The following is a 144,179-nucleotide window of genomic DNA, read 5'->3' as shown; positions in this document are numbered from 1 at the left end:
TTTCACACACATCATTTTGTTCTGAAAGTCACAAAAAATCCCACTACAGTGTCATTTCGACCACATCTCAAGTTCTCTATTGTGTTTAATAGAATGCTGTTATGGTAATGACGGTGATGGAAATTACATTTTTAATATGTATATATATATATATATATATATATATATATATATATATATATATATATATATATATATATATATATAAATTTAATAAAATGGCAGACTCCTTTATCTTGCTACGGCTAATTTCAAACAATAGCTAAAATTTTATGTATCCTAAATACACAATTAACTAGTATTTTCTTACTTTTTTTGCATCATTTGGCAAAATAACAGCTTGATTGAAATGGAGGTGAAAAAATACACCACTTGTCTCTTTCATGCTCTTCACTGATATTGTTGACTCCATTGTAGCACATTAAAGTACACAAACTTTTGTGAAAACAATATTAGGGGTACTGTGGGCCAGTAAACTTTTTTTTATAATTGTTAGAAATCACAACAAACATTGTACACAATACATTAAATATTGAAATGGTGTTTATGTCACTCTTTCTTTAGATCATCATCATTTCAAACAAGAAAAACATTTTATTTTGATAATGGATTATGGGTCTGGGTTAAGGCTAAAACACTTAAATCTATACATAAAATGCATTTGAAAAGTACCCAAAATAAATGATGGAGGACAGGCAAAAAGTGAAAAAATAAAATAAAATAATAATATTTTTTGGAATATGTTAGTGTGGCAAAAGTACTTAACACTCTCAAGGAGGAAGCAAGAGATGGCGAATCAGACTCAGAAGGTATTTTTATTTTCTCTCACTCAAAAGCTTCAAACTCAAATGTTAGCTGCACTGACACACACACACACACACGTGCAGGCTCAGCTCTCTCTCCCCTCCGGTGGTCTGGATCGCCCTTTAAATCACTCTCCGTTCTCACTACAAACATAAAACAGCTGTTAGAGGTGATTTCCCACAGGTGCCAACCATTACCGCACTCACTCTCTCGGCCTCGCTCACCACAGACATCGCTCGGCCACTCCCCCATCACCACATAACCCCATCGCCCATCTCAGGCCAGGGAGCCATCCAGCCAAAGGCTGGACAGCTAGATACTAACGGGTGATCCACTCAGGAGAGTGGAATAACGGCCCAACACAGAGTGCAGCTTTTACTTGCGTGAATGCCTGCTGACACAGCTCCGTCCACTGGACCGGATCTCGTGCCCCCTTTATAGTAAGATCAGTCAGTGGGCTGGTGACGGTCGAACAATTAGGCACAAACCTACGATAATAGCCAGCCAGCCCCAGGAACTGTCTCACCTCCTTTTTGGTCTTGGGTCTTGGGCAGGCTGCAATCGCCACGGTCTTATCAATTCGCAGCCGGACCTGCCCATGACCCAAGTGGAAGCCCAGACATCATAATTCCACCCATCCAATTGCACATTTCTTAGGGTTTGCCGTGAGTCCCGCCCATCTCAACGACTTCAGGACAGACCTTAGATCCTGCAGGTGCCACTGCCAATCATTACTGTAAATGGTGATATCATCCAGATAGGCAGCAGTGTAAGCAGCGTGCGGTCTGAGGATTCTGTCCATGAGCCACTGAAACGTAGCCGGGGCCAAGAACAAACCGAAAGGAAGGGTGAAAAATTGGTGTAAGCTGAACGGTGTGCAAAATGCAGATTTTTCACGGGACATGAGAGTTAAGGCGACCTGCCAATATCCCTTTGTTAAATCCAGTGTCAAATAAAAGTGAGCCGCACCTAACCGATCAAGCAGTTCATCAATCAGAGGCATCGGGTATGAATCAAATTTAGACACCGCATTGACTTTTCTATAATCCACACAGATCCGGACCAAGCCGTCACTCTTCGGAACCAACACCACCGGACTGGCCCAGTCACTGTGGGATTCTTCTATTACCCCCCTATCTAGCATGGCCTTTTAATTCGTCCCAAACCACTTTTTTTTGTGTTCGGATAATCGGTAGGCACGACTGCGTACTACTACCCCTGGGGTCATTCCGATATGGTGCTCTATGAGATTTGTATGACCGGGAAGATGCGAGAACACGTCGGAGAATTCTCCTTGCAACCTGGCAACCTCCGTGACTTGTGATGGTGAGAGGTGGTCTCCGCAAGTGACCGGGGTGACTCGATCAGTGACTTAAGTTCACCTCTGGTCCAAGCTCCTCCGTCTCCAGAACCACTGTCGCCAATGTTACGGAGACCGCCTCTCTCCATGGTTTTAAGAGACTGAGGTGGTAAATCTGATGTGCTCTGCCTCTATCCATTCGTTTAACCTCATAATTGATTTTCCCGACTCACCGTGTGACCTCAAAGGGCCCTTGCCACTTGGCGAGTAATTTAGAGCTTGATGTGGGGAGTATTACAAGGACTTTATCTTCCGGTGTAAATTGCCGTAGTCGAGTAATACAGCGGCTTTGACGTTGTTTATCCTGGAGCAAATTCTCCTGTGTTAATTGCCCCAGTGTGTGGAGTTTTGCTCTCAGGACAAGAACGTATTGAATTTTGTTTTTGCTGTTTAAAGGTCCCTCCTTCCAATTTTCCCGTAGGATGTTGAGCACGCCGCATGGTCGACGGCCATACAATAATTTGAATAGGGAGAACCCCGTGGAGGCTTGCGGGACCTCTCGTACTGCAAATAACAGGGGCTCGAGCCACTTGTCCCAATTTCGAGCGTCTTCATGCACAAACTTACGAATCATATTCTTTAGTGTCTGAATAAATTGTTCAACCAAGCCGTCTGTTTGGGGGTGATAAGCGCTGGTCCGTATCTATTTAATCCCCAATAATTCGTACAGTTTGCGTAGTGTGCATGACATAAACATTGTGCCCTGATCAGTGAGGATTTCTTTCGGAATCCCCACTCAGGAGATAATTCTGAAGAGTGCCTCCGCAAAACTACGTGCTGAGATGTTGCGCAGAGGCACTGCTTCTGGATATCGCATTGTGTAGTCCACCAGAACCAAAACAATGCGATGCCCGTGTGCCGTCCACTCTAATGGCCCGACGACATCCATCAAGGGAAGGGGGCACAATGGCGCACTTGGGGTGGCCAGTGGATTCACCAGCTGACATTCACGGCATGCCGCACACCATCTGCGAACATCCCCATGAATGCCTGGCCAATAGAAACGGGCCATTAGATGGTTCAGTGTTTTTTCCTGCCTAAAGTGGCCCGCCATCGGATTATAATGGGCCATCTGGAATTAAATTTCCCGATGGCTCTTTGGTACTAACAACTGGGCTGTATTTTTCTTTGTCTGAGTGTCCTGTGTCACTCGATACAACTGATCCTTGATAATAGAAAAACACGGATATGCGAGTGCAATGTCTGGCAGGAGACATTGACCATCAATCACTTTCACTTGATCAAAGGCATGCCTAAGGGTCTCGTCTCACGTCCGCTCCAGAGGGAAATCCCCTGCAGGGAATCCTCTAAGGGCTGGGGAAGCCAGCACTTCCCTCTCCCTTACGTCATCCTGACACAGAGCTGACGTAGATGACCCCAGCTCCACCTCTCTAACCAGTGCATCACAAACCACACACCGAAACAATCTGTTACAGGACCCATCCACACCGATTTCCCTCAATAAAGCAGTAAACGCTGGCCAATTCATACCCAAGATTAGTGGATGGGTGAGGCATGGACAAACTGCAGCCTCTGCATTATGCTTTTGAGAAAGAGGGAGAGAGAGAGAAAATGGCTCACCGTCCCCTGGATACGCCGCACTATGATCCTCAGCCAATTGGTCCCCTCCTCCAGCAACCCTGGATGGTGGCACTGGACCCACTCTGCCATCCCCTTCAGCAGCCAGGAGATGAACTGCTCCAGCACCACGAGGTTGATGACGTCATCAGCGTCGCCCTCCTCCTTAGCCAGCAACCACCGCCAGCAGGCGTCTCGGAGCTGTTGTGTGAAGGCGAACGGGCAGCTGACCTCGCTCAGCATCAGAGCGCGGAACCACTGGTGATGCTGTTCTGGGCTGCGGCCAACCCATTGCAGGATTGCTTTCTTCAAATCGGAATATCCCAGGAGGTTGGCCACCGGAAGTTGGTGTGTCACGAGTTGGGCTTCCCCAGACAGCAGCGGTAGCAGATGGACCGCCCACTTTGAGCGCAGCCACTTCAGGACTGTTTCTGTGTGCTCGAAGAGGTCCATGAAGGCCTCCGGGTCATCCTGCGGTGTCATCTTTGCTTGCGTCACATGGGGTCCTTCTGCTGTTGGGGTTCCGGCTGAAACCCCCTCCTGGGGCAGCAAGCTCCGCAACACCCGCCGATCTTCCCCTTGGGCCTGGAGGAGCACCTCGAAGCGCTTCTCCTGCTCCATCTGCAGCTCCATGAGGGCCTGTTGTTGTGCTTGGTGGATGCTGGCGAGGGACTTGAAGACTTCTTCCAGTGGCAAGGACGTCATGGCAGTGTATCCTTCCTACTTCCAGGGTTTTGGCACCACTGTGGCAAAAGTTCTTAACTCTCTCAAGGAGGAAGAGGGAGATGGCGAATCAAACTCAAAAGGTATTTTTATTTTCTCTCACTCAAAAATTTCAAACTCAAATGTTAGCTGCACTGACACACACACATACGTGCAGGCTCAGCTCTCTCTCCCCTCCGGCAGTCGGGATCGCCCTTTAAATCACTCTCCACTCTCACTGCAAACACAAAACAGCTGTTAGAGGTGATTTCCTACAGGTGCCAACCCTAACCGCACTCACTCTCTCAGCCTCGCTCTCCACAGACGTCGCTCGGCCACGCCCCCATCACCACAGTTAGTTTTAATATAAATCAATACTGGGACAATAAAATTTATTATAAAATTTATTAAAAAATTTATTAAATGCAAAACTTCTCTGGAAAAGCTGGTTGACCAGTATGTTTTATCTGGTAATTCTGATTAAGATAAAATTCATGCTGATTAAGCCACTCAAAAACCCTTGTTGGAACACCAACACATCAACATCCCATGTTGTGGACAAGCCAACCCAATCTCATGAGAATTTGTCACAAAAGTGTGAGGTGACGAATTCGTACCAATTCGGTCAAGTTCATTCATACAAAATCATACAAGTTATACAGTAGACCCACCAATGAGAAATGCTTCCCTCATGTCCTTGTAGTTCCTGTTGTGCCGTTTGTTCCGTGTTAATCCAAAACTGTGTTTTCATAACTTTAACCCCTAACCCAACCCCATCCCTAACACCTTACCCTACCCAGAGCATAAACATAACCATGACCTAAGTTCAGCCATGAAACTCTTTGTGGAGCAAGCTGATGGGTTCTTTGAGCTTGTTATCTTGTGACATGTTAAGCCAATTGGCTCGCATGGTGTAGAGTGATTGGTCATTTGACATGTAATCGGGCAGCTAATCAACTTGGGTTTATCTCTTTGTCTAACATTTAAATTGCTCAGTTTTGCAGACTTACTGGTTTCACTGCAGCACGGTGCAAGATTTTGCTTTGTAACCCACCTTCACTCCAGCTACACTTGTCAAGATCTGCTACATGGGGATTGTTTGTAACGTCTATTTGTGCAGCAGCATGTTTATAGTCATACATGCTCTATGCAGCATATCTTGTGTTTTGTCTAAATGTGCAGCAGCAGCAGCATGTTCACGTGCTTAACTCAGTATGTCTGTGCATTTTCTAGCAGCAGCAAGTCTCTGTACTTCCTCTGCAGCAACAGTGAAGCAGAACTAGTCCGCCAAGACCAATATCCTATCAATATGCCATACCTACATTAACATGCTAAATCTGAAATGAAATTTAACACAGATGCTAGCGACACTTCCTGGTTCCGAAAGCGTGTCTGTGAAGTGTATGTGATTGGTTTATGTACTGTATATGTCATACATTTTCATATGAATGTAGTCGTATGAATTGGTATGAATTTGCCACTTCGTAGTATTGTGATGAATTCTCATGAGACTCTGGTGGACAAGCATTCAAAACACATGTGTGCTGGTCCACCGGCTAAACCAGCACTAAACCAGCCTTGACCAGGATGGGAACTGTTTGTTAATCTAGTCTTTTTTATCAGGGTACACTTTCTCTTGTAAGCCTTGGTGAAGAGATCATTAGCTGATTAGCACGGTTACCTGGAAAGACTGCACCTTCTGCCAGGTAATCGGGGTTTCCTTGCAGGGGCTGCTGAACAGATGCTGCTTCTCACTAAATTCAATGAATTACTTATGGCCCGCTTAGCTGAACAAGGAATCACTCTGTACAGGTTTGCATAACACCGATACGGACATCTGTCAGTGTGACTTTTGAACCGCCAATGCCAATGCCTGGCAGGTAACCTGAGTCTTATCACTGCGGCGTTGGGCTGTAGGGTAGATTAGGGCCACCAGCGCGCATAGATCACTTTAATGAATAATGTAAACACCCACTAGCCCCAGCTGACCCTTAAAATGGGCCGATTTCCTCTGTATAATTACTGTTCCCATTTTAAAGATGCCCAGTGATAGAAGTATTATGTGTGTATAGAAAAGTTTATAAAGTACAGATATATTTATTTTCATCTTAAGACTTTTATACAGGCTACTACTGTCACTCATATTAAAGAGTCTTTGACAGGCAAAACTGGCCCATCTTTTCTTTTATATCATCCCAATACATATATAAATTGTTTATATTTAATATATTTCTAGTAAATATATTTAAATTGAGAATTAGTCTAAAAAGTTTGATTTTCTTATTTGGTATTTGGATATTCTAAACCCAGTGTCTATATGCAGTCATATATATTATAACCAAGGCCATTTATTTTGGTATTTTGGCTATGATGTGAAGTAGCTGTTTGATTTGGGATTCCTTTTTTCCTCTTTACTTATAAGGGGGCACTTTCATCCCTGTAACAAATTGGATCTCAAATTGTTCCTGTTTTCCATGCATGCAGTTTGACAATTACATTGTATACTGGATGCCAATGTGCATGTATTGAGACTATTGGTTTTAATTAATTGATTGCAATCTCCATGATAAATACCCTCTTAATTTGGTCTTAATTACCCACAAGTCATTTGTGTGGTGTGACAGCAAAAATACAAATTAATAGTGATTATGGACGACACAATTCATAAGGGTGTCTCCAAACACTTCTGCCTTCAGACGCGCTCTTTGTTAAGTGCTGAGATCTCATATTTACTTTGAGGATTGAAGCATGTAGCTACAGTATTGTTTACAAACCATCTCAACAACTGTGCACTTGTGCTTGTCACTGCAAAACTGTGATCAGTGCACTGTGTGCAAAAAAACCCAAAAAACATTAGGGAGTCATGCAACACTGCCATACAGCTGCTAAACGAAATCAACAAAATTACAGTACCTACACAGTCATACAAGCAGCCCTATCCCAAAAAGACAGAGGTTCAAGAAGCAGTGTTAAAATACAAAAACAATCATGCAAATACCCAAAAATGGCACAGAATGGCACAGAAATGTACAAAGGCCCCACAAAACAACATGATGAACCAAACATTTGAGTCCCGGAGTACACCGGAATAGTGCTGTGAACACAATAGGGGGGACAAATAGCACATTTGTGCCTGAAAATACACCTCTTGTGGCTTTTTTCAACTAAATTATGGAAATGTAAAACGGCAGTCTGCGCTTCTTTGCAGCTGCTGTCTCCTAAGTGGATGAAATTCATGCTAAGGTAAAAACATAATTTCCCAATTTCTTTGTTGTGCATAGACAGCACTTTAATCCCATTTATTATTGTGAAGGAGATTCTGGCATTTAAAATGGGTCCATCTTATGAAGCATGCACACAAAGTTTCCAAGCTGAAACAAAAATGTGTTAAAATTAACAGGGAAAGTGGTTCATTACCTTTGAAAATTTGTATTGACACTCTAAATGTTGCTTAAATTGGCTCAGAGAGGATGTCAAAGGTTGCATCTGTTTGGACATATGCTCAAAAACATGTAAGATATAGGAGGGCATCCTGTCTTCAATTAGTCCTCAACTGTATCTATCTATCTATCTATCTATCTATCCATATATCTATCTATCTATCTTCAATAAGGCAGAAAATTCAATCAGGTTAAGTATCTGAACATGAATGGCAGTATATTTTCTAAAGACAATTTAGTCTGAGAAATGCAGCTTTTAGAAAAATAGTCCTTTTGAGGTACAAGGGCCATCATATGGTACACTCAGAGACCTTTGTATGTAAATGTCTAACTCGTTGTAAGTATATAATTGTACCCTATGGACCTATGTGTACCTGTGAAGATATCTGCAGGGCATCCGCAAAGCCTTGTGTAGATACAGTACACTGTAAAATGTGTTACCTTAAGGAGCTATTTCCACTTGATCTAACCCTTTAAATAAGTTTTGTTGTTGAAACCTAATGTATTCAGGTTAATTCAGTGATGCTAAATAATATTTTGCACATTTTTGGTGAACATATTTTCTTTAGGTCAGTGTATAGTGTCTTAAAGAGGGCCACCAACTCAACAAATAGAATACAAACAGCTCTCCTGCCATTGAAAATAAAGATGCTTAGTCTATTCTATGCACTTTGTTTTTTCACTTATTTGGAAAGTGATAGTATTGAGCGCGTGGCCTGGAAAGATGGTTAAACAATAAAACAGATTTAAACGGAATAAATGATTTGTCATAAGCCCTGTTTGATTGTGCTCAAGATGGTAAAAAAAAATGTGTGCGTCATAAAACTATAATAATGGATAAAAAAAAAAAAAAAAAGGTTAAGCTTAGACCATATGTTATCTTATAACATCGTGGTGCTCTGTGCTTTTATTTACAGTTAACTACTTAATACAGTAGGCTTAGGCCAAAAGGGGGGGAGGGGGGTAGGGGGGGATCCGAAAACATCCCACTTGCATTTGGTGATCCTTCTAAAAGCATCTCAACTTGTCTGTAAAAGTGCCTGTGATCAAAAACTGTTTGTGAAGGAAGCATAAGCTGACGCTAACCAAAATTAAACATTAATTCATAAATAAAAACCACATTACAGTAAGAGATGCAGTATTATATTTGGTTAATTATAGCCTACATGGACAACCAGTTTCGCAAAAATCCCTTGAGAGCGATTCATCTCGTCGCTGCTGTTTCATGTTTTGACAGTGTGCAGTGTATCTCATTCAATCAAGCAACAAGTGACCGTTTATGAAATCAGTGTACTAATCGGAGGCAGATCATTAACTTACATTGGGCTGCATTCAGTCCATTTAATCACATTGCAAAATTAGAACACAAAAATATGCGCAGCTGAAGTCGCTCAATTTTATGTAAACCGTAATATGTTGTAAAGAATACCCAATTTATTTCTTGCTTATTGTACTTGTTGCACCTTTCTCTTCTGAGCTGTGCTGCCCCTGACACTTGTAAAAGGGAACAGCGCAAACCAAGGCTGCTGCCCGTTTTCTTCATGCAGGGCTGCGGTGCACCCTGATCAAAGTTAATCACGGCCCCTCAATGGAGGCAGAACTGTTCATTGTGCATTGTGTACTTTTATAAGACTTTTATTTGACTGCTATAATAAACCAAGAAATTGTGGGTCATTATAGCAGATAAGCGTTTTACTCAAAGGTCGGCTAAATCCTATACATTTCCATGCATCACATAAATGCCCGTGAATTTTTGTTGTTAGGCTACAGTACTCACAACAGCGCAAATTATTGAATGTGCATGGACAGAAAGACCCTATATATAGCCTAGTGTGTTTAATTCAACAAGAATATCCTCTGAGGTAGGCTATATTTTGGTTGTGACTAGAAAAATCTTCAGATGCCAAAGAAAAGCGCTATCAATCATGTCGTGCGTGGGTGGGCGCTTTTACATTGCTAACATGAATTGCATGTTTTAACCTTCTCGTTTAGACTTGCCTGACTGCTGCTGATTATATGTCAACTGTTTATAGTTGTATGTGTTGACCAAAAACGTAAATGAATTAAATAAATAACCGATTATTTTAAGAGAACCAATAAGACATAATCCTTTTTTTTTTTTTTTTTTTTTTTTTTTTTTTTTTTGGACAATATATATATATATATATATATATATATATATATATATATATATATATATATATATATATATATATATATAAATACAATAATAAAAAATAAAATAAAAATCCCAATTACTTTTATTATGAAAGTTGCCTCACAGTGTTTTCCGCCATGCCGTGACGTCATAGAGAGCCACTAAATTGACAGGCCACCTGCAGGGAAGCAGCAAGGCTTTAAAGGGACAGGCATCGGATGAATGGGATGCTTTTGTTACAGCTATTGGCGAGAAGACGGGCTGTCATCTACAGAGAAGCTTCCATCTCCGCATTTTCGGCGAAGAGACGTAAGATATCTTTCACTAAACTTGTTTCTGTAACAGCACATTAGGGTTGCAAGAAATGTAGGGGAGACAATGTCAGGCAAAGACAAGTGAGGATAGAGTTCATGTAATCTTTACAAATGATGTCTTCTGAAAACATCCAACCGCCCAAGCAATTCGTAGCTGTAGGCTGTTTTGGGCAACAGATGATCATAGGGTGTTGTCTATACAAATAAATCCAGAAATTATTATTATTATTATTATTATTATTATTATTATTATTATTATTATTATCACAGGTATAAAATATGAGCTATAATTTGTTTGATTTTGTATATTAAATATCTATAATGTAAACAACAGAGAATGTAAGAATGTGATATTGGAACTGACTGAATTAGTGCATGCATATGTGTCACAAAATACAATTTGTGTTTTGTGGAGGAAAGTTGCGAATAAAGGGGTGTTGATGATCCCGATCAACAGGTAACGGACGTAATTCGAGTGACAAGAGCATCAGCATCAGCAGACGAAGTCACTTTCTGATTGTAATTTACATCGGGATTTGCTTGTCGAATCTCCTTGATAAAAACGTCAGCAAACGAAGATAAACGTCTATTGGCAAACCATCTAAACTTATGAATGAGTTAACAGTGGATTTTCAGTTGAGAAAGGTTTTATTTTTGGCGACGAAAAGCCTGAGGGTCAAGAATAGCGACATTATTTTATTTTTGATTTTTATTAATTCCGTTCTCTCTCCGATTCAATCAAAATAATCGCTCTCTCCCCCAAGTCAATATGCTTCTGCAAAAGTTTGATTGATTATATTAGAGGCGCCCCTTCGAGATACGTAATTCCCCAGCTGATGTGTTGACCGAATGACTACAATTAGATTTGAAGAGCTGTTTATTATAGTTATCTTTGGCAAATCCAATATCGGAGCAGTCCTCAACATCCTCATTTTTACTGACGTGGCTAATCATATAGAGAGGGGTACTGGTGGCCTTCCTTTAACGTTTAGCCCAAATGTATTCAGATGGCAATTTAATGCAATGAAATGACATGCTGTCTTGGCCGAACTCCAACCGCCTCGGGCTGAGCTCGTGGTTGGATTCGAGTATTCAGCCTAAATCAGTGGGGGATATGAAAATTCACACATCTCCAGTTGGGCTTGTCTGTGTGCTCAGAGTCGTTCATATAGCCACGAGATATAGCCAATATAGGGGGGGTGGGGTGGAATCTGTCAAAAGGATCCAGGTTCTGCACTAGCAAAAAAATTTTTTTTAAAAATGGTAATGGTTGTCAATGTTGAACACAAGTCGAATGTAAAAAAAAAAAAAAAAAAAAAGTGTGTCTGTTGGGGGGGGGGGCATGAACTCTTAGAAACTGAAAAAAAATCTTGTCCAAATGCCCACTCTCAAAGAAATATGCGAAGAAAAGGGTGCAAATAATTAGCTTCCGCGGAATATGCGCCTCAAACAATTTTCAGCACCACAGTGGTGGACAGCTCCCAATGTCGCCGCACTGAACGAGCGAGTCATTGGCAATCATTTTCAGCACCACGGGATCAGCCCCCGGGACAATTAACAAATTAATTAATTATTTGCAACTAGACACACTAATGTTAACGCCTCCCTCTCATATCCATTAGCAAATCCAATTACACAATTAAATGCAAAAAAAAAAAAAAAATAATAATAATATAATAAATATATATATATATATATATATATATATATATATATATATATATATATATATATATATATACACACACACACACACACACACAAACACACACACACACACACACACCAGATGAAGAATATAAGTTCAACAGACTGTAGGCTGCTAAATCTAGTCAGAATTAAATATTTCTTGCGTGGGGCTCAGTGACGAACCTCTAAAGCACTGAACAGATGTTCAGAACCACCTGTTAGACGCTGAGGCGCTCGAAGTGCATATTCTGAAATGTTTAAAATGATTTCACTGTTGTCTCAGTGTTGTTATCTTCGAGAACACACTGATAACTGCAAACAAATGGCCATAATTCTGAATTTTGCAAAAAAAAAAAAAAAGGGTCCTTCAGAGATGCACTGTGCAATGTTCATTAGACTACCAATTTTGATTCAAACCCGTAAATATTAACAGTAGGCTACTATCTGTTATGAAATTTAATTATGTATAGCCTACAGTAGCTAGGCCTACAAGTGGTCGTAGTTCTTTGGTCATCATTACTGAGTTACAGATATAGGCTACACAATGCATATAAACTTAAATATTACACTTAAAAACTTTCGCAAAGCTGTAGGCTTCTCAAACATAATGGCAATAAAGCTTCATTGAATTTATTTTAACTGAACGAATCAGCTTATGTAGCAATATAGCTACCGTTATCTCTAGCTGATTTCAGTTTGAATAAATTAATATTTGCATCAAAAGAAAAAGTGTCTCACTCTACAAATTAATATACTATCGCAATATCGCAAAAAAAAAAATAAAATAAATAAATAGCAAAGAGCAAACAGCAAAATTATTGATAATTCATCGCTGTTTTTTATTGACCCGTTGCTTCGCCTCAGAGTTCATCGATCACGTGCGGTCGCACACACACACAGAAATGGCAGCACAAACGGGTCGGAGCGTGTCGCGGTCTGTACCTTCGCAAGAAAAGAAGGGGAAAACATTTACAGCAGGTGTGCAAACAAGTGGATATGCGCGTTCGCTCAACTAATGCAATTAGATGCAGCTTGCTTATGCCAAAATTCTGGAGTAGGTCTGACTAAAATACACCAATGTCACCAAAACCATTAAACAAAAGCTGCCTCCTGTCTTTATCGTTTTCAACAGATGCCTTTTAGCCACTGCTTCTATTACAGTGGCAAACAAGTATCCAATATCAAATAAAGCCTGTGTAAATGTATAAATCTTAACAGAGCAAATGTTTACTCGGCTCCCCAGTGGTAACAGTTTCAGGATCGCAGTGCTGCAAATTTGAACTGTTACTCTGAATTGGATCTGAGCTTCAGGGACCTTTGAGGCGCCTCTTGTTAAAAAGATGGTGCGATGTAGAAGATATAAGCTATATTAGAATGCATCGGTAATATGTGGGATCTATTGAAGCATCATCAAGACCTCAAGGGCCTTTAAAGACATCCAGCCTTTTTCACTTTGGCCCCTATCCTTGAGAAAATAGCAATCTGTTTTAAAATGGAGCCTGAATACACACTATTACGCACGCTGCATATTTTCGAGAGTAGGCCGAACGTCAAAACATGAGAGAATCTGTGTAAAAGCAATAGCCATTTGTGGCTATGTTTGAAGTGTGTTACAATAAGGCAATGCCAGTGACAGTCTAGCTGTGGGAGGGTGGGGGGACACACAAGGAAGGATGTGGTGCAGGGTTTGATCTGCCTCAGCTGTTTTCTGGGAGACTGGAGGTGATGGGAGGGGTTGGTAAGTGGCCAGCGAGAAGAGTGTAAGGTCTTAAACCACATCCATTAGAGGAGCTGGTACATCGGTCAGTGCAGAACTGTTTGTGCCCAAAAATATGACTTTTCCTGTAAAGAACAAAAACAAAAAAACAGGCCAGGTTCTTTTTCCTATGCTGCCTGACTCAAAATTGTCAGTTATAAACAGGTTTTCTATCCTTCATCTTCTTGGGTGCATCAATGTAAATAATTTAAATAAAATATATTACATTTTTTTTTTTAAACATATTGGTTTTTGAGATATTTTCTAAATTATATATATATATATATACAAACAAGCAACTGGTGATGTATCAAAACCTGCAACCATGAAGTCAAAACACCTCACATGTTTTTGTCCATCTAGTTCAGAATGCAAATGTTTCCTGTCTAACGCAAAACGAATACTTATTTATGGCCCAATGTGTCATTCGCCTCCACGGAGATCTAAGCACACGGATCCCAGGAGTATCCAGTCTAGAAGCTCGTCTTTCCTCCCAGTGAGAGAGTGTCTGTTAGGGTGTGCAATTGAATTACAAAGCAGGAACTGAGCAGGACTAAGTCTGGGCACAGCAGGGTTCAGCAGCATTGGAGGAGATGTATGCATTTTGTGCAAATCCGAGCAGGTCTCGGGAGAGAAACTCAGAAGAGTTTTTATTACATTTCTTTGCAGTTGTGGTTTTAATTACAGATAAACTTGGACTACGGAGAAATTAAATGAGTTGCATTACATAACCACAATGATAATTCTTGTGTTTCTTTTCAGGTCTTAAATAAACGATGGGGAGAAACGCTGATCATATCTGCCGGTGGTACGTGAGTATGTATTTCCTAACGTTTCCTGGAAAACAATCAAATTTTTAGTACATTTTAAGGCCGTAAATTGAAAATACTTATTTTGATTTGTACCATAGCATAAACCCTGACCTTTGCTGCCTACCTAACCCAATACCTACTAAAACACTGCATTAAACCTTTTCGTCCTGGTCGCCCTGGTTACGGCCACTTATCAAGGAAAGGTCTTAAAGATCAAACAGGTGTAGTATCCAGTCGCCGCGATCCTCCCGTTGCTATGGACCTTTGTTCAGCTCCGAGCACAGGTGCATGCCATGAGTGTACACAAAAACACACTGGAGGGACAAAAAGCATTCCGCCTCACTGCTGTGGTGCCATAAACTGCCCAGCGTCCTCTCTGTGCTTCAGAAAGACGGATGGGGGTGGAGGGGCCAAAAGATGAAGGAGGGAAAGGATAAGGGGGATGGAGAGGAGAGTTAGACTTAGATTCAACATCAGAGGTGGGCCCAGCAAGGGGCCTTGACTGACAGGGAAAGCTTGAATTCACACAGACATACACACACACACACACACACACACACACACACACACAGCGCTCTCACTATCTACTGGTCTCCCACTGATAGCTATGACTCCTCGCATCCACCCTAGGAAACACCCTGCTAGCGGGAGTGTGCAGCACTTCCCCCTTTCACTTCATTCGCGCACAATAGAGCGCACACACACATACGCAGTCACATGACACAGCAACTCCATTTCTTAACACTCGTTCTCACCTGTCACTCAATTTACAGCAGCTTTCTCCAACATCCTCTCTATTGTATAGAATCACAATCAGACTTTAGTGTTAAAATCCTCTATTTCACCATCAGAGTGTTTGATAACTGTAGGTGACATGGTGCGTCCAGGAAACAGCACCATCCCTCTTTTTTTAAATCTCCCTCAATACAGCCAAAACGTGTTAAATTAAATCTCTACCCTTTGATTAACAAGAGAATAGCTTGTTCCGAAAAGTACTGCTATTCAAGTGCATTGAATTGATGGCAATGACTATGAGAGACAATAAGATTTGATTTGAGCGCGATGGCTATGACTTCATTGCCTTCATTGACATTGTGCCATTTACAAAATGGCAGAATTTATTTTCGCAGCTATAAAAACAGGCTTGGATGGTTTGGCATGGATGTACAATCTAGGTAATCACATTGTAGCCAAGGAAATCTGGAATCTGAATCTGAGCTTCCCAGAGGTTTTGCAACGGGACACCTTGAAGCACGTACTTTACATTATGGTGTTTTTAAAGGCATAGTTCACCCAAAAATACAATTCTGTTGTCATTAATTCAACAACCTCATGCTGTTCCAAACCTGTTTGGCTTGATTTATTCTGTAGAACAAAAAGATGATGTTAGGCAGCCTCAGTCACCATTCACTTTCATTGTATGGGGGGAAAAAAGGTGCTTTGTAAGTGAATGGTGACTGGGACTAACACACTGCCTAACATCTGCTTTTGTGTTCCATGGAAGTTTGGAACAACATGAGGGTGACTAAATGATGACAGATTGTTTTTTTGTTTTGTTTTTTAAATAGAGCACACACTTTCAAAACAGAACATTTTTGGGTGGAAATTTGTAAAGCCCTTCCTGTGATTACCACAAATGACAATAACCTTGAGTAAAATAAGTCAAAACTGCATGTTTTCCTATATAATAAGAGAGAATTATGACAGACAAATGCAAAAACATCAGATATCCACACTTCTAGAACTGCCAGATACCTCAACTAAAATTGTATTTTTTTCAACATCCATCTGACTGGCAGATTGGGGGGTGCAGAGCAAATTCACCACCTCCACATCTCTCCAATTTCAGCACTGTAAAATAAAAGGGAAAACCAGTAAAAGGCCATTTCGACTGTGCTCCTGGGAGAGAGCATGTACAGGTAATTAAGGGTAGCTTCACTCAGCCCCCTTGTCAAGGCAATTACCTTAAATCATATGCTCTTACCCGCGTTAATTACCGCGAAATCGGTCTGTACAACCACATGCTGGCCTGAACATATTTACAACAATAACAATTATCCTATGTACCGTTACATCTGTAACAGCCATGGTCAAAACAGATGTTGCTTGTAAAAAGTAACCACAGCTATACTGGGAAAGATATGTGCTTCAAATGCAGAATGCAGCTGCTTTCAGATTCCAATTGTAGAAAACATATTTAATTTTACAGAGATTATTGCAAAAATTGGTTATAGAACATTTTAACAACCATGATGCATTGTGGCAGATTCCAGGAAAATGGCATATACATTAATTACAACTATGATGCATTGTTGCAGATTCCAGGAAAATGGCATATAAATTAATTGCAGCTTGGTATTAAATCAAAGCAGCATGCAAAAGTTAGAAAAAAAGTTATTATATATATATATATATATATATATATATATAGATAGATAGATAGATAGATAGATATAGATATATATCTATATATCTATCTATATGTATATATATATATATATATATATATATATATATATATATATATATATATATATATATATATATATATATATATATACACACAGTTGTGCTCAAAAGTTTGCATATTCTTGGAGAATTGGTAATATATGTACCATTTTTAAAGAAAACATGAGTGAGCAGGAAAAACACATTTCTTTTATTTCTTATGGGATACATATTCAACTGTAGGTTATAACAGAATGGCACAATCATGAAACAAAACATGGCAACAAAGAAAAAAATTAAATGACCCCTGTTCAAAAGTGTGCATACGCTTAGTTCTTAATACTGTGTATTGCCCACTTTAGCATCAATGACGTGCAGTCTTTTGTAATAGTTGTCTATGAGGCCCCAAATTCTTGCAGGTGGTATAGCTGCCAGTTCGTCTTGGCAAAATGCCTCCAGGTCATGCAAAGTCTTTGGTTGTCTTGCATGAACCGCACGTCTGAGATCTCCCCAGAGTGGCTCAATGATATTAAGGTCAGGAGACTGTGATGGCCACTCCAGAACCTTCACCTTTTTCTGCTGTAACCACTGGAGGGTCATCTTGGCCTTGTGCTTAGGGTCACTGTCGTGCTGGGAAGTCCAAGAGTGTCCCATGCGCAGCTTTCGTGCAGAAGAATGCAAATTGTCTGCCAGTATTTTCTGATAACATGCTGCATTCATCTTGCCATCAATTTTCACAAGATTCCCCGTGCCTTTAGAGCTCACACACCCCCAAAACATCAGTGAGCCACCACCATGCCTCACAGTGGAGATGGTATTCTTTTCACTATAGGCCTTGTTGACCCCTCTCCAAACATAGCGCTTATGGTTGTGACCATAAAGCTCTATTTTGGTCTCGTCACTCCAAATTACAGTGTGCCAGAAGCTGTGAGGCGTGCCAAGGTGTTGTCGGGCATATTGTAACCGGGCTTTTTTGTGGCATTGGTGCAGTAAAGGCTTCTTTCTGGCAACTCGACCATGAAGCTCATTTTTGTTCAAGTATCGTCGTATTGTGCTCCTTGAAACAAACACATGTCTTTTTCCAGAGCAGCCTGTATTTCTCCTGAGGTTACCTGTGGGTTTTTCTTTGTATCCTGAACAATTCTTCTGGCAGTTTTGGCTGAATTCTTTCTTGGTCTACCTGACCTTGGCTTGGTATCAAGAGATCCCTGAATTTTCCACTTCTTAATAAGTGATTGAACAGTATTTACTGGCATTTTCACAGTTGTGTTCAAAAGTTTGCATACCCTGGCAGAAATTGTGACATTTTGGCATTGATTTTGAAAATATGACTGACTTCTGACACACTGTAATTTGGAGTGACGAGACCAAAATAGAGCTTTATGGTCACAACCATAAATGCTATGCCTATAGTGAGAAGAATACTATCCCCACTGTGATGCATGGTGGTGGCTCACTGATGTTTTGGGGGTGTGTGAGCACTAAAGGCACAGGGAATCTTGTGAAAATTGATGGCAAGATGAATGCAGCATGTTATCAGAAAATACTAGCAGACAATTTGCATTCTTCTGCACGAAAGCTGCGCATGGGACACACTTGGACTATCCAGCACGACAATGACCCTAAGCACAAGGCCAAGTTGACCCTCCAGTGGTTACAGCAGAAAAAGCTGAAGGTTCTGGAGTGGCCATCACAGTCTCCTGACCTTAATATCATCAAGCCACTCTGGGGAGATACCAAATGTGCAGTTCATGCAAGACGACCAAAGACTTTGCATGACCTAGAGGCATTTTGCCAAGACGAATGGGCAGCTATACCACCTGCAAGAATTTGGGGCCTCATAGACAACTATTACAAAAGACTGCACGCTGTCATTGATGCTAAAGGGGACAATACACAGTATTAAGAACTAAGGGTATGTAGACTTTTGAACAAGGGTAATTTAATTTTTTTCATTGTTGCCATGTTTTGTTTTATGATTGTGCCATTCTGTTATAACCTACAGTTGAATATGAATCCCATAAGAAATAAAAGAAATGCGTTTTTCTTACTCACTCGTGTTTTCTATAAAAACGTTACATATATTACCATTTCTCTAAGGGTACACAAACTTTTGAGCACAACTGTATATATATTATACAGTGGGGTTTAAAAGTCCACAATGAAAAATTGTAAACAAATCATTAGGATTTCAAGCAAAATGAATAGAAATATTTAAGATCTTGCAATATTTATATTGGTCAGTAATCAAATGTTAGTTTATTTGTGACATTGACCATATTAACTCCTTTGTAAAAAGCCAAACATTCAGTAACATTCACTAGTTTCTCAAATCATGCTGGGATAACATGGATCATCAGGTTTTCCGCAAACTTGAGAAATCCATGTGAGCTTGAGAGCATGCTGTCATTTAAGCAAAAGGGCAATGTTCCTAATACTAATAAATTCTGAAATTAATGTTAATTTCTCAGTTCAGCTCATTCAAATTGTTATGCAGGTAATATAATTTTTAATTAAAAATAATTATTACATAAAAAAAATGCACAAAAGAAACATATTCACTTAGACTTTTAGTCCCCACTGTGTATAAATATATAAACGAAGACATGCTGTAAACAAAACCATTTTTCAGGCTTATTATTTTCACCATTAATGTAAGAAACATCTGTTATATGGTGACTTACAAATTTGCACATCTGATTCCAGGCTGTAAATTTGTGTTCAGTTTCTGGTAGGAGCTTTTCTATTATGATTTTTTAAGAGCGAACAGTACTGAGGAACCACAGGCACAGTTTGCCTATCTGTTCTCCAGCTCTCTCAACCCCACCCAGCAGCACTCAGAGAAAATCAGTGAGAGATGGCTTCAAGCATCTCTGCAGTGTTTCTTCCTAAAAGATAGAGAGAGCGAGTAGGAAGTGGGAAGTCACCTCCATCACTGTAAGTCACCCACCTAATCAGCTCAGCACAGTGCCTGGGGAGAGAGAGCGAGGCAAAGAGAGAGTGAGAGAGAGGTAACAATTTTAAGGGGTGAATGATCAGCCACTTAAGGTGTTCCTGCTATGTTCCCTCAAAGGACAGGTTCACTGGATGTGAAGGGATTCAAATTAGGAGAGGTGGACAGTCAGGGTGGGGGGCATGGTGAGGTCACAGACAGTGTAACTGGGGTGTTATTGCATTAAAGAAACAGATATCAGACATTGATTGCTTTTGTGTGGGAAAAAATGGGGAGCATCTTTGATACATGGTAATGTTTGTGAGCTAACAAACGAGAGAGGTAATTATTACATTTCCCAGACACAGTAACAGTTTTTGATGTTGCTTTATGAGTGTGACAATGTCTCTTGCTTAGTCTTGAAGGAGGAAGCGGGGGCCAGGTAAACGGTCCACGTATATCTTTATTTGGACCCACTTTATATTAGGTGGCCTTAACTACTATGTACTTAACCATTTGATTCAATGTACTTATTACCTACATACATGTTGTTGCATTGTAATTACAATTAAAGTACTTGCATTTAATTACATTGGTAGTTACACTGTTAACTTTACCCCTAACCCATCCCTTGCCCCAAAACCTAACTCTAACCCCTAATCCTAATCCTACCCTTACTCATAAACCTACATGTACCTCAACCTAGTAGCAGCAAATGTGGGAATTTTGCAGAACAACATGTAGTTACACAGTAATTACATAGTCTTGTATGTATTTAATGTTAGTACATAGTAGTTAAGGCTACCTAATATAAAGTTTGACCCTTTATTTTACACACTTTTCTTTCTAACACACAAAGGATTGCTTTTCAGCACACCAATGAACACACACACACTGGACTGCTGCATGCGTCTCTCTCTCTCCTCCGGCGGTCAGAATTGCCCTTTTATCCCTCTCCACTCTCATTGCAAACACAAAACAGCTGTTAGAGGTGATTTCCCACAGGTGTCAATCCTTACCGTTCTGTCTCTTCCGGCCTGCAAATGTCGCCCGACTTGGGCCGGGGTGCCATCCGGCCCGTCACTTACTCCCCCCCATTTCTGGAGAGGAAATCCGCAACAGCCATCTGCGTCCCCAGACTGTGGACCACCTCAAACTTAAAAGGCTGGAGAGCTAGATACCAATGGGTGATCCACGCATTGGTATCCTTCATGTGATGGAGCATGGTCCAAACAGAGGGTTAAAGCATGTCCCAACAGATTGTACCGGAGGGTGAGGACCGCCCACTTGATGGCCAAACATTCCTCGATGGTGCTGTCTGAGAGTCTCTCTCAGTGAGAGCTTGCGACTAATGTACAGCATGGGATGCTCCTCCCCCTCCACCATCTGGGACAGTACTGCTCCCAACCACCTGTCCGATGTGTCCATCTGAAAGATAAAAGTGAGAGAGAAGCCTGCCGCAGAAAGCAGCTTTCACTTGCGTGAACGCCTGCTGATACCGCTCTGTCAACTGGAAACTTTTTAGTAAGATCAGTCAGCGGGCTGGTGACAGTTAAATAGTTAGGCACAAACCTACGATAATAGCCAGCCAGCCCCAGGAACTGTCTCACCTCCTTTTTGGTCTTAGGTCTTGGGCAGGCTGCAATTGCTGTGGTCTTATCAATTTGGGGCCGCACCTGTCCATGACCCAAGTGGAAGACCAGATACTGTACTTCCACCTGTCCAAGTTCACACTTCTTAGGGTTTGCTGTGAGTCCCGCCCGTTTCAACAACTTCAGGACATTCCTCAGATGCTGCAGGTGCTGCTGTCAGTCATTACTGTAAATAATGATATCGTCCAGATAGGCAGCGGTATAAACAGTGTGCGGTCTGTGGATTCTGTCCATGAGCCATTGCACTGGCCCCTGGAACAAACTGGAAGGAAGAGTGACAAATAGGTGTAAGCCAAACGGTGTGGAAAATTAAGTTTTTTCACAGGACATGGGAGTTAAGGGGATCTGCCGATAACCCTTTGTCAAATCCAGTGTCGAAAAAAAGCGAGCCGCGCCTAACCGATCAAGCAGTTCATCAATCCGAGGCATTGGGTATGCATCAAAATTAGACACCGCATTGACTTTTCTATAATCCACACAGAACCGGACTGAGCCATCACTCTTCGGAACCAGCACTACCGGGCTGGACCAGTCACTGTGGGATTCTTCTATTACCCCCATAACTACTATGGCCTTTAATTCTTCCCGAACCACTTTTTTTGTGTTCGGGTAATCGGTAGGGACGACTGCGCACCACTACCCCTGGGATAGTTTCAATATGGTGCTCATGAGATTCATATGACTGGGAAGAGGCGAGAACACGTCAGAGAATTCTCCTTGCAACCTGGCAACCTCCGTGACTTGTGACAGTGTGAGGTGGTCTCCGCAAGTGACCTGGGTGACTCAATCAGTGGCTTTTAAGTTCACCTCTGGTCCAAGCTCCTCCCTCTCCAGAACCACCGTCACCAAAGTCACGGTCAATGTCTCCAACTCCATTGTGGGCCATCGATTCTGGAAATGCCCAGGTTCCCCACAGCTCCAGCAGACCGGCCCAGACTTCACGTCCACACCTGCGGTAGCGGATTCACCAGCCTGTACGGGAGAGCAGAGAGGGTTAGGATTTAATGGTCCACAGGACCAGGGAACTAGTTTTGGGGTAGGAAATTTCTTCGTTTCTGGGGAACAGGAACAGGACAAGGGGAAGGAGAGGGGGAGGGAGGAGAGAGGGAGAGAGAGAGAGAGAAGAAGAGGGCTCGCCAGCCCCCGAATACGCCACCACATGGTCCTCGCCCAGCTGGACCACCTCATCCAGCAATGCTGGGCGTTGGCACTGGACCCACTCTGCCATTCCTTTCCAGTACCACCAGATCGAGCATATCCTCGGTGCCACATTCTTCAGCCAGCAGCCACTTTCGGCAGGTGTCACGGAGCTGTTCGGCAAATGTAAACGGGCGGCCGTGCTCGCCAAGCGTCCGCGAGCGGAAGTGTTGCCAATGTTGTTCTGGGCTGCGTCCGAACCATTGCAGGATGGCCTTCCTCAAGTACTCATACACCAGGAGGTTGGCCGCAGGAAGTTGTTGAGCCATGAGCTGGGCTTCCCCAGACAACAGCGGCAGTAGGTGGACCGGCCACTTCCATGCTTTAGCCATTCACTCGAAGAGCTCGATAAAAGCCTCCGGGTCATCCTGCGGTCCCATCTTGATTAGTGTGACATACGGCACGGCCATGGGTGGGTCCAGGGTCGCAGCTGAAGACCCCACCTGGTGTACAAAGCTCCGTAGCACCTGTCGGTCCTCTGCTTGAGCCTGGAACAGCACCGGGAACTGCTGCTCCTGTTCCACACATAGCTCAATCAGAGCCTGATGCTGGGCTTGGTGGATGTCGGTGAGGGTTGATTACTTTGGCCAGCGGCGAGGACTCCATGACGGCGTTTCTTCCTCCTAATTCACAGGTTTCGGCAACACTGTGACAATGTTGTGACAATTGAGTGTGTGTGTTGGGGGGGTGGGGGGGTGTAAAACACTTTTTTACACCACAGGACAATTTAAAATGAGCTGGTGAAGGCATTTGGTAATTAAAGGAATATTCTGTGTTCAATACAAGTTAAGCTCAATCGACATTTTCCTTAAAAAAGCACTGGGTTACAGTGAGGCACTTACAATGGAAGTGAATGAGGTCAATCCGTAAACGTTAAAATACTTACTTTTTCAAAAGTATAGCCACAAGTAGTGAACAATATGCATGTTAACATGCAAACCTTTTCTCTGTAAAGTTACAGTATATCCAATATGACAACTTTGTTGCCATGACGACGTAACGCCATAAACCCTAAAATTACTAGTAAAACGATGATTTAAACAACTCTATAGCTAAAATATGACACAAGTTTTAACAGAAGAATGAATGTAAGTGCTTTTTGGAAATTTTTAGCTTCATAGCCCTGCCTTTAAACTCTCCAAAAATTGGCCACATTTACTTCCATTGTAAGTGCCTCACTGTAATCCAAGTTAATTACAGTGAAAAACATAAAAGAAATGTTGAACAGTTACTGGACATAAGATATACACTTTCTCTCGTGTTAATGTTAATTTTAATATACAAGATCTTCATGTTGAAAAACAAAAAGTCCATGGACACCCATATATTGTGTGTTACTGCTATGCATACCCTACGAACATTTTAACATTTTAAATCTTTTTTTCTGCCCATTTTTTTTGTACTCTTAAACTGACAAATGAGAACAGATTATTGTTTAAACATTTTGTCTTGTACCTTTTCTGCATATTCTTGAAAACTGTAAGAATCTGTATTATAACCATTTGTTACAAAATTTAAAACCAATTCATAACTGAACTCTAAGGACATTTACTATTTATCACTTTAGATGGAAAATTATGCATTTGCACTTTTATTGGTTGGACTGGTAATTGCGTTTTTTTGCAATTAGTCATTATCGACATTCCACACTGTCATGTTCCCAAGCCTACGAAGCTCCCAATAACATGCTCAACAATCCAAAAAATGGAGACAATTGATTTTCTCCTGCCAAGAATGATCGTAATAAAGTTTTACAAGCATGACGAATCTTCCAAGGTTATGATCTATGCGAGTACTCAAAGGAAAAAGATTTTTCTCTCTCCACTGAATCATCTTTAGACAAATGGCAATGACAGTATAATTGGACATTAGTCTTAATTCAGATGCTATAGAAACTAAATTGAATGCTTGCTCCTTTTGGCTGGACACCGAGCTCTTACTCTCTGCACGCTGCATTTCATTTTTCTAATTGTACGGTGAAAGGCGGCCATCCTAAACTGAAGAGCATAATTTAACTGGCCTTAATAAAGGATTACTATTCAACGTAGGGGCCCATTATTTTCCAGCTAGACACCCGACCGGAGATAAATAGGAATAGTACTCGCACTTTTTTCTTTCTCTCACTTGCTCCCACTTCTCTGGAATCTTAAGTAAACGTATAAGTGCGTGCAGAAACAGGTTCGGCTACTTAAAGAAAATGAGAGTGAACGCGAGAAAAAAGGAAGGCTCTATTTTATTCATATGCACTAAGAAGCCTATTATGGCTAATATGTTTTTTTTAATGGGAAAAACCATAGTTGATCTGAGCTAATTTCCCTCTCGCGGGCTTGGGAAAGTAATCCATCACCTCAGTATGAGGCGGTGGCAGAGAGTAGCCATGTCTTTAATGAAGCTCTGCTTCGGAGGGCTACAGAATTGCGCTTGTCAGTCTTCGCTCAATGCCACCTCCAACACAATGGCCTCCCAATTGTTGCTTTCTCTTTGTATATGCTAACCCAAGCAGGTCCTTATACAAAATGAATGGGGCGATGTAACCTAAGCTTCGGCGGTCCCCTGCCATCCCAAAACACCTGTCAGTCATGCTTTTGTTGTCAGGTGCAGGTGAGTTTGATGGAGTACAGTGTTGTCCGAGACAAACATGCTGCTGTACATATTTCTGTCTGAGCTGAGCAAAGATGCACTAGCTTGTAGGTGTGATAAGCAAAAATTGAGCAGTTTATGTGTCATGGACAAAGCTCCATGGCTAATGAGGGTTTTCAGTTGGATTTTGTTGTTTTGTGCTAGAAACCTCCACCCTCTGGACTCCAAGAAAAAGGAGTGTTTCTTTCAGAGAGAAGGGGGCAACACTCCAGCCTCCCGTGTCTTTCAAGGAAGTTAGAGCTAAATGCACTCAGTTGTCCTTCTTCAAATGTCACTATCAAAGGTCTAGGATGTGTATGTATGTGTGGAGAGGGTTTTAGCAAAATTATGTGCAAGCAATAAGAAAAGGACAGCTCGCTACACCCTTCCTGCGCAATTTTTTTGCCGTCGCTCTCTCTCCTTGAATTGATCTGTCATTTAAAACTGATCACTTCATTATCTCCCAAATGCCGTGCGTTACGTGGGAGACGTGAGCATGCTTAACTGAGTGCTTTCCCATTTATAGCTACATTTTATACCCAAGGGTAACTGCCTCGTGGTAATGGTCATTCAGGGAATGCAGGACAAACTGCGCTCAATGGAAATATATTGTCGCTTTTAAGCTACACTTACTGTTATAGAGCCTTCATAGAATACATTTGTTATACTGGTATGTCATAAAGACATGCACAGACTCAGTGCCTTTCATGGCCAAGAGAGTTCTATAGTTGAAGTCTTTATATTGCATTTTTTTTTCCACTTGATATCTATTATTTGTGTGTTTCACACCTTTCCAGGACTCTCCGAGAAGACCCTTTATTAGAACTAGGGGCTTGATGGCTAAAAATGTTCCTATTTAGAATAATGATGACATAGCTGAATTAATTGACTGTAAATCAATTTCATCTGATCTCCTATAAATTGTGTGTCAGGCATGCTGGTGGTTTGTATTGGCAAAGATTACAGAAAGCCTGTTGGCAAGGATATTGATGTAAATCTTGATGCTTTCTAATAAAATTATAATCAGAACTACATCCCAACAGATACGGACTTCCATTTCAGTAGATGTTCAGCATTGGTCTAGGTCGCTATGGAAGACTAGTGATTTTGTTGTTGTTCCTTTGGCTTTCTGACAACAAGTCACAGTCTACCTCAGTGACCAGGTCCCTTGGCTAATGGCCTGGTTAAGCAGATGCCTTGTAGCTGTGCCCTTGGCGAAATGAAAGTCCCGTTTCCAACCAGATGTGTTCGTTTTCTGCATCATTAGAGTATGCAGGTAAGTCGTGTCTGATTGTAGCTTGTAGCTAATGCTCATAATTAACTGTGTTTGGATCCCTAAACATACTCTTGAACAATACATCTAATTAACTGGCTTTGGTTAAGCAATCCTGCCTTTCTGAATATTCAAATAGTGCTGTTAGCTATGTGCTTTCTCTAACCCGTATAAGACTAAATGTGTTTGTGCATCCCAATTGTGGCCTGAAATGTTTAAATAAATTCCGCAGAGTAATTTTTATTTGTGTTGTTGCAAATATCCCTGTAGGACCTGATCCTACAGGGCTGATTTTGTATTGTGTACCAACATATGGTGAATGATTTTGTGTAGGAGGCTGATATTTTTTTCCAAGGCCCCGAGCTCTGAGTTGATCTCTTATTCATGCAAACCTTGTACAGTCCTGATGAAGCAATTATCTCAGAAGCAAATCTGAGCTTTTGTGTTGTCTGTTACATGATATGCAATAACCTTGATATTTGTATTTTAAAATGATTAAAGCCTTTTGAAACTAAAGCCTGTTTGAGCTGCCTGTCTTTTCAACACAAGTTCTAGGCTAGCCATATTTAGCCATACTCCCATTGCAAGTAAAACAACCCGCATGTAAAATGTAATCATGCTAGCACGCAAATTAGATTCACTCCTGTTGCTTTATTAATCAAATCGCCTGAGGTTATTAATCTAGTCCCTCTTAATTAAGAGGCCATAGATGGGTGAATTGCAGCATTTGTAATGGTATTGTGCTGCTGATGGATACACAGACCAATAAAAGCGGGCGGTAATGGCTTCGCTGTGACTATGAATATGCATTATCCCAGCGAACGATGAACAATGAGAGTGGGTGTTACCTTCAACTCTCACCGAACGGTGTAGGATGTTTCCATGGCGACAACCATGGCAACCCCGAGCTGAATTACTAGTCTCGGCCTTGAGAGGGGCTGTTGTCGAAAATACTCGCTGTCTGCTTTTATCATGCTAAAACTATAGAGTGCAGTAGGTTATTACGACGCCATTACTTTAAGAGTAATTCATTTAATAAGATATTGGTAGATCCGGGATTGAACCGCGTGAACTTGTTCAGTGTTGTTCAAGGTGGAAAATAGATTGGAAATGGAGAGAGAGGGCACATTTTCATTTGCAATGATGCTCCACATTATGAGCAAATCTTTTCCCGGTCCTCTGGCCCTGGTGATGGGTCAAAGGATTTCAATTACTGCTGCATGAGCTCTCAACATTCAGCGCCTGGTTTATAAGAACAGAGTTCAACAGGTTCATAATTTCATAATTTCCGATTGCACTTACAAGGCCTCAGTTAAATATTTGAGAAAGTAAACACCGTTCTCATTAGGGAACACTGTATTGGACGTGCCCTGTGCAAGATTATAACCCTTTGATGAATTAATTATTAAATCACGAGGGGAAATTGTGTTTATTCTTTACTTAAAATAAGAAAATAACCATTTCCAATCTGTTTTTTCCCTCCAAAATGAACTGTCAATTGCAATAGAAGATACATTGGTGAATATTCCAAAGGTACCTGGTGCATTAAAAAGATGAAAGGTGAAAGGTAATCGTGTTGGTTTAGACGTAATATCATATAATCTAAATGGTTGAAATAAATAATTGTCAATACTTGTGAGACGTGTAAACAAAATAATATTGTCTGAATTATTTCATGAATATCTTTAAGGAATGTACCGAGTTCAATACAAGTTAAGCTAAATCGACAGCATTTGTGGCATAATGTTGCTAATAATTTCGATACATCCCTAGTTTATATATATATATAAACTAATAAGTGGTTACAGTAAGTCTCTTACAATGGAAGTGAATGCGGCCAGTCCATAAACATTTCAAAAGCCACGTAAACATTATAGCCTACATGTTTACCTGCTTTTAGAGTCATAACATTGCTTACTAACCTTATGTGTGTGAAGGGTAAAGTTTGACTTTTGACTGGCCCTATTTATTGTATTCCTTCCATTGTAAGTGCCTTCTTTTCTTATTTATTTATAAACGAGGAACAAGTCGTTTTTTGTTTTTTTGTTTGTTTGTTTGTTTGTTTTTTGTAATCAAGATTATGTCACAAATGCGGTCGAATGAGCTTAAATTGTATTGAACCTGGAATATTTCTTTAAAGAATAGCATATATGCAATTAATTCGTAATTATACAAAATAGATTTCAAATGAACAGTTCTATGAGATGCATCCAAGATAATAAATATCAGGATTATAGCAGAACTGCAACTACCAGAACAGAAATTTTTTAAAGTTTGTTTACTGATTTAAGGCTTTAATCACGAGAAAACAGGCTTGTTTCAGGTATCAGGACGTGTCAGAAATGACAGACTGCCGCTTAAACGAGGATCAGGACTACGGACCGTGATTGTGCATGAGCGCTCCCTACTGTACAATGACCAATCCTGCAGCTTCTCTGTTTAGAGATTATGTCATTCATCTCTTTTTTCCATGTAAGAGCAGACTTTAAATGAACCTATGAGCTTATAAGAACAATATGGACTTGACCTATGAGGCTAATTGTGATTTTGTAATTAATACAATTATAAAATGTATTATGCAAGTCAGAATCTTCATATGTGCCAATGTGGTGTACTAACAGACAAGCGCAGAGATTTATCAAGATATCAAGACACATTTTTTGGGTCAAAGCTGAAACTCTGAATCCTGTCCTCTGAAGTGCTCAGTTGAAGCATTGAATATCTGTAACATGTCACAGTGCCAAGACAATGTAAGGGAGAGAGAGATCATAGATAAACCGAGCCAACTGCACTTCCTACAGGACAGCTGCCATCAGTTGAGTGCCCAGCCGTGAGTGAGCCAGTGAGCCTGCCCACCATCTGATGGTTGGGAGGATGACAGGAACACAGAGTGTGACTGGGAGTGATCCATAACACACACACACACACACATGCATAGAGACAAACAGGCAACTCTTTACATCAGTGTCATGTGCTTGATGAGAAAATGAGACATGAATGAACTAAACTGTCATTTTTAGACATTAAAAAGTATTATGCACTTGTTCCATTTGGCTTTACTGTCTGAGTGCACATGTTGATCACATGGTGCAATTTCCACATACTTCTCTCTCTCTCTCATGCACATATAGGGGAAAAACATGATGCAAAATACTTTTACACAGTATTTGTAAGATTTTGAAATCTGGAGGGCTGAATATGGATATACACAGAACATCTGTCTGACTTGGGTTTGATTTCAAGTTTTATTTTCCAAGAAAACAGGCATTTACTGTGGAAATACTCATAGAATATGTATGACAATGTGTTTGCTGGGATTTATTCCAGACATATCTCAAAGAGCATCTGATATTCAAATAACAAATAGTAATGATAATACAACTTCATATGTATTAATGTATCTATGTATTTTATATATATATATATATATATATATATACTGGTTAAAAGCTAATTTGGTCTGTGACTGGTGACTGAATATAGGTGACTGAAAAATGTGTTTAGTCTAAATATGAATATTTAAAAAATAACGATTCATTTGACTGCATATACTGTAAGTGTAAAGATTAATTATGACAAAAATGTATGGCACAAATGAGGCAATTGAACCACATCCATCCACATCCTCCACATAATAGGTGACTATGAAAGATCTTTGTTTTGAGAGAGAATAACTTCATTTCTTTATTATAAAAATACATTTGTGTCCTGTATTTTTGAATGAATCAACACTATCTATATATTAGATTAGATAAATAAGTTAGTCTCTCTCTCTCTGAATGAATGAATGAATGAACGTTACATTTATATAGTGCTTTTCTGACATTACACTCAAAGTGTAAAGTGTCACAGTGAACAGGGGACTCTCCTTAACCACCACCAGTGTGCAGCATCCATTTGGATGGTGTGACAGCAGCCATAGTGTGCCAGTATGCTCACCACACACCAGCTGTTGGTGGAGAGGAGAGAGTAGAGTGATACGGCCAATTAATGGATGGGGATTATTAGGAGGCCATGATTGATAAGGCCAATGGAGGAAATTTGGCCAGGACACCGGGATCATATCCCTACTCTTTACGAGGATTTGGGATTTTTAATAACCACAGACAGTCAGGACCTCGGTTTAACATCTCATCCAAAAGATGTTGCCTCTTTACAGTATATAGTGTCCCTGTCACAATAATGGGGCATTAGGACCCACACAGACTGCGCACCTCCGGGTTTGGCGGGTTTGGGTGGTTTACTAGGAATTTTGTTTAGGTTACAATCTGGTAATTACAAGGATATTATGCTATAAATGTGGTTTGAGGACATTTCTAGTGTCCTCATAATTCAAATCGCTTAAAAAAACATACTAAACAATGTTTTTTTTGAAAATGTAAAAATGCAGAAAGTTTTTTTGTGAGGGTTATGTTTAGGGGTAGGGTTAGGGTATAGAATCTATAGTTCATACAGTATAAAAATCATTATGTCTATGGAGAGTCCTCATAAGGATAGCTGCACCACCATGTGTGTGTGTGTGTGTGTGAGAAAACTAAAATGTATAAAACTGTTCCAGGTAAAGGCAACTTTATGAGCCAAACAGTATTTCAATATTAACACATATGGAATAGAGCTCTGCAGTACTGGAATCAAAGGAATATTCCTTGTTTAACCACTGTGTGTCAATTTAAAAAAGTTACTCAGAGGTCCTTAGAGGACAAAAATGTCCTCGTCAAAAAACTGCCATAATATATATTAATATTATTTTTCACTTTCACTTAACCAACATCAGTCCTGATCATAACCACCAAATATTCATTCATTTTCAGGACTTTAACCCTTTAAATGCCAGTTTGTTTATATAATACCACGGTTGTTTTTTTTTTTTTATACAAATTAAAAAAACACTAAAAATGTTTTTTTTTTCCATATACTAAATGCTAAGGGGATTTTTATTTATTTATTTATTTATTATTATTATTATCATCATCACAGTTTGGGATATGTCAGTGATTAGTAACAACATTGATTTTGATGTATTATTATTTTTTGTGCAGTGTCTGACTTAAAAAAAACAAAAAAAAAACCTCACTCTCAGTAACTAAACGGAAGTGAATGGGGCCAATCTGTAAACGTTAAAATACTCACCGTTTCATTAGTATAGGCACAAGAATCAAATCAAATCACTTTTTGTTACACAACCAAGTGCAATAGTGGGTGAAAGTCTTGGGTGCAGTTCTGAGCAACATAGCAGTCATGACAGTGATGAGACATATACCAATTTACAATAAACATCAGATTTACACAACACAATTTACATATCTAATATACACATAATTACACACAACACAATATACAAATAATAATACACAATGTACAGTATACAATACACACAATATAGAATACACACACAATATAGAATACACATTATACAATAAAAATAGAATATATATATATATATATATATAAAATGTACAGTAGGTTGTATTGTACTGTATTGACATTCAGGCAGATAGTCAGTTGCCAGTGTGTTGTTAAAAGAGAATATAATTTATGACAGTCCAGTGTGAGATTAATAAAGGGCAGTGCTGATGTAAATTGATCGTGAGAGATCAAGTGTTCAGAAGTCTGATTGCTTGGGGGAAGAAACTGTCATGAAGTCAGCTGGTGCGGGTCCTGATGCTGCGATACCGCCTGCCTGATGGTAGCAGTGAGAACAGCCCATGGCTCGGGTGGCTGGAGTCTCTGATGATCCTCCGAGCTTTTTTCACACACCGCCTTGTATATATTTCCTGGAGGGAGGGAAGCTCAACTCCGATGATGTGTCTGGCAGTTCGCACCACCCTTTGCAGGGCTTTGCGGTTGTGGGCGGTGCTATTGCCGTACCAGGCGGAAATGCGGCCAGTCAGGATGCTCTCTACAGTGCTGGTGTAGAACCGTGTGAGGATGTGGCGGTTCATTCCAAACTTCCTCAGCCGTCTCAGGAAGAAGAGGCGCTGATGAGCCTTCTTCACAACGGCCTCAGTGTGGACGGACCATGTGAGTTCCTCAGTGATGTGGACACCCAGGAACTTGAAGCTGCTGACTCTCTCCACCGGTGCTCCATTGATGGTGATGGGACTGTGTTCTCTGTCTTTTCTCCTGAAGTCCACCACAAGCTCCTTTGTCTTGCTGACGTTGAGGGAGAGGTTGTGCTCCTGACACCAGTGTGTCAGAGTGTGCATCTCCTCTCTGTAGGCTGTTTCATCATTGTCAGTGATCAGACCTACCACCGTCGTATCATCAGCAAACTTAATGGCATTGGAGCTGTGTGTTGCCACACAGTCATGTGTGTACAGAGAATACAGGAGTGGGCTGAGAACACGTAAACAATGTGTGTGTTAACATCATTTTAGTGTATTAAAAATGTTTACTAACCTTTTCTGTGTTAAGTTATATCAAATTATACAACCTCTTTGCCATGACGACATAATGGTTTAAACCCTATATCAACCATAAAAACTATGATTTAGACAACTTTATACTTGTAGCTCAAATAATACACAAGTTTTAACAGAAGAATTCATGTACAGTAAGTGCTTTTAGAAAATGAAAAGCTTCACATTTCTTAAAACCTTTAAACCCTCCAAAAATTTGTCCCATTTACTTCCATTGTAAGTGCCTCACTGTAACTTAAGAAAATATTTTTTGTGGTAATCGACATTATGCTACAAATGCTGTTGATTGAGCTTAACTTGAAGCTCAATCCATTAATTGAACCCTGAATATTCCTTTAATACTCTATATATACATCAAAAATATTTTACTAGTTCATTTTAATTATGTCGAACAACATGCCATTCTACAGCATGGCTTTGGGAAGCCTAGCTGCTAACAATGCTTGCTGAATTTTCATTGCTGTTTTCACTTTCACTTACATGGCCCCTGCTAGCAAGGGGACGCACAGAGTTAACCAGCTGCAGATGGTTAGTGCTTGGCAAACTAGGCCTCGCCAAATACAACAATATGTGGCTATACAGTATATATATTTAAGTAACACAAGTCTTTTTTTTTTTTTTTTTTTTAATCACACATGTCCCATTTGAGTCTCCTATTATAACACCTGGTTTTAATTTTTTAATCATCTATGTTGAGTTACACTGTGTGACTCTAAACAGACACTTCAATCTATTTCCTTTAAATTATTTATGACTCACATGTCACATCCACTGAATGAAAATTATGTCTCAGTATATCTCAGCACTTTAAAAAAGGATTTTATTGTGTCACATGCTATCTATCTATCTATCTATCTATCTATCTATCTATCTATCTATCTAAATAAAATATTTAAGAGTGTAACCTGTTTAACAAGCTTGACAAGAGAATACAGAGCTTGACAATATGTATTATTATTATTTTAGAAAAGACAATACATTCAATAAGCATATAAAACAGTCTCAACTCAATGTCCCAGTGAGGGGTCAGAGTGACTAACCCCAAGCTCTTCCCCTTTCACCATGCATAGGGCATATGCACCCTGACGTCATGGATCAGCTGACTGGTTTGTTTTGCTTGGTAAAACGGATTTCATAGAGGCAAGCCAACGACAGGAAGGAGACTGTAACGCAACGCATCAGAATTATACGATTTAGGCATTTTGAAAAAGCCCACAACAGATTAAGATCCGCTCAGGGGGAGGGAGAGAGAGAGAGAGAGATTAGGCAGCTTTGCCTAAAGAAGACGTTTGTACATTTGTAAACATGCCTTCGGAAAAGACGTTCAAACAAAGGAGGACATTTGGTAAGTGCACCGAATTCACTGTTTTGCGTGTCTGATATAAAAACAATTAGATTGCGTTCATTTTAGAGCATGACATTTTTTTTTAGTTTACGACTGTTCTTTGTATTTGTGATCATGTATACAGCCATGGATAGGAACATACTCTACTTATTGTAAACAAGTGTGTAGAAAGGTAATAAATGCGTTTTGTATTATAATACGTGTAATGGGAAAAAGGTCGCCTTTGTTGCGCTCTCAAAACAACCAGGATTAGCTAGGTTTGAAGGGTGTCGTCCGTTTATAGTTGCTATCTAAATGCGCAGACAAAAAATAATTATGTAACGCCAATGCTGAATCGTAATGATGACCGAAACAACACGAAGAGTGTATGTTATTTTCCAATCTACCATAAACCGGATTCTGTCGCAACCTCTTTGTTTGCGGGCAGATGTTGGCGACAAACACAGCACTGCAGGATTGGGGGATGGGACTCGTCGATTGGTTATTTGAAAAGACTCAAGTATAAAAAAAAAAAAAAGAGGAAAATGCCATTTAACGATTATTCGAATATTTGCTGTTGTTTTTATTTTTGTGAATATTCGGCCTATCATTATCGCCTTAGCTATCTGTTACAGGCCAATTAACGTCGTTATGAGTTGTTTACGTCTTCTTTAAATGTTGACACTCTTGTTTTCTATCCTTTTGTTGGGAATCAATTGGGAAAAAATAGTTGGCAACCTAGTGAGCTGCCTACCTAAGCGTATATGGTTTAGTCAATCCAAAAAAGAAAAAAAGTGAACACACTTGCTCAATATATACACACTTGCACGTGGGTTCATTTACTGTATGATCAACATGTGCTCAGACAAGTTCATAAACTAATCGCCCACAAGACCAAAGGGCCCCCAGACTTCCATCTTTCATAGATTGCCTCAAATACTTATCCCAAATATATCAGTGTGCTGATGTGTATTCCAGACTTGTTATGTAGATGTTATTTGATTGTTTTATGGTTGCTGTAGATACTGTCCTGTCCTCTCATGCTGAGTCATATCTTTAGTTCAGACTCGAGTTATCATGGTATATAAAAAAGTTCCTTGTTTCTCTTTCTGTTTTGGCTATTTATCTCATTAAGAGAAGAAAATGTGGAGCAAATGATTTTACATCAAAAAAGTAAACTAATTGTCAAAGCAGTTTTGTCCAGTTTAACTTGAAGAACAGCAATAAACACTGGAGCTGTTGTTGAATATTTTCATAATGTCCTGAAAGAGAAAATGGCAGTAATCTGTATTACAAATATCTGACCAGTTTTCCAGGACTACTGCTCTGGCTTGTATGCCAAAAGCACAAAGTTTATCTGGAATGGAGCCTTCATAGGATTGTTTTCTAAGCAATCGGGAGGCCATATCTAGCGACTACAACTTGATCCAGTAAAGCAACTACACATCAAGACTTTAAAAAACACTCAAAACACCTTAGAAATGAATGACAATGCCCTGGCACCAACTCACAATACCCTAGTATCGTGGTAACTAGTTTTGTAAACACCACGTGTGTTTTCTTCAAATGTAAAAATCTAGCTTTTCGATTTGCTTGGTTGATACTGAACCAAAACGTGATTAAACCTGAGCCTACTGAATTTATTGATATTTGAGCCTCAGACCCACCCAACCTCTCCAGTTAAAATGTCTGTGGTTTAATGCGTTTGTGTATTGTGATCTGCCTGTATCTAATATCCGTTCCTACTTCCTCTGTACAGAGCAGCGTGTGGAGGATGTACGGCTGATCCGGGAACAGCATCCCAACAAGATCCCGGTAAGCAGATTATATGCATTTGAGGATGAAGGTTAAAATTGATAACCAGTAGAGAAGGCATACACTTAGTATGGGAGAGTTGTGGTTTCTAATGTTTCCGGTATAGACTCATACCGCATTTTCAGTGTTTCCCCAGTGTCATTCTTGTAATGTGATATTCTCAATTGACCACCCATTAGAATATGGTCATACTTGCTTGTTTAATTGCCAGTTGTTGAGGAAGTTACATAGAATTGCTAAACAAATTTACATTTTGCCCTTAATCCCACGACAATCTGCTTTTAAAAATGCTAAACAGCATGTAATGGACATAATGGGTCAATCTTGTGGAAAATCTCAGAAAGCAGGACTATATACACCTAGTAAAACAACTAACATATAAATATCTTCATTTGCATGTATGTATAGGGCCCCTATTAGTGTCTTAAAGACCAATCATTGGTATTGAGGCCTGGGGTCACCTCTATTGACAGTGCCTCAGGGTTACCAGTGTCTATTGTTATTCAAGCTGACCAGGAAAATGTGGCAATCAACTTCCTTTCTGCTGAATAGACACAAACCACCGCCCAGAGAATCTGCTTTGAATGGCACATGATCTAATACATTTAGTGTTGCTTTCACTTACATGGTCCCCAGTTATATACAAATGTTTCTGTTCGCTTGAAAAAGCCTTGCCTGAAAGTTTAAAATACTGGCCCGGGGGGGAGCTTGAAGGATTGACAAGCCCAACAATCAAAGAGAGAAGTAGATAGATATAGATATAAAATCAGAAGTTTACATAAACTTAAATGTATTTGGCCAAGGTGTAAGCAAGTTTTTCACAATTCCTGACATTTAATAGTAGAAAACATTGCCTGTCTTAGGTCAGTTAGGATTACTACTTTATTTTAAGAATGTGAAATGTCAGAATAATAGTAGAGAGAATGATTTATTTCAGCTTTTATTTCCCAGTGGGTCAGAAGTTTACATACACTTTGTGAGTATTTGGTAGCATTGCCTTTAAATTGTTTAACTTGGGTCAAACGTTTTCGGTAGCCTTCCACAAGCTTCTCACAATAAGTTGCTGGAATTTTGGCCAATTCCTCCAGACAGAACTGGTGTAACTGAGTCAGGTTTGTAGGCCTCCTTGCTTGCACGCTTTTTCAGTTCTGCCCACAAATTTATGCTTCACGTTTGGGATGGTGTTCTTCGGCTTGCAAGCCCCACCCTTTTTCCTCCAAACATAACGATGGTAATTATGGCAAAACAGTTACATTTTTGTTTCAACAGACCAGAGGACATTTCTCCAAAAAAGATCTTTGTACACATGTGCACTTGCAAACTGTAGTCTGGCTTTATTATGGCGGTTTTGGAGCAGTGGCTTTTGCCTTGCTGAGCAGCCTTTCAGTTTATGTCGATATAGGACTTGTTTTACTGTGGATGTGGATATAGATACTTGTCTACCTGTTTCCTCCAGCATCTTCACAAGGTCCTTTGCCATTGTTTTGGGATTGATTTGCACTTTTCGCACCAAAATACATTAATCTCTAGGAGACAGAATGCGTCTCCTTCCTGAGTGGTATGATGGCTGTGTGGTCCCATGATGTATATACTTGTGTACTATTGTTTGTACAGATGAACGTGGTACCTTCAGGCATTTGGAAATTGCTCCCAAGGATGAACCATACTTGTGGAGGTCCACAGTTTATTTTTTTCTGAGGTCTTGTCTGATTTCTTTGGATTTTCCAATGATATTAAGGAAAGAGGCACTGAGTTTGAAGGTAGGCTTTAAAATACTTCCACAGGTACACCTCCTTTCAGAAGCTAATTGCCTAAAGGCTGGAATTTTCCAAGCTGCTTAAAGGCACAGTTAGTGTAAGTAAACTTCTGACCCACTGAAAATATAGTCAATTAAAGGTGTAACAATCTGTCTGTAAACAATTGTTGGAAACATTACTCATGTCATGCACAAAGTAGATGTCCTAAACAACTTGCCAAAACTATAGTTTGCTAATATGAAATCTGTGGAGTGGATAAAAAAAATGTATTTTACTTAAATTACTTCAACCTAAGTGTATGTAAACCTCTGACTTCAACTGTAGATAGATAGACTGCATGCATGCATATTGTTTGCATCTTGTGGCTATACTTTTGAAACAGTGAGAATTTTAATGTTGTTTGGCCCATTTACTTCCATTGTAAGTGCCTCACTTTCACCCAGACTTTTTGCTTTTTTTAAAAGAAAAGTAGGGATAAGTCAAAATGAATTTTTGTGGTAATCAACATTATGCCACAAATGCTGTTGCTTGATCTTAACTTGTATTAAACCCATAATAGACCTTATTCACAGCAGCGCCATCTTTGATTTTTGATGGGAATAATAATAATTCTTACATTTATATAGAGCTTTTCTAGGCACTCAAAGCACTTTACATAGTATAGGGGGAATCTCCTCAACCACCACCAGTGTGCAGCATCCACCTGGATGATGCGACGGCAGCCATAGTGCGCCAGAACGCCCACCACACACCAGCTATTGGTGGAGAGGAGAAAGTAGAGTTATAGAGCCAATGAATCATTGGGGATTATTAGGAGGCCATGACTGAGGAGGGCCAATGGGAGGAATTTGGCCAGGGCACCAGGGTTACACCCCTACTCTTTACGAGAATTGTCCTGGGATTTTTAATGACCACAGAGAGTCAGAACCTCGGTTTAACGACTCGTAGGAAGGATGGTGCCTTTTTACAGTATAGAGTCCCTGTCACTATACTGGTGCATTAGGACCCACACAGACCACAGGGTGAGCACCCCCTGCTTGCCTTTCTAATACCTCTTCCAGCAGCAACTTTCGTTTTCCCCAGGAGGTCTCCCATCCAGGTACTGGCCAGGCTCAACCCTGCTTAGCTATAGTGGGCAACCAGGAATGACAACGAGGCTGTGAGGGATAGACGTACGGTCTCTTTTATGGGCTGTACTGAAGTTTAAAGTGTTTTTGGATCATTCCACAGGCAAACAATTAAACACATATATTTCAAAGAACATAGACAAAGACTGCAGACAACATAAGTTGTGGAAAATCAGACGGGATCTAGGAGCTTTATACAGCTTTATACCATGCGTGCCATTGAAGAGATGGTTAGTCTACCCCTTACAAACAAAAGATAGCGCTATTGTGAATAAGGTCTGTATTTATTAAAAGGTATTGTGTGTATTTACATTTAAACGGTTTAATAATTGGAGTTTGAAATTGCTAGTATTCCGTGGCCCGTTTGAACATTCCGTCAATGTTATTCTGTGGAAATTTGGGGATTCGTTATGGGAAAACCGTAAGTCGGATCAGTTAGAAAAGTCAATGCAACCCAAGTTAGAACAGTCTGAAGGTCTGTGCCGAGTTTGTTGGATGTATCTTGAAATCTCTAGGAGTTACAGTTTGGGAGTTACTTAGTTTACAGATTCTGGAAAAACCCTAATAAGTGTTAAGTGCATAACAGTCAAGCCAACATAATTAAACTTACTGATTCTGTTTCAGGTGATCATTGAGAGATACAAGGGAGAGAAGCAACTGCCAATTCTTGACAAAACCAAGTTTTTAGTTCCTGACCACGTAAACATGAGCGAACTTATTAAGATTATCAGGTAATGTCTGCAAGAGATGTTTGGATTTGTTCCTTTTACCTCTTTCCTTCCATTATTAGTTTATTTGTCTGTTCATTTATTCATCCTGAAAGTCACCTTCATCTGCTAACTTGGTTTTCCATAAACATTTATTTGTTTCTGCTCATTTAAATTGCAAAGTCAGAGCAAATTAATCCACATAATTCACTTTGATCTTGAATTTAATCCTGAAACCTTAAAAAACAAAACAAACAAAAAAAAACAACGGAAACATGACTTGTTCTTCATGTTACTCAACTGATGTTAGACTTTGCTACTGCATCTCTATTTTATCTTTGCTTCCAATAGGAGACGCCTCCAACTCAACTCCAACCAGGCTTTCTTCCTGCTTGTTAACGGTCACAGTATGGTATCTGTGTCTACTGCCATTTCTGAGGTCTATGAGCGCGAGAGAGACGAGGATGGCTTCCTGTACATGGTCTATGCCTCCCAGGAGACATTTGGATTTGTGGGCTCACAGTAAAAATTACATATGATTGGCTTTCACCCTCGGACAATGATAAACGACCTACGTTGAACCCATGTGACCTATCCCCTACATATAGCCCCTCCCCTTTCCCACCCCTTCCCAACAGGACTGTAGGAACCAGCTGAACCTTCAGTCCTTTTGGCCCCGATCCCAACTCAATCCTAACCATTATCCAAAGCTAAATCCTAAATTCCTTCTCAACCTTTAACTTTGACTTCCCTATTTATGCTGTCATTATGGATGAGGAGTCATCTGTTTGGTTTTTGGTTGTATGTCAGGTCTTGGTTAAGGTTATCTGGACAATGATCCAGTGTGTTTAAATAAGATTTACTCAACATAAAGCTTGAAAGAAAGACTTCTGTGTATCAAGAGATGGGATCATCTCTTTCCCTTGGCGGTTCCAAAAATGATCCAACATGTCTAGATGAGGCATCTAGTGTAACATTAGGCAGCCAAATAGTTTTTAGGTTACTGGTCAGGTCCAATTCAGCTTGGCTGGGGTCGGGTTGCTGCCAGCGCACACTAGTGACTTTCAACCCCTCCCGTTCCTTGACGAATATGTGGCTTTGTGGACTCATCTTTACTCGTTGAGTTGGGCAGACTTTACTCATAGATGTCATTAAACAAACTGTGTTTTCTGCTAATAATTGCATTCCATTTCCTGCTAGAGGCAATTTAGTCTTTTCATGTCACCCTTGAGGTTTCGCTAATTGGGTCGTGAGCGTTGAGGGTGTCAAGGTTAAAAATAATGGCCTACTTGCCTTGTTGACTTTTTCAGTGTGTTCCATGGAAAGTAGATGTTACATGGTACACACCTGATGAAAGGATAAAAGAAATCTCAATTATTAAAAAACAACAACAACCCTGCTTTCATTGTAGGATGAAGCTTTATAATGCAAGTATATAAAAGACAATAAAAATAATTATCTGACAATGGTACATTGAAAGACAGCTTGAGCGAATGAATGTGGCTTTAAGGACATGCCATACAGTGAAGCGATTGTGGCCCAGGTAGACAGGGCGGATGTAGCCCGGTCTATATGGAACTGCGCCTGAACGTCCTTGCTCTTTTAGGAGCACGCTTTTAGTCTTCTCAGTTTTACTAGAGAATTATTTACGCCTTTACAAATACATAACCGTGCGCTGTTGTACTCTTTCCATCTATATGTCTTTACAGTTAACTGTAAAGATAAGCTCCTGAGCATTTATTTGCTATTTAATTGTCTTGCTCTTATTTAAAGAGATGTTATTTTTTTGTTTCATTTTTCATGTGTAAACCATTCATATGTGATTTTATTGTGCAATTTACAAAAGTGACTGTTTGAATGAGGGTTTAACTAAAATTATCAACCCCATTTCTGCATTTCTCCTGCTCACAGATGTCAGATTTACAGCAATATCACACTTCTATTTCTGTTGGTATTTTAAAAATAAAAGAGGAATATGCATCCTGTCTTGCCTTTTCTTTGAATTCCCGTAACACTTTGCTTTAGATATGTTAAAGCTGCTGTGAAATCTTGCATGGAAGTTCCCTACTACCTGACAGATATTGCTGAAATAGATGTTGGTCACGGAAGATTCGAAACAGATCATTAATCTTTGTAAATCGGTCTGTAACCAGCAAAAAGGAATCTGACCGCAGTTCGTGTGTGTTAGTCAATAAGAAAACTTGGTGGCTGCTCTCAACCAATGCTTTTGAGTTTGGGGTGGCTCTACCTGCAGGACAGGGGGAGTGTATGGGGAACCTATTAAGAAACAATAATTATTTTTGCAGTTTCGTTTGGTGCTGCAGAAATAGTTTAAAGCTGTTTAAATTTAATTTTTATTGCTGTTGTTGGATAGTTAATTTCACTTTTATTACCATGTATTTGTTAGGTTTAGGGAAAAAATTGTACTGTACAATGTCTTATGATTAATCAATGTTCAAAGTGTTCTATCCAGACGTGGCAACCAAACAAATTGCGTTCACAGGAATTCTCAAAACAAATGTATTTTCAGAAGTGTCAAATTGATACATTATACAAAAATTCAGCATTCAAACTTCATTAAACATTCACCTCTGAATACAAAATGGCAGTGTCTGCATTGTCATTTTAGGGCGAAAGCTTTCTTACAATAATACTAGACATGAGAATACATACAACATGTAGAAACAAGCCAACATGCATAGCCAGCGACTGCAAGATCTTTGTAATTAAAATGTACAGAAACATTCTGTAAAAGGCAGCTACTGTATATGCTGAACAAATGCTTCGATCATAAATATTACCATTTGCTTTTAATTTTCCAAACAACACTGAGTGACAAAATGGAATGGAACCTATTGGGCCTTATATTTAAGGTGTGAGTTTTGCCAAAAACAAAACAATGTGGAAAAAACTACTGTTTTGACCTTTTTAGTGTGACAAAATTATTTGTTTCCTTTCACATGTTCAGTTCCCAATTGAGAACTAGAATTCCTTAAATCTCCAGGCAATCTGAACAATTGTTTCTTGTTTTTGTTTCAGTTTAATACTGGTAGTGAAGCATACAGCTTGACTTTAGCTGCCTCAAGTGCACTGAATCTATTAACGTCTTTTATCTGAGCACCATGGTGTCATGGCACTTGTTTCTCTTTTATGAGCAAAGAGAATACTTATATTTAAAAAAATAATACAGCATACACGTTTCCAAAACTAGGCCATTAAAAATATATACCATGATTATAGCAAAAAAAAAAGTAACATACAAATAACACATATAACGCTTAAGAGGCCTTTCAGGCAAATATTTCTAATGGTAGTCAAAAAAGCAACGTGTGACCTCGAGATAGTAGAAAGTGGAGAAAAACATTTCCACTTTCCTCTTCAAAGTTTTAAAAAATGTCTAGTTAATGCCACAAGACTAAGAGATGTCCATAAAGAATGCCAGAATCCTATTCCCAAAGGTTTGACTTATAGTCAAACCAATAGCAAAAACACTTTGCCATCATTGCACATTATTTGGCGAGCACGACTGGTTGGTAAACCCCTTCTTGTTTTGCTCCCAAGAATGACATGTGCAGCAAATGTTGACATCTACACCACTGGCTGCTCCACCATGACATACTTAGGCAAGTTTGAAGTGTGACTTAAACAGTGTAAAGAAAACTGAAGAATGCAAAAAGAAGAATGTTTGTTTGCTTCTCTGAACATCCCTTTACAAAGATCCATGGTGCCATGTGCAAGATCAAGTCTCTATTCTGTGGTACAAGGGTTTCATTGGAAACCATGACTGATCAAACTCGATCACTTAATTCTCCTGCAAAAAGATTCTTTAATGCCTTTGCTCAATAAGGTCTTGCATAAAGTGTATTTACACACTGAGGAAGGTGCAGATCCAAACCAGTTCTTACATTTATTCCCCAGAGTCCTGGCTGTCTGACTGCGGAGAATATTTCAGACGAAATGTCCCTGCAAAAAATACAAATAAAAAAATAAAAATATATATAAGTAGGGTTATTTTCAGATTTTCATTCATTTAGGTGGTTGCTAGGGCACTGCTAATTGGTTGCTATGGTGTTCTGGGTATTTGACAGGGCATTGCTATGCAGTTGCTAGGTTGTTTGGGGTGTTTGTTTTTACTTCTAATTGGTTGCTACACTGTTATGGGTATTTGACACAGCATTGCTTTGTGATTGTTAGGCCATTTGTCATGGTTTCCAGGATGTTGCTTTGTTGCTAGGGTGTTCTAGGTGGTTGTTAGAGTACTGCTAAATGACTTATGCTTTTCTGGGTATTTGCCAGTGCGTTGTTTTGCAGTTGCTAGCCCTTACAAACAATCTAGAGTTCTGGCAAACTTGCCGCAAATTTCCTTCTCGTTATTTTCACATGCAAATGAGCTTTTGATTCACTGCAATTGTTTGCCAGAAGTTTGCAGCTCTTTACCAGTAATGGTGAACCTGCAGCAAACCTTTGGCGACAATGAAGAGTTTGCTGTAAAGCTCATTTGCATGTGGAAATGATGAGTGGCAAATTTGCGGCAAGTTTACCAAAACTCTACATTTTTGTAAAGGAGGCCATTGTTGCGGTTGCCAGGATGTTGCTATGTGGTTGCTAGGCCATTTGTGATGGTTGTTGGGGCATTGCTATGTGGTGCTACACAAATTGTTAGGGTGTTCTGGGTGGTTGCCAGGGCATGGCTAATCGGCTGCTATGCTGTTCTGGGTAGTTGAAAGGGCAATGCTATGTGGTTGCTAGGGTGTTACTATGTGGTGCAACATGGTTGCTAAGGTGTTACAAGTAGTTGCTAGGGCACTGCTAATTGGTTACTAAGCTGTTCTGGGTATTTGCCAGAGCGCTACTATGCAATTGCAAGGCCGTTTGGGGTGGTTTCTAGGGCTTTTCTAGGTGGTTGCTAGGATATACTGGGTGGTAAACCAGGGCACTGCTTATCGTGTTAATATGCGATTGCTGGGGTGTTGGTAATAGTTTGTTGGGGTTTTCAGTTGTTGCCAAAGCATTACTGTGTGGTGGCTAGGGTGCTGTTAATTGTTTGCTAGGGAGTTCTAGGTGGTTGCTAGGTGGTTACTAGGTGGTTACTGGCCTCGTGCGTTCCATTTTGCGAAAAGTTGTGGCTCAGCCTTATATACTTTTTTGACCACGACCCCATATGGATGCGTTCGACACATGCGCACTACGACTGCTTTGTGAGTCAACACCAGGCACATGTGCACATGATGAGGACAGACACAGATCTGTGCATACTGTGCTGACAAAATTTGCGTCACACGCACTGTGTAAAACGTAGTCACCAGGCCAAAATGGTGTAGGACGAGTTACATGTCAAAGTTTAAAGCTGATGTAAGTAACTTTTTCTGTGTTAAAATAATTTCTTCTATCCCAGCTTAATATGCAGAGACAACTTAAGTAAGCCATTCATAGGTTAATTTTCTTGGAAACTGCAATCACTGAATTTCTGTGGCGCTTTGAAAATTGCTCTGTTTTGAGCAACCCGCTTAGACCCGCCCCAACAACATTACTCAACCACTGGTGTGAGCTGGGGGCAGGACTATCTCTTTGTTTGACCAACGGCAGATGGGGCGTATTCAGAAAACTGTTTTGAAAACTTTATTTTTGAAACTCCATTTGGTGGCGCTAGTGGTGCACAAATTACATACTTCAGCTTTAAGTACAAGCAAAAGTAATAGTGACTAATAAAATAAGTCTTTTACCTTGCTGTGCAGAGTCTATTGCTGGCTGCTTGCAGTCTTGTGCTCGATGCCCACTCAACCCGCAGTTATAGCAGGACACATTCCCCGTTTTCTTGTGCCCAGAGCTTCCCTTTCCTATCATTCCATGGTGTTGGTACACACCACCCACTCCGCTGAGAAAACCCTGACCTGGTGGACATACAAGATTCTGTTGTGAGTCATGTGATTGGCTGCTGTTGTAGATGGGTGGGGCCACCAGAGGGTATGAGAAAGGGGAGGCAGTACCACTTCCTGTAAGGAGTGGGCTGAAATGTAGCAAAGGCCCTAATGTGAATACCGAAGTTCCCGAAAACGGGTGTGGAAAGTATCCAGTGTAGCTAGCCGGCAACGCACCGTAGGACCCACAGTTACCACTACAACCACAAGAACTACAAACACACAAGGAGGAACTAGAGTTAGAACTGTTTGTATGTGAGGCGTAGCCAGTATTTTCTGTGGATGCTGGACTAGAACTGGGTGTGATAGCAGGTGTACTGTTTACAGAGTAGGTGTTGCCAGGTACCGCCGCCATTGGAACGGTACTCGCCGCCGCTATGTGTACTCCACTGACAGGTGAGAAGGAGGCCCTGGAGGAGGAGCTTGATGATGGGCAGGACATTGGGGTGGAGAAAGGGTAAGATCCTGAATGTGGAACGGAGGAAGACACTTGTAGGTGTAAAGGAGGGTGGGAGACATGATGGTGGGTGTTGGAAGTGGAGGTGAGAGCAGTGCTGGTTTCAATCATGAGACCAGGAGGGGAACGAAGCATTGTGAGGGGCCCCCGAGGTCCCGACACATCCTGGTGCCCAGGTGAACTGTCAAGACTCAGTCCAGGGAAGATGTTCTCAAGTCGTACACCCACGGCAACTCCGGAACCCATCGGTTTGGGACGTTCTTCTGAACAGAGAGGGGGTGGCCGGGGTTTGCGGGGGGAGTTGAGGACGTGGCCTGGGGAGAGGAGGGGCAGGGAGGGAGGGGGTAAACTCATGTGGGAGGGAGAGAGGGAGGGATCGTTTTGGACCGGGAGGACTTGGGCAGTGGGACGGCTGGGACCGGATACTGCAGGATTGAGGAGAAAACACGACCGCTCTTTCTCTCTGGAATCCGAACCAGATTCCGCACCTGAAAGAGGTTATAAACCAAAAATCATTAAACAGCAGTGTATTTACCCTTCAACCAGGGTACAAATCAATAATATCTTTGAATTTTTGCTTAAATTGTTTATGTTAATTGATCAACCTTTAAATATTCTAGGTACAGCTTTAAAACAGAGCTTGGTCTCCACTATTCCTTAATCATTTGACGAATACATTTCCATGACAAAAAATTTGGCATGGAAAATTCATGGAAATTAATAATAACTTACAATGTCACTGAAAGCAAAAGTAATGGAACTTTCTGTCAATATATATATATATATATATATATATATATATATATATATATTTAATTGTGCTCAGCTCTAAAATATTTTTAAATAATATTAATATTTTAAAGTACTGATAATATAGTATTTATAAAAATGAAATAAATTAAAAATATATATTTATATTTTATCGTAATCTCTACAAAATAATTTTAAAAAATCCTTATCCCGTGATTATTTTACAGAGATGACACTCCATAACCATACAACATAACCATAATATATATATATATATATATATATATATATATATATATATAAAGAACTTTCCATGACTTTTTAAGATTTTATTAAATTCCCTGAATTTTTTGAATTTTTTCCCAGGCCTGGAAATCACAATTTTAAAATGTCGTGACATTTCCAGGTTTTCCATGACTGGACACCTGTATAAAGTAACATTAATATACAATAAAACAAAGGTTATTACGTCTGTGAGGGTCTTTGACCCGGTCGAAGGAAGCGTCACGTGATAAAGGGGTCATCGGACTGGAAGGAGCGCTGGAATATCCCGAGGATGAACTGCTGTCCCGTGGAATGGGCAAGGAGCTGTTCTCCACATCTACTCGTAGCTCTGAACACAAAAAGATCACATTGATATCACTTTTGATATGTATTGCATTTCATCAGTAAGTTGTTCATCCTTTGTGGATATTAATAATTAACTACAAATAATGTTAACTTATTATTAGTACAAAGGCAGAATATGTTTGTGCTTGAGAATATATGTTTGTTTTTTTAGAAGTGTGTGTACCAGTGCCGCTGATGCCAGTGTGTGTGTGAATCAGTGGCCCGATATGACTTGAGGGCATCACTCTAGCCACCCCACCACAGGGAACAGGAAACTGAGACATCATATACCTCTTCTCTAACTTCTCTCTGACAAGAAAAAAAACATGATTTAAGACATATGTTACTGACATATTGCTTGATAGTTGAATAAAAATTTTTTAAACTTAAAACAGAGCAAGAGAAAGGCAATGTAAGCTTAATTTTATACAGTAGCTATGCATATGACAATGGCCATTCAAAGAGCATTGCATTGACATAAAAAAAGAAAGAAAAATAAAGGTACAGAAAAGTTCATTTTAAAATAATTATTTTAATTATTAATATTAAAATGAAAAAAAAAAGAAAAAAGAATAAGCTTAAATGGAACTTTACATAAAGATATGTATTATACAGAATAGCCTATATATTTTTTTATTTTTTTCAAAATCCATCAACTGTTAAATACAACTTCAAAAAGAATGTGATTTGAAGGTATAAAAAATAAATAAGAATTAAAAAAAAAAAATGTTTAATTTTAAAATACATAAAAAATAAAACAAAATGGAACAAAAAAAATAAGACACCAAAAAAAGAAAGAAAATAAGGCATAATATAAATATATATACAGTATATATCATGTTTTATATACATGTGTGTGTGTGTGTGTGTGTATACAGTATTATACAGAATAGCCTATATTTATGTTTTCAAAAACCATAAATTGTTAAATACAACTTCAAAAACAATAGGTAATCTTAACTTAATCTAGTGCTTATTAAAAGTTAAGTTAAACAAACCAAAAAAGAAAACAATAAAGAGAATGTTTAAAAGGGGTTTTGCACAAAACATGATGTTCTAACGACAACTCTTAGATGTTGCTGTGTACAAAAACATCCCAGCATTGACATTATGCAAGTGCTATGTCCTGCCAGTCAATTAACAGCAGACAAATTTGAGCTCACCTTTTAATCACAGACAGATTTTTCTTTCAAAAAGTCTTAGAAACTTCGATTTACAACATGGAGAACATATTGGTGGAACTGCTGAATTGTTTTTTAAACTGTATTATCATAGACACAATATCTATCTGCATGAGCTAAAGGGTATTTTCTAAATTTGAGTATTTCAAAAATGTTTTAGTGACAGTACAAATAAATACATTTGTAGCTTGTGAGAGTGTTCAGTCAAACTCCTGTTTAATTGAGAATTAGATGTGAACCCAGCATGACCTTGTGTTAGTTTCCAGGTACAGTGTGGAAAACCTCCCAGGGATTCCTGTTATCTGTCTGATATCTCGGCTCCCACAGCTCTACCTGAGCAATGGAAACTTGCTGATGTGAGAAATGGAAAAAGAGTGGTGTATTCACCCATGAATAAGCAGTTGCTCTACTTATGAGCTGATTTGTAAATGTATAAAAGTGTCACAGGAAGTAATTTGTATTTAACAAAGCTTATCTGAAGGAAGTGATCCACCCTGGAATTGCATGAGTTTACCATTTACTAACATAACCTACTTTTTGCTCATAATTTCAAAACTGTCAAAAGTTGACAAATACTTTTAGTTTTAAATAAAATTGGTAACACTTTACAATGAGGTTCTATTTGTTTACACATTAACAATGAGCAATATATTTTTACAGCATTTATTAATCTTAGTTAAAATACGTTCAACATTAGTTCAACGCATAATTTTTTAATATGTATTAGTATACACTGAAATTAACATTAACAATAACCAATAAACATAAATTAGTTAATAACCAAGATTAATAAGTGCAGTGAAATTATTGTTCACTGTTTGCATTTTTCATGTTAACTAATAACAAATACAACCGTTAAAGAAAAACGTTAAAGAAAAATGTAAATGTGATGATCTTATGTGTATGTTTAAAGTGTGCACCCAAACAGCTTCTATTCAAATTTGTATCCATATAAATATTTATATAAAAATTAGATGTCCAGGCAGACAGGTTTATTGTAATATTGACAGAAGAATGTTGTAACCTGACAGTGTGAAATCATGCCATCAAGTGCAACATGTCAATGTCTGACAAATGAAGGCAAGTCAAACAAGTTACACGACGACAGGTAAAGAGGGCAGAAAATACACATATAAACCCCGCTGCTCAAAAACCTGCACTTGTAGAACACTACAGACTCTCTCATCCCATTCATGGCGAAAACACTTGAAAGGGCAGTTTTCAATCAGATCTCTGCCTATCTCTCGCAGAACAGGCTGCTGGATGACAATCAGTCTGGCTTCAAAAGTGGACACTCCACCGAGACTGCCCTGCTGTCTGTCACTGAGTCGCTGAGAGAGGCGAGAGCTGGATCCAGATCATCCATCCTTATTCTACTGGACCTTTCTGAAGCCTTTGACACAGTCAACCATTAGATCCTACTCTCCACCCTCTCTACTCTGGGCATCACAGGAACTGTGCTTGACTGATTTAATTCCTATCTCTCAGGTAGGTCCTTCAAGGTAGCCTGGAGAGGTGAGGTGTCCAAGTCACATCAGCTACTTACTGGGGTACCTCAGGGCTCAGTGCTCGGGCCACTTCTCTTCTCTATTTACACAACATCACTGGGACCCATCATTCAGGCACATAGTTTCTCTTACCACTGCTACACCGATGATACACATCTCTACTTGTCTTTCCAGCCCAATGACACCACGGTGACTGCTCGAATCTCAGCCTCTTTGGCAGACATCTTGGCCTGGATGAAGGAACACCACCTGCAACTTAACCCAGCGAAGACTGAACTCCTCAGAAATCTAGGGGTAACCATCGATAACCAGCTCAATTTCACAGACCACATCTCAAAGACAGCACGATCATGTAAATTTACACTCTACAATATCAGGAAAATAAAACCCTTCCTCTCTGAACATGCCACTTCTTGTTCAGTCACTTGTCATAACTAGATTAGACTACTGTAATGCTCTCATTAAACGCCTCCCTGCATGCGCAATTAGGCCCCTGCAAATGATCCAGAATGCAGCAGCACATCTGTTCTTTAATGAACCAAAGAGAGCGCATGTTACACCACTCCTTATCTCTCTTCACTGACTGCCGGTTGATGCACGTATCAAATTCAAGGCTCAGGCACAGAGAACAGTCACTGGGTCTGCTCCAGCATACCTAAAATAATTTCTGCATTATGCCCACCAGAAGATTGCGGTCGGCTAATAAGTTGCGCCTTTTTGTACCAACACAAAGAGGCACCAAAACACTTTCCCAGACTTTTGGTTTCACTGTACCACTCCATCCGTTAAGCACACTCATGCTCTGTCTTCAAAAAACAGCTAAAAACATCTTTTCCATCAGCACTTAACCATTTACTCATAAAAAAAATAAAATAAAAAAAGAATTATAGATATACTTGTTTCACTCTAATCTGTCTTGGATACTACTGTTCTGATGCTAGTGAAACTTTGTAATGCAGCACTTTTCGTACCACTGTCTCCTTAAGATGAATCACTTATGATGTACTCTTTATAAAGTTGCTTTGGATAAAAGCGTCTGCCAAATGAATAAATATAAATGTAAATCGCATGAACTATGGACATGTTCCACTAACATTTGACAACCAGAAAGGGTCCAAATACTTTTGTTCTCATTTTGATCAGTATTTCAATGTTTTATAATATAAGTCCTAACAAATTTCTTTTTTAATGTTTTGCTTGAAAAGCATGCTTATGCTATGTTTCTTTAAAATAAAAGCCACTTTGTTGGATATTTTGTTATTTGATGCAACTACAGTCATGCATTTTTAAGTGTGGCATTTTAAAACAAGTCTCCAAATATATATATATATATATATATATATATATATATATATATATATATATATATATATATATATATATATATATATATATATTTCTCTGCTTGTAGGTGAAATGCTAGATGTTTTGGAATCCTAGATGTTTAGGGAGTTCACTTTGGCATAGTCATAGTCTAACTGATCAAATCATATGAATGTCATAATGTGAACACAAATCACACTTACTTCTGAAGCTCCAGCTGAGTCTTTAGTTTCTTCTTGGCCCCCTGAGTGAGGTCATACTTGTTGAGATCCTCCTCTGTGAGAGCGAGGAACTGTGAGAAACAATAGAGATCATTATTTAGGTCACTTTTAGTGGGAAAGATATCTCAGGACGGAAATATCTCTGTTTGGCTGCAGAAGTCTATTCCATAAACGTCTTTTCCAATAAATATCTCATAGGTTGTCATCTATTTTTTGTGAGTTTGGAAGAGTTATCAACACCTCCTATAATTTCTTATCTGAAGTTGATTCTCATACTAAGAGACATTGGAATCCAAAAGAGCAAGAACAAGGACTAGTAGGAATCATGTTCAGATTGACTTTGCTGGGAGGTGCACTTCACTTGTGTGTTTTAGTAAAAGATATTTACTACAAGGGTACCAAGGTACTATAAGGTACTAAGATTTGGAAAATGGCAAGAGTTGAACTCCAATAGTTGGAAAAAGCTTCATTGTGATAGGCTGGATGTTATTCAATTAGCAGTATTCTGTTTTTTGTCAGACCACCACGAAACAAAGATGTGTTGTAAAGGTACCAGGCTTCTACAACGATCACTTCCTAGGAAGAACTTTTTGCTAGATTTGACCAAGTTTGCAAAGTTTGTAGCATTGAATAAAACTTTAAGAGATTTGTTTGAGGCACTTTGGCCACATCCGCACTAATCCGTTTTCATTTGGAAACTCAGTTTTCAGTTTCCTAACATAATTGTTTTCCAAAGTATGCCGTAATGGAGAGTGTTTTCAAAATGGTGGAGGGAAACACATTCTAGTGTGGATGAGAGTTCTAAACGTAGCAAATTTAATGCGTTTTCAAATGAAAATGTATTTGTGTGGATGTGGCCTTTGTAGCAAATAAACAGGATATCCTTGATAATCTGTATTTATTACATTTGGATGAAGGTAAATACTAACTACAAAGTTTACACAAATTTTCCTCTAATTTCTTTGTTATTGTCTAGAAACCTTTAACAGAATCTGCTGTTATTTAAAGGGATAGTTCACCCAAAAATGAAAATTCTCTCATTATTTACTCACCCTCATGATATCCCAGGTGTGTATGACTTACTTTCTTTACCAGAACACATTTGAAGAAAAATAGAAAAATATCTCAGCAGGTCCTTAAAATGCAAGTGAATGGCAATTTCTGTTTTGAAGCTCCAGAAATCACAGACAGTCAGCATAAACATCATCGATATGACTCCAGCGGTTAAATTAATGTCTTTTAAAGCAACACAAAAAAAATATCAATATTTCAGTACTTGGGGGGCCTGGGTAGCTCAGCGAGTAAAGACGCTGACTACCACCACTGGAGTTCGCAAGTTCGAATCCCAGGGTGTGCTGAGTGACTCTAGTCAGGTCTCCTAAGCAACCAAATTGGCCCGGTTGCTAGGGAGGGTAGAGTCACATGGGTTAACCTCCTCGTGGTTAACCACTATAATGTGGTTCGCTCTCGGTGGGGCGCGTGGTGAGTTGTGCGTGGATGCCGTGGTGGATGGTGTGAAGCCTCCACACGCACTATGTCTCCGTGGTAATGTACTCAACAAGCCACGTGACAAGATGCGTGGGTTGACGGTCTGAGACCCGGATTGAGGCGAGTCACTATGCCACCACTAGGACTTAGAGTACATTGGGAATTGGGCATTCCAAAAAAAAAAAAAAAATGTAAGTACTTTTAAACTATAATCCAACGCTTCACAAGGGGGTGGAGTCCAAGCGGTCTCTCGTGTGATGTATTCGCATTGCCATGGATACAGATGTAATCTCACATTCTCCACTCAGTTGAGACATCCAGGATGAGCACACAAACTCACCATTGTGAATAAACAAACAAATCAATACAGATCTAAACCAAAACCAACCAAGCTACTGTAAAGCGTTCCTCCTTCTCATTTGTAAACAGCGCTGCTCTTCTGGCTGTGATGCACGTGCGTCAGTTCTCACATGTTTCAAATGCCAATGCGATTACATCACGCGCATACCACTGCTCACTGGAAGTATGAGTTAAAAAAAAAAAAGTACTTAAATATTTATCTTTTTTTCACTAATTGATTCCAAGTGATCGTGTCACTTTAGAAGACATTAATTTAACAGCTGGTGTCGTATGGATGAAGTTTATGCCGACTATCTGTGATTTTTGGAGCTTCAAAAGAGAAATCTCCATTCACTTGCATTTTACGGACCTACTGAGCTAAGATATTTTTCTATTTTTCTTCAAATGTGTTCTTGTGAAAAAAGAAAGTCATACACACCTGGAATATCACGAGGGTGAGTAATTATTAAGAGAATTTTCATTTTTGGGTGAACTATCCCTTTAAGCTACCATGCCTAATTCTATTATTGTGGTACCATCGGTTTTAGATTTTACTTGATGGTCAGATGGTCTTCCTAATTCTAATCCTCCTAATCTAATTGGGTAGTCCTTGACTAGAACAACATGTAAAGCAGACCAGACATTGTTACGACATTGTTACGAAAAATTTTGCTCTGCAAAACTAGGGTTCACCTAGACACTAGCTGCAAGTACTGTAACTTCAAGATGCCTACCTCCTCCATAGTCAACTGTTTGAAGACAGGGTAATATTTATGCAGTCGTAATTTACGAAGCCAGTCCAGGATGCCATTCTGCTCCGGGCTGGGCTGGGACTGCTGAGATTGGGGTTGAGCTTGGGTTCCAGGGTTTAGGGGGTGTGACTGTGGAGGAATGCCCTCCATTATGGTTAGAGCACTGTTGGGCAGGATGGCCACCGCCGTCTGAGGGGGGACAGGGGGCAGGTGGGCGAGAGAGCTCTGAGGGAGAGGGGCATGGAGGCTTAGGACAGGCTGGATGCTGGCGACGCCACAAATGGGCCTGAAAGAGAGAGTAAAACAAGGATGGATGATTGGTGAGAAAAGAGATACACTACCGTTCAGAAGTTTGGGGTCACTTGCCTGAAATGTTTCTCATGATCTTAAAAACCTTTTGATCTTAAGGCGTATGCTTAAATGTTTGAAATTAATTTATTTCATTACAAAACTGAAATTTTATTAAACAAAATAACATTTTTGAAATGGATGACTTGGACCGAATAATTAAGAAAAGCAGCCACTAAGTGCACAGCATACAGATGGGAACTCCTTCAATACTGTTTAAAAAGCATCCCAGGGTGATACCTCAAGAAGTTGGTTGAAAAAATGCCAAGAGTACATTTCTGCAAAATCTAGGCAAAGTGTGGCCACTTTGAAGATGCTAAAATATAACTATATTCACTATATATTTTGGATTTTTTTAGTCACAACATAATTCCCATTTTCCGTTTCTATTATTCCATAGTTGTGATGACTTTACTATTATTCTAAAATGTGAAAAAAAGAAATAAAGAATGAGTAAGTGACTCTAATCTTTTGAACGGTAGTGTATGTTGATGCTAACATGAGATGCTTTGATATATGAGGTATTATTGGGGTGAGAGGTTGCTAAACTCACCTGCTGGCTCCCCTGTATTGAAGCAGACAGCCAAGATCTGCAATACATGGTATATGACAAAGTGTGATTGAGAAATACAGCTTGATTTGACATGGAAAGAATTGATTAATGGGCGATTCTCACAAAAACATTTAGGTCACATTTCAAATCAAAGGAAAGAAATATGCTACTTGATTTTGCATAAAGAAAATAAAGCCAATTTTTAGAGATTTTTATTTACATTGCGACACTATTCTTGTGACAATTAAGCAAAGTTTATGCCAAAATCCTAATTATCGAATTTGTCTGGACGTCTTTAGATTTCTATTACTGTAATACAGTAATTTTTAAAATTACTGTAATACAATTGTTATTAATAAAACTCATTAAAGACAGTACAAAAAATATATAATCTTAATGTTAAAATGGGGGTCATGTAAATGTAATTGTCATAAAAAAAAAATATCAACACAAAAAGGCCTAAAAATGGATTGAACATTTCTTTCTTTTGATTTTGGGACCCAGACATGTTGACAGGTTTTGTAAGATTTGATGATACAACCTCAGTGTGAACTTACAAATCAAAGGAAGGCAATAAGAGAGCCCAATTCAGGGGGTAAGGTAATAAAATCGCCATTTTAATGTTATAAAAGTGGTACAGTCCCAGTCCTGCACCAAATCGGCCATTTGCACTGATATTATTGCAACTATTGCCTATTGAGCGATAAAACATCGCAATATAAATAATAATAAGCTTCCCCAGTAATTTTTTTTTTTTCTTCCTGGTTTTAGAGTCAGCCCAAATGCAAACTAGATTCGCTTCTAAGCATATCTCTGGTGATACATAGCCCACATTTACTGTATTTGACAATTAAGGCTGAAGTGTGTAATTTTTTCTTAAAATGTTAAAATAATTTCTTCTATCTCAGCCTAATATGCAGACACAACTATGAGTAAGGCATATGTAGGTTGAATTCCCTAAAATTCACTGTTGTGCTATCAGAAATTGCTGTTTGAGCATCCTAACCAGCCTGCCACAGCAAAGCTGGCTCAACCAATGGCTTGAGTTTGGGGTGGGGGGGTCAGTTTGGGTAACCAATGGCAAGGGAAAATGATAGGAAAATCAATCATTACTTTTGCAGTTCTGCTTGGGGATGGTAGTGGTGCAGAAATAACACACTTCACCTTTCAGTCAGGCTCCAAGTTATAGTATCTCAACTGAAAAATAAGGCTGCAATAACTATTCAATCAAGTGTGCTTTTTTGGCGCCATGTCACTCTAGTGAAAACCAGGGACTGGGGTACTAAATTACACTGAAGTTGTAAAACAAAGTATTAAGTAGTAAGAATTTTTACTTTTATCTCTATCAATGGGTTTTTCCATCCCTTCTCACCCGCAACAAAAAATACAACCACATTAGACACATCTAGGTTCTAATGCCCTTTCGTCCTATTAATAGTTTCTCAGGATGAGGTCATTGCTTTTGAGGCCTCCCAGCACAAGCAGGTCAAATAAAATTCCCTCCAAACCGAAATAGGATCCACCCCTTTTCCCCAAGAGATGGTCTGGTCTGAAAACAAATCTCTATATGATGAGTGTAGGACCGACCATTGCGAGGGGGGAATTAAGGGCTTACTTGTGCTAGTGGGGAGTTGAGGTGTGGACGAAGTGCTGAAGAAGAAACAAACTTTGTCGTGTTTCAGGACTTGAGGTGGAAGCGAGGTCAAGCATCTGTGGAAAAGTTCAGGAAAAAGCAACAAATTTAATAAAACTTCTTAGAATGTTTCATTACAGTAAAAACTAGGGTTGGCCAATATGGCTGGTAAATATAAATATTATGGGCTCTGTTTTCGTGCGCTATGCGCAATGACCATTCACTGTGTCATATGCAATTTGACACAAATGAGTGTGCTAATTCTAAGTGCAATTTTCGTGCCATCACAAAGCGCTAGTGGCTGTGGGTGGGAGTGTTTGCACTATCTGTGGGTGTTCATCCAAAACTGTAGGTGTATTGTTTGTAAATGAAGTGGCACAAAGCACAATTTGCTATTTTCCTGAGAAATAGGTCATTGCACTAAGACGTTTCAGATGCTGTCTGTTTTCAGCGCAAAGTTTAAACTCAGTTTCTGCATTTGCAGTTTGGAAATTCTACTAGCAGGTGGTAATAAAGTGAAATGTCCAAACTCTGAAAATATAGTGGAACATCAAATCATGTCCCTGACAATCGCCTTTTTATTAAACAAAAATGTATGATGAAATTTATGAAAATGTATGACTTAATGAGGACGAAAGCAAATCAAATCGATTAAAACTGACATCTTGAATTGAATGGCAGAAACTAAACAAATTTACAAACTCTAATGCTATTCTTGCTTCTAGAGTTTATATAATAATATATATTTCTAAAAGATAGTAATAAATGTATCCTTTCTTAACGCCCCCATACTTGAAAGTTGCGAGACAAGGAATGATCGCAAAACTAACAACTACTAACAGCACGCTCTTGTGGAAAATTGATGGCCAAATAAAAATCATTGCTAATATATTGTGACAATATATTGCATAGCCCTAGTAAAAAACCTTGCTGTACTACTGAGAATCCATGTAAATGCTTTTGTGTATTCAATATAAGGTTACACAAATACCGAGGATCTAGCTCATGAGTGGAGTCAAGTCCAGGCATCTGAGGCAGAACTTTCTCCAGACACTCGTCAGGAAAGAGTAGAGAGAGCTGAAAAGAGAGATCATATACACTGCTTTACATCTTTACTACCCATCACTGAACTCATTTACTGTTTTAAAACAATACAAACTGTCGGCACTGATTATAGTATACATTCAAAGCAATTGATGACTATATAACTTATCAACGTTAATCGGGATTCACAGCCAAACCACTTTAAAACTTTACAACATTCCTTTCATCTTAAATCACCTTTAAGCGATTAAAATGGTGTCACATAGCTTTGTTTCAGACGTTTGAAATGTTTTATAGAACGAGGACATTACAATGTGCTTAATATATTATGTGCACTAACAGATAAAACTAGTTGATGGACTTTTTGACTTTACACACTAGCTCGACATTTCTCACACGTAACACAACACGTGTGTGACTAGCGCTCAGTCACTCACCTGGGAGATGAACTCCATCACTTCCTGAGGGGTTTTGCTGACAGTTGACAAGGTGGAGTCCGACCACAAGGCCTTTGAGACCAAGGGAAAGGTTATCAAAATGTAAAATGGCTATAAAGGAGCCTTTTTTGCTGGCGATACATTAGGGATAACATGCTGGAAACTGTATGATTTTTTAAATATTTTCTTAAGATTACGAGACAGCTAAATAGTACTGAAAATGGACGAATAACTCACCTCTAGGATGTATTCTATTGGTTTGTCTGTTTTGGGTGTGACTCCTCTCAGTTCAATTCTTTCAACATACACTGAAAAAATAAAAGTGCAATGAGTTTGGGGCCTGGGTAGCTCAGCGAGTATTGACACTGACTACCACCCCTGGAGTCGTGACTTTAAATCCAGGGTGTGCCGAGTGACTCCAGCCAGGTCTCCTAATAAACCAAATTGGCCCGGTTGCTAGGGGGGTAGAATCACATTGGGTAACCTTCTCATGGTCGCGATTAAGTGGTTCTCCCTCTCAATGGGGCACGCGGTAAGTTGTGCGTGGATCGCGGAGAGTAGCATGAGCCTCTACATGTTGCAAGTCTCCGCGGTATCATGCACAATGAGCCACGTGATAAGATGCACGGATTGACTGTCTCGGAAGCGGAGGCAACTGAGACTTGTCCTCCACCACCAAGATTGAGGTGAGTAACCGCGCCACCACGAGGACCTAGTAAGTAGTGGGAATTGGGCATTCCAAATTTTGGAGAGAAAATAAAAAAAAAAAAAAATAAAAAAAAATGTAAAAGTGCAATGAGTTTCAATGTTCATTTGGACTTTCCTACAAAACTCCAAGAATTTCTAATCTTATACTGGGTTCCACTTAAATGCAGTATGGTTTGGGATGGTTTAAAGGTGATGAATTTAGAGACTCAAATCTCTAAAAGGGCTTAGCGATGATGCTTTAGCACGCTAACAGTCTTATAACAGTAACTTAGTTATTTAGCCTATGTATGCTGAATTTCTGTACATTTATTTTGAAACTGAGTGCAGACTATGAGTGTAGACTTTTCTAGTCTAAAATCCTCATTAAATCGTACCTGAAATAGTTTGAAATTATTCTGTATGCAGAAAGTTTGTGCATTAATGTAAATGTTTTGTTGCAGTGTGCTTTTCACATGTTATAATACTGTATGAAATTATATCAGGCTGTAATTTTTCCTGAAATGTTAAGATTATTGTTTCTGGATTATTTTGGTTCGGTTATCATGCTGAAAATCAGGTATTACAGTTCATGAATAAGAAGTCTTACATGGGGTGCAACAGGGCTAAAGGCACACCTTAAGGAAAATGTGCTTTTTTCTGGTAACAAAATGTATCAACATCAAAAATATATATTTTTATTGAATATTGATAGAGCAACATTATTTGTGTGAAAAGACATAATAACAGAAGGTTGTTTTGATTAAAATTCATAAACAATAAATAAAATAAAAAAGTGGCAAGGGGCTAAATGGCTCACAGGGAGTTTACAGTGATATCATGTAGATACTGGAGCAATAGTTGTAGTGCAAATAATTTCATGACTTTGAGTAACATATTAATATAATTAAAATAACCACCTCAGAAAAGGGTGAACTATTTCAAACCCATTTGGTATTTCATAAAATTTCAAGTATTCTATAAACAATAGAAAATCTATTCCCCCCACTTAAGAAAAACAATGTGTTTTATGGGGGGCATTTAGCCCCTGCAAAAGGGGGGCTTTTTACATATTGGACAGTTACTGAAAAACTTTTGATTTAATTACTTTGAACAAAATTGAAAATAAATAATAATTCTGTAACAAAATAAATGATATTTTCATTAGCTACATAAATTTGCAACATTTTAATTATTAGATTAAAATACCTCAAAATCTACTTTTAGACATTACTCACAATGATCTCACAGATCAGGAAACTTGCAGTGCATAGTGACAAACAGGTGTTTAGGAAAGTCCTGTGGTACTTTTTATTGCTATTTAGTCTTTTGGGAGATAATAAAATCAAATGTGTCTTTTACCCCAGGGGGCCTTTAGCCCCGTTGTACCCTAACCTCCAAAACTAAATAAAAATTAGTTACATTTACTCTCTAAGCCTTGAATAAGAACTGGACACTTTTTGAAGGAAACATATCAACACAGGAAAGAAAACTGCGCCTATCAAACAATTTTGTGGGCTCTTTAAGCAGCTCCATGTTCACCAACGTAAGCTACTAATTTCAATCACAAACACAGACGTCACTCTCATAAATAAACAAACACACACACACACACACATACACACACACACAAGTGAGCAGGAACACATCCGGAGCCTGCTCACTGTACACATGGGCGAGCGTGTTAAATATACCCTACAGAGTCAGCACTTCCTGTCGTGTGTGTGTGTGTGTGTGTGTGTGTGTGTGTGGAGAGAGAGAGGGCTGAATGGACTTCAACACATCCGATCAAAAAAAGGACAGTAAACAGCCTCCACTTCTCTCTCTCTCTCTTGCTCATTCATTCAGTTTAATTCAATGAAATGTGGAAGCATCTGCATCTCAGACTTCCTTTGATCAATTTTGCTATCAATGAACTGGGGCACCAACACAGTGACGTTAGAGCTTTTTTTAAAAGTAGTATTGAAAGGTTTCTTCTCTTTTTCTCATCTCCAGCAGGCGAGTGTGAGCTCATCTGGAATGTTTTTGAGAGGCCTTTCCCTTCGGCAAATAGAGACGACTGACTGCTCCTCCCTAACCACCCACCAAACCCTTTATTACGCTGTATGTGTTTGTATGTGTGTATGTGTGCACGCCGTGGAGTGAAAGTGAACCGCAAACCCAGAGGGAGGTCAGCAGCAGAGGAAGAAATTTGTAAAGCGGTTTGAGACAACAAAAGCTACAATCACACAATGTAGACAGACAAAGACAAATGGGTGAAGTATACATTGAATAAAAGTTTAGATGAAATCGTAAACTGATGATCCTTGTTAAAAAAAAAAATAATAATTCCTTCATCAAAATTCAAGTGGTTTATTGTTATTCAGTATCCTGAATCAGAATCAGAATCAAAATGGGTTTTTATGGGACAAATGACATTTTAGCATAGCAGATGTGGATATGAAATAAGAAATGTAAGCATAAGCGTATTTCTAGCAGGAAGATCACGGGATTCATTCTACAGTCATCTCATCCAATCACAATACAGCCTCCACTTTATGAGCCTACTCAACAGTCTCTCATTGTTCACATACATCCGTGTTTTAACCCCTCCCCCACCCCATCACCACCAGTTTAGGTCCCGTCCTGAGCAGGGGAAAGCTCCGCTCCTCTACTGTCATCGCCTCCGGCAGGATCTGATGGTTCAAGCAAGCATCAGAGCACTGAACCGTAGGATGGGGCTTATGCCAAATTATACAAGTATCATTTTGTTTGTATTAATTCCTATAACCTCAAGTCTTTCTGATAGAAATAATAATGAATAATTGAACGGTGTGGTGGTAGGGGCGTAGTTGAGTGCAGGCTTGTGAATGGAGAGCGAGACCAGGAGATGAGAACGGTAAGAATCATCACCTGGCAATGATTGTCTCTAACAGCTGTTTGTCATTGCAGTGAGAGTTGGAGATGGATTTAAGAGCGAGCCAGACACCAGTGAGGCAGAGAGAGAGAGAGATACCACACACAACCCGAGACTGTGTTAAGCTGTGTGCACTGAAAAGCGTGATTATTGAGTGAAGTGCTGAAAAGCCAATTTTGTGTCATAAAATAAATACCGTTTGAGTTGGATTCGCCGTCTCCCGCTTCCTCCTTGCAACCCCATTACGAACTTTGTTACAAAGGCAATTCTCAAATATTGTATAAACAAGTACGCAGTGTTGGGTAACGTTACTTTTAAAAGTAACTCGTTAGAATATTGCGTTACTCCTTAAAAAAGGTAACTAAATTAAAAAGTTACTTTTTATGGAAAGTAAAGCATTACGTTACTTTTGCGTTACTTATTTCTCACCGCCACTCTCTCTTCTGCTGTGCATTCAATACAAATACAAGAGATATGTAGAGACATTACAGGTCATACTAGCTACTGTGCAATACTCATGTCAAAACAACATACTAAACAAACAGATAATTAGAAAGTCTACAATCAGTAGGTCTTCACGTCATATTTATAATAAAGACTCAATAACTGGATGTGACGAGGAGGGCGGGCCGGGACCGTGACGAACACACGGCCGTCCCTGAATCGGGCTAATCAGCCGGGAGGGGGATAAAGACGAGCCGGAGGTGCCAGTTCAAGAGAGACGCACATGGCCGTGCTGCATGCGTGTCCGTTCGTTTATGTTTAATGTTGTTTTAAGTTAATTTATATCATTCAATTTTACGTTGACTGTTCAACCAGTTCCCGCCTCCTCCTTGCCCGTCCTTATACTGTTACACTGGAATATGCATGATTTGTTTTTCCATCGACATGGCCAGTAGTCAGGATAGAATTCAGTGGGGAATGCCAACCTAACATGTTCAAGGAATAGGTCTGATGAATAAATAAATATTTTTAACTTAAGTCATCAGTGCACGATTGTTTTGAGCTGATCCGTGGTGCACACAGACACCACTGGTTGATCGCATACAACTGCAAACGTGCATGTTGATACAACTTGAATGGAATAGTTTTTAATGCTACCAAAATTTCTTCAAAACTTTGTTTCACAAATCAAATTACTTGTTTATTATAGAACAAAAATGTTGAATACTTTAAAAAAAAAAAAATCAAGACATTTTGTCTGTGTACACAAACACTGTAGTACGTTGCTCGGAGCCACTGATCCAGAGTCAGCTTTTCTCATCCCATTCTCCCAGTTAAGGGGAGCTGTATCACAGAGCTGTTCGGCAGCATAAGTCAGTGAATTGAGCGAGTATTTCACCCTGTATATTCTGCCATGGCCAGTGGAAGATTATAATCCCTCTGCCTAAACACGTTTACTGATTTTTTTTAATGCAGTGTGTATTAACACATGAATCAATCGTGTTTCACTCAATCGAATGTTGAATGTTAAACGCTTTAACACAGAGCAGGTCGGATGCAAACTGATCCTAGAGTAGTAGTTACGGGCAGTTTAAAACAAAGCAATTCAGATGCACAAACAGTCAGCGATCATTCCACGTTGTATGTATCTGTAAAATCATGCCGTGGCCATGGAAGACTTCTCCGGTTTATGCCTGTGCTATATTATACCACAACAATGTGGGTTTACACACTTTTAAACGCAGCCTACATGAATCAATCGCGAAAATCAAAGTATCAATTACCTGAATGTTAAATTTTTGACTAAATATTGCCTTGAGAACACATTTCTTAACTATTGTTATGACAATGGCAAAGTTTATGACGGCTGCTCATTTAAGCTCCAGTGCACAAAAAAATCCACTGCTGCAAATGAGTACAACTGGATTTCACTGAAGTGTTCAGATTTACATTCCTTTACCAGCAATATTTTGGGGGTGGGCTAAAAGAAGACTTATTTTGCTCTGCCCATCGCTGATAAGCATCATACGCTCATACTCTCTAGAACTACAATACCCATCAGGCGCACACTACAATGTCTATCGTGCACAATACGGGGAAAGGAGAGGTGTACAAAAGCAACGGGTTACTTATTTAAAAAAAGAACTCCGATATTATGGTCTAAAATAAAAAATATCGTGTTACTTTACTTGTTACTCGAAAAAGTAATCTGATTACCTAACGCACGTTACTTTTATCGTGGTACCTCCAACACTGCAAGTAAATATGAAGACTTGTTCTCAAATACAAATATTTAAAAAAATCATCATCTATTCAATGTGCATCTGTAAGAAGCAAGTTTTACAGCACTTGCTTATCTCAAAGACATTGCTAAAAGGTTCCCCAATGGATGTTGGAATGACATTACCAGACTTTTTTTAACGTTAGGATGTAAATCTACTCTTTTTAAGATGTTTATCAGATGTTTGTACACCAATGTGATTCTTAAAATAGGTCGTACTGCTTTCCAAGTAATGCGCTCTTTCCCAGACATTTATTGTAAATCCCAGTGCTTTGATAGCAAACATACATTACTGACACGTGCATTTTTATCTGGAAGAGACCATTAGGCATTTGTTTATCTAAAAAACATGGCTAAAACTTTTGTAAATGGATGACAACAACAATATTCAGCAGTTGTTGTTTTGTTTTGTTTGTATTTTTTTTTTTACAAAATTTACGACTTAACTAGAATGTGTGAATCTGCCATCAGTGCTCATGGAACGTCTCTCGTCCAATCAGATTCGAGGACCGGAACTAACTGTTGTAACAGTTCCAGTCCTTGAATCTGATTGGACAAGAGAAGTTCCATGAGCACTGATGGTCTCACACGCTTCACTGTGTGTATCACTCCGCTTGTGTTCGTGCAGTTTTTAAGTGTAAGAGCAGTGCATATGTGTTAAGAGCTACTGTGTGTCTCTTTACATGTATTTTTTTTTTGACATTACATATGTTAGCCAGCAGGTGGTGGCAAAAGATAATTTTTGTGTGTAATATGAGCCAGTTAGGTGACGTGAAGTGAATCCGCTTCAGCCAGTGTTTACATACAACACTATATGATCACAATATTACTACTACTAAAGCTAGGAAATAGCTTTAAATGGCTTTAAACGAACAATCACAGCTCATCACAGCTGAGACAGACTTATTAATTTCACAACTCAAGGCACTTACCTCTTACCGGACTTTCCACATTGGAGAGGACGTGCTGTTTAAAATGGCAGAGAAGATTGCGGTTTCTATAGTGAATGACTCTTGAGCACCGGCTACCGCGAAATAGGGAGAAATACCCCTGCTTGGACGGCTATTTTTCCACTGAGAAAGCTGATCTTCAGAAAGCTGACAGCATCTCTGCTTGGGAGTAGCAACAGGTGATCGCACATGCTCCATCTCTCTCTCTCTCTCTCTCCCTCTCTCTCACACACACACACACGCACAAACACACATTCATCCTTGTTGATCTGTCGCGTAAGAAAGTAGTTCCATGCACAAATGCGTTTTTACAGTTTTTCCTAATTTTCTAAAATGTATTTGTTCATTGAACTGTTGTATATAAGCAATATCACACGAGCAAGAGTGCGATATGGCCCTACATCAGCACTGCTGTGATTCGGCCGCAGGCCGAGTGCAGTAGGTAATCACAGCAGTGCTGATTTAGGGCCATATAGCATGATTGCGAGTGTGATATTGCTTATATACAACAGTTCAATGAATATTGCTTAAAGAGACGTGTCTAATTTTGTTTAAAGGTCTCATACAATAGATTTACATGCATGCAAGGTCAAAAAACACTTTAATTTGCTCATAATTTAAATACAGAATTACATTTTTTTCACAGTGTCAAAAACGACTCGTTCAATGATCCGTTCTAAAGGATTCATTCTAAACTCCTCCTTACAGAGAGCCTACACTGCTCTGATTGGTCAGATGTCCCAGTCTGTTGTGACTGGTCTACAACTTAGTGAAGTGTTTGAGGGCGGGTCAAATCTGTTGGCGAGCAGCCAATGAAGACCATTGGCGGGTTTTTTGTTACCAAATTACGTAGGTTAGTACAGGAAGTAAATCTGGAATTACTAACGACTCGTTTCAGGTGTTCAGAATCGGTTCTTTATTTTGGGAGTCAATAACTCCATTTGCACTTTGATTTTGAAACTTATACATTATATATATATATATATATATACATACACATACATACACACACACACACACACACACACACACACACACACACACACACACACACACACACACACACACACACACACACACGTATATGTGAAGGACGGAACATAACAAATTTATTCACACACAATGTATTTTCCCAGACAACGAAATACCCATCCAGTAGAGAATGCCAGAGAGATGTTGCCCTTCACAACTGTTGTAAAGCCATCTTTCAAAAAGTTGAACGTCACACATTTTAATTGCACTTAATTTTTTTCCAGTTTCATTTTAATTTTTTGTTAAAATAAATAAAAAATAAAGTTAAAAGTTTGAAATCAAGGTGTAGGCTTAACCCTAACCCTGCTTAACGAAAATTACCCCATAGTACCACCTAGTGTCCAACCTGCGGTAATACCGGTGTTAGTCGGTTTCCTGTGGAGTTTTTTATTCCGCAACCAACCGACCAATTAAAACTTGGTCGACCAAGACTCTTCTCATAGACTAATGTTTGGTCGACTATTAGGGGGCAGCCCAAGAAATTAAATTTTTCTGTGAACCATGTTTTTTCTATTCTAATGACTATTTCATCTAATAGTCATTCCTGAGATCAGTCATTTAATTTATGACTGAGACAGAAAATGAGGAACATTCTTTGTGTTTTCTTAGGAAACGCAGGATGGGTTGCTGTAATATCTACTTCATTCTACATTTATTCATACCATACAAAGTTTGGTTTGAGTTTGTGACAAACCTTCCGCACCCTAAAAGTCATCCACACATGGTCACAAAATTGTGCCTCAACTTCCTGTCTAAATTCCCCCAGTGTCTAAATACAAACACATAAACATACACTTCTCACTAAAGCAGTGGATCTCAACTGGTTTTGCATCAGAACACAGATTTTTACATTGGATATCAAGAGTCGTTGGATATCATTACACCTTACACAGTAAAACTGTTAAAAAAAAGAAGAAAAATAAAAGGTTTTTTATAATCAAGTAAAATTCATTCATTTTAATAATTTTAAGAAAATATTAAATAATAAAAAAAGAAAAATATTATATTTAAATATAGATAATGATTAAATATATAATATTTTTAATATAATAAAAAAAAAAAAATAATAATAATAAGCCAATAACTCACTGCACAGAACAAACGGTTTCTTTAAGAATGCCGGCACACATTAGCAAGAGCTTTACCTCATTCACACTGTGTGTGATTAGAATTAAATGTTTATTGTTATGTTTTTTTTTTTTTTTTTTTTTATCAACAACTGACTGTTAAGAACATAAAGGATATTAAAGAGACATTCAATGGCAAATTAATTGCGACAGTCTCATCTTTGGACAAACATTACACAGAACGAGTCAAACCAAACTTTTATTCTCAACATGCAGTGAAAGGATTTTGGGGCTGAACTTGGTTGCCACTATACCACTCAGTCACTGGTGAGTGAAATCTGAAAAGTTACCAGCCAGAGGCTAATCACAGACATTTTTAGTCACATAGCACCAAATCTGGTTGCACATGTGGGTGATTTACTCACATTGTATAAGGTTTCCACATAGAGTTTAAGATCGATCTTGGGATTTGAAAATCGATACTGAAATCGATCAAATGGAGATCGTGATACATCGGAAAATGACAGCAGAATTTGTGTCAAAATGCTGTAGATTTAAATTGAACACATAGCATTTTATATCAAAAACAAATGAAAAGGGAAAAGTTGTCTCCTCTATTTTTTTTTATTATTATTATTTTTTTTTTGGTTGATAATCCTATTTATTTTGCTATCCTTACTATGCTACGCTTCAAAGCCAAAATTACGCAGTAATATTGCGAACACTGAAACTGTAAAAAATGGCATTTTTACTGGCCTGCCAAATGTGGATTACAAAACAGTCAAACACATCTGTCACAGGACAGATCATAGACTCTAAGAGAACAAAATTTTGACAAAATGTGTAGAATGCACAATGCAATTACAAGGTTAGTTGCATTTTATAATTTGCCTTTAGCATTGTTTTCCCCTGTTGTCCGCAACCCTATCAGAAAAGACCCACCTGCTCTACTGCTCTAATACCTACGCACATCTCTCTCTCCTTTGTACACTTTAATACACGCAAACATACACACAAAAACACACTCACACATACTTTACTCTGTATGCTCTGTATGCTATGGATGCTCTGGGGCTTGCCGTTGAAGCAAACCAGATGCCAGGCCGGTTAATCCAAGCCATTCTCCCATTCTTACAGCTCTGGTTACCCACAGAGCACTACACCACACACACACACACACAAAAACACACACACATGCAAGAGCAGACATGCAGATCTAGAGCTGCTGCACAGACACTGACACACACACACACACACACACACACACGCATGCATTGCAATGTTAACTCGACAAACAGCATTCATGCAAGAACAACGCAAGAAGCCCAGCGGACTGTCTGGGAATTCCCAGACGTTATTGTGTTGAACTACACTTGTGGTTACTCTGCTAGGCCAGCTATGTGGACTTTAGGGGAACTTCACACATGCACTGAAAATGAACCAGTTGCTTAATTGCAAAACAAATAGCTAATAAAAGTATTCTGAAAAAAGCTCTTGCATCATTTGAGTGCAGATGCCACTTGGTTTGATATTTTGGCATCTAATGCAATGACATTCAGGCATTTTTAAGTGTGACTTCAGTGTCCAAAAACTTTTTGCGGCCACTGTGTATATAAACCTCAAAGGCTTTTAATATGCCAATATTCAACATAATAAGACAATATAATAAAGACAAGTAAATGTTTCTCACATTTGCATGGGTGCATATGAAGTCTTTGTGAAACCTTACTGATTTGTTTTGATAAAATGGCTTGCATACATGTGCAGATTAATGTATGTGTTTGTGTGAGGGTGCTGACAAACAGTTAAGACTCCAACTGAAGCATGCGATTAAGCTCCTGAGGTAATGAAGCCGAGAAGCATTAAATTACCAGCAGACAAAACAAGAGCCTGTCTCTACTTTGCTCGACTCACTGCATCCAGTCAAACAGCACTTGATTTGAATGACCAATGGCTCCAGCACACCCGCTGTGTGAAAAGCCCTCCCAAAGGACAGAGTCCAATTCGGGTTCTGTTACTAAGGTCATACGAATATTTACATGACCAAAACGTGACCACGTCTAAGTTTACCTTCAGCCATCTTAGCTTATCTCTGAGCCTTTGCGTAAATATTTATGAAATGTCTCTATGATGGAAAAACAAATAATATGGCAAAATATTTATTAAAATATATGACAAATCAGTAAGGTTACACAAAGACTTCATATGCACCCATGCAAATGTGAGAAACATTTACATGTCTTTATTATATTGTCTTATTATGTTGAATATTGGCATATTAAAACCCTTTGAGGTTTATATGCACAGTGGCCGCAAAAAGTATTTGGATACGTTTTCCTACAGATTTCTGTTTTTGCAGCAGGGGAGCCCCTGTTGAGCCAAATATATATTTAATTGAAAAACATACATATTTTTTATAAATACATTGGCGGCCAAACGTTTGGAATAATGTACACATTTTGCTCTTATGGAAAGAAATTGGTACTTTAATTCACCAAGTGGCATTCAACTGATCACAATGTATAGTCAGGACATTAATAATGTGAAAAATTACTATTACAATTTGAAAAAAAAAAAAAAAAACTACTTTAAACTACTTCAAATAGTTCTCATCAAAAAATCCTCCACGTGCAGCAATGACAGCTTTGCAGATCCTTGGCATTCTAGCTGTCAGTTTGTCCAGATACTCAGGTGACATTTCACCCCACACTTCCTGTAGCACTTACCATAGATGTGGCCGTCTTCTCATGCACCTTACAGCCTAGCTGATCCCACAAAAGCTCAATGGGGTTAAGATCCATAACACTCTTTTCCAATTATCTGTTGTCCAATGACTGTGTTTCTTTGCCCACTCTAACCTTTTCTTTTTCTGTTTCAAAAGTGGCTTTTTCTTTGCAATTCTTCCCATAAGGCCTGCACCCCTGAGTCTTCTCTTTACTGTTGTACATGAATCTGGTGTTGAGCAGATAGAATTCAATGAAGCTGTCAGCTGAGGACATGTGAGGCGTCTATTTCTCAAACTAGAGACTCTGATGCACTTCTCCTCTTGTTTAGTTGTACATCTGGTCTTCCACATCTCTTTCTGTCCTTGTTAGAGCCAGTTGTCCTTTGTCTTTGAAGACTGTAGTGTACACCTTTGTACGAAATCTTCAATTTTTTGGTAATTTCAAGCATTGTACAGCCTTCATTCCTCAAAACAATGATTGACTGACAAGTTTCTAGAGAAAGCTGTTACTTTTTGCCATTTTTGATCTAATATTGACCTGCCATGTCATGCCAGTCTATTGCATATTGTGGCAACTCAAAAACAAACACAAAAACAATGTTAAGCTTCATTTAACAAACCAAATAGCTTTCAGCAGTGTTTGATATGATAGCAAGTTATTTTCTAGAACCAAATTAGCAATTTATCATGACTACAAGGATAAGGTGTTATCAGTGATGGCTGCTGGAAATGTGGCCTGTCTAGATTTAATCCAAAATTACATTTTTCAATTGGTGATGATGCTGTTTTTTACATCAGTAATGTCCTGACTATACTTTGTGATCAGCTGAATGCCACTTTGGTTAAAGTTCCTTCCGAAACAGCAAAATCTGTATATTATTCCAAACTTTTGGCTGCCAGTGTATATTTAATTGAAAAAAACTAAAACATACATACAGTAATATTTAATATATATATATATATTATTTGAAATATCATTAGTAACACTTCACAATAAGGTTCCATTCATTATCATTAATGCAATTGGCATCATGAACAATGAACAATATATTTTTAACAGCATTTATTAATCTTGCCCTGGCGAGCTGTAACAAACCACCAAAACTCAAAAATGGCTTCTTCTTGGACAGATTTTGTTCTAAATGACGTCACACCCATTAAATCTTCGATTTTGCTGGAGGTATGCAGGGTCCTTTATTCAAACCAATAAATCATGAGTTTGTGAGTCTTTTAAAATACACTTTAAAAGAACTGGTTAAAGAGTGTCGTTTGCTTGTGAATGGTACTACAATGGTCACACTGTTTTAGCATCCAGCCCGCGAAGACAACTCAATAGAAAGATGCGTTTTCTTGCATTTATTTTGCTTTACACAGTCTTTTTATCTCATTGCATTCAGTTTAGGCTACAACGGGTGCTTCTTATTTCTTAAATTGTGCATCTTCATTTCCTCACATCTCCTCCTTGTGCCCGTGAACCAATCAAAGTCCACTATCATAGAGGACATATCAATTCTCTAAATGCACCGCAAGGAGACAAAGATTGAGTATGGAGGAAGCTCACCGAGGACGCTTGAGAGAGGAAGCACAGGTGTATAAGCGGAAGATTCTTGGTCGAAGCACCTGCCATACGCTTAAATTCTCCTTCCCCTTCGCATCTGACACAACCGTTTTAATTCATGTTTCACCTTATATTAATAAGTTATATTAATAAACTGTTTTTATATTTAATTATCTTTCAAAAACTAGATTGTATTTTAAATGATAGCAATTTTTTCTGATTTCTGTTTAGTCATAAAATGTTTGTAATTTATTTCTGCATGAAGAAATAGTTAATATATTATAAAGAAGGAAATAACAGTACACATAGTACTCTAGCAACAATGGATGGCATTTGGCATTACCAATCACATTTTCTCATAAAAGACCCAATAAAACCAATTGTACATACAGTACATAGTGAATATGGCATTTACTCGTTTTTACATTGAAGTTGCACTCACGCGCTTGTGCGGATCCAGCGAGAGCAGAAGCAATCTACTGAAAGTTTAAACGCCATGGATCGCCTGCTTGGATTATCACGGACTTTGTTGCACACCGGTCTATTATTGTAGTAACACGATGGCACGTAACAACAAACAAACTGTGATTGGTTGTTTACATGTCTCAGACACTCCTTCACAGGTAAGCAGGCAATTCTCTGCACCCTCGTGGCCTTAAGAAACAATCGGCCAAATGGGAACATTTATCGGCCAATGCCGATAATTAAGAAATTTAGAATGTCAGCCGATTCATCGGCCTCGGCGATATAGCAGTAGATCACTAAAAGAATGAAGAAGAAACGAGGATGCACAGTTTCAGAAATGAGAAGCACCCTAGATCACTACTCACAAAATATGTTGCTCCATCAATATTTAATAGAAATAAATAAAAAAATTTGACCTTGATACATTTTGTGACCAGAAAAAAGCAAACGTTCCTGAAGGGGTCCCTTTAGCCCCATTGTACCATACTTGAAATGTCAAATTTTGGGCTCATAACTCAAATATCCAAGTTCCTTGAACTTATATTTCTTTGGGAAAAGAAATCCATTTTAAAACTGAGGCAGTGGGGAATACCCACAACGCCTTGCTCTTGAATTATTTCATTATATTTCCAAATTTAAGACATTTAAAGACCTTTAATTATTTAATTAAATCGAATTCTTTTGAAGATTGACTATCACATAAGGTCATATCATGATTCCCATCTTTCCGCCCCCAAATTTAAGACCTCTTTAAATAGAAATTAAGACTTTCATTGTATCGATGCACCGATCCGATACCTGGCCATATGACATGTGTTTTATAATGAAATAAATTAATATGGTGGCACAATTATATTTTTGTCTACAAAACTGATTTCAAACATTAAAGCATATGCCTTCAGATCAAAAGATTTTTAAGATCATGAGAAACATTTCAGTCAAGTGTTTTCAAAACTTTTGACTGGTAGTGTAAATTGAACAAAAAAGAGATCCGAACCCTTTAAAGTCCAGATACAAGTTGAATCATAAAAAACAAAAAAAAAAACAAAAAAAAAAAACAACAACACTGGTTTCTTTTCCACTGAAGACTTGAAGACTGGAATTACTGTTAATTCTGCTGCTACATTATCCAGTATACTAGTTAATAATACAATTTTTCTTAATAAGCTATACATTTATATTGAAATAATGTGTAGTTAGAGGTTTGTGTTTCTTTACATATTAAAGAGTACACCCAATTAGTTCCACACAATAATGTAAAGATATTCTAAACTGATTATGCAAAAAAACAACACTGGTATCGGCTTGGGATTGGTATTGGCCGATACTGAGATTTCCGATATCGGAATCGGAAGAGAAAAAGTGGTATTGGTGCATCCCTTCCTTAAATTTTGGAAAACTGAATTTAAGACATTTCAAGAATTTAAAACTTTAAGGATCCGTGGGAACCCTTACATATAGGGGCCTTTAAATAGGTGTTATTAAGAATTCAGAGAGTTTTTAGCTCTTTTGTTGTATTATTTATGTTGTTTTCTTGGAAATAGTTGTTTCGTGTTTTGACACTATTAGGGTGATCTGTATCCCCTTTCGTCAAGTTGGTGTCACGGTGCGTGAGAGACAGAGAACCCAAACGCAGAGGGAAAACAGTCTAAAAGTCTTTATTTTTATTTAAAGTTTCTTTTTATTTATTTTTATTCTATCCCATTTTCTCCCCAATTTGGAATGCCCAATTCCCATTACTTAGTAGGTTCTCGTGGTGGCGTGGTTACTCACCTCAATTCGAGTGGCAGAGGAGAAGTCTCAGTTGCCTCCGCTACTAAAACAGTCAATCCGCGCATCTTATCATGTGGCTTGCTGTGCATGACACCGTGGAGATTCCCAGCATGGGAGGCTCATGCTATTCTCCACGATCCACGCACAACTTACCACACGCCCCATTGAGAGCAAGAACCACTAATCGTGACCACGAGGAGGTTACCTTCCCTAGCAACTGGGCCAATTTGGTTGCTTAGGAGACCTGGCTGGAGTCACTCAGCACACCCTGGATTCGAACTTGCAACTCCAGGGGTGGTAGTCAGCATCAATACTCGCTGAGCTACCCAGGCCCCTTAAAAGTCTTTATTTATGTTCAACACAAAAAGCACTCCTGTGCCAGCTCGAATGAGCTAAATAAGGGAAACCGCTAAGCGGGCAAGGGATGAGAGTTCGTGAGATGGGTGTGTGCGTTTCAAGCCCAGACGAGTGATTCTCCCAACACACGGGCACAGATCTGAGGAATCCTCCTCCAACAGACAGGTGCAACACTGGCAAGGGCGACGGAGATCTGCAAGGTGAGTAACACGCAATGCATCCACATTGACAAATAACAGAAACACAACACGCACATGACAGCAAGCACTAACAGAAACAATCACAATGATCTGACATCGGACATGACACGCGGGGGTTTAAATTAGAGAAACAAACACTGGGCAGGTGTCGCTCGCAGCTGAAGGTTGTAATGATCAGCATGCCAGCGACACCTGAAACACATAAGGGCAAAACGTAAACACGCTTTGACAAAACAGACAAGGGACGATGATGCCACAGTCCTCCACAGGCACACACACAACCTGGCAAGGTGCCATGACCGTGACATCACCAGAGGGCACACGGCGGCAAATTGCGCACAGCGATGAAACACCGCCTGACCTGTGTACCCACAAAAAACACGAAACACAAGACAGGGGGACGATGATGTCATGGTCCTCTTCAGACAAAACCCAACCTGACCAGTTGACAGAACCATGACATCACCGGTGAGCGCATGGCGGGACGCACGCATGGCGGTCCAAACAACCGGGCCCATGCGCTCACACAAAGGGGGAACACAAAGGCAGGCCATGGTCCCGTCAGGTAGACCTGACAAGGTGACTGGACCTTGACAGTTGGACCCTGTTAGCATGATCTCAGATCCCCTTGTGCATGTGCAATTGAAGTACAGGCATCTATGCTCGTGCTGCTCTGTTTCATACAATGAAAACAGCTTTGACAACTTTGTTTGGCTTCAGTTGACTTGGAATATAATGCACAAGTCACATAAAAGTAAACTACTTTTATGGTGTTTTTATTGCTGCTTTTTGTCCTTATTGTGGCTTAACAGGCCCCGGTCACTGAAAAATACTACTAAACTTCTCCTTTGGTGTTGCACGTAGGACAGAAAGTCATATGTATTTGGAATGATCTGAGGGTGAGTTAATGATAACAGAATTTACATTTTTGGATAAACTATTGCATATATTAACTATAAGATTAGACTAATTTGTATGACACTCTGGCATGCACACATTTCTGAAAAAGAGGGAAAATTGTTCACAGTTTGAGGATCCTTAGTGTGTGAACATGACATCTGGTGTTATCTCATGAGTGAGCCAACAGTATGACAAAAAAAGCACCAGAAATACACATTTTGCCAAAAAACTACACACTCTTGTAATTACAACAGTGTGTAACTCACACAACTTGTGAGTCTGTGTATTGTTTCTGAAGATGTAGCAGGTTGTGTCTCTAATATTCTCCTTAATTTTCACAGAAAACTAGCCAGGCAGAGTAGGTATTTCACTCAAATGCAAAGACACTGACTCGAGTGCATACACACAAATTAACAATACTGTACAATCCGGAAATGTTCCTGGTCTCGATTTGCCATCGAACACAAGGCAAACTCTCAACTCTCTCATGTTCCACCAGCAAGTTACGAATGCAAACTCTGGTGACTCATACAAATGTATCTATTTATACTCAGCCAATGATAAGACACAAACCCAGCCTGGAGCTCACACAGAGGGCCACTGGAGCAAATGCAAAGAAAATCCCATAACTACAGCTAAAGACCCCACTGAACCTGATAAGTAGAACCATATGAGCAAGGCTCAAACTCGAACCAGATATGAAACTCGTATTATGTGGATTAATCACAATACAACTAGGTTACTCTACAAAGCGTATGAATGTAGTCTGTATGTTTTGCAGGTATAACTACATTTGTGTTTTAAATGCTAAACACTCCACTAGTGCGACAAAACTATCATATCCTGTTAAAACATTAAATGCAATACAGCAATTAAGTTAATTATAAATACATTGCAATGCACTTTTCAACAAAGAGAACAGAGTGCAAGAACAGGGCTCAAAATATATACTTCTGTCTTCTGGATATCGCAAGAATTTCAATAACCGTTGCTCTTGGCACCTCATCTAAAAACTGTGTAAAAATTTTCTGCGGAAACTGTCCAAGCCAAAAATCAGCTAGATAAATCGAATTCAACAATGCCACCTAAGGCTAATCTCTTTCTGTGGACAGATATCTACCAGATCAAACTGTTGCTCTGATTAACTTATCATCTGCTGGAACAGACCTGAGGGGAGGGCAGATTATATTTTTCACCAGCTGTCTCACATGAATGAAACTTCAGTTTGAAAGATTTCCAGTGTGTGCACTCTTGTTCCAGCTTCTGTGTTTGTATGTATTGCTAGTTCACCTAAAAAATCTAATTCTAATGTCATTCCAAATCTGTATGACTTCCTTTCTTACATGGAACTCTAAAGGAGATGTTAGGGAGAATGTTAGCTTTGGTCACCATTCACTTTCATTCTGTTTTTCATCCAATGAAAGTGAATGGTGATGGAGGCTGTCACTCTGCCTTATGTCTCATTTTGTGTTCCATGGAAGAAAGAAAGTTATACAGATTTGGAACATTATGAGCATTAGAGCGTTGCTTTTTAGGATACTTAGCTGGTATGACCTTTGACCCTGTTCTGCATATATCATCACAGAGAGCATTTGAGAATGGCATCGGTGGGACTGTCCAAAGTTTTGAAACTCACCTTTGCTCGGTTTTCCAATGTGCACTTTGAGTGGCATCTCCTGACATGAGAGTGATGCACTTGGGGGCATTATTTCAGGACCTAAGACTTCATCTGTCTGACCTCCCGTGACATCACGTTGCACGGTCTGGAGAAGAGATCAAAGGACAAACATGGGTCAGGACTGAGCATGAAAAGCAGTCTAGTCTTAGCTGTCAAACTTGGTCTAATTGGTCTAATGTCAGTCTCCTTGAGAGCACAACGGAGAGTTCCCTTAGCACACTCTGCTAGAATTTATTTATTGTTAATTCTTTATTCATGAGACTATATTAGCAGTTGTAATAGAATTGATAAAAAATAAACATTTGTAAAATCAGGATCCTGAAGGAAAATCTTGCTTCCCCAAAAAACAGTGTTTTCAACTTACATAAAAAGTGAGTCATGGGTTTCCTGCTACTACATGACTGGTTTATAATTAGTCATCCTTGTAATCAGGCCAAATCAAGAACATGTGTCATTATCTAATTTTCGCTACTTCTGTATATCCATGCTGTAACCAGTTTTGCTGAATTTGAAAACAAATATATGAAAGCAAATATGTTTCCTTTTGTTGCTTTAGCTCATCAGCTTATCTGATTACAAATCCAAAACCCATTCTGCTTGGTAGTTATAATGATTAAATACTTTAGTTCCACCCCTTTCCACTCTAAGCCACGCCTTCCAGCTTCCTGAAGCAGAGCGGGAGCAAAAGGAGGCCAGTTCCACATATGCTAAGTGCAGCAGCTAGTAAAGCCTGGCTCTGAAACCAATTAGGACTAGGGTACAGGACACCACTGCCACATCCACATCCTACGCTGCCAAATTTCCGCTCCTCTCTTCAAAAAACATGCCCTTCTGTTGGAGGTTTGGCTGAAGCACGAATCATCACACAAAAAGAAGAGGTCCTTGGAAACGTATAGCTGAGTAAATCCATTCTGAGCAGACAAGGAAAAGCCAGACAAGAAAACTGTAGAAAAAAAGCCTTCACAAGTTGAGTCGGGCTCACTTTCAGTTAAGGATTTTAAAGGCTGTTTTTGATGTAACCAAAATCGCTGTTTTATTTCACTTTGAATGTGAAGTGTGAAATTTTTGTGCCTCTAGCGAAACCAAATGGAATTGCAAAAAAAGTATTTATTATGATGGTTTAGCACAGTGTTTCGCAATCTTTTTTGCCGTAAGTACCCTCACAGCACCATCAGTAAGGCTCAAGTATCCATTCATCGACACAAAACCAAAGATGTGTCCTAAAGGCTAAATATAATTTAATGCTATCATTAAAACTGTAATATCCCTGATGTACAAAATGAAAAGATGAAGTTGGCAGTTATGATGTTTATTCATCAAAAACAACAAAAACAAAACCGGGTCATATGAGTCGTAAAACTTGTGATTAGAATAGACTAATGCTGTTAACTACATATGGGACCTTTTAACTTGGGACATTTTGAAATATTAATTTTACAAATTGTATTTTATTATTTGTTTTTGATCATTTTGGTCATTTTGGTAGACAGTGTGTACAGTATATATGTAGTTAGGCCTACATATTTGCATCATTTTTGCAATTTAAAATTATTTACATTGATATGCAGAACAAGTGCTAAAACAGTACTGTCTCTTTAAGAAAACCAGCAGTTCAGTGCATATTAACGAGAATGTTGAATTTAATGTTTCTTTTTTGTTGTTTTTGATCGACAATTAAATGTAAAGAACAAAAAAGGGTATTAAAAGAGACATTATCAAGGACAAATGGATTGCATGGATCTTGTATTTGGACACAAATTACTTTTTAAATTTGGGTTTGTTTTTTTTCTCCCCAATTTGGAATGCCCAAATCCCAATGCGCTCTAAGTCCTCGTGGTGGCGTTGTGACTCGCCTCAATCCGGGTGTTGGAGGAAGAATCTCAGTTGCCTCCGCGTCTGAGACCATAAATCCACGCATCTTATCACATGGCTTGTTGAGCGTGTTACCGCGGAGACATAGTGCATGTGGAGGCTTCACGCACCACTCACCATGCGCCCCACCGAGAGCGAGAACCACACATTATAGCGACCACGAGGAGGTTACCCCATGTGACTCTACCATCCCTAGCAACTGGGCCAATTTGGTTGCTTAGGAGACCTGGCTGGAGTCACTCGGCACACCCTGGATTCGAACTCGTGACTCCAGGGGTGGTAGTAAGCGTCAATGCTCGCTGAGCTACCCAGGCCCCTTAATTTTGAGTTTTTAAACAAAAACAGATTTGTGTGGATGTGGCCTGAAAAATAAGAGGGATTGGTGATGTCTGCCAAATACTGTCATGCAAAATGAGACTAGGAACATGTTTTAAAGAAAGTAAATTAAGGTAAATTTTTTATTTCATGTTGACTTGAACTTTATTTCAAATAATATGAACAAAGGACTATGAAAGCATCACAATGCACACTTGAAAAAAAGAGTGCATGTTTTTGTTGATGTTTAGGCGAGTTTAAGGGTCCTTAAACAAGCAAGCAGTCTGTGCTTCCTGATGAATCACAGGAGAGTTACACAGAGGGCTGATTTAAGCATGGAGAAATGTGCTGAGCTTCACTTCATGAAAGCCAAAACCAACAAATCACTAAATAGAACCGCCTTCTCTGCCTTCAAATGGTACTTTCCCCCCTACACCCCCTCACACACACATTTCGACAGCATGTGTGTATCTCATGAGCTCAGGTCTGTGCAGACAACATCTTTGATTTTTAGATCTGACAACACGGGGATGCCCTTCTGAAAGGCTCAGCCAAAACAACTCTCACATCTGACTGTTATTCAACCGTAGAGAGGTTTCTACAACTGCCTGATATTTGATATGATCGAAGCGCAAATAATTTCTAATCTGGACAGGATTCAGGAAAAAGATTTTATATCATAAATCAATTTTCACGTGTGTTTTTACGCCATTGTGTTTTGGCAATGGCGTAATTAATGATTTGTGCCTGGATTTACGGTTACGTTTTAAACAACCTCACACTGAACCTTCAAATTAGTAATTACAAAGACTGTAATCACGTAACTACATGGTATTTTAATACTAAATCACGGTTACAAAGCAACAAATCACACAGACAGCTAGTAAATCATTCTCCAAAGACTAAAAACATTTGAACAAGGCCATTAGGGGAGCCAATCAGGATCCATTCTCAAAGTGATGACGAAAATATGCAGAGAGCGAGTTTTTTCTTGCTAGTGGGATAATTATCAACTCAAAATACATAGAAAAGAGTTGTGGTTCCTTTCTTTGCAGTGTTATCTCACAAGAAAGCCACCATAGGGCATCTCGCTCCCTGTTTAGACATGTCATGAACAAGCAGACATGTAAAAGAAAACAAGATGTCAGAAAGACAAACAGTCTCATGGTGAGTGTTGAATTACATCAACTAATAGTAAATAAATAGAGAGCTGTGCTATGCAATATTGTGATTAACTGCACATATGATCTCACTGTAAGATCTATTTATTCTAGAACTGCAGAATAATTTCATATTCCATAATTAAAGGGTGTTGTTATCCTATTGTATGACAAAACCTCCTCAGCTTCTCCTAAATTTCATTGCTTCTGTCACTACATTTGTTGATTCACCAAGCTAACATTTTTGAATTACAACATAATTACACATTTGTAATATTTCATTACATGCTGGGTTTAAGCAAGTGTAAGTGTGAGTTTTTTGTCATCGTAAAGGCATCATTGATTCATTGAGACAAATCCTGGACTTAGAACCCCAGGAGAGCGTGAACTGATTCAATAAGATTGTAAACACTTATGTGAAATCTCAAAGCTGAATTCTTTTTTTGCCAGCTGACCCCAGTTCATTATAATTGCTCTTGGAGCCTATGAATAAATATTTGATGAAAGGTCTGACTTATATATCCTGGGGTGGTGCGGCCTAGTGGTTTTGATTTAGGCAAGTAAGAAAAGGTTGGAGGTTCAAAACCCACAGGGGATGATCTATAAAGCGTTGCCATTGCGCAATTTAGCCAAGACACTTAATCCCAAATGGCTCCAGCTGTTGCTTTGGATGAGTGTCTGCTAAATAAACACATTAGTAATTATATTAAACAATTAAACATACTAACAGTATTTAGCTTATACTTATAAACTCACCAAGTTGTTATTTACAACCACGTTCACCCAAAAATTACAATTCTGACTCAAATTACTCCCACTTATGTCGTTCCAAACCCATTTGACTTGACAAAAGTCTTTTGCAGAATATATAAGTGAATAGTGATTTTCACTGCCAAGCTTCAAAGAGGAAAAGTATCATGAACATAGCATTAAAGTACTCCATAAGACTTGTGTGCTATATTCAGAGTCTTCTGAAGCCATACAATAGGTTTGGGTGATAAATGGACCAAAAGTCATTCTTTGAAACTTTTCTCACAGTATCACTGACAAACATGACTTGCCTTATTGAAGAATGTTTGAATACATAAATACTCAAAAGCTGTGGCGGAGGGAATGTTAAATTATCTGCGAAAAAAACACTTACATTTTGGTCTGTTTCCAAAGACCAAAGCATACTTCGGTCAGACGCAAACGCTAGGCGTCTGTGTACAGGACGTGTGACACAAATTTCGTCATCAACAGAGTGCTTGAGCACTGAAAGCATACGCCCCGATTTTTCTAACCGTGCGTATTCTGAACCTGCAGTATGCACATGCACCTGGAATTATTTGCACCAATAAGTGGGTCCACAAGGAGGCACTGTTGAGCTGTTGTTGTTACAAAGAAGTGCTAGAAGATGTAATTGCCGCTAAACAAGAGACGAAGGTGGAAATAACAGTGGATGTGCACGACAAGAGAGGATTGGTGAAGAGGTGATACCTGCATTTGTATAACTCGAGTCTGAAGGAGTATAAAGACATGTTTGTCTAAACTCCTGCCTTTGTATACACGCACAGTCAAATTAAGTATACTTTTAAAGGTGAGCGTTCGACTGCACACAGATGTTAAGCGTTAATGTAAAAACTGAAGTATAGTTTGAATGAATGAATGTTACGAATGAACGCTTTTCTGACACCACACTCAAAGCGATTTACACAGTGAACAGGGGACTCTCCTCAAACATCACCAGTGTGCAGCATCCACCTGGATGATGCGACAGCAGCCATAGTGCTCCAGTACGCTCACCACACACCAGCTACTGGTGGCTATTGGCTTCAGATGACTTGAAGAATTGGAGTATAGCATAAAAATCATATGGACTACTACTTTTATGGTACCATATTTTCTGGAAATAAAGTTGCACCTGAATATAATTTGCGCCTGATCTAAGTCACATCTATGTCTAAAGGCCCGGGAATGCTTTGTTTTTTGATGCGTTCCAGATCAGATTGCACCTCACCATATTGCCTTTCAAAACTAATCTGAACGTGTTCGACGCATGCCATATGACTGCTTTGCAATACACTTTTAATACAATCAATGGCAGGCGCATGTGCTGACGAAGTGCACAAAAGTGGACTGTCCGCGTGTCGTCAAAATCTGGACAGTACTGATGACGAAATTTGCGTCATGCATACTGTGCGTGTGAGCGATCACCAACACAGACAACTGAAGTATACTTTGGACTTAAGGGCGCCTACATAGAGTTTATGCTGCATCAGAGAACGCTGCAAATGCATCGACCTCAATGAAAATGGTCTGTCGGTAAGAACGGAGAGGGAAAATGCAAGGGTTTCTGATAGTGATGCTCCGCCATGCAACCAAAAGTTGAGAATATGAAAACTTTTGCTGCAACACATTCTGTAGGCATCCGTTGACCAAAGGGAATCTCGGAGAGGTGGGACGAGTTGCGCTGTAAATTTGAAAAAACATGGCGGACAAAAACTCATACATGTGGTATATTCATTCCCAGTCCTCTATTATCTTTCTCTGTCAGGCTAAAAATATAGTAATTGTGGGGAAAGGGCCTGGAGAAGAGTTTCAGTGTTCACTGGCACATTGTCAAAAAAATATATTTTAAAAAGCCATCTCTATCCATGACCACCTCTTCCCTGTATGGTACAAAACTTCCAAATGGACCTTTCGCACTACCATGCTTCAAATGCTCCGTCAGATATTTCCATAGTGTGTAAGTGCCCTAAGTCGCACTGACAGAAGTTGCACGCAGCAGGCATTAGTGCCCAAGAGCAGCCGTCCGACTTCCCTTCAGCTGCTCAGTTTACGCGCTCCGTGAAGATTACCTCAGGATCTACACATCATACCCGTCAGTATTTGCCCTTGATTTAATCGGCAGCATTTAAGTAATCCTATGTAACAGTTTTTCATATTCTGTTTATATTTCATGAGAAAAACGCAAAAAATAAGCAACATCTGTTTATTACTCTATGCTGTGTACTTATAAACAGCTTTTAGTCTGTGAATAAAACAATGTCAGTTGTACTCTATTCATTAATAAATGTAAAACAGACACAGACTGCCTATCTGAAGATATTTATGATATTTGAAACCCTGCTTGCTATGCACAAACTATCCTGTTCACTGAATATTTTTACGAGTGTGATGAAACGTCATATTGTGGGCATCTGAAGAGCTGTGTTTGACAGTGGTCTAGAGTTTGTTTGAACAATAATGTTATGATGTGACAGAATATTTACATTTGTTGCATAAAGTACTTTTTAAAGGCAACATACTCCATACAGACAATTTTTTTTTTTTTTTTTTTACTTTCTTACTGACTGATGTTTTCACCTGTTTGTGTGTAAGTACATGTGTTTTGGTCTGACCGGCCGGCATCAATTACGTATAAATTATGTATATAAGTCGCAGAACCTTTCAGATCGTGAAAAAAGTGACGTATATTCCAGAGATTAAGATACATTAGTAATGCTTTTTTTTTTTTTTTTTTTTTTTTTTTTTTTGGGAGTGTTAAAACTTTCAATTTAAAAGGAAACAGCACCTTGAACATTCTCCGAAATGTCTCCACTCATGTTCAACAAAAGATCTAAAATTATACCCGTTTGAAACGACATGAGGGGGAGAAAATAATGACATTATTTTCATATTTAGCGTTTCCCACCTTTGTACAGCACGGACATCCGGCCTGGCAGGAGTTGAAGGAGGGCACGGTGATGTCGGACGCGTTTGGGAGCGCGCTAGCGCTGGCACCGCCCCCGTGTGACGTCGACGGCGCTTCCCCAACGGTCACCTGTAGGATCTCCTGGATCTGCATCAGCTGCTGCCTCAGCACCTGCTTTTGATGAAAACTGAAGGCCGGGTGGTTGGAGGCCATGGTGAAGAGGAGCAAGAACTGTTCTCCCGTCTGGCCATCGTTAAGCTGAAGCCCGTAGTTGTTTATAATGGTGTCGATATGGGTGAGAGTCCGAAACAAAACTCCCGCCGCCACACGGTTGTCTGAGGTGAGGAGCGCGAGGGAGACGAGCAGCTTGCTTCTCACGACCTCATCCGTGATGTTGGTCAGGTTGGCGAGGTCGGCCGGGTTGTTGGCTTTGATTTCGGCGTCCCTCAGGGAGTGGTAGTCTTTTCGGGCCAGGTCCTCCAAACAGGAACCGAGGAAGCGCAGCTCTATGGGCACACAGAGGTCCAAAAGGCCACAGAGGAACTCAGCCCTCTGCGCCGAACTCAGCACGGAGAACCAGCGGTAAACCTCCTCTCTCTGAACAAAGCATCTATTCTCAACCATTGTAAACAGCACGTTTAATATGCCTCATAAAATGGATCTGATGGTAAAATGAGAAGTCCATACACCAAAATGTCGGACTGTAAACTTTACAAACTTTGCAAACTTCCAAATCATTCACTGACGTAAACATCCATGTAGTTCAGTCTCAAAACCCCTACAAGAACAATTACTGCAGGGATCACGGCGTTTCCTTCGCGCTTTATAGTACAAAAGCGATTGCATTATCTCATGAAAGCGTATTGGAGCCAATGGGATAAGAAGAAAGTTATTGAAGAAACAAAATATGTTTACTGTAATCCCAGACGCGCGGTGGCGGCGCCCCTCTGCCCGCCCGTGGCTCTCGTTTCTCGGCCAGCCCCCCTGCGTGATCCCCACGTCAGCCAGTTATTCAATAGGCTCCAGCACAAAATACCAAAGAAACACCTTAAAGTCTCGTCTTCCAGATCTTTGAGTCTTGATTGCACAGATTTGTCCAGATTGCATTGCACCCTATAGCGAAGGTACAGTCAATAAACATCTCGTGGAAAACTCTCCAATTTTAACAGTTTGACTGCCCGAGTGGACGGTAAGCGATATTTATATGACCGTGTATTCCTCCGTCACATGCTGGAGCAGCTGGTTTGAATGGTTTTACAAACGTGACATTGTCCCCGGCTCTTATTTGCACTTCAAGCGTTGGTCGCGAGTGAATTAATCAACGGTTTCGCTGCCTATAATTATCCTGTCGTGAAGTCGAACTGAGTGTAGTTCACTATCCCGAACTTCACGCAAACCCCGCCCACTGGTGGTTTTAATTGGATAAGAAGCTTGTCTGTAATCATATTCTGCCCTCTGATTGGCCAAAGCGACATCCTCATATCTTTGTCTCAGACCTTACAGTCATATTTAATGTGGACAGTAAAATATGTATAATGTAAAGCGCAAGGTACATTAACCTAACATATCCTGGCTTTTACTCATAAGGTAATATTTTCTAGTATTAAAAAAAATATGTCAGAAAAATGTATTATTGAGGTGGTGGTCCACCAGCCTCCAGGCAAATATTGGAAACCTCTGGTTTTGTCATTTCATTACGTCAGCTTTCCCGATGAGGGACGAGGTCGTGTAAGTATCCTAACCCAATCTAAAGGCATTATATTTTCTCTTTTTTTTTTTTTTTTTCATTTGATATTTACATTTTATAATTTACAATAAATACAAATTTATTTTTAATTAAACTTGTGTTTCAGATTTAGAAAATACTGTTTTCAGTCCATATAAAATCTAAAAAGGTTTAATACAGTCACATTTATAATTGCAGGAAATGAAGTGATACAATTTAATTTACATAATAGTATCCCTCAGCACTCTTTTGGCTCTAAATAGATATTATAAATGAAAAGTATAGAAAGACCTAATCAGTAAGTTGTTTTGATCATATGCAAATGCAGCAAATGATAGGATAAGTTTCTAATTTCAGGATAAGGGTTGATGATGTCACATGACATTTTTTTTGACATGATATCTAATAATACAATTAGACAACCAGATATGCTAAGCTATTCAAAAACACATTAAAAATGCAATTCAAACAAAACAGTTACTTGAGTACACCTCTACTATGACGTTTTCCGTTTCGGAGTTCGTCATTTTGGTATTTTTTCAAAGAATAAAAGTCTCATTACAAGATTAAATTCTTTAAAAAAATATATTGTTGGCATAAGTACTTTGGAAAGATCTTTTATTTCTTAAAAAAAAAAGTGAAACAATTATTTTTATATATTATTAACATTTGAAAAATCTTTGCCAATCTAATCAAAGTCAGGTGGTGTAACCAACATGTAGGTATCCATTCTGCTGTCATGTGACAAATAAATAAATATTGGGAGGACCCCTTCAGACCCTCATGACTGTCAAGTTTTTAAAGAAAATATCAGATATTTTAACATTTTCATAAGGCGGCACATTTTGTTCAGATCAAGTGGAGTAAGCCTAAGAAAACTTCTTAATAGTTTGACACTAATTCAAGATATTTGTTAAAAAATAAATAAAAAAACATTTTAGGTGTGCTTTTTTTATTAGTTAATTAATAGTTAAGTCGGGTAAACTTACATGTATTCAAGGAGCGATTACTTGGTTACACCACTTGACATTTTTAAAGTCATTCAATCCATTTTTGTTTAAAAAGCTATAAACGTTTTTCAAAAATGTATGAAACCAACATGGACACAAACATTTTCATCTTATCCCTCAGCACTTTTTTTTATTTTTATTATTGGCTCTAAATACATATGATAAAAATATATAAATTCTCAACTGAAAAACTGTTATGATTGTACACAAATGTAGTACATGAGTAAACTTCACTATATTCTAATGAATAAAGTACTGGATCTAGAGTACTGGAACTTTTGCTATTCATAAATGAACACTAGAGGGAGTCGCTGCCTCTCAGAGCATGCTAGAGCACAATTTTCTGTCAAATCTCAGGTTGTGGGTGTTCAGATTTAAATCTCTGGAAATCCATGAGTCCAATCCTAGTTCAGTAGGTTGGGTCAAAATATTAAGCATAATCAGTCTAAGATGGTTTATGCATTGTTTGTTTATGCATCAAGTTTATACACACACACACACACACACACACACACACACACACACAGGCAGCCAAATGTTTGGAATTATGTACAGATTTTGCTGTTTTGGAAGGAAATTGGTACTTTAATTCACCAAAGTGGCATTCAACTGATCACAGAGTATAGTCAGGACATTACTGATGTAAAAAAACAGTACCATCACCATTTCAAATCAGACAGGCCTCATTTCCAGCAGCCATCACTCCAACATCTTATCCTTGAGTAATCATGCTAAATTGCTAATTTGGTACTAGAAAATAACTTGCCATTGTATCAAATACTGCTGAAAGCTATTTGGTTCATTAAATGAAGCTTAACATTGTCTTTGAGTTTGTTTTTGAGTTGCCACAGTATGCAATAGACTGGCATGTCTTAAAGTCAATATTAGGTCAAAAATGGCAAAAAAGAAACAGCTTTCTCTAGAAACTTGTCAGTCAGTCATTGTTTTGAGGAATAAAGGCTATACAATGCTTGAAATTGCCAAAAAAAAAAAAAAAAAACCTGAAGATTTCATACAAAGGTGTACACTACAGTCTTCAAAGACAAAGGACAACTGGCTCTAACAAGGACAGAAAGAGATGTGGAAAGCCAGATGTACAACTAAACAAGAGGATAAGGACATCAGAGTCTCTAATTTGAGAAATAGACGCCTCACATGTCCTCAGCTGACAGCTTCATTTAATTCTACCTGCTCAACACCAGTTTCATGTACAACAGTAAAGAGAAGACTCAGGGGTGCAGGCCTTATGGGAAGAATTGCAAAGAAAAAGACACTTTTGAAACAGAAAAACAAAAAGAAAAGGTTAGAGTGGGCAAAGAAACACAGACAGTGGACAACAGATAATTGGAAAAGAGTGTTATGGATCTTAACCCCATTGAAATTTTGTGGGATCAGCTAGGCTGTAAGGTGCATGAGAAGACAGCCACATCTATGGCAAATGCTACAGGAAGTGTGGGGTGAAATGTCACCTGAGTATCTGGACAAACTGACAGCTAGAATGCCAAGGATCTGCAAAGCTGTCATTGCAGCACATGGAGGATTTTTTTTTTATGAGAACTCTTTGAAGTAGTCTAATAGTAATAGTAGTGTAATAGTAATTTTTCACGTTATTAATGTACTAACCATACATTGTGATCAGTTGAATGCCACTTTGGTGAATAAAAGTACCAATTTCTTTCCATAAGAGCAAAATCTGTACATTATTCCAAACTTTTGGCAGCCAGTGTGTGTGTAAGTAATTATATATATATATATATATATATATATATATGCACTTTACACAAGTGCCCCTCTCTGACATTGCTGCCCTGTGGTTAAAAAGTTAAGGGAAGCTAATTTGATAATTCTGCACATTTTCAATAACTGCTTGAATCTTTCAGTTGTGCTGCAGGGGTGTGTGAATCATCACTGACTGTTTTTGCTAACAAGTCTGAGTGATGGTTGTGTATCCGGGCTTGAACTCATGGTAAGGCTCCTCAGGCCTCAACCAGCACACAGCCATTATGTGTCTGCATCAAATCCTCCATGGTCTATCCCCCAAATCAATTCTGTGGAGAGGATAAATTAACTGAACAGGTTAAAACCCAAGTATTTACAATAGAATTATAAGTAAAGTCTTGGAGAAGGCATACGTTTGTGCTTTGGGAAGTCAAGTGATTTTTATTTGCATAGTGCTTTTCACAGTATACATAGTTTCAAAGCAGCTTCACAGAGGATCATGCCACAGTGTCTTTAAGCCCCCATTGAGCAAGCCAAAGGTGATAGAAAGCCATACGGGTTTGGAGCAACACAGGGGGAGCAGATGATGACAGAATGTTCATTTTTGGATGATCTATCCCTTCAGTATTCATATTGTTGTGAAATATTGATAGGCTTTTACATGATCAAAGGTTCTAATTTGAGTGTTTCAAGGCAAACTCTGAGTGTGTGGACGTTGTTGTGAAGCAGCAATTATTTTCCATTGTCTTTACTTGTTATAACACTTGAGTTAATGCTGATCAGACAAATTCAGACAGAGCATTGAGAATGGCGCAACTATGATTATTCAGTAAATTCTGCTCATTTTTACTATAACTTCGTCTCCTGCCTTCTGATATTCTCCTGCTGGCTCTGCCCACTCTTGGGCTGGTAGAAGAGGTAACATTAGCTGTTAATGTTGACTGGTTTTGGATATCTTAAAAAACTCTAATATTTGGATATCTTCTGACGGAGAGAGAGGTCTAGTAAAGACTGGATTTAACACTATGATTTCTGATTGTCAAACAATTTCTTTCTTGTAGGTTTTGCATTAGTGCATGGTTTTTCATGAGGACAACCTTACAAAAACACTCATTCTGAGAAGACACCTGTCGTGACTAATGTACCTCCCCTGTAATCTCTTTCTCTCACACACACTCCCACACTCTGCCTGATGATCCCACCTCATAAAATCTCCCCCTCCCTCTCTAATGCTAATCAAGCTAACAGCAGGCCACCTCTGAAGTGGCTTGATCAGCTTAACTACCAAAAGCAGTGAGTTAACATTGCTCAGTTAAACACAGATACAAACATGAAAGCCAGTTTTATTCGAAGTCTAGATAACCTGTGTACTGCGCAAACCTAGGTTCTCACTCCTTGCTGAGCTGAAGCAGTCAGACCTTGCAGTGTATTTTTTACCCAGCTCCGTCAGAGGTGATCCCCTGTAAATGAGAGGATAAATATCCCTCCTCATCTCCACAAACATACTCTACAATCACAAACACAAGACTAGAGGTATGATATCATATACAGATGTAGATCTCGATACTCCTTGACCTTGTTTGCATTTATATGAAACTCATACAGAATGTATTTTGAAGTACTCCATGTGTCAAACAAGTTATGCTGTGATCCTTTTGCAGATGGGCTCTCTCCATTACTGGATACCTTTAATTAAAAGCTGTTAAAGTAGGAGAAACTGAGCATACTGAGTCTTGCAAAAGACACCAACCAGATGCAAGCATACATGAACAGCATGATACTCTGCAATCAGTAGCTCTGTTATATGTTCTAATTCTTAACATACTCTGGCTTTGAATCATATGAGTCACCACAGTATATGATGCCCATTGGCATGGCAAACAGATATCATAGAATCCAATAAAGAATTGTCATGATGGCTGTGGCAAGTGCCAAGGTCAACAGCAGATTTCACCTCACCTGCAACAAAGAGATTTAATGCACCTTCTAAAGCCATATCATTAACTGGAAAATGCTCTAATTATTCTATGAGGGCAGAGATTTAGAGGGAGGGTAGGGGGAGGACTAAGCCAGGCTATTAGGAAAAGCAATCTTTGCTCCCTGAGGTGAATATAGAGAGGGAGCAGTGTGTATTAACGCAGTGCATGTCTCTTTAAATCAAGGGAGAGATAGAGAGAGAGAAAAAGCATGTGAAAGGGGGAGGGGGACTTGGCTGCAAACAGTCCGCCTCTAATGAGCAGATTTGAGAGACACCAGTGTAAGAGAGAGAGAGAGAGACAACCAAGCATAGGGGAGAATAAGATGACGACAGAGAAAAAGACAATCAGCGACACACAAAAATCATTCCTACAGCGTGCTGGAGTCAAGGAAGAACTGAAGAAGAGAAATCAGGTACAATGAATCTGGTTTTCACACCGGCAAGCAAACTGGAGTGCAGGATTTGTATACAGACCTAAAAGAGAGAGAACGACAAATGGTGCCCAGATAAGGAATTATTAACATCAGTTTGTTTGCGATCAAATTGTGCACACAGCCTGTCAACGTGCGTATAAATCCATGCGGTTGTGTGTGGATAGAGACTGCATTGCTGCTAGCTGACAGACTAAACCTTGCAGAATTCATCGCTCTTTTTTTTTTTTTTTTTCTCATTTCTCCTGCACTGTCTCCCTGTGTGGCATCAGCATGTCAGGTGGATTTGGTACAACACAGAGCAAGCTGCTTGGAAAGGGGAAGTGTTTGTAAATGCTACCTGATTGCTTCACCCATCAGCCGTCACTCTGAGGACTCAGGTTTCTAGGTGGAGCCTGGTGGTCTCAGCGTCTGTTAGGAGAAGTGAAACAGCTCAAAACCCCAGAGAGGGACAGCGGGAGTCAGGGTAGGTGTGTGCTGGCACAGGGGGCCTCTGTGGAGGCAGGAACAAGGAGTGGGCCGAAGCAAGAGAATTGTTGCTGCATTGGTATAGGTAGGACAAGGCGCATGGCTGGTGTGGGCCCACTTTCAGCACTGAGAAGCAGCCGCAGAAGAGCAACTCGTGAATAACAAGCTCCACTCTTGGAGGAGGATGGTCTGAGAGGGCTCAAAGTACTCCTGCCTGGTCTGACATGAGGGGACTACTGCTTAGGAGGGCACTTATTTTTTTTCTTTTAACTTTGAAAAAATAATTGTTTTTCACCATCATTAAAGGGAGTGTTTACACATCTCTAACACCCCCAGCTTTCCACCAAATCCCTGGCCTCCTTTTTAATCCTGATTTAGTTTCCTTTTCCTTTTCTTTTGAGGTTTGGGGTATTTGCCAAAACCTATTTCATGCATGTCCACTGGGGGCAGGTTCAACTTTGATGATGGGGGATCATACTGTGGAGGGTGGGAAGAGGGAAAGGCCCACGGCCATGGCATTTGCACAGGACCCAAGGGCCAAGGCGAGTATGCAGGCTTCTGGAGGCATGGCTTTGAAGTGGTGGGCGTCTATACCTGGCCCAGTGGGAACACCTTTCAAGGGACATGGGCGCAAGGCAAGCGCCATGGCATCGGAGTTGAGAACAAGGGCAAGTGGGTTTATAAGGGTGAGTGGACACATGGATTTAAGGGACGCTATGGTGTGCGGGAGAGCACCGGAACCAGCGGCAAGTATGAGGGTACGTGGAACAACGGCCTACAGGATGGATATGGAACAGAGACGTACTCTGATGGAGGTAAGAGTCTATTGAACTTGATCGGGTAAAGCGTTTGAGTTCAAATATGTTTAAATCTTCCAGTTGAATGTCACCATAAAATGCTAAGTTTTTAGAGCACTCTGCAGGTCTGTGCAATATGACACTTTACGGCTGGCAAATTGGCCATCATCTTCACACAATCACACTGTTACAGCAGCAACATGATCACACAGGAAATTGATATGCTGCTTCCGAAAGTTCAGGTATACTGAAATTACCCTTATTCTGCTGAATTACTAGCAAGCGCCATCCCCCATCAGACATTTTTGCATAAATTAAAATGTGATCATTTTTCTCTGTAGCGCTACTGATAGTGCGCCAATATTTTGGAAACCAGGAAGTAATCGCGTCACCTAAACAATGGTGAGTGTGATTCAGAGGTTGCATTTTCATGCAAAATTTACATTTTTACTCCACTGACGATTAGGTTTAAGGTTGTTGTTTTGATAAGGGGGTAGGGTTTAAAAAAAAAAAAAAAAAAACAGTCCTGTTGACTATAGCATAATTTACAACTAAAAATACACTGCTTTTGGTGCCATTTGGTGGACATTTCATGTAGAAAATTAAGCTCATACGAGCCCTTATGTTCAACAACACTTCCAGCTTCAGTCACAGGGGGCAGTGATTAGAATTTCAGTAAGCACAGACCAATTTCAGCAGCAGAACCTTCAACCTACTGTTGCCAAATTCACAGTGAGATCAGTCTGACAGCAGTGAAAGAGAATAAAGGAATACCTTGTAATTAAAATTTTTTACCATCCATCACATTTTGACTTGTAGTAGCCTTTTTTTTTTTTTCATTCTTCCTCTACCCCACATCACTTGGACAAGCTATTTCCTCCGTTTTTCAGAAGCTGCAGAACAGATACATTTGGAGGATCAAATTAAGACATCTAGTGAGCCAGATAAAACAGTGAGGCAGAGAGAGAAACAGTGATTCCAGTCAACCTGCAATTCTTGCAAAAGCCCTCGACAAAATACCAGAACACTCCATTTGAGCTGTAACAAACGGTTTCTGGTATATTGTGTTGGAAACCGTGTAAACTAAGACTGCCAAAACAAAAGTCAAGAAATTCTGGCGGCTGATACGAAGGCCAGATTAGTGACAGAGATCAATGGCCATGAAAGTAACATTTAGACCAGAGGCTCATTTACTTGAAACAAGCACAAGCATCAATGTAGTGTAACTTGACATAAAACCAATGCAATGGCCTCACTCTAGCTGTCCATGAGAAAGAATGGCTTCCAGACAGAGGCCTTGGAGTCATTCAGTAAAATAAATTGCTCTCCGCCAGTAATTATTCATGAAGAATCATAGTCGTTGAACGTAAATGTATGCTTGTCCAGAGATAGTCACCTGAGCAGAACTTCGGTACAATATTGCAGATTAAATATATTTGACTTGCAATAATGTACAGATATCAGAGGTTCAGTTAACTATCTCTGGACAAACATGCATTTTGAAAGCATAGTTGGCCTTGATACCTTTGCTAAGTAAAGCTGCAATTAGTAGGTGTGTGTGCAGTGGTACAGTGCTATGATGTACTCAAATACTGATTCTTGTCTTCTCATTCAAGACCTAAATGCTGAAAGTATAGATGTGAGGAAACACTTAAAGGGATAGTTCAGCCCCAAAATTTTAAATTAATTTACTCACCTTCATGTTGTTCCAAACCTGTTTGACTTTCTTCAATGGAACACAAATGGCGATGTTAGCATCAGTGACCAATCATTTTGACTGAGTTGCACAAAGAATGAAAGTCATATGGGTTTTAAACAACACAAGCGTAAATCATGCAAGAATTAAAATTTTGGGGTAAACTATCATTTTAAGTTTGTTACTGTGTGAGTTTTGGTAAATGAGGCATACCCATATCAACATATCATATATTTTCAGAGTAGCATAACCTCTCTGTCTCATCGGTTTCATTCTCTCAATCTCCCTGCATGATGGAAGTATTGCCTGTGTGTCTTGTACAGCAAGTTGCTGTGGAAACGCATACAGACTCTGGTGGCAGGTCAGCGTGTCACTGGAGATTCAGTGCTCCCCACTCTGATTGGCTGGCTGACTCGCTAATGGTGTTTACTTACTTGGGTACTAATCTGGGACACTTAATCACAACCACAATAACCAGTCAGAAAAGACACAGATTAAGAGAAAAAAAAAGCAAGAGAAGGGAGAGACAATAGAGGAGGTGGTTGATGGGGCCAAAGAGAGGTTACAGTGGCATTATCAGCTCTCAGCACCATGTCTGAGTACACTACAGCTGACACACGCTAAAACATCTGTTCACAGTACGACCTGAATTCCCCACCACACCGAGGACAGATTTTCAGAGGTTTAGTTTCCTTCGAGTTCTGTGGAAGACGAGAGTCTCATAGTAAAAATTTATTTTACAAATTATTAGTGAAAAGCCTTTGCTTTAATTATAAACTGCCATATCTTGGCTTGCTGTGAATATATTCACGTGTGCTGTGATCCTTCAAATTATTAACATCACATGCAATAATCTTTGATTTGATAACATGCCTTGGCATGTTTTACCCCTCTGTCAGCCCCGTCGGGATTAAGTTTATACAGACAATAGCATTGTACTTGGGACGGTAGGTATTTGGCTTTACTGCGGCTCTGAATTTAGTTTCTGATGTAACCCTACTGACTATTCAGAATTAAGGGAGTAAAGTACATACATACATCAGTGTGGAGCTCTGTGTTGCCCAAGGCTAGCAATGGCATCATATCCATGTTGGTTATATATACACAGCAATTCCCAGCAACCTTGTATGACTAAGGGTGTTTTCACACTTTTCAGGGGTCTGAGCACGGTTCATGGAATTTTTGGCCCATATGTGAACACTCCAAATGATCTCAGACCCGTTAAAAGTGGACCGAACCAAGACCATCTCGAGAGGTGGTCTGAGTACGGTTTGCTTGCAGCCTTTGGTTCGGTTCACTAATAACGTGCATTGTGAACAAAAAGCGCTTTGGGCTCATTTGATTTTCCCAATCGCGTAACACCAAACATGTTTGGCCCTGACAGGTTCCAGTACTCATGAAATGACAACACGAGCATGGGAGAGACGCGACAAGTCGCTTGCTTTGTTTCTATAGATATGACAGAGGGAGAAGCATATAAAACTATTGTAAACTGCACACAAAACAAACTCAAAGGTCTTTCTTTAGTGTTCTGTGCAAATTAAGATTCGAGGGTTTAACCGGACGCCTTGAAAGCCGCATGAAAGTTAAGAAATTACTATATTTATTGTATTCTATGAAAGTAACCCGAGGCTGTCAGTAGATTAAACATAAATTGTGATTAATTTTATTGTTTGTCATTAATAAGACTAATGTTCCATGATTGAATGCTGAATTTTTAATCCAGTATTTTTTTATTTAAACATTAGTGCTGTCAGCGTTAATGCTTTAACTCATGCGATTAATTAAACATTTTTAATGCGTTAATTTTTCTTAATCACAAATAAGGCATGTACAGATTTGACATTAGTTTCTGACATATTATTCAGCTCCGTGTGAGTTGTAAACAACAACTCCGTGTGAGTTGCCCTTACGCTCACATACATACCAAAAACAAACACACAACAGTGAGTCCGTCCTGATGATCAAGTGCTGGAGAAAGAACCTCTTATAAAACTAATGCTGAAGGGACTTCACAGGACTTCACTTAAGTCTTTCACATGTCTTCTGTAAGTCAACATTCATTTTACCACATAAGCATGTCAATTCTTACAAATCCACTGTTCTGCTAGTTTTTCTCCGCTGATGCTCCGCTCAAATTTCATATAATTTCAACTTTGTACTTGTGGCAGCTGAGCTTTAGAAGTGTCAGCTAATGATCACAGGATAGTTCGGATGAATTATCTTTATATTGGAAGTGTCACCGCTAAAAGCAGAACAAAACACGCTTTTCATATGGAGTTCAACGCTGCGCTTGATGCCCTGACACAAACCATGTGCATTCCATATCTAAAGTGAAAAAACAGCCTGCCGACTGATTAATATTAAATGAGGGTTTAATGTGCATTGCAGTGAATACAAGTTCTTTCAATCAGTAAAAATCCCACTTAGACTTTGGGAAATGTTTAATGTTACTCGAATTGGAGCTATTTTAGTGACTTTCTGTTTTTATACTGCAGAGTTTGGAAAATGTTAATAAACCATTTTTGTTACATACTGTATTGTTTTGTTCTATTGTGTTGTTCTTTCCAAAGAACAAATAAATGCCTTATGACAGGAAATAAGTATATATAGAGAGTCACATTTTACTTTTAAAATCTGAGATGAATCGTGATTAACTATGAAAAATGTAGATTATTTGCAATTGCAATTTTTTATCTACTGACAGCTCTAATAAAAAAATACAACGCATTAATTTCTGTTGCAGTACTTTTCTCTTTTAATGAATAAAACAATATGTAATAATACAGAATTACTTAACATTGATGCCAAAGATCAATAAATGAAGTTTTATTGAATATGGACACATGTTCTTATGCTGCTTATTCATTTTGAGAGCATTAAACATGTTTATATTATCTCATAAGTTAATATGTACAGCTATATGTACTCTTAATATTAAATATAGCCCTTATAATAATAATTATAATAATACTATATTTTTTAAAGTAGGCTCAGTCCCACAAATGGCAGAGTGTGAATGCAAATAAGACTGAGACCCCGTAACTGGTAAAGTGGACAAAAAAAGAGATCTGAGCCCACTTGCAAGGTCTCAGACAGTGTAAACGCAAAGAGAACTGGGTCCTTTTTCACTCTGTCCACTTTTTGGTCCACCTAAAGGGGTCTGAGTTTGGTTCTTTTAAATTGGACTCAAGTGTGAAAACACCCTAAATCTCTCATTCAAAAGCTGATAAATTTGGCCTCCACCTCAACCCAAAAGCAAATAAAATTATATACAGTATATCAGACAAACTGTATAGTAACAGACTCTCTAAATGGCCTCTGGATGATTTTGATGTTGTTTATAATCCTAACATAAGGGAATATTCCACTTTTAAAAGACACCATGAACATAACAGTGCAAAAAATAAAAGCCAAATTGAAATCCCCTTAACCGGATAACAGTGTGCTAGTCTATGTAGGCTTACAAAGAGATTTGGGTTTAAGTGAGGCTTTATTTTGTGTTGTGGGGTTATTGGAGTCTCTATGCACCATATACCGAACACATTGTGTAAATAAACACTTACATGGTATTGTTTATGTAAGAATGAAAATGCTATAATTTCATCAAGTCAAAGTTGCCCCTGGACTCACTTTGCCTGCCATATTAGGCAACTAACAAACTATTAGTTTCAAAGCTATGATGAATGGCCAATAGATTATTTTTATTGATATTTTTCCAATAGGTTAAAGCCAACCTAGACACATAGACACTGGACGGTCCAAGCTGGACACGTTACTATAACTACATTTTTGCAAAATCAGTTTTACTTGGCTCATTTTCTGGTGAAGTAATCACAAGAAGCGCTTACTGCTTATCTGAATGCGATCAAGTTGCACTTTAGCTAAGCCGATAGAGTGTTGCACTTGCAATGTGGATTCAAGAACGTGAGCCAGCATTCTCAAAGAAACACCACAAAATGACATGGTTGCTTCAGCAATTGTGTTCTTCATGACTCTTTTGCTTTACAACTCTATCGGTTAGGTATAGGTTTAAGAATTAGGGTAGGGAGGTAGGATTTGTTGATTGAAACTCGGTAAAGCATTAACCTTAAAACCTCATCCTAATGTTTGGGAGGACATTTAACTCTCTTTCAGCACCACAACTCTCTTTTTAGCGCCACACAATGGACATTTCACCTCGGAACTGCCGCGATTCATCTAATGAATCTGTGATTTCATTTAGCTAAAATATCACTACAGTCACAATTTTCATGAGATCAGGCTGGTAAGGATACCATTAGTTATTACTTTATCTTACAGTGAATTATGAATGAGAGATGCACCTTTTGTTACAAACAACTGTTTCATTTTGATAAAGCTAGGAAATGTGCTGTCCTGAATTTAGTGCCACTAGCAATAAGCACGGATATCAGATGTGTACTCTGACGGTCTGTCCCTCTCTGCCCCCCAACCACACACATGCAACAATTACTCTGAGGTGCAATTTCTGATTTGGTGAAAAAGACAGAGATTAATAACTCATAGGAGAGCTGATCCAAACACACTTCCTGCCTGCTTTGCGGGAGCCTTTTCCTGGCAAGAATTCTAATTGGTATTGTATGTGGGATATTTAGGCCAACAGAGTCACAAATACTGTCATTTTTTTAGACTGATAGATCACGGATCGTGATACAGCCTCAGAATAATAGTGGAAAAAGAGGGAAAAGCAAGACGTATTCAACCTCGAAACAGAACAGTGCATTGTTAAAGAAACGATTATAAATTTAGCCCGGGGGAAGGCACGTGATTAAATCCGTCCTGTGATTTTTCCGCGTTTTTGATCTTTCTACATTAACCATTTCCATTCTGTGTGCCCTGCATCGTTGCACAATGCATCTCGTGGGCCCCCAGCGGAAATGCGGGCGAATTAGTTTTGACATGTGGGTTGCAGACTCATAGAAAGCCAATACAGGACCACTAATCACATAACCATGTGACCCATGTGAGACGTCCCTGGCACATAGGAGGCTACTGCTGTGTGCATATGCACCCCACACAGTAAGATCAAAACAAAGCCAGCTCTAACATAATCTGAGACAAGATTTTCTGTTTTTGCTGCTTAATTTTCACTTTAAGAGCTCCATTTTCACAGCTGTACATTGATTCAGTTCATCTGATTAATACTAACATCTGCATCCTCAGAGTGCCCTCTCTCTCTCTCTCTCTCTCGCTCTCTCTCTCTCTCTGTATTCACAGTTGGTTTGTTCAAAAAGGACTTAAGTTCACAAAGCAAGAGATCTGAAGTAGATTTTTTTTTTTTTACAGCATTTATTAATCTTTGTTAATGTTTTAATGTTTGTTATATATCAAAATACATTTATGTTAATTCATAATTCATTAAATAATGTTAACATATACAACTTTTAACATTATTTTAAACAAACATTATTTAAATTAACATTGACCACCATTTATAAATGCTGTAAGAGTATTGTTCATTGTTAGTTCATGATAACCAATAAAGTTAACTAATGTTAACAAATACAGCCTTTTTGTTACGTGTTACCAACTGATATTCTGAGACTTTGCAATAAAAGCCATTTAGATTATCATAGTATTTGGTGCAAGCACATAACAAAAAAATTTATTATATTACAAGAATATATTTAAATTATAATATCATACTATTATATAATTATATTTATGGTCTCATAGGATTTAACAAAAAAACTTCTCAGGAGGATACAAAGCCCAACTGAAACAGGCCCATACTCCCACTCTTATCTTCAGAACCATGGAGAGTGCCAGCAGCGCGCCAATGTCGTGACAGTACTCTCTCTCCCCGTGAGGAGCTTTCCCACGATATCATAGAAATACAAGAGAAGGATTCACAATGATTGTCTAACATAAAATTGTACTCATTAGATCGGTCTGCCATGCTGTTTACTTAATACACCTGTTTAGCCGTTTCTTTTAATGAGAAGTTCTCTGCAGAATTATCTAAGGACCGTTGGGTTGTGTGTATTTGTATGACAAGAGATTTCACTTTCGCTCCCCTGTCTGCCCTTGCTAGGGAGATATACTGTACATAAGGGACACTTTAACAGTTTGTTTCAACTGATTATAACCCATTCATGAAATGTCAAAGATTGACAGAGTTTGTTTAGTGAGGAACTGAAAAAAGGTCTATTTTGGTATGCCTACCACAGTCCACTTTTAAAAAATATACAGTAGCTGTACAAGCTGTTGATTTCTTTCCTGATTGTTCCTTTTTCATAACAGTGAAAAATAATTTTAGTTATGGATCGATAGGAGAGAAAATATTTTGCAAACAGCATTCTGTACAAGTTTCTTGTGCACACAACAACAATCTAGTGTAATGCCATGTGATGTTCTAGTGATTATCTGCAAGCAAACAGTGGCATTTTGTATCCTGTGGTGTTTGCACAACATATAGAACATCTCTCTTTGTTTCAGGGACTTTTTGTAACTTTTTACATTACAGTGTTCAATTTCTCAGTGTAACACTAATGAACAAAATGTAATATACTTTTAGTTTAATTATTTTGTTTAGCTGCCAGGGTCGGAAATTAACATTTTAATTAAGGGTCAATATTTGCCCCATGGATTTGATTTTCCGATGCATTTTGTACCTTTTGTAGGGTATTTTTAATACCAAAATACAAAATACGATGACATATTTTTATGTCAAATACTTAAATTCTTAACATGAATAACTAAATTTAGAATTTATTACCTCTTAAGCATAAATTCAATCAACATCAACTCATACTTTGTACAACCCCAATTCCAAAAAAGTTAGGACAGTATGAAAAATGCTAATAAAAACAAAAAGTAGTGATTTGTAAATTATATTCACCCTTTGCTATATTGAAAGCACTACAACTACACATTATATGATGTTTTACCTTGTGAATTTCATTGTTTTGTTTTTTAATGGACAGTAACTTCAAATCAGATGATTGCAACATGCTCCAAAAAAGTTTAGACAGGGGCAATTTAAGACTAATACCAATTTGACAAGTTAAAATAACAAGGCAAGGTGAAACAGGAGATGTTAAACAGGTAAGGCATAGTATATAAGGAGCCTCCAAAAACAGGAAAAGTCCTTCAAGAGCAAGGATCATTCGAGACTTGTCAATTTGCCAACATATTCTTCAGCAAATGATCCAGCACTTTGAGAACAATGTTCCCCAAAGACAAATTGGAAGGATTTTGGGCATTTAACCCTCTAAAGTGCACAATATAGTTAAAAGATCCAAGGAATCTGGTCAAATCTCGGTGCATAAAGGGCAAGACGAAAACCACTTCTGAATGCGCGTGATCTCTGATCCCTCAGACGTCACTGTTTTAAAAAACATCATTAATTTGTAATCTATATCATTAACATGGGCTTGGGATTACTTAAGTAAACCTTTGATAGTCAACAACATTCACCGCTGCATCCACAGATGCAAGTTAAGACTTTACTATGCAAAGCAGAAGCCCTACATCAACACTGTCCAAATGTGCTGCCAACTTCTCTGGGCTCGGTCTCAACTTAGATGGAAAGTAGAACAGTGGAACCATGTTTTTTGGTCCGATGAGACCACATTTCAAATAGTTTTTGAAAAACACAGCCGTCGTGTTTTCCAGGCCAAAGAGGAAAAGGACCATCCAAGCTGTTATCAGTGTCCGGTCCAAAGGCCAGTGTCTGTAAGGGCCAGGGGTTTGTCAGTGCTCATGGCATGGGTAACTTGGACATCTGTGAGGGCACCATTAATGCAGACAGATATGTACAAATTTTGGAGCAGCATATACTCCCATCCAGTACCGTCTTTTCCAGGGACATCCCTACAGTTTCCAGCAGGACAACTTCAAACCACATACTGTTCAGATTACAAATGCATAGCTGTGTAAGCAGAGAGTGTGGGTGTTAGATTGGCCTGTCTGCAGTCCTGACCATCTCCATTTGAGAATGTGTGGTGCATTACGAAGCGCACAATACGGCAACGAAGACCCCGTACAATTGTGCAGCTGAAGACCTGCATAATGGATGAATGGGGGAAAATTACACTTTTTAAACTTAAACTTGCCTTCAGTGCCCAAATGCTTAATAAGTGTTATTAAAAGAAATGGTGATGTTTCACAGTGGTAAACACTCAACTGTCCCATCTTTTTTGGAGTGTGTTGCAGCCATCTGATTTGAAATCACTGTACGTAACAAAAAAAACAAACAAAAAAAAACAAACAATGAAATTCACAATGTAAAACATAATATAATGTGTAGTTGTAGTGCTTTCAATATACAAAGGGTGTATATAATTTACAAAACACTTTTTTTATTTTTTTTTGGGGGGGGGTTGTACAATAATTTGTATAATTGGACCTAAATAGAGGAATTCGTTACAGGGCATTTTTTTGTCCCTATATTTAGATTTTTGGGGGCATTTTTATCACTTTCAGTGCCATTTTGCCCTCAGCCCCCCTTAATTCCTAACCCTAAAATCTACTTGCCAATACACTTTATTATATGCTGTATACACAGTTAAAGTCAGAAGTTTACATACACTTAGGTTGAAGTCATTAAATCTTAATTAAAAAATATTTTTTCAAAACATTAAAAAATATTTTTGAACCACTCCACAGGTCTCATATTAGCAAACTATAGTTTCGGCAAGTCGTTTAGGACATCTGCATGGCACGAGTATTGTTTCACTTTTAATTGACTATATCACAATTCTAGTGGGTCAGAACTTTACATACACTAAGTTAAAATTGGAAAGTTGGAAAATTCCAGAAAAAGTTGTCAAGCCTTTAGCCAATTAGCTTCTGATAGGCTAATTGGAGTCAACTGGAGGTCTACCTGTTGATGTATTTTAAGGCCTACCTTCAAACTCAGTTCCTCTTTGCTTGACATCATGGGAAAATCCAAAGAAATCAGCTAAGACCTCAGAAAAAAAAAAGAGGACCTCCACAAGTCTTGATCATCCATGAGCAATTTCCAAACACCTGAAGGTACCACGTTCATCTGTACAGACAATAGTATGCAAGTATAAACAACATGGGACCACACTGCCATCATACCGCTCAGGAAGGAGTCGCATTCTGTCTCTTAGAGATGAGCGTAGTTTGGTGTGAAAAGTGAAAATCAATCCCAGAACAACAGCAAAGGACCTTGTGAAGATGCTGGAAGAAACAGGTAGACAAGTATCTATATACACAGTAAAACGAGTCCTATCCACCTTTTTCCTGACTTCTCCATGGGTGGCGCCATTGCGGTGAGAGACTTCCTCTCAGATGTTCCACACTTCTGCTTAGTTTTTATCAGCTAGACTAACGTTACTGGTGATGGCGAGCAGCTAAGGGTCTGGATAATTATGTGCTGTTATAGGGTGTTATAACAACTACAGGCGGCTTAAAGACTACTGGAAAATTAATGTCACTACGATAAGCCCCCCAAAAGCTGCCAATGCTGAAACATTCCAAGTCAAACCAGATTTAATAATCAAAGGTCACATTAAACAAATTCTTTGTCACTTGCCTTTAAAAAAAAACATTGACAGATAATTCCAAATACTGTCAGTCATTTTTGGAAGATAACAAAGATGAAAAACATTTAAACCAATTTGTTTTTTAATCATCTTTACAAAGTTCATATCTCATGTCGCGCTGTAAGTGTATGTGTATGAGGGAGAGACCAAGTTGTTCTCGGCAGAGTGCGTGAGAAGGTGGCACTTGTTAATGCAGAAATAATGCAAAGGAACATGCCTCAAATCTGAAGATTTTGAAATGGAACCTGTTACGACCATACGTCCTCTTTTCACGGATGTTTCCTCTTTTTTCTAACCTTAAAAAGTGACTAGTCAGTATTTCTAGATTCCCTAAATGTCCACGATTTGGCTGTATTCATATTTAACTGCTCAACGTAAGTAAATCTTGCGCATCATATACGTGAATTCTCTCTCTGCGTGCTGTATGTCTGTCTCTCTCTCTCTCTCAGACACACACACACACACACACACACACACACACACACACACACACACACACAGGGTGCATGCAGAGAGAGCTAGAGCCCAATAACTTTTCCATGTAAATGTGTATGATTTTGTACTTCAGGGATTGGCGTCGAAACCGAATGTCCACACACGGCCTTTAGTGAGAAAGGGATTTACGTTAACACAGACTGTTTACTTGTTTTTGACTGTTGTTAGTGACTGACCTAAGACAGGCAATGTTTTCTACGATTAAATGTCAGGACTTGTTAAAAACTGAGTTTAAATGTATTTGGCTAAGGCGTGTGTAAACTTCTGACTTCAACCAAAAATCTGAGACCACACTGGAACTCAAGGAATTAAAAATCTAATTAAAACCTGGAAATAAACAAAGTTTTAGAATTGAAAAAAAAAAAAAAAGAAAAGAAAGTTGTGACTTAAAATGAATCAAATATATATATTAAGATTTTGTTCTAAGTCACTAATTTAATCTGCAAATTCGTGACACTGACCATGTTAACTCCTTTGTACAAAAGGTCAGATTTCCTTGTGTCCATTAAAGCACACAAGATTCTCAAATCATGCTGGATAACATGGATCATCAGGTTTTGCACAAAATTGTGGAATCCAGCCAAGGGGGACATTTCAAATACTACGAAATAATACAATTCACATTACTTTTTCAGTTAAATTTTTCACTCAAATTTTTATGCTAATAATATAATTTAATGAAAATAAAAATGCTAAATGGTAGCACTTTCACAGGTGGATTCAGACTTTTGAACCCTACAATGTAATGTTAATATTTATACTTTTGTAATTGGGTGATTCTCAGATTTCAGGCATATTTCTGTCCCTGGGATGTATTTCTAGGAAAAACACATTTCACACAACTATTTTAAATATCCATAGTCAGTTTAAACAAAGACAGATCTAGACTTTTTTTTATTGTGTCTCAAGATAATTATTTTAGTACATTTTATTTGTGTTTTATGGTAGAAAATACATGTTTTGGTGCTGTCCCCAACCCTGAGTTTCAAGTATAATGCCATATTTAAATTAAAGATTTCCTTCAAAAGTTTGCAATTTTTAGTGTATTTTGATTAAACATTTCTTACTAGTATATTATTACCAAATTTTAAGTGTACATCTGGATTTTGTTCTTTAATTCTTTTAATTTATACATGTCCCTTAATGTACTGGTCATTACCAACACACTTTACATAAAGCACTGAAATAAAGTTTTTTCAACATTAAGTTTATTTGGTAGCCATGAGATCCTAGTGGAGCACATGTCTGTCAAGAAAGGAGACTGATGTTTTGATGTCCAGAAAGGCAAGAAAATTGACTCTTTATTCTTAGTGATAGGCATGTACAGTACACTTATTACGTGACATCACCAATCAAGTTATATTTTTGTTAAATTATTTTATGACTTTTTACTTGTTTTCTATTTAATTTGCTGTACTTTACATGAAGCTATCCAGGTAGACCTGCTAGTCATCCATGAGGCTATTTTTATTTTTTTTTTGCAAAAAATGGCAAAGATGTCATCACAAGCACAGTCATCACCAGCACATCACAGCTTGTGATAGTGATTACGGGTCGTGGTGTTAATGGCAACCCATTTCTGCCTCTGTTCTGAGAAATAACCAATTATATTTACATTTAATATGTGCAACATGGACACTATAATATATTGTTACCAATCTTTTGTTGTTCTTGCATATCTTAGTAAGAATGTATGAACAACATGGCTTAATTTCAGTCACTGTGTCTTGGGACTTCAAAGGTACACAGAGCAGTCCAAAGGCTAATCAAGGACAAGTTCCCCCATTAATTTCAGTTGGTGGGCGGAACTTGTCCTCAGACTGCCAAATTCAGAGTCGGATGCTTAGACTCGTGTCAGTGCTAACACTGCCCATCAATCAGAACACTAGAAACATCAGCAGTTTTACATTACTGTCAGATAGCCTTAATTCTGCACGGCCTGCCAATGCATCATAATCAAAAATTCTCTGTCTATTGTCTATAATCCATTTAACTATCTATTAGGTTTGTCCTTGTTTTGATTTTTTTTTTTTTTCAGTAGATTCTAAGGATTATCATTAAAAAACATTTGCTATACAGTGAGTCTGCAGAGATTCATAATTGTGAAATATGAAACTACTATTTATATTGTAGATTTTATATGAGGTAGTTAGATATTGTTATCTCAAAATGTAAGCTAGTTAGGGCTTTTTACACCAAACATGTTTTTGTGTCTTTCTATGCTGTTTTTCAATTATTTTTCTTCATAAACATGAATTAAATGGACATCTTTGACCATTATGGAGTGTTTATTTCAGCATCTTCCACAGAAGTGGATAAGTTCAAGTCATACCCTACCAAATCTCCACGTTGAAATTAGATTTATTAGTAAAACAGGCCACAAACGTTTCATGTTGTCTTTAAAATTTTCAGACCTTTGACCTTATTGTTATAATTTTGATACTAGAATAACACTTCTGAACATAATATGTAGTCTTTTTTAACTGTGCACAGTGGCAATATCTCAGTGAACACCCTAAGCAAAAGCATGTGGCAGATTGTAATGAAAGATTCTTTGTGCGTGTGAGAAGCACAATGTGATTGTCTGTGAGGTGCGAGCTGATTCTTTTTCTCTTTCTATGTGTCGGTGTGTGTGGGAATTTTCCAAGCTAATCCCATCAGTTTAGGCCTATGTTTGATCTACATATAACACAGCACGCAGCTGCTGCCTGACAATAGGAAGCAAGCATCAGCCAGATGTTGGCCAACTGTCGGTCATTCCGCATAGCGCAACATCAGAATGACAATATTGCAGGCCTGTGACATTATGTAAGTACATGTTCTCACTCTAAAAGCAGCACTTGCTTTCTCTCTTTCACACACACACTCCGTCTACAAGTATTATTCTCTTGATATAATTAATCCACAATCCATTCTTAATTCACCATTAAAAAACCTGTAAAATATAACGATACCCTTGGAAGATAAAGGCTCAATATTCCCTGTGGAAACACTTGCTCTGTTGTGACTGTGGGAAAAGTACTCTTATGGCATCTAAAATACTGATTGGATGGATGGATGGTTCAGCAGATAGAATGATAGATAGATCACTGATGGGGCTATTTGCAAGCCAGGAGAGTATGAATATTAAAGAGGGCTGGGAAAATCCACCATGCACAGCTCCAGCCTCATAAAGCCACCCAGCAGCCCTAACTGACATGCCAACCCACAGAGATCAATACAGGCAGAGGGAATGGGAGCGTTCCTATGGCTGAATGTGTATGCATGTAGCTAACAGGAAGAGAAAGCTGATAATGTAAGGACAAAAGGGATGAGGGAGAAGAAAAGAGGGCGAGAAGGAATATGAGGTGGGAGAGATGGTGAGATAACGGAAGTAGCACAGTGAGCTCTCTGTGTGTGGCCACCACAGTAATAGTGCCAGCATGTTCTAGAATGTTGGCCAGGATGAATCATCAGCAGGTAGGGATAGTGGTTACATCAGAGGTGATCTCACAGAGTGGGAAAGAGTACAGGACAAATCAGGTGGATCACGAATATGAGTGTGCCAGTCTAAAAGATCCTTGCTAGGTCAACACAGACCAGTCAACTAGTCTCTGAGAGAGATAAAAAGAGAGAGCTGTCCCAGATTTCAGCACCTCGGATACTTGGATATCCGATACCTCGGATAAAATACTTTCTCTGATCCCAGCTTAATGTGTAGAGACAACTATAAGTAAGCCATTACTGCATATTAAAACAATAATAATGCAACAGCTGCAGGTATTAAAATGCACCTTTTCTTTCAGTGACACCAGTTTAAGATTAGGGCCCCATTAGGGCGCTGTTCTTCTCGCCAGCGAGAACTTTACGGTTATTGGTCAGCCATGTTGCTTGATGAAAGATTCAAGATTGTGATCCATCAAGACTGCTGACAGTAAGATCAGGCTGCCAGCACCGTAAAGGAAATTTTACAGAATGCAACATTCCATTATTTTGTTGGCACACTCACCAATAAATAACATGGCTGGCAGCTAAACTGATGGACATTGTGAAACCTCATGGACGTGAAGATAGATGAGATGAACACTCGGTCCCCTGGGGCTGCTTCACAATAAGAGAAGTAACGAAGCCAGATCTGGAGATCATGGCTGCCAAAAGCACTTCCACAACTGCCATTATGGCACTTCCTGTGTTTTATGACACATGTTGACCATGTTGATGGCAATGTTACATGTCATCACAAACGTGTACCTAGAGTTTTATTGTAATGTACTTCTAGTATCTAAATTCTGAAGGGCTGTTGCGTTAAACAAAGCTAGATGCAGCACAATAACTGGAACAGAATGCAGGTGTTTAGACATGTTTTTAAAAGTTAAAGTTCTTCTAAGTTCTTGACACTGTGTCTAAAACTTGCCACTTCTTTGCGCATGTTTACATAGAAAAACAACTGAAAAACAGCACAGACAGACGCAAAGCTATACTGTGGGTAGCTATACTGAAGCCTAAGACATATCTTCCACTTTGTTTCTTGTCCATGCTTGTTTGAGCTCACCTGGACTATAACTATTTATGCCTAGAGAAACATTTATTACATTGTATTACTACTGTATTGATTAACTCATAAGGCACAAACATATTACAGAAATGTGAATTACACGATCTCCCTAGTGTTTAAGTTAATAGTACCAAGGCATGTAAAAATGTAATTACCATTTTAAAATCCTCAATGATTGCAGCTACATTGTTGTCTTTTTGGACCTTGACTGTTCTTTGGTTCGATCACAGTCAGATTTAAACCAGTGAAACTCAAAGCACCTGTTTTATCAGAACAAACTGATATTACATAAGGTCCGTAAGAGGTTTTGTAGATATTTTGGCCTACTTGTTTAGTGATCTTACTACAGATTCCTTTAGGTCCAAAAAATATTTCATTGCCATCAGCATTTTGACTTTTGATATTATGAGCATAAGTTTTAATACATGATTATTAAGTTGGTTTAGGATCAGGGATGCTCTGAAGAAAGTGTAAGACTTAGGCCTTGACCCCACTACTGTGTTTTCTGCTGATAACTTGATAAATTGATTTTCCTATGTTTATGGCACGCTACACTGAAACATCACTTTCCTCCACCAAAAATGGCAACTTTTGACAGCGCTCTCTAATATTGCATACTTTGGAAAACGATGATGTTACGAAGCAACTGTGAAGTGTAGCAGAGCTGAAAATATGAGGCAATTCTCCAAACTCTAAAGAAACCTGAGGTCAGCAGACTTAGCAGGGGAACCCAGTGTTTTACAGTTAGCATCTGCTGCAGTTCGGCAAAATCTTGCATGAAACAGCAATCTTCATTCTCAAGTATTTTGTTGATTCAAGGTGTAACTGTCTGAAGTTGTCTCTTACATTTTTTTTGCATTTTATTGCAGGTACATACCAGGGACAATGGGTGGGTGGTATGCGGCACGGCTACGGCATACGGCAGAGTGTTCCGTATGGCATGGCGGCCATCATCCGTTCACCTCTGCGTACCTCCATAAACTCTCTACGCTCCGAACACAGTAACGGCACAGCGCTGCTGACTGGCGATCGGGTGCCTGTAGCTGGCGTGGGAAGTGGAGGGGTCCTGGCAGTGGGCAGCCCAGCCGTGTCCCGTGGAGGCTTTGTGCTGATGGCCCACAGTGAGGCTGAGCTATTGAAAAACAAAAAGAAGGGACTGTTTCGCCGCTCACTCCTGAGTGGTCTCAAGTTGCGAAAATCAGAGTCCAAGAGCTCGTTAGCTAGCCAGCGCAGCAAGCAGAGTTCCTTCCGCAGTGAGGCTGGTATGAGCACTGTCAGTTCAGCCGCATCCGACATCAACTCGACCATCAGCCTGGGAGAGGGTGAAGGGGAGTTACCGGTGGGTGATGACGATGTGGATGCCACTACCACCGAGAGTTATGCTGGCGAATGGAAGAATGACAAGAGGACTGGCTGCGGGGTGAGCCGCCGTACTGATGGACTGCAATACCAGGGAGAGTGGTTGGGCAACAAAAGGCATGGCTATGGATGCACTACCTTTCCTGACGGCACCAAGGAGGAGGGCAAGTACAAACAGAACGTGCTTGTCAGTGGCAAACGCAAGAACCTCATACCGCTACGTGCTAGCAAGATCCGCGAGAAAGTGGACAGGGCAGTAGAAACGGCGGACAAGGCAGCTGATATTGCAAAGCAGAAGTCAGAAATTGCACTCTCAAGGTAAGACTCAAGGTTCTCAGTTTGAAAAAGCATTGGGGTCATGGTCATGCTCCTTTTGATGTCAACAAGCAGCAAGCAAAAAATGTGTTTTCAATGCAAAGTATTTTCCTCAATATTGGGGTTAGCGGAGAAAACAAGTTTAAGAGATTCCGAATGTTTTAATATTTTAAATTGCATTGTGTCCCCTCGAAATAAGGAGTCAATCACAATTTCCAGTGCCTGGCCAACAGCTAAGTCCCCTTTTTTCAGTGCATTAGCTAACATGAGAGCTCATACCAACTTCTGCTTGGACTATATAAAAGTGCTCAATTAGAGGGCGTGTTCACCCAAAACAGAAAACTCTCATGATTTACTCATTCTTGTGTTATTCCATTCTTCTGTGGAACATGAAGGAAATGAAAGTGAATGGTGAGTGAGGTTAACATTGTGCCTAGTATCTCAGTATCTCGGTTTAAACTACAAGGGTAAGTAAATGATGACAGATTTTTCATTGTTGGGAGAACTATCCCCTAATGACTAGTGTGTTGTTTAACAACATCTATCCTCCCTGTTTCTCCTGCTGTTTCTTTGTTGAGCATCCAAACACAGGGCCGTACTTCTAGCGGTTGCTTGGAACCTGTTAAATAGGCCTTGCTGGTGCTGCTATGTTGGTGGTTGCTTAGGAAACATGAATGATTTGTGTCGGTCTCAGTGTAGAGAGAATACAAAAGTCCAGATTCACTTAATGAGAGTCATGTAGATTCTGGGTGTATCAGCAAGCTAACTGATGTCTGTATTGATGCAGAGCAGTGTGTGTGTGTGTGGGTGGGTTTGGGTGGTTTACGAGGAAATGTTTTTAGGTTACAAACTGGTAATTACAAGGGAATTCTACTATAAATGTGGTTTATGAGGACATTTCTAGTGTCCTCATAATACAAATCGCTTAAAAAAACAAAACAAAAACAACAACAACATACTAAACGATGTGAGGGTTAGGTTTAAGGGATAGAGTCTATAGTTCGTACAGTATAAAAATCATTGTCTATGGATAGTCCTCATAAGGATAGCCATGTGTGTATGTGTGTGCGACACCAAACCTGAAATCAGTTCATTATAAAGGGATAGTTTTCACAAGAATTTCTTCTTTGGAACACAAAAGGAGTTGTCACAGGAGATGTCACTTATTTTATGGAAAAAAAGAGCTACTTCAAAATTGTACCTCGTGTTCCATAGAAAGAAATAAGTCATACTGGTTTGAAGCGACAGGGAGTAAATGATGACACAGGGCAATAATAAGGGAAAAATAACTGAGTACACCTTGGGTACTGTTGGAAATTACTGCTCTAGAGGTTGGGTTGTTTGGGTCACTCATAAAGACAGGTTAGCAGAAGAAAAGGGTGATAAAGATAGGGCATAAGAAGAGAAACGAGAAAAACGAGAGACACACAGAGCAACTGAAATTTCCGCATTATGCCAAGAGTGTTGGCGACTTGCTGGAGGCAGACCAGGCAGGCTAAACTGGACCCAAGCCAGATTTGTCAAATTTTTCTCTTTCTTTTGCTCTTAAACACTCTCCCACCCCTTTCAAACTCACTGTAGCTTACTGCCTCGCACATGTTGCAGACACACGCCATGTGCATCCATGTGATTTGCACATACAGTACATGTTAGGGAAATGTGTGTTAGCACATATGTGAGTTTGTGCTTGTGCCTGGCTTTATGATGGCTACATATGTTTGTGTGTGTGAGTGTTCGCGCATACAAACGTGCATAGGTATGCATATGCTATATTAAGAGCACCACTCACCCCACAAATCCCATTGACCTCATTATATTCTCAGCAATGCAATCACTACAGTTTATCACAGCCCCTGCCAGCACAAAGCAGACATATACGCATAAAGGGCTCTAGTAGCAACCAATAAGTGAATGCAGAAGTAAAAATAAACAGTATACCATAATACCATTGTTTAAAACTTTGTCAGGTTCAAAAGATACATATTATTCACCCATTTTTTTTTTCTAGTAAAATTGCAAACTCTTATTGAAAAACAAAAAACAGGAATTTTATGTTACAAAGTGTTTAAAGGTGCACTCAGTAATTTTGACTAATTGCTAAACTTTTATACAGAAATAAATGAGTATTTTTAATATGTTTAAAATGATGATAACTCACATGAGATAAAGACTCTAGTCATATTAGTCTCAGAGAAAAAGCTGCTTTATTCTACATTTGGTGGACTATATATAGTTACGCGGAGCAGGATTTTGGACCAATAAGATTTCACTGTGGGCAGGGCTACACAGCGCTATGCCACAGAAATAGAAATAAAATTAACAACAAAATGTTCTGTAGCTTGTCATGTCTGGTTAGGACAAAAAGTGGTGGATACTGATATGATTTTTGAATCACTTGTTGCTTTGAGTTTGGTCTGATTAGGACACATATTGATCACATGTGCACATACTGTACAGGGCTCCAGACTAAAAAAATGACTTGGGAGCCAGTGGCTCCTTAACTGAAACTTTAAGGAGCCAAATGGCTGTTATTAGTCGCCAAATCATATAATTGCTCGATTGAGATTTTTGTTCAGAAACAAGATAGAAAGCAGAAGAAAAGGAAGACAGCTGATAACCCATTCATCTGAGGTTTAATAAACAGTATATTGTTGAGAAGATACGCAAGTTTGCATTCCCCTTTTGTCTCATCAATGTTCACACCCCTTTCATAATTTATATATATATATATATATATATATATATATATATTAGATCCAGCTTTTGACACTTTATATATAAGTGGTGCTGGACTTTTAATTATAAAGAATCCTGAAATACACATGGGACTCCTATTTTGAAATGTCTGCGTTTCCAGTTTTGAACTCACTGATGGATGATTCGCTGAGAAAGTGACTCTGATTCAAACAGATAACCTGAGCTCCTGAGTTCACACCCTCAGTTCTTTTCGGGTGATTCATTCATTCAGAAGAGTCATTTGGTCATGACTCTCTCGCGCTGGGTTTGTTGTTGCGTGCAGCGAACTCATCACAACAGAATGGGTGAAAAGCGGTGCGAGACACACTGGTGCTCTAAAGATGTATTCAATAATTCACAAGCTGATATCTGATGAAACCGCATATGAACGCACACAACCTGACTGTCGCCAATGGCGACTATATTTTAAAATATTCGCAATCAATTATTTTTTAGTCGCAGTCTGGGGCCCTGCTGTAGCGTGTTCAATTTGTTTTTTTTTTTGAGCACACATAAACCAATATTGTTGTGTTTCTTTGTGGAAATGGTGGGCACTATATTTTTAAGCATGCCTAAGGTACTTTACCAAGAATGGAACACTCCTTGGGGTGTGCTGCGTGAAGCTTAGAGAAAAGGAAAAATTTCTCTAAGTGCTCTGAAGGGAGTGATTGTTTGAGAGATGTTGCGACATGAAATTTTTACAAGAAAGACTTGCTATAACCTGGTATAACCAACAACCATTTGTATTTACAGTCTTAGCTGTTGTTATTCCACTTGTTGTAATACCTGATAATATACATATATAAAATAATAGATTTGATCAAAATCTGAAATTGATCTTTACACTTTTTTTAATCTTAATATACAGAGACAACTAAAAGTAAGCTATTCTTAGGCTGATTCCTCGAAAACTATAAACACTATCAAAACATTGCTTTATTTGTCTGAGTAATGCGGCCAGCCTGACACGGCAACATTGGCTCAACCAGTGGTGTGAGTTTGGGGCAGGACTATCACATTCATCCCAGGAGTATTAGGGAAAAATGTTTGAAAACAGTCATTATTTTTGCTATTTCAATTGATACTGCTAGTGACGCCGATATTACATACTTTTCCTTTAAAGGTATTTTCCGGGTTTATTACAGGTTAATATCAACAACATCTGTAGCATGCTGCTGATTATTAACAAAAAATGATATTGTCTATGAAGAGTAACTCATCCCTGAATTTGTAAGAACAAACAAAATCATGTATACAGTAATGCACTTACATTAATAGTCTATGGGGCAAGACATTTTGAAGAGAAATATGAATCTTGTATTTTATTTAAAGCACTTACAGTATATTAATTCTGTGTAAAAAGTTTTTTTTTTTTTTTTTTTGCTTTAAAGCTATCTAAATTTCCCTATTAGCAACTGGAATACTGTTCTCAGCAGATGAACTGGTTATGCATTACAGATGTAATTCATGTTGAGTGAGTATTTTGCAAATAGTTTCATAATTTACCTTTCTGGTATCCTTTCGCATATTGTGTGAAAGCTTTCTTGGTTACTGGCTATATATGTTCATGACATGAGAAATGACATGAAAGATTGAATATAACTTTAACACAGACAAGGTTAGTAAGTGATTTAACACTAGACGAACATCTTTGAATGTTGCGCTGAATCTCCCTTTTTTACCTTTATCATCTTGCCAAGTTCGGCACATTTTTAGACACTGATTTTTTTTAACGCGGCTTGAAACACCTGCATTGCATTTCAGTCGTGGTGCTGCATTCTGATGTAGGGATGTTAATGATTAATCACAATTCGATTAATTGTCGTTAATAATTTGATTGATTAAGCTTAATCGATCGTCGATTAATTTCAGTGCAAAGCATTCAGTAATCATAAAAGCAGATGTTGATAAGGCTGTCTATACAGTCACTCGCCGCTACAGGGCGCTTGCGCTCTACATGTTATTATCCAGTTCGCAGAACAACAACTATATGATCAAAATCCTGTCAAATGTATTGCGATCACAGATCCAAAAATAATAAGCGTGAATCAAAATAATAAGCGTGAATAAAAAAATAATAAGTCAGATTAAAAAATAATAAGCGCAAAAATAAGTAAAAAGCGCAGATCAAAATAATAAGCGCAGATCAAAAAATAACAAGCATGAATCAAAAATATATAAACATTTAAAATATGCTGCAAAAAAAAATAAAAAATTAAAGCAAAGTCATCAGAATTGCAAACAAAATAATGTTTTCCTTGGTTATATTACTGTTTTTTGTGCTCTGACAATTTTGCTCATATTTTCATTTTTTTGTACACTTACGCTGTATTTTTCTTTGCTTTTGTTTCCAAAACTTGTGAGTAGAGTTTCATGTAAATCAGGGGATATTTTGTATCCTTATTGGTCCACTAGTTCTTGATCGACAGCTCCTCCTCTAGCCAATCATATGAAGAGGGGAGGTGATGTCACTCCAATGCAACTCTGACGGCTGCTGCTCAATATTATATTATTTGTGGTTGATAGATACACTGCTTGTGTCTTTTTTTAGTATTTTCTGCCAGCTCTTGGAAACAATGTGTTGTCCGAGTAGGCCATTATCATAGTCCATTAACACATGTATTGAGTCTTTAGTTTAGGCATTATTTAAGACTTGTTTGTAGGTTATTGGCTGCATAACTAAAAAACCACAAAATCAAGGCTGGGTGGTGTGGATGTTTGATGCATGTTTTTACTATAGCTGTACCAATGTAGTCATGAGTTCAGAACCCAACTTGATCCGCTTTTCCATGAAATAAAATCCAGATCCCGACACCAAGGCCTATTACAATACTGATGAATATAGAAATGCTTACATATAATTTGACTTTTTTTTTTATTATATCAAAAATCTAAAAGATGTGCATTATTGCTGACACCTACATGCACACTTTGGAGTTGGTTGTATGACTGTAAGTCAGTTTCTTCAAATGTTATTGAAGTTCCATACCTTATGTTATGGAAATGTTTGTAAATGTTTTGGATATGTATGCTCCAATGTTGCCTGTATATTTAGAGACGGTCCCTAAATTAGTGACTATTTGTGAATAAAGAACGTCCAACGTCAAGCCAACTTTATTGCATTATTTATTGACGTGGGGACACTTGGTCACTTGTTTCTGATTTCGCTGCAGTATCATGGAAAAAGAAACTACATGTAGCCGTGCCAGCGATGTCAACATTGGATCAGTACATAACAGCACATTCAGCAACATGGAAAAGCGGATCAAGTTGGGTTCTGAACTCGCGGACATTGGTACAGCTAGTAAAAACATGCATCAAACATCCACACCAACCCAGCCTTGTTTTTTTTTTTGGTTTTTCAGATATGCAGGAACCTACAAACAAGGAAGTCTTAAATAATGCCTAAACTAAAACTCTGCTAACTGAATTCAGCTGACTCGATACATGTGTTAACGGACTATGATAATGGCCTACTCGGACAACACATTGTTTCCTAGAGCTGGCAGAAAATCCTCAAAAAAGACACAAGCAGTGTATCTATCAACCACAAATAATATAATATTGAGCAGCAGCCGTCAGAGTTGCATTAGAGTGACATCACCTCCCCTCTTCGAATGATTGGCTAGAGGAGGAGCTGTCGATCAAGAACTAGTGGACCAATAGGGATGCAAAACGCCCCCGATTTACATGAAACTCTACTCACAAGTTTTGGAAACAAAAGCAAAGAAAAATACAGTGTAAGCGTACAAAAAAATTAAAATATGAGCAAAATTGTCAAAGAGCACAAACAGTAATATAACCAAGGAAAACATTATTTTGTTTGCAATTCTGATGACTTTATTTTTTTTTATTTTTTTTTGCAGCATATTTTAAATGTGTTTATATATTTTTGTATTATATAAAATAATATTTATCTGCACTTATTATTTTTTTGATTCACGCTTATTATTTTGATTCACGGATATAATTTTTGGATCCGTGACCGCAATACTTTTGACGGGATTTTGATCCCATAAAGAGCCGACAGATCAGAGATGAAGCAGGCTCAATATAAACAATGTTAGAGCGTTTCTCTATAAATGAACATTGTTTTCTGCTCACACCGTGATAGTGTGTTAAAGTACAACATTACAACAAGCACTGTTGATCTCCTCATTTCATCCCAACCTACAATTACATCAGCGATCACCCGGGAAAGCATGAAGGTACATTCAGCTGACATCACACAATCACCGGAGAAGCGGTAGCCTTTGTTATGTACTGTGTTTATGCAGTGTGTTATGATTTGACTTAATTTCTAATAAAAAAATAAGTCCAAAGATCCTAAATATCCCACAATCCACAATATAAAGTTTTAATGAACTTCAGTATGTATACAAATTAATTTTACATATCTTATATTAAGATAGAAGTTACTATTAACAATAGCCTATTTCATTAACAGTAATTAAACGATTACCAAATTGGAACTAAACATAGCCTAAAGAATATTTTAAGAGGAAAATGCCAATACTTGTATTTCCTAAGTGTAATAATTTAAATTATATTTAAACAATAGGCTACATCCACATAGAGTCCTCCATGTGCATTTTGCGACATTAACTTTAACGATTAATTGATTGTTAATTTCCACGACGATCGATTATGAAAATGTCTGAAAATTGACATCCCTATTCTGAAGTTCTGATTGCAAAAAGGGACTTAATGTGACTGTTACACCATTAAACATTATTCAAGGTTGTTTTTCACCATGCAAAGTTTCAGCGCTTGATAAACGGTTTTCCCTTTTGATCTGGTGTGCATATTAACATACAATAATTAGACAAACCAAAGAGGCTATTTTTTATTTTATTTTATTATTTGATCCCCTATTCTCCCCAATTTTGGAATGCCCAATTCCCACTACTTACTAGGTCCTCTTGGTGGCACGGTTACTCACCTCAATCCGGGTGGCGGAGGACAAATCTCAGTTGCCTCCGCTTCCGAGACAGTCAATCCATGCATCTTATCAAGTGGCTCGCTTTGCATGGGCACCGCAGAGACTTACAGCATGTGATCCACACACAAATTACCACATGCCCCACTGAGAGTGAGAACCACTTAATCGCGACCACGAGGAGGTTACCCCATGTGATTCTACCCTCCCTAGCAACCGAGCCAATTTAGTTGCTTAGGAGACCTGGCTGGAGTCACTCAGCACATGCTGGATTCGAACACGCGACTCCAGGGGTGGTAGTCCGCGTCAATACTCACTGAGCTACCCAGGCCCCCTAAAGAGGCTATTTAACCACAGTAGTGTAACTCCATGCAAATGACAATACTAGCGTTCGCTGCCTCCCGGAAATGTGAACCTGCCCAGGCAGAGCACATATAAAGGCAGTGACAGTTTGATTGTTTTTGTTTGAATTTAGTGTGAGATTTTATAATTTGAAGATCTATGTATTGTGCTATTTAGGCTCATAGCTCACTGTGCACTTTATTTGCTGCTATTTTGAGTAGTGTTTGGAGGAAATTCCATTGCAAAAAACATTAATTGTTCCTGCACCCCGACAAAAAAAACGATTAGCTGTTTGTGAAACCTCATGGTTAACCGAATGTTAAAAACCATAACTGTGCACATCCCTATTTAATACACTAGTCTCATGTTATCAAGTGTAATGTTAACACGTGTAAAAGTCTTGTGGCTATACTTTCAAAATGGTGTGTATTTTAACATTAACACCTGTGTAATGTCTTGCCCTATAGATTTGCATTGTAAGTTAATTGCTGTCGATAGAGCTTAACTGATATTGAACCCAGAGCATTCCTTTAAACATTGCAGACCGATGCAGAACTTGAAGTCACATACTTCCGGTAAGTAATTAGACAAACATGTGCATACACACATAAACAGGATTCAGGATAGACTAGTGGAGATCTAAACGACTGAGAATATCACATAACAGTTAATCTGATTAACTTGGCAGGGTCAAAGGAGCCACTGCACCTGCACTGAGGCACTAACGCCGGAAGCAACTGTGAGTCATCTGCATCTCAAAGCTTTGTTCTGATGGTCACGGCGGCTTATTTGGGCCATCCTTAGAGATTAGTTTATTGTTATCACAATAGCTCCACTGTCTCTTTCTGAGAACATCTCTGGCATTCCTTGCATTCCAGTTATGCATTTATTATTAAAGTGGCCACACTTTTTTTGCATTGTATTTTAAGTCCACTTTAATGTTATTAAAGGTTTCTTGCATCAAAAGCCGTTGTATTTTAAATAGTGATTTGAATTGGAACAGTTTTGGGTCGTGTATGTGTAATTAATCTTCACAAGGAAGGGAGAGTGTTCATAGCTTTCAGTGAAGTCAGGTGAGAAGAAGAATGTGAATGAGAGGCAGGGCTTTGAAAAAAGAGTGTGTGTGTGTGTATGAAAGAGAGTGAAAGAACTAGTGGGAGGTGCCGGCACGTGTTTGAGCGCAAGAAGCAGGACAGGAGGAACAAGGGAGTGTGGATCTGTGTTAGCATTATGGAAGGGTGAGAGTGTTTGCACGTGCTTGAGTGTTAAAGATAGGTCTATTCTTGCAACCACACAATGATTAGTCTCCGCATTGACTGCAGTTACATACACAAGAAAATTCCTATATTAATCAGAATCTGGTCAGATTCCGATTATGAATGTGAAACATGTTGATTTGATTGAAATAACCTGATTAATCCAAATAAGACAACTGGCATATGCCTGTATTAATCAGAATAGAATATTAATTTATGCCTGCTACGAGAAAGAGGCACTTGTGAGAAATCCAGTGATCAAAGAAACACATTATTGGAGCACAAGTAAAAGAACATTAATTTATACGGATGCCCAAAAGAATCATAACAGTCTCATAGCTCACATTTTGTAGTTTATTGTGGTCTTTGTTTGCTACTTTTAGAAGGAAAACAAATTAGAAGTTGGGTAGATTCAATTACTGTGCGGAATTACTAAAATGGGTGTCAATGAATGGCAAGAATTAGAACATTGTTTCCAGAGGATAAAAGTGGGAAAGAACTTGGATGTCTTAGTTTATTCAGAATATGCTGATTGCAATGTATACATAGATATATTTATTCTATATGCAAAAATGTCAGGCAAGAGACTGTTATAGGCTAATGCTTTTGTCCATTAGTATATACATTATATTAAAATATGTTTATTCAGAGTAAAGTGTTCATGTGACCTAAAATTCTGATCAATACAGGCATATACCAGCTGTCTTATTCAGATTTCTAGTAAATGGATTTGTTGGAAAATGCAAAGCTTGAAACTGGAGTTATTGCAGTCACCTTAATGTGTTTACATGACACACTGATATTAATATTTTGATATAAAATTTTAGACCAGAATCCGATTAATATAGGAATATTCTAGTGCATGTAAACATACAACTGGTTAGAGCTAGCATTTCCAATGTTTCCAGAATATTGTTAAAGAACTTGGATGTCTTAAAAGTTAATTTGGAATACAGTGATTACCATACAGGTATGTAGAAAAGAATATTCTTATCAGAATATTATGAGAATAAAAACAACCAGAATATGGGCCTTAATTGTAAAATGATGTGTATGTTTAGGTCATTGCTACTATTCAGCAGTAGGCCCACAGCACCTGGATTCTGTGTGTGTGTGTGTGTGTGTGTGTGTGTGTGTGTGTGTGTGTGAGAGAGAGAGAGAGAGACATAAACACGCCACTTACAGGCACTCTATTAGTGAATGGAAGATTTCTTGCTTGCAGCCGAACTCTGACTGTACTCTCAACACCTCCAGACGCATCCCACAATCCTCCTCTCATTCTCCTCTGTTACCTAATTGTTTGTCCTTTTTATACCCCACGCCATCTTATGCTCTCCCTCACTTTCTCTCCTCTGCCGTTGCCAGGACAACCGGCAAGGTATGGGGTGAATGCAATCCTAAGATCTCTTCATCTGACCAGCCTCGCCTTTGCTCACCATCACACACACATTTACAAATGCTCTTGCGCCCACATGCTCTGACCACACCACAGGCTACAGCCCCATTTAAACCCTTACACATTACTCTCCTATACACTTACACACTCTCGCAAACCCTCATGCTCTTGCTTTGGCTGACTGGGTGAAGATAGCCTAGAGCAAAAGGAAGACGATGCAATTGATGAGGATCGACATGCAATACTGCACTAAGACAGCCACTGCACAAACAAGGAGAGAGAATGAGAGAGGTAAACCAATGAAAATGTTACAAGAGAAAGGGGAAGTATCCTTATGGCTTGGGTTCATGTGTTCCTGTAGCTCATCTGGTAAGCAAGGCGCTAGCAATGCCAGTGCCATGGGTTCAATTCCCAGGGAGGAAGAGAGAGAAGAAAGAAAGAAAGAGAAAACGAGTACCCTTACGAGACAACATATTGACAAAATATGAGTACATTATGACATAATATTCGTTTTTGGACAAACTATCCCTTTAAATGCAATCTAATCTCATTTGGATAACAACGCCTAAAATGAAAGCAAAAAAATAAAAATAAAATGTTTTAAATAAAAACTGGTTCATGCAATCCAATCAAATACCGTCTTGATGAATAAGATCTACAGTGTGATATATAATAAACAGTACATTGAAAAGGTACGTGACAAACTCCAAAGGCAAGTTACAGACCAGCTAACACACCAGCGTTATCTTGTGTGTCATCACTATGCAAAGTTAAAGTCTCGAACGTGCACAGGTAAAACAGAGCATGATGAATGGGGAATCACACATTAAAAGGGGAGGTTGTGAATGCTAGTTCGCTTTTATTCTCTCAGACAGAGAGACAACATTGATTTCCTCAGTGAATTATTGAGCAGCCTGAGCAAGCAGCAGTGTCCACTGTTCTTAGAAGTGCAGATGGGAAATACTAAACAATAGTTGCGTATTGTACTGCATTTTGGTAAAAAAAAAAAAAAAAAACAGGCTTATTTTTTCAAGAATGGTGGCAAAGTTTCTGGAGTAAGTTGCAAAAGCACTGCGTAGACCTTTCTGCAACCACCTGACATCATGTGATATTTAGGCTACATTTGAAAATGGTTATTTAAACTGCAGTAAAATCAGTTTTACAGATCACAAGTTCGAGTCGTGGCAAGTTTACGCAGTTAAAACAAGTGAGAATTACAGTGTCAGAGAGGAATAACTGTGTTGAGTCCCGAGAGCAGCACTTCGAATGAAGGAGTGTGACTGGTGTGTAATTGTTTGCCTTCAGCCTGTATTTATTGTCAGCCCTTGCATAATCAGACTGTGAAGATCTTACTAGGCGCTGAAGCATGTTTCTTATAAATTGAATGACTGGACTGTTCATTTGGTAAACCATATGCCTATGTGTGCAGGGTTTTTCTAATGAAAACCAAACAACAAAACCCTTTAGAAGGATGTCATAACTCATGTATAAAATATGATAATATACCTTAATGGTATATTAAACTATACTTTTGGTAGAACTTCCTGGTGTCCTTAGGAATTTGCTTGAAGACAACATGAAATCCAAAACAACCCTGTTTGCTTTCTTAATAACCCTGCATGGTCTTATTGAAAACTATACATTAGTGAGCATTATTCTGAAGCAAAAAAAAAAAAAAAAGTCATGAAATAAATGTTGATATTTCATTATTTTTTAGAAATGAAAAAAGTAATAACGTTTCTGTCCTGCTGATGTAACCAAGACCATTTGGGCAGCCAATCATACTGCAGCCTAATGCTTCACGATCCAGTCACATTTTGAAGGATCTAATCAAGTCCTGCCTACATTATTTCCCTCTGAATATTCTGTTTTGTCTGTAAATGTGTCACATTACAGGAGTTGAATGAATGAACGTTTCATTTATATAGTGCTTTTCTGACACTACACTCAAAGCGCTTTACACAGTGAACAGGGGACTCTCCTCAACCACCACCAGTGTGCAGCATCCACCTGGATGATGCGACGGCAGCCATAGTGCGCCAGTACGCTCACCACACACCAGCTATTGGTGGAGAAGAGAGAGTAGAGTTATAGAGCCAATTAGTGGATGGGGATTATTAGGAGGCCATGATTGAGAAGGGCCAACGGGGAGAATTTAGCCAGGACACCAGGGTTACACCCCTACAATTTACGAGAAGTGCTCTAGTATTTTTAATAACCACAGAGAGTCAGGACCTCGGTTTAACATCTCATCCAAAGGACAGTGCCATTTTATAGTATAGTGTCCCTGTCACTATACTGGGCATTAGTACCCACACAGAGCGCAGGGTGAGCACCCCCTGCTGGCCTCCTTAATACCTCTTCCAGCAGCAACCTTAGTTTCCCCAGGAGGTCTCCCATCCAGGTACTGACCAGGCTCAACCCTGCTTAGCTTCAGTGGGCAACCGGTCATGAGATGGCAGCTGGCTTAATGAAATGAGTTACGAATGCCTTGTCAAGTTGTCTTTAAAAATACAGTTGAAGTCAGATGTGTACATATACCTTAGCCAAATACATTGTGAAATGTCAGAATAATAGTAGAGAGAATTATTTATTTCAGCTTTTATTTCTTTCATCACATTCCCAGTGGGTCTGAAGTTTACATACAATTTGTTAGTATTTGGTAGCATTGCCTTTAAAGTGTTTAACTTGGGTCAAATGTCTTGGGTAGCCTTCCACAAGCTTCTCACAATAAGTTTCTGGAATTTTGGCCCATTCCTCCAGACAGAACTGGTGTAATTGAGTCAGGTTTTTAGGCCTCCTTGCTTGCACACGTTTTTTCAGTTCTGCCCACAAATTTCTATCGGACTGAGGTCAAGGCTTTGTGATGGCCACTCAAATACCTTGACTTTGTTATCCTTAAGCCATTTTGCCACAACTTTGGAGGCATGCTTGGGGTCATTGTTTATTTGGAAGACCTATTTGCAACCAAGCTTTAACTTCATGGCTGATGTCTTGAGATGTTGCTTCAATATATCCACATAATTTTCCTTCCTCATGATGCCATCTATTTTGTGAAGTGAATCAGTCCCTCCTGCAGCAAAGCACCCCCACCACATGATGCTGCCAACCCCATGCTTAATGGTTGGGATGGTGTTCTTCGGCTTGCAAGCCTCACCCTTTTTCCTCCAAACATAACAATGGTCATTATGGCCAAAAAGTTCCATTTTTGTTTCATCAGACCGAGTAAATTTCTCCAAAAAGTAAGACCTTTGTCCCCATGTGCACTTTCAAACAGTAGTCTGGCTTTTTTATGGTGGTTTTGGAGCAGTGGCTTCTTCCTTGCTGAGTAGCCTTTCAGGTTATGTCGATATAGGACTCGTTTTACTGTGGATATAGATACTTGTCTATCTGTTTCCTCCAGCATTTTCACAAGGTCCTTTGCTGTTGTTCTGGGATTGATTTGCACTTTTTATACCAAACTACATTCATCTCTAGGAAACAGAATGTGTCTCCTTCCTGATTGGTATGATGGCTGCGTGGTCCCATGGTGTTTATACTTGCATACTATTGTCTGTACAGATGAACGTGGTACCTTCAGGCGTTTGGAAATTGCTCCCAAGGATGAACCAGATTTGTGGAGGTCCACAATTATTTTTCTGAGGTCTTGGCTGATTTCTTTTTATTTTCCCATGATGTCAAGCAAAGAGGCACTGAGTTTGAAGGTAGGCCTTAAAATACATCCACAAGTAGATCTCCAATTCAGTACACCTCCTATCAGAAGCTAATAGGCTAATTGTCTAAAGGTTTGACATCATTTTCTGGAATTTTCCAAGCTGCTTAAAGGCACAGTTAACTTAGTGTATGTAAACTTCTGACCCACTGGAATTGTGATATAGTCAATTAAAAGTGAAACAATCTGTCTGTAAACAATTGTTGGAAAAAAGTAGATGTCCTAAACGACTTGCCAAAAATATATTTTGCTATTATGAAATCTGTGGAGTGGTTAAAAAATGAGTTTTAATGACTTCAGCCTAAATGTACAGGTGCATCTCAATAAATTAGAATGTCGTGGAAAAGTTCATTTATTTCAGTAATTCAACTCAAATTGTGAAACTCGTGTATTAAATAAATTCAATGCACACAGACTGAAGTAGTTTAAGTCTTTGGTTCTTTTAATTGTGATGATTTTGGCTCACATTTAACAAAAACCCACCAATTCACTATTTCAAAAAATTAGAATACATCATAAGACCAATAAAAAAAAACATTTTTAGTGAATTGTTGGCCTTCTGGAAAGTATGTTCATTTACTGTATATGTACTCAATACTTGGTGGGGGCTCCTTTTGCTTTAATTACTGCCTCAATTCGGCGTGGCATGGAGGTGATCAGTTTGTGGCACTGCTGAGGTGGTATGGAAGCCCAGGTTTCTTTGACAGTGGCCTTCAGCTCATCTGCATTTTTTGGTCTCTTGTTTCTCATTTTCCTCTTGACAATACCCCATAGATTCTCTATGGGGTTCAGGTCTGGTGAGTTTGCTGGCCAGTCAAGCACACCAACACCATGGTCATTTAACCAACTTTTGGTGCTTTTGGCAGTGTGGGCAGGTGCCAAATCCAGCTGGAAAATGAAATCAGCATCTTTAAAAAGCTGGTCAGCAGAAGGAAGCATGAAGTGCTCCAAAATTTCTTGGTAAACGGGTGCAGTGACTTTGGTTTTCAAAAAACATAATGGACCAACACCAGCAGATGACATTGCACCCCAAATCATCACAGACTGTGGAAACTTAACACTGGATTTCAAGCAACTTGGGCTATGAGCTTCTCCACCCTTCCTCCAGACTCTAGGACCTTGGTTTCCAAATGAAATACAAAACTTGCTCTCATCTGAAAAGAGGACTTTGGAACACTGGGAAACAGTCCAGTTTTTCTTCTCCTTAGCCCAGGTAAGACGCCTCTGATGTTGTCTGTGGTTTAGGAGTGGCTTAACAAGAGGAATACGACAACTGTAGCCAAATTCCTTGACATGTCTGTGTGTGGTTGATGCCTTGACCCCAGCCTCAGTCCATTCCTTGTGAAGTTCACCCAAATTCTTGAATCGATTTTGCTTGACAATCCTCATAAGGCTGCGGTTCTCTCGGTTGGTTGTGCACCTTTTTCTTCCACACTTTTTCCTTCCACTCAACTTTCTGTTTACATGCTTGGATACAGCACTCTGTGCACAGCCAGCTTCTTTGGCAATGAATGTTTGTGGCTTACCCTCCTTGTGAAGGGTGTCAATGATTGTCTTCTGGACAACTGTCAGATCAGCAGTCTTCCCCATGATTGTGTAGCCTAGTGAACCAAACTGAGAGACCATTTTGAAGGCTCAGGAAACCTTTGCAGGTGTTTTGAGTTGATTAGCTGATTGGCATGTCACCATATTCTAATTTTTTGAGGTAGTGAATTGGTGGGTTTTTGTTAAATGTGAGCCAAAATCATCACAATTAAAAGAACCAAAGACTTAAACTACTTCAGTCTGTGTGCATTGAATTTATTTAATACACGAGTTTCACAATTTGAGTTGAATTACTGAAATAAATGAACTTTTCCACGACATTCTAATTTATTGAGATGCACCTGTATGTAAACTTCTGACTTCAACTTTATATAGGTTTTAATGCAGGTATGCACTAGGGCTGGGCGATATGACAATATATATTGTGGCAACAATATAAAGTGTCAATCGATTGAGATTTTGCTATATCGTGTATATCGCGATATGTAAATACCCATGTGCGCAGCGTGGCCTTATCTATCAGTGGGCAGGGCTTCACATGAGACTTTAAGAATTTAAGAAACATGAACAGTGAGTGTTCATGTGTTTCATGTGTGTCACATGCGTTTTCTCTGGAGCACACAAGTGCGCGCAAGTCCAGCAGAAATCTCTATATTTACAGGCGAGCGCAGAGCGGGAGCACTCGCGCTACTTAATCATTTTTGACCCTGGAAAAACCCTGAAAAAACATCTCCACAGAACAGGATGACTCCCAAACAAGTCAGGAAAATGAAGAGGAGCTTGTTATTGAAAAAGGTGTTAAATCTATGGTGTTGGTTCACAAAAGCTAACACAGAGCAGAAAAATGTAATCCGCAAACTGTGCCACACAACGATAATCACTTGTAACAAGTCATTTGTTTTACATCAAAATGAAGCACGCAAAATAATATTATAAAAGCCTAAAGATGTGCTCCGCATTAAATCAGTCATTTATTTATACTGTATATATTTATTTAATATTTATTTTCTGCAAAAATAATTTTGGACGTGTTTATTTTTGTTGGACTTATGCAAGATTTTCTTTATTGCATTGCTTTGAGAAGATCTTGAGTTTCTTGAGGAAAGTTTATAATAATAATATTGGTCAACAACACGTGCAACAACATATCAGACTGAAATGTGGGGCATAATGTGAAATTTAGCATTATGGTAAGAGTGATTTAAAACAAAGTTGAGTGTTTGTTTGTTTAAATGGACTATTGTAAATTTCCAAATAAAGAGAAAATTATATAAGAGAAAGTATTTGGAAGTATTTAAGTCACTGACTGGATTATCCAAAATAGGCAGTACAATATGTTTATTTAAAAAAAATCTAAAAATCAATAAATAAACTATATTGTGATATATATCGTTATCGTGATATTTTGGTCATATCGCCCACAACCCATTATGTAGCACTTTTCTAACATTACTGTGTCTCTCTCTGTACACCTCAAACCTCAGGACGGCTCATGCCAGAGGGAAAGCGGAAGCAGCGACTACAGCAGCACAGAAAGCCCAGGAAGAGTGCAGACTGGCCCGAATAACTGCCAAAGAGTTCTCCCCCTCTTTCCAGCACCGAGGAAACAGTGAGTGCAACCAGCTGAGTCTCTGAGACTAAAAATAACTGGGACTTCAAACTGTTTGACAGTGCAACTAAGCTTTCCAGTTAGCTGTGAACGCTAAATACTCTGACAAGCTAACTCTCCCCTGTGATTTGAACGCTTAAAATATCTCACATCGGTTCTCTCGTTGTTTTAAGCACACAAATATAGATGAAGAGAATGATTTGGTGCTCATAATTTTGTATTTGCCATCTCAATCTAGAAAGGTAGATTTTGGGAGTGGCGGTATGACCAAAATTGTTTACCACGTTATTAGAATTTTTACATCACTTACGGTAAAAAATAGTTATTTTTGCTGGAAATTCATTAAATATGTAATATTGCCTATTTTTGGATTGTCCACTGAATTAGATACTTGACAAATGAAAGGTATTTCACCTAATTTGATTATTCATTTTTGTTTGGAAATTTGGATGCAAAACAAATGATAAAGATCATTCATTAGTGAGAGGGGGCCTGGGTAGCTTAGTAAGAATTGTTGCTGACTACCACCCTTGGAGTCGTGAGGTCGAATCCAGGACGTGCTGAGTGACTCCAGCCAGGTCTCCTAAGCAACCAAATTGGCCCGATTGCTAGGGAGGGTAGAGTCACATGGGGTAACCTCCTCACGAGTAGGGTTTCTCGCTCTCAGTGGGGCGCGTGGTAAGTTGTGCGTGGATCGCGGAGTGTAGCATGTGCCTCCAAATGCTGTGAGTCTCCGCGGTGTCATGCACAGTGAGCCACATGAAAAGATGTGCAGATTGACTGTCTCAGAAGTGGAGGCAACTGAGATTTGTCCACCACCACCCGGATTGAGGTGAGTAACCGCGCCACCACGAGGACCTACTAAGTAGTGGGAACTGGGCATTCCAAATTGGGGATAAAAAGGGGATTAAAAAAAAAAAAAAAAAAAAAAGGTTGTTCATTAGTTATTAGTGCAAAACCAGCCTAATCTCATGAAAATTACTTCATCGTGGCAACATTTTTGTACGTGATGTATACAAAATGATAGTACGTGGCTCCTTATACGTATTGCGATAGTTCTGAGTTAAAACATCCACTGAGTGGTGCAAAAAGTTACATTTTCTCTCAAAACAGATGAGATTTATTTAGGTTAATGCTCTATCGAGTTTTAAATCAACAACAACGATGACATCCCTACCCTAAACCTTACATCTAAACCTAATCGTTAACCCAGAAAAGGCAAACGGGAGATGAAAAACGCAGTTGCTGAAGCAACCTTGTCATTTTGTGGTGCTTCTATGAACCTTTTGACTCACGTCAATTCGTGTGCTCTTCAGGACTAATTTCCTTTGTATAGCAAATGAACCCGTGCAATGTGATCACACAAACAAGCTTGTAAATGTAGTTGAGATGTAATGCAGACATTAAAGCATATCAACTTTCAAGTCATGCACTATAGTAGAAATATTTTGATGTCATAAGATAGCATTGTGTGAGGAACAGGGTGATTTGTGTGAAAGTGAATAAAAGTCATCGCTGTTTTAGCACCACAAGTGTTTATTTGACCTGGAAACTGTCGCGATATGTACAATGAGCCACCTAAAAGTCATGTTACAAAAATGTTGGTATAGTAACGTGTTTCTATGAGACTAAGTTGTGCAAAACTAGCTTCACATTTTGTAATGAGACGAGTTAAAAACAAGACTCAAAACAGCATATCTAAAATGATAAAATAGAGAGTTCCAACTCAAATTCTGATTGGATGAGCCACATTCAAATGTAGTGATGTCTTGACTTGTTTAGGACACGACTCTGTATTTTAGCATTACTTTGTGTCTTTGTCACTATCACAAAGTTTCCAGCCCACTGATAGCCACGCAGATATATCTACCGTGGAATAAACCATTTAGCAAAATCTCTCCCGTCAAATGGTATACAACTTCATATCGGTGATGGCAAGTCCTAGTAGATGTACTTAAGTGTGTTAATAATAGCCCAGGTACAGAACAGCAAGTACGACAGGGAAAAAGATGCAGTGTGTGTAGGTGCCGGATGGGTTCCAGGCTGTAGGGGTGAATGCCCCCACTGTGCCGTGTGGGGGTAATGAGTGATAGAAGAGGCAATAAGAAGATGAGGGGAGGTCAGTACTGACCTTTCCAATGAGCCCACGCGAAACAAGCCAACACACATGCATGCACACTCAGTACCCACACGCATTCACACCACCCACATACAGTCACAAACACATATACAAAGTCACACATTTGGATGCTGTCACACCCCCACACATGTTGGCAGAGTTGTGTGAATGCACAATTTATACACTCTCAGATCATATCCCATCAAATCGTACAACACGCTTTATAGGAGAGCTACAGTATAAACACATGCTGTGCTAGATTAGTGTATGCGACCTCCTGGAAGTGTTGATAGTGTGTTTCTAAGGACACATCCATAGTAAACAGTTTTCATTTAAAAACTGCAGATTGACAACTGTATTTAAAAATAGGAATGACTCAAATGTCCTTCAAGTATATTGTCTGTATAAATGAGTAACTGAAGTCAAGCCTTTTCTATTCTTGTGCTAGCTGTGAATAGTGCCTGTAATAATAGTGACGAGTGTTGAATTAAATGTTAAAGATAGTGACTTCTATGACAGCAAAAAAAAAAAAAAGGCTGAACAAAACTGAGCACCCCTTACAGAAGTTTATTAAAAATTGCTGGTATGATAATAGGGTACGCTAATATTACTTTCGTCAAAAATAGCTAACATAAAATGGGTTAAACTGTTTCTTGTTGACATTTGACATGTGGTGACCTTAGAAATGTTAGAACAAACTTCAGATGAGCTGACTTGCATTTGTAAATGCTAAAATTATGTTTACAGTTGGAGTAAAAGCCTTTTGAGGTTAAATGAAAGATATTTACTTACTTAGGGGTTCGCACGGATGCGAGCACACTGCCTGTAGCACAAACAGACTGAAAATCTTTGTTCTCATTAGCTGAGCTGATTAGAGCAGCCGTTGGTTATGACTCTGGAAAGCTTTGATAAGTTATAGTATATCCAACTTACCAGTAATGATCCACATTCCTTTCAAGCAGTCAAAGGTGTAACAGAGGCAGGGAAAATGACTATAATCTAGAACTATGTTTAGAAATATAAGAATTTAAAGGCACACTCAGTAATTCTTTCTTCATTAAAAAAGTTGTACTCCTAAAGCAATGAACTGTAATTTTGAAACATGTACAACCCCAATTCCGAAAAGGTTGGGACAGTATGAAAAATGCTAATAAAAACAAAAAGGAGTGATTTGTAAATTATATTCACCCTTTGCTATATTGAAAACTCTACAACTACACATTATATGATGTTTTATCTTGAGAATTCATTGTTTTTTGAAAATGTACAGTAATTTCAAATCAGATGATTGCAACACGCTCCAAAAAAGTTGAGACGGGCAATTTAAGACTAATAAAAATTGGACGAGTTAAAATAAAAAGGTGGTGTGAAACCGGAGATGTTAAACAGGTAAGGCAAATGTATTATAGTATATAAGGAGCCTCCGAAAAAAGTCTAGTCCTTCAAGAGCAAGGATCATTCGAGACTTGTTAATTTGCCAACAGATGCTTCAGCAAATAATCCAGCACTTTGAGAACAATGTTCCCCAAAGACAAATTGGAAGGATTTTGGGCATTTCACCCTCTACAGTGCACAATATAGTTAAAAGATTCAAGGAATATGGTCAAATCCCGGTGCGTAAAGGGCAAAACGAAAAACCACTTCTGAATGTGCGTGATCTCTGATACCTCAGACGTCACTGACTTTAAAAAAAAAACATCATTCATCTGTAATGGATACCATGAACATGGGCTTGGAATAACTTTAGTAAACCTTTGTTTGTCACACCACTCGCCGCTGCATCCACAGATGCAAGTTAAGACTTTACTATGCAAAGCAGAAGCTCTGCCAACTTCTCTGGGCTCGGTCTCATCTTAGATGGAAAGTAGAACAGTGAAACTGTGTTTATTGGTCCGAAGAGTCCACATTTCAAAAAGCTTTTGAAAAACAAAGCTGTTGTGTTATTCGGGCCAAAGCGGAAAAGGGCCATCCAAGCTGTTATCAGCATCATGTCCAAAAGCCAGTGTCTGTATGGGTCAGGGGTGTGTCAGTGCCCATGGCATGGGTAAATTGCACATCTGTGAGAACACCATGAATGCAGACAGATATGTTCAAATTTTGGAGCAACATATATTGCCATCCAGCACCGTCTTTTCCAGGGGCATCCCTGCATTTTCCAGCAGAACAACTTCAAACCACATACTGCCCAGATTACAAGTGCATGGCTATGTAAGCAGAGAGTGTGGGTGCTAGATTGGCCTGCCTGCAGTCCTGACCATCTCCATTTGAGAATGTGTGGCACATTATGAAGCACACCATATGGCAATGAAGACCCTGTACAATTATGCCACTAAAGACTTAGGGCTGGAATTGTTATTAGAAGAAATGGTGATGTTACACAGTGGTAAACACTCGACTGACCCAAATTTTTTGGAGCGTGTTGCAATCATCTGATTTGAAATTACTGTACATTTTCAAAAAACAATTAAATTCACAAGGAAAAACATCATATAATGTGTAGTTGTAGTGCTTTCAATATAGAAAAGCGTGAATATAATTTACAAATCATCCCTTTTTGTTTTTATTAGCATTTTTCATACTGTCCCAACTTTTTCGGAATTGGGGTTGTATAAAATCATGACCCCTCACATAAGATGAGGACTCCGGTCGTATCAGTAACCTTATAAAAGCTGTTTTATTGTACATAGAGAGGGTCCCCTCATGGGGGCCGCCATGTTAGAATCACATGACGACCAGTCAAATACTACTTGCTAAATCTCAGTAACCATCCTGTTATTGGTCATTTTCACTCTTGGATTAAGTTGATCATGAATGACTGTGAATAATGAATTTCTACAATGGCATATGTTACAAAAAACTACTGATTTTGACAGGTGTCACTGTCCAAGATGACAAACCAAAATGTTACTGAGTGCAACTTTAAAGGATTATTCAACAAATATTTTTTTTATTACTAGAGAAAACATTTCTGACTCATCCTTCAGTTTGAAAAAAAAAAAAAACACAGGAATCACAGACTTTATCAACATCAAAATTTCAGATTAAAATGTATGTGAATGCATGAGGGAAAATGTGCAGTATATAGGTATATTATCCTGTAAGTGGTCACAATTTTCACCTCTTTTAATCACCTTTTTGCTTTCACTAGTTCATTTTAAATAAACCTGTACTGTGACAAATGAATTTTTGAATGTACAAGTATTCCATATAGTCTCTAATATTATGAGGTTATAAGTATGCAACAAAATGCTGTTTAGAAGAGTTATAGATTGTGAAATGCTCTACTCATCGCAGGACGTCAACTACCAGTGTACAGAAATACACTTACAATAGAAATCCAAGGGGCAACTGTTGTACACTTGCCCCATAGACTTCAATTGTACTGTAAGAGCAGAAGGATGCTTCTCATCCCATACACCCATTTGCAGAATGGTGTACAAAATTTCAAGCATGTGTCATGCCTTCAGGTTTTAAAAATAAAAACTTAAGACTTGTCTCTATGTCTTCGAGTAGGACTGGAGTGCCAGCGACCCAAACAGCAGAACTCCAGCGAGAACGACGTGGAGGTGATCTCCAGTGGAACGGCGGACAGCACCGGACTCTATATGAAGGGCTCCACGTCCCCGGACCTAACCCCAGACATGAGCCCCACCCCAAGCCGACCCTCCACGCCTCCCGGAAGCCCAACCACCAAAGCTTCCCTCCGCACCAAAAACGCCCGCTTCCTGCGACAGAGCGCAGTGGACGAGGAGCGTGGAGGAACCCAAGAGATCCAGGTGCTGATGGAGGGAAGAGGTGGTGGGGGTTCGGGTGGAGGTGGAGAGCACCTGAGGGCAAACAGCTGGAGTGAGGACAAGCGCCCCTCACGAGGGGGCAGTAGTAGAGGGGGTAGCCGGGGCAGTAGCCGCTCCACAACACCCTCAGTGCAAGATGAGGTGCGGGCTGTGGCAGCACGGGCCAATGGTCACAAGCACTCCTCCAATCACAAGCCTCGAGACCAGAGTTTGTCCAATCACAAAGCACCGCGGGACAGGAGGGACGGTCCCTCGGCTTCTTGGACCTCTCAACGGGTACACGGGGACAGTTTGGCACACTCCCGCCTCTTAGAGCAGGATGAGGAGAAACTAAGCAATTATGAAATGGAGATGAGGCCGTTGCAGCCAATGGACTCCCATAATTCACAGAAGCCCTATGGGCACGGGGAGGAGTGGCACAGTCATGCAGAGTCACGTGGACATACGCTACAGCGTCGGGGTAAAAATCGAGACCGGGAGCAGGATGTCCAGGACGCCTCAGGGGCCAGGGACGCCAGGGAGGGGCCGGCTTCAGACTCAGTGCAAAAGTTGGACAGTCTACGCGTGGGGGAAAAGCTAGAGGCTCGGCCCCTACGTAGGGACCTTACACTCTCACCCCCACAAAAATCCCCACCTATTGCACTAGAGCACGACGACGAGAATAAGTCTCAACTCAAAGTAAACTCGGTAAGTGAGTATGCACTACAACAGCAACAAACAGTGCTGGTACAATCATGCACTGAGTAATAAAAAATAATGGTCCCATTTTATATTAGGTGTCTACTGTGTACTAACATTAAATACATACAATGTATTTATTGTGTAATAGAAGTAGAAACAGAAACCTGATTTTAACGCTGATTTTAAATAGAAATGTTGTTCTGCAAAATTCTCAAGATTCCCATATGAGTTTGAGGTAAGGGTAGGTTTAGAAGCAGGGTTAGGGGTTAGTGTTTAGGGTACAGTTTGGGTAGGGTTGTGTTTAGGGTTAAGGTTAACAGTGTGTTAACCTTATGCAGGTATTTTAAGTGTAAGTACAATGCAACAACTTGTATGTACATAATAAGTACATTGCATCACATGCAATGGTACATTGTAGTGAAAGACACCTAATATAAATGGGTCTTAAAAGTCAGCATGAAATCAAAATTGACACCATTTCAGTTCTTATAATTGTCATTTTTGTACCAATAGTATCACCAAATGTCAGAAAAACAGATAGAAGGCCAAATGGAGCTACCAAAAAAAAACATTACTCCCTAAACTCCCTAAACTATAAAACTCCCTACCTCTGCCATTGGTCATCAAAACAGACAGTCCTGCCCCAAACTCACGCCATTGGTTAAGCCAATGTTGCTGTTTTGGGCTGGTCTGGATGCCCAAACAAACAGAGCAATGTTTTGAAATCACCACAGAGACATAGTGTTTACACTTTTTGGAGAAATGTTTCACTTGGAAATGCTCCACATTATGGAGTAAAATTTGGGGAATTTGGGGTTGTGAATGTCTTTTTGTGGTGACTTTGTAATTAATAAATAATGTTTTTTTTTTTCAATAAAACACTCAAATACTTATTCATAACACCAGTTACATATTAATTCATTTTAAATACCACATACATTTCTAATGAACAGCAACCATGCCAGGCAGTTTTGTACGCATCAGTGCTTGAGAGCACATGGGTAGGAAAAACAACCTCCACAAACACAGTGTTGGCGTGTGAAGTCCCTGTGGAGCATGCAAGCTGACAATTCCCAAGAAACAAACTGACCACATTCAAACTTAAAACTGTCCCCTTCCACAGCCTAGCGCCCTGCAACCTCTTGCTGCACTAAGAACACCTTGGTAACAGCAAATTGGCAAAGTGGCTCCTTCCACAACGCAGCCCTACATTGGCTGTCCCACACTCAGTTGCTAGGGAACAGCTTATGCCTTGCTAGGGTTACGGCCAATCAAACGCTAAGAGTGAGTTCCAGGAAGGAGGGGGTTTATGTTTGTAGCCGCAGCGAGACAAGCAATGCAGCAGACTTGTGTAAGACAGGTTAACATGAAACAGAAAGACATACGCACACCAGTTTGCAAATTACAGAACAAAGTAAATGTATGGCAAACCCAAAAATGAATATTTTGTCATCATACACTCACCCTCATGTTTCCTTCGGTGTTTCACACAGGAAAGAAAGTAATATGGGTTTGAAACAACAAGAGAGTGAGTAAATGATGACAGAATTTTCATTTTTGAGTAAACTATGCCCTTAAGAAAAACACTGTCAACACTTACAAACGTGTTAATTGAGATAAATAAACAACTGAATTGCTTAGGATAAGAGGTAGAAGAACAGGCCCTGTGCAGTGCACAACTAACTGACTTTAATATAGAACATTTTAGTAGTGAAAAACGTAGTTGTTAACCAGAAAACACAAAATGTGACTCAGTGTGTTATGCTTGTCTTTATTCATTGTGCAAAATCAGCGCTTACAGCGTCTTAACAGTGCTAGATCCGGTTCGCTTGTTACAGCCTAATTTCATGCCTCACATGTGTCTTGCATGTGCAGTGCGTGTGTCCCTCAGCTCGGCGGTTGTAAACATAGTCCATGACACGCTTACATGAACCCATCAATTAAAACCGTGGTCGACAAACTCCGCTCTTTGCTAATGTGCTCGTCCATACAAGAGCTCACACAATGCAGCACAGGCTCTCATTTCCATTCAGATAATATCGCATCTCTCCTGTGAGCCGAGGGGAACAGAATAATCAATGCAGCTTCCTTTAAACATTCTCTACTAGTGTGTTATGCTGTGAATCTAGTATTCTAATATATTGATAGCTTAAAAAACCATGGGGAGAATTCACCAAAGTCATTTTTATTTGTATAGCGCTTCACAACACACATCATTTCAAAGCAGCTTTACAGAAAATTAAGCTGTTTTGTCTGTATTGGTCTGAAAGTCCTCATTGAGCTGTTTCATTGAACAATGTTAGGGATGTCATGATACAATTTTTTTTTGAGAAAGAGTACGAGTACCGATACTTAATTTTTGGTACTCACCGATACTTATTTTTTCCCTAATCTCCATATCAACTGTTTATTTCAATTTTATCATCAAAATGGTGTTTAAATAAATGAATTCATTAAAACTTTAAATCAAATGAAAATATAATTAATTTTTTAATTTGTATTCATTTTTATCAAATAAAGTGCTTATATAAAAAAAACCTCAAAGCACAGTCCAAAAATACAACATGAGTTATATTTTTTCAAATAAAGCGCTGCATAACAGATCATCACAGATGTTAGATACTGCTATAATTATTATACAAGTATAATACAATTACTACTGATTTATTATTATTAGTAGTAGTAGTACTAGTATAGTGAATATTACATACATTTACAGTAGTGATATTTCTGTCATACTTATTTTCCTATAAATTGACCTTTAATTTAGACAGAGCTTTTATTTTGAAGTATTTCTGTGTTCTTTAGACCAAGGAGCTCTGACGTTAGCAGCTTCCCACTCTGGAAAAGCCGGTCACTACGTGACTCAAAGTGATTAATAAACTTGCACAAACATTTACATTTGTGTCACACATACTGTGCGCTGAGCAATCCGCAACGTGGACACCCGAAATATACTTTGGCCTTGACTGTGTGCGCATACGTAGGTGGTTGGCGCATGTGCGCTACGACTGTACGAGACACCGGACTATATATCTTCAGGAGTTTAGACCTGTAAAAATGTCTTTATAGTCCTTCAGACTCAAGTTATTCAAATGCAGGTATCTCCAGACCTCCTCACACACGTGTTCTTGACGTGCACATCCACTGTTGACGTTTTTACCTTCGTCTCCTGTTGTCTACTGCCAATTACATCTTCTGCCGATTACATCTTCTACCGCATCTTTATGACAACAACGGCTCAAATGTGAGTGTTTCCACCTTTGAGACCCATTAATTAGTGCAAATAATTCTAGGTGCATGTGCGTACTGTGCGTTCAAAGATGCGCGGTTAGAAAATCAGGCTGCGTGCGTTCAGTGCTCGAGATGACAAGAATTGCGTCACACATCCTATATGCGGACGCTCAGTGTTCATGTCTGACTGAAGTATACTATGGGCTTTAGTCACAAACCACCCGAAATACAGTTTACAGAAATACTTCACCCAAAAATGTAATTCTGTCATTATTTACTCACCAAAAAGAAGAAAGTTTTAGGAATCTTCACACAGGTTTTTTATTTTTTATTGATGATGTTCATAATGACCATGTCTGGTAGCTTCATAAAAAGTATAAGGAACAGACAAACATTTTTTATTATTAAGAATCTTCTAAACAGTGAACATTGAGTCAGTGAGTTGAACTCGTAAAGAATTCAAGAAATAGATTCGTCCAATTCATTAATAAATTGCTAGTTCTTACGCACTGACTGATTAGTTTGCGATTCACTGACTCAATCCGGTTGCAGTGGTTCTCTAGTAAACAGCTCTGGAGTGGAAGATTCTTGAAAAAAAAAAAAAAAAAAAAAATAATATATATATATATATATATATATATATATATATATATATATATATATATATATGTGTTTGTTGACAAATACTGATATTTTCTCTTTCTGTCTCTGTTTCTCACTCAACAGGGCTCCAACTCAATTCTGGTTGTCATGGTGATTTTGCTCAACATCGGAGTCGCCATTTTGTTTGTCCATTTTTTTATTTAAAAACACTGCATTGCCTATCAATTCCTCTTGTTCTGCTACTTTATTATCAAATCATTTACCACAACTGATGAGTCCCATCCTGTTTTTCTTTTTACTACTTCTATTGAAGTCACAGCACGTCAATATGAGGACTGAGGAAGGCAACACAAAACGGGGCTCAGCGGTTCTGCTTACTTCTCTGTCTCCAAAGAGCTCGTTTTAATTTAATTTTATTTTTTTTAAATCTGAAATATAGTTTAAATCATCCTTTTGAACTTCTAGTTTTAACCTATGTATTCACTCTCTCATTAACGCTCTTTTAAATTGGTATAGTTGTTTATTTCTTTTATTTCATATTCCTTACTTGCCTTTTTCTTGACAATGCTGGTGGCTTTGTTTCTGTTTTCATTTGGGTTCGGTTTGTATTTTGGGTGTTGGACACATATGAATGGTGGCTTTGGTGAGGGAGGGTGTGCAAGGTGGCGTAAGGGTGTAAAGGGCAACCACCATCGACATCTTATTGGGTGACGGCAACGTTACACGGTCGTGACATCAACAGGTTCAAAGTGATGGGAAACAGCCCGTCTATCCCCACCCGCCTCCCTCGCGCACCACTCCTAAGCATTGATTGTATTTCTCCATGTCCTCACTTTTGTTACTCATTAGAATCAGACGCCAAGTGCTCCTCTCATGTCCTATACACCTTCATTTCCCCTGTGTGGTACTTTTCCAACTACAGATGGACCCCAGAATGTCATGGTGGACCAGAAAAGCTTCTGCTAAATGGAAATTGAATGTTTTATAAATGCTCTCTTTTTACAAGTTAGTTTCAGTCCTCTAATCTGATTGGACAAGCGATGTTCCAGAAGTGCTGAGAATTACTAGTAGAGTGAAGTACTCAAATTCACTTGGTAGTACAAAATGTTGCAAATGTCAAAAAGCCATCTGGCCAACAACGTCTTAAAAAGCATAAGCATAAGCACAACCACACCAAAGTGGGTTAGTAAAAGTTAAAGTTTGGTTATCACAGAGGCACAGCACCACCAATGTGTCAGGATCTGACCCACATGCATTTGGAAAAAATCCAAGACCCCAAAGTTGTACGATCTGAAAGGACTTCATCATTAATCTTGCTCTGCATAGGAAACATTTTTCTCAGCAGAATAAATCATAACAGCTCGAGTGATTTATCTTTTCATATACAGGTATGGCATGTATACGATTATACTGTACATTCAATAAGGCATAGCTTGGGTCTGATCTTTTGAAACACTCTCCTTAGTTTGAGCTTTAGGCAGGAGAATCTCATGAAACCTACAATCTACAGTAGAATATGCCCAGTTCATATCATATCATATCATATATATATATATATATATATATATATATATATATATATATATACACACACACACACACTATATTGCCAAAAGTATTTGCTCACCCATCCAAATAATTGAATTCAGGTGTTCCAATCACTTCCATGGCCACAGGTGTATAAAATGAAGCACCTAGGCATGCAGACTGCTTCTACAAACATTTGTGAAAGAATGGGCCGCTCTCAGGAGCTCAGTGAATTCCAGCATGGTACTGTGATAGGATGCCACCTGTGCAACAAGTCCAGTCGTGAAATTTCCTCGCTACTAAATATTCCACAGTCAACTGTCAGTGGTATTATAACAAAGTGGAAGCGATTGGGAATGACAACAACTCAGCCACGAAGTGGTAGGCCACGTAAAATGACAGAGCGGGGTCAGCGGATGCTGAGGCGCATAGTGCGCAGAGGTCACCAACTTTCTGCAGAGTCAATCGCTACAGACCTCCAAAGTTCATGTGGCCTACAGATTAGCTCAAGAACAGTGCGTAGAGAGCTTCATGGAATGGGTTTCCATGGCCAAGCAGCTGCATCCAAGCCATACATCACCAAGTGCAATGCAAAGCGTCGGATGCAGTGGTGTAAAGCACGCCGCCACTGGACTCTAGAGCAGTGGAGACGCGTTCTCTGGAGTGACGAATCACGCTTCTCCATCTGGCAATCTGATGGACGAGTCTGAGTTTGGCGGTTGCTGGGAGAACGGTACTTGTCTGACTGCATTGTGCCAACTGTGAAGTTTGGTGGAGGGGGGATTATGGTGTGGGGTTGATTTTCAGGAGCTGGGCTTGGTCCCTTAGTTCCAGTGAAAGGAACTCTGAATGCTTCAGCATACCAAGAGATTTTGGACAATTCCATACTCCCAACTTTGTGGGAACAGTTTGGGGATGGCCCCTTCCTGTTCCAACATGACTGCGCACCAGTGCACAAAGCAAGGTCCATAAAGACATGGATGAGCGAGTTTGGTGTGGAAGAACTTGACTGGCCTGCACAGAGTCCTGACCTCAACCCGATAGAGCACCTTTGGGATGAATTAGAGTGAAGACTGCGAGCCAGGCCTACTCGTCCAACATCAGTGTCTGACCTCACAAATGCACTTCTGGAAGAATGGTCAAAAATTCCCATAAACACACTCCTAAACCTTGTGGAAAGCCTTCCCAGAAGAGTTGGAGCTGTTATAGCTGCAAAGGGTGGGCCGACGTTATATTAAACCCTATGGATTAAGAATGGGATGTCACTTAAGTTCATATGCGCCTAAAGGCAGATGAGCGAATACTTTTGGCAATATAGTGTATATATATGTATATATTATCTTTTTTTTTCTTTAGATTTTGGAGTGAAATACAATATGACCGGGACATTTTCTTGGGTAGGTTTTGTGAAATTCACAGAGGCAGCATTTAGTTTGCATGAAAGCTAGCACATGACATTCTGTGAGGTCATCATTATTCTAACCCCCCCCACACACACACTCTTTGATGAGATCACAAGAACGTACAAACTCCTGTCAACCTCACCATGCACACCTGAAAGCTACATGCTGCGTGCGCGATTCTGGCATTCCCGATCAGACATTCAGAGACTGTTAACGTTTTTTCCCAACTGCTGCTTTCAAAACAAATATTTGTTGATAAAAGAAAAAAAAAAAAAAAAAACTTTTTTAGCTATTTGCAAGATGTCTGAAAAATTATGTCAACTGCCTTGTTTTCTATAAGTAAAAGAACAAAAAAACAAAGTTGCATGTTAAAGTATGTTTTAGTTTTGTATAGATAATCTTATTTGGGGTGGGGGGGGAGGGTCTGCTAGTTTTGGACTCAGAACTGCAAAAATGGTTTCCATTTGGACCTAAATCAAAAGCATTTTTTGGGCAATACCATAACGCTCCATGTAGTGCAGTGGTTTTCAAACTTTCAATGTGTTGCTAGGTCAAAATACTTCAAATAAATAGTTATACTGAAATAATTTAATTAGAATGTTAAAACCGTTAAAACTCGCATTGACTTTTTTTTTTTTTCCAAACCATGGCAAACAAAATTTATCATTTTTTATTTTGTTCTCTCAATTGTCAGCGGATTTAAAATGTTTGTTGGCAAATTCTGATATTTTCTCATGTTAAAGGAATGTGCTGTGTTCAATACAACTTAAGTTCATTGAACAGCATCTGTGGCATAATGTTGATTACCACAAAAAATAATTTTGATTCTTCCCTCAAAAAGCAAAAATCATGGTTACAGTAAGTCGTTTACAATGGAAGTAAACGGGGCCAGTTCATAAACATTTAATTACAGATTGTTTCAAAAGTAGACACAAGCCGTAAACATTATACATGTTAACATGATTTTAATGTGATAAAATCGCTCACTAACCTTATCTGTGTTAAGACATGTTGAAAATTACAACTTGTTGCAATAACCCTGCAAGCAATTTTATCATCCTGAAATCATGTTAACATACATAATATTTACATTTTGTGGCTATACTTTTGAAACAATGATTACGTTTACATGGATACCAGAAAGCGGCTTATTGCGAGAAAGCAGCATTCCTGTTTACATGCACTGTAAAAGCGGCAGTTTTCTCCACAGCAAGATAATTTTCCCGGAACACTTGTGTAAATAACAGATGTGGGATATGCAGAAGACTTTGCTATTTTATTCTCCGTTGCTTCGCCTTATTTCTAGATATTCTTGAGTTGTTGCTGTTTGTTTCCTTCACTTTCTATCGCGACCTACAGCAGAATTGTGCTACAATAGTGGGGTTTACCTCTTACGTAAAACTCTGTGATTCCCCCAATCTACAAGTGCATATGCGGAGGTGAGGGACAGTCGCTGTTTTACATTGGTGTGTATAAATGGGAATGGTTTATAGTGTATGTGATTTTCCCACAGTACTCCCAGAAATGTTGAATTATTTCAGTTGTTGACGTTGTTGGGCTCCATCCTATGACACTTGTTATCCCGATCTGTTCCTTGCACGCGCACTCTTCAAACACCCATCAGGATGCCGGTTATGCGTTTACATGACCACATTAAGCCGTGTTTTCTGAGAGAAACCTAGGTGTGTTAAACCGCTTTCTCTTAATCCCTTAAATAGCGCAAGGAATCAGCGTTCTTGTTTACATGACGTTTCAGAATGCCACTTTCTGCTAAAACCCTGGAATAAACAGTTTTGTACAAGTGCATGCAAACGTGGTCAGTTTATATTTTAATGTTTATGGACTGGTCCCATTTAATTCCATATTAAGCAACTTGGGACAAGGGACCAGTCAAAATTATTTTTCGTGGAAATCATGCTACAAATGCTTTTGTTTTTGCTTAACTTATATTAAACCCGGAACAGTCCTTAAAGTTTCCTTTAAATGTTAACTACAGAAAATTATTGAGAATAATCACAATTATTTTAATATATTGACAGCCCTAGTTATCTGTTCATGAAACATTTGAAAACAAGCACTTTTGTCATTATTTCAGCAGAAGTGCAAGACGAGGTGTAGTGGGACAGGCCTGATCGGACATGCCAATGTAAAAATCCTCCTAAGTATCTGTTAACCTGAGCGGAATGCTTTGAGGTTGCATAAAACGGGTGTAGGTTTTCACATCCAGCAACCTTTCCGCCCCAACATTTCCGCCCCAACATCTGAGACAAAACTAAAACAAGTGAAACAAACAATCAAAGAGAGGTGTTTTGTTTATTTTAATAGCCAGCTAACAGAACACAAAGACTCTGAGATGTTTTATAGCATGTGTGTATGGGCTTCTACTCCAACCCCCCCCCGCCCCGAGTCTGTCCTCCTTGGCAAAGATTCATTCACAGTTTGTGTGTGCTCTCTCTCTCTCTCTCTCTCTCCCTCACCCACCGCCCTCACTTCCCCATATATCTCAGTTTCTCTATCCAGCCATGAAAAAAAGACCAAAAAAAGAAAGAAGATATTTACAAATGCTAGCCTATGCTGATGTAAAGAAACGCGAGTCAGGGCCAAATGTATGGTGTCATGCATTTGTTCAAGGGATTGTTCACCCAAAAATTGTAGGCGTACTATCCCTTTAAGCTCGGCTTGAGCTCCTAGGTTGGTTTGCGACTGATCGTGTGATGTGGCAATAGTACACGCTGACTGGCTCACTTTGATACCACAACAACTGTATGTGACGGAGATGATGGGATTCCAAAGGGTCTTTGAAGCAGGAAGTTGCTTCAGTTGACCCATACCGCCGGCTCTTGTATTGTTTGACCTGGATGTATCTGACGCCCTATGCGCCTATAGCATGCCCAAGCATGCCCAGTTCTTTTAACTCTCTTTCTCCTTCTATCATTTAGTTCTTTACTTTTCCTGGGGGTCTGTTTTCTTTTTTGAAATATATGGAGAAAATAATGAAAGTGTTTGAAATTAAGCTCTTGTCTTGTGGTTATTGAGTCTGCTATCATTTTTATGTCCTTTATGCATTACAGTGGGGTCCAAAAGTCTGAGACCTCTCCTGAAAATGCAGTTTTGCTTAAAAATTGTCATTAGAAATTACATTATCAGCATAACAATTTGAGTAAAATGTTAAATGGAAAAGTTTCATTTTTTTTTTTTTTTGTATTTGATATGTCCCAACATACACTCAAGCTAGTATGGACT

General features: G+C 39.0%; 3 protein-coding genes across 5 annotated transcripts; 2 read left to right on the top strand and 1 right to left on the bottom strand.

Annotated features, from left to right (window-relative positions):
* Positions 1–34,264: 34,264 nt before the first annotated feature.
* On the top strand, positions 34,265–41,866 carry LOC127437836 (microtubule-associated proteins 1A/1B light chain 3B-like). The gene is made up of 4 exons (XM_051693052.1): positions 34,265–34,498; positions 36,237–36,292; positions 39,801–39,907; positions 40,235–41,866. Exons 1-4 carry the CDS (start codon positions 34,459–34,461, stop codon positions 40,407–40,409), a joined length of 378 nt encoding a protein of 125 aa, XP_051549012.1. The 5' UTR covers positions 34,265–34,458; the 3' UTR covers positions 40,410–41,866.
* Positions 41,867–42,389: 523 nt separating this feature from the next.
* Positions 42,390–85,901, bottom strand: LOC127437829 (zinc finger CCHC domain-containing protein 14-like). The gene is made up of 13 exons (XM_051693037.1): positions 83,977–85,901; positions 76,912–77,038; positions 58,682–58,752; positions 58,445–58,516; positions 57,955–58,040; positions 56,946–57,040; positions 55,331–55,367; positions 54,412–54,715; positions 51,833–51,921; positions 47,802–47,926; positions 47,478–47,621; positions 45,607–46,746; positions 42,390–43,846 (listed from the first exon to the last, which is right to left on the bottom strand). The coding sequence occupies exons 1-13, from the start codon at positions 84,598–84,600 to the stop codon at positions 43,791–43,793; spliced, it is 2,970 nt and encodes a 989-aa protein (XP_051548997.1). The 5' UTR covers positions 84,601–85,901; the 3' UTR covers positions 42,390–43,790.
* A 4,738-nt stretch (positions 85,902–90,639) lies between these two features.
* Positions 90,640–143,968, top strand: LOC127437832 (junctophilin-3-like). 3 transcript variants are annotated; one of them, XM_051693042.1, is made up of 6 exons: positions 92,319–92,347; positions 92,447–92,507; positions 109,236–110,043; positions 127,451–127,575; positions 133,208–134,175; positions 138,130–143,968. In XM_051693042.1, exons 3-6 carry the CDS (start codon positions 109,265–109,267, stop codon positions 138,208–138,210), a joined length of 1,953 nt encoding a protein of 650 aa, XP_051549002.1. In that variant the 5' UTR covers positions 92,319–92,347; positions 92,447–92,507; positions 109,236–109,264; the 3' UTR covers positions 138,211–143,968. The 3 variants fall into 3 exon arrangements, 2 of the variants coding, with proteins under 2 accessions (XP_051549000.1, XP_051549002.1); XM_051693040.1 differs by lacking the exons at positions 92,319–92,347; positions 92,447–92,507 and adding an exon at positions 90,640–92,123; XR_007896620.1 differs by lacking the exons at positions 127,451–127,575; positions 133,208–134,175; positions 138,130–143,968 and adding an exon at positions 90,640–92,123 and having other exon boundaries at positions 92,231–92,347; positions 109,236–109,260.
* Positions 143,969–144,179: the final 211 nt, after the last annotated feature.

The sequence above is a fragment of the Myxocyprinus asiaticus genome, chromosome 48 (assembly GCF_019703515.2).
Source record: "Myxocyprinus asiaticus isolate MX2 ecotype Aquarium Trade chromosome 48, UBuf_Myxa_2, whole genome shotgun sequence".
Classification (NCBI taxonomy): Eukaryota; Metazoa; Chordata; class Actinopteri; order Cypriniformes; family Catostomidae; genus Myxocyprinus; species Myxocyprinus asiaticus.
The sequence above is the reverse complement of the archived record's forward strand: the minus strand, read 5'-3'. Positions and strand labels throughout refer to the sequence as shown.

Excerpts from the sequence above, each read along its gene's own strand:
- LOC127437836 (XM_051693052.1), top strand. The coding sequence starts at position 34,459 with ATGCCTTCGGAAAAGACGTTCAAACAAAGGAGGACATTTG. Across the intron at positions 34,499-36,236 it reads CAAACAAAGGAGGACATTTG|AGCAGCGTGTGGAGGATGTA; the intron begins GTAAGTGCACCG and ends TCCTCTGTACAG. Across the intron at positions 39,908-40,234 it reads GAACTTATTAAGATTATCAG|GAGACGCCTCCAACTCAACT; the intron begins GTAATGTCTGCA and ends TGCTTCCAATAG.
- LOC127437829 (XM_051693037.1), bottom strand. The coding sequence starts at position 84,600 with ATGGTTGAGAATAGATGCTTTGTTCAGAGAGAGGAGGTTTACCGCTGG. Across the intron at positions 58,517-58,681 it reads CAATAGAATACATCCTAGAG|GCCTTGTGGTCGGACTCCAC; the intron begins GTGAGTTATTCG and ends TTGGTCTCAAAG. Across the intron at positions 58,041-58,444 it reads TGATGGAGTTCATCTCCCAG|CTCTCTCTACTCTTTCCTGA; the intron begins GTGAGTGACTGA and ends CTCTCTTTTCAG.
- LOC127437832 (XM_051693040.1), top strand. The coding sequence starts at position 91,742 with ATGTCCACTGGGGGCAGGTTCAACTTTGATGATGGGGGATCATACTGT. Across the intron at positions 92,124-109,235 it reads AGAGACGTACTCTGATGGAG|GTACATACCAGGGACAATGG; the intron begins GTAAGAGTCTAT and ends ATTTTATTGCAG. Across the intron at positions 134,176-138,129 it reads CTCAACTCAAAGTAAACTCG|GGCTCCAACTCAATTCTGGT; the intron begins GTAAGTGAGTAT and ends CTCACTCAACAG.